This window comes from Aristolochia californica, unplaced genomic scaffold (assembly GCF_029961685.1).
Source record: "Aristolochia californica isolate CCGP_79_NKW_82.1479 unplaced genomic scaffold, dmAriCali1.0.hap1 SCAF_9, whole genome shotgun sequence".
Taxonomy (NCBI): domain Eukaryota; kingdom Viridiplantae; phylum Streptophyta; class Magnoliopsida; order Piperales; family Aristolochiaceae; genus Aristolochia; species Aristolochia californica.
In genome coordinates this window covers 3704866-3849044 of record NW_027182290.1, presented here as the reverse complement: position 1 = coordinate 3849044, position 144179 = coordinate 3704866, and the positions used below count along the sequence as shown (strand labels likewise).

The 144179-nt window shown below is 37.2% G+C and overlaps 9 protein-coding genes and 2 pseudogenes across 14 annotated transcripts; 7 read left to right on the top strand and 4 right to left on the bottom strand.

Annotated features, from left to right (window-relative positions):
• The first annotated feature begins 6584 nt into the window (after nt 1-6584).
• Nucleotides 6585-17108, top strand: LOC137942103 (wax ester synthase/diacylglycerol acyltransferase 4-like). Its single transcript, XM_068787785.1, has 4 exons — nt 6585-7408; nt 8847-9185; nt 9290-9427; nt 16849-17108. The coding sequence occupies exons 1-4, from the start codon at nt 6590-6592 to the stop codon at nt 16990-16992; spliced, it is 1440 nt and encodes a 479-aa protein (XP_068643886.1). The 5' UTR covers nt 6585-6589; the 3' UTR covers nt 16993-17108.
• An 11783-nt stretch (nt 17109-28891) lies between these two features.
• On the top strand, nt 28892-37895 carry LOC137940419 (uncharacterized). 3 transcript variants are annotated; one of them, XM_068785474.1, is made up of 5 exons: nt 28892-28997; nt 32568-32663; nt 33630-35415; nt 35724-36817; nt 36891-37895. In XM_068785474.1, exons 2-5 carry the CDS (start codon nt 32629-32631, stop codon nt 37888-37890), a joined length of 3915 nt encoding a protein of 1304 aa, XP_068641575.1. In that variant the 5' UTR covers nt 28892-28997; nt 32568-32628; the 3' UTR covers nt 37891-37895. The 3 variants fall into 3 exon arrangements, with proteins under 3 accessions (XP_068641575.1, XP_068641577.1, XP_068641576.1); XM_068785476.1 differs by having other exon boundaries at nt 28892-29112; XM_068785475.1 differs by lacking the exon at nt 28892-28997 and having other exon boundaries at nt 30599-32663.
• A 6253-nt stretch (nt 37896-44148) lies between these two features.
• LOC137940578 (uncharacterized) lies at nt 44149-48900 on the top strand. 2 transcript variants are annotated; one of them, XM_068785721.1, is made up of 11 exons: nt 44149-44754; nt 45127-45156; nt 45256-45360; nt 45463-45579; nt 46265-46798; nt 46871-47235; nt 47331-47430; nt 47775-47834; nt 47946-48026; nt 48121-48237; nt 48437-48900. In XM_068785721.1, the coding sequence occupies exons 1-11, from the start codon at nt 44533-44535 to the stop codon at nt 48734-48736; spliced, it is 2031 nt and encodes a 676-aa protein (XP_068641822.1). In that variant the 5' UTR covers nt 44149-44532; the 3' UTR covers nt 48737-48900. The 2 variants fall into 2 exon arrangements, with proteins under 2 accessions (XP_068641822.1, XP_068641823.1); XM_068785722.1 differs by having other exon boundaries at nt 44737-44754; nt 45131-45156.
• Nucleotides 48901-51091: 2191 nt separating this feature from the next.
• Nucleotides 51092-53167, top strand: LOC137940211 (serine carboxypeptidase 1-like). The gene is made up of 8 exons (XM_068785150.1): nt 51092-51467; nt 51565-51672; nt 51761-52035; nt 52122-52373; nt 52439-52554; nt 52636-52725; nt 52799-52904; nt 53021-53167. Exons 1-8 carry the CDS (start codon nt 51092-51094, stop codon nt 53165-53167), a joined length of 1470 nt encoding a protein of 489 aa, XP_068641251.1.
• A 1008-nt stretch (nt 53168-54175) lies between these two features.
• Nucleotides 54176-58219, top strand: LOC137941782 (wax ester synthase/diacylglycerol acyltransferase 4-like). The gene is made up of 4 exons (XM_068787362.1): nt 54176-54987; nt 55117-55461; nt 56667-56804; nt 57851-58219. Exons 1-4 carry the CDS (start codon nt 54193-54195, stop codon nt 58013-58015), a joined length of 1443 nt encoding a protein of 480 aa, XP_068643463.1. The 5' UTR covers nt 54176-54192; the 3' UTR covers nt 58016-58219.
• Nucleotides 58220-59660: 1441 nt separating this feature from the next.
• Nucleotides 59661-62210, bottom strand: LOC137940210 (serine carboxypeptidase-like 26). The gene is made up of 9 exons (XM_068785149.1): nt 61814-62210; nt 61607-61714; nt 61397-61492; nt 60944-61036; nt 60751-60839; nt 60296-60675; nt 60107-60199; nt 59879-59987; nt 59661-59798 (listed from the first exon to the last, which is right to left on the bottom strand). Exons 1-9 carry the CDS (start codon nt 62208-62210, stop codon nt 59661-59663), a joined length of 1503 nt encoding a protein of 500 aa, XP_068641250.1.
• A 539-nt stretch (nt 62211-62749) lies between these two features.
• LOC137940967 (uroporphyrinogen-III synthase, chloroplastic-like) lies at nt 62750-93015 on the bottom strand. Of its 3 annotated transcripts, none has more exons than XM_068786106.1 (10): nt 92682-93015; nt 72258-72348; nt 72041-72107; nt 70281-70399; nt 65223-65318; nt 64793-64848; nt 63890-63975; nt 63491-63625; nt 63306-63357; nt 62750-63154 (listed from the first exon to the last, which is right to left on the bottom strand). In XM_068786106.1, the coding sequence occupies exons 1-10, from the start codon at nt 92835-92837 to the stop codon at nt 63134-63136; spliced, it is 879 nt and encodes a 292-aa protein (XP_068642207.1). In that variant the 5' UTR covers nt 92838-93015; the 3' UTR covers nt 62750-63133. The 3 variants fall into 3 exon arrangements, with proteins under 3 accessions (XP_068642207.1, XP_068642209.1, XP_068642208.1); XM_068786108.1 differs by having other exon boundaries at nt 62750-63187; nt 92682-93014; XM_068786107.1 differs by having other exon boundaries at nt 72261-72348; nt 92682-93014.
• Nucleotides 68814-69863, bottom strand: LOC137940064 (small ribosomal subunit protein eS1-like; annotated as a pseudogene).
• LOC137940063 (uncharacterized) lies at nt 78359-79171 on the top strand. Its single transcript, XM_068784986.1, has one exon. The coding sequence runs from the start codon at nt 78359-78361 to the stop codon at nt 79169-79171; it is 813 nt and encodes a 270-aa protein (XP_068641087.1).
• A 9596-nt stretch (nt 93016-102611) lies between the features above and the next one.
• On the bottom strand, nt 102612-109338 carry LOC137940493 (polyadenylate-binding protein RBP47-like). Its single transcript, XM_068785594.1, has 6 exons — nt 108949-109338; nt 106132-106597; nt 104490-104545; nt 104255-104385; nt 103421-103517; nt 102612-103178 (listed from the first exon to the last, which is right to left on the bottom strand). Exons 1-6 carry the CDS (start codon nt 109213-109215, stop codon nt 103023-103025), a joined length of 1173 nt encoding a protein of 390 aa, XP_068641695.1. The 5' UTR covers nt 109216-109338; the 3' UTR covers nt 102612-103022.
• A 14000-nt stretch (nt 109339-123338) lies between these two features.
• LOC137942149 (calcium/calmodulin-regulated receptor-like kinase 1) lies at nt 123339-126234 on the top strand (annotated as a pseudogene).
• The last annotated feature ends 17945 nt before the right edge of the window (nt 126235-144179 follow it).

Sequence of the window (144179 nt, the reverse complement as noted above, 5' to 3'; positions counted from 1 at the left end):
CAAATTTTGTTTCTCACCATAATTGGTTTTATTCTTGTTGTCAATTCCTTGCATCTATCGCTTCTGTATTAGTCCCACAATCGTATATGGAGGCTTTGAGACATCCATGACGGAAGGTGGCAATGGAAGTGGAAATGAATGCCTCATATGAGAATCAAACTTAGATCTTGGTTCCGCTTCCTCTTGGAAAGAAACCTGTGGGTTGTAAATGAGTTTTTACTTTTAGGCACAATCCAGATGGTTTTGTGGGCTGTTTCAAGGGTCATCTAGTTGTAAAGGGGTACACTCAGTGCTATGAAGTTGATTATGAGGAAGTTTTCTCCCCTGTGGCCAAGTTAAATTCGGTAAGAATCTTATTATTACTCGCTGCAAATTCTTCTTGGCTGGTATATCAACTAGATGTGAAGAATATTTTTTTAAATGGTGATATTAAGAAATAAATCTATATGCACCAACCACCTAGTTTTGTAGTTGAGAGGGAATCGGTATGCAAATTGAGAAAATCCTTATATGGCTTAAAACATTCTCCTTGGGCTTGGTTTGATAAATTTAGCCAAACAATGTTACGATTTGGATTCAACAGATGCTTAATAGATCATTCTGTCTTGATTGGTAATGATGCAAATAATATAAAAGAAGTCAAAGAGAAGATATGCAAGGAATTCAAAATTAAAGATATTGAACTTCTAAAATATTTCTTGGGTATTGAGGTTTTCTAATCAAAGTATGAGACTATCTTATCTCAAAGAAAGTATGTTCTTGGTCTACTTCAAGACATGAGGATGATGGGATGTCGATGAATAGATACTCCTATGGATGCTCATACAAAGTTGTATACAAGCTCTGGTGAAGATGTTGATGTGGGTAAATATCAGAGACTTGTGGAAAAACTTATTTTCCTAATTGTGACCAGATCAAATATATCATATGCTGTAAGTATGGTTAGTCAATATATGCATAAACCACAACTTACCCATTGGCAAGCTCTGGAGAGGATATTCAGGTATTTAAAAGGAGCTCCAGGCAAATGACTTCTATATAAATGTATCCAATACAATCTTGCTTAATACTCAAGTATTTAAAAGGAGCTCCACTTCTACATATTGCACTTTAGTTGGAGGAAAAAGCATAATGTTGTTGCAAGATCCTGTGCCGAAGCAGAATACAAAGCAATGGTCTATGCAGTCAGTGAGCTTCTATGGATCAAATCCCTCCTTACTGAATTAGGGTCCACAAAGAAGCTTCTATGGAACTACGATGTGACAATCAAGAAACCTTCCACATTGCTTCAAATCCGGTCTTCCATGAGATAATAAAACATATTGAGGTAGACTGCCACTCCATCGGATAAAAATTTCAAGCTGGCAATATACCTCTTAGACATGTTTCATCTCCAGGATAGGTGGCATGTATACTTACAAGGTTAGTCAAATCCAAGATTCAAACCACTATATGCAGGAAGTTGTGTATTTATGATGTTTTCTCTCCCCCAGCTTGAGGGGGAGTGTTGGAAGATATAACTCAAGTATAGTAGCAATCATGTAAATTACCTATAAATTTAGTCCATTTTCCTCCCTTCTTAGGGTAAAGGGTGCTGATAAAATTCTTGAATCATTAATTGTTATAAATACACATTGAGGGGGAGGATTAAGCACATCTTTCCCTCTCTCTCTCTCTCTCTCTCTCTCTCTCTCAAATTCTCTCCAAACTATTGTCCCTCTCTCCTTTCCCTCTCGTTCTTCTTCTCTCTTTCTATTTCTTAGAAGTTTCCACTTCTCTTGTGTTGTTCGTTTACGTTATTATCATGGGATCTTAAATCCAACAAAAGGAAAATCAATTCACGCCAATGCTAACCGTTAGTACTTCTGATATCAATATTTCCCACAATATATCAAAATCACAAGTTGTTTGTTGTTTAATAAAATAGACTCAAATAGCTTTAATTTGATACCTATTTTGATATAAAAAGCTTTGTTATTGAATCTATTATGACCCCTTTATTTTCTTCATTATGTAGCTTGGTGGTTGTTGACTCTGATGCGGATATCTTCTTACATATAAATCAGATTGACATAAAATTTTCTCCTTCTGAAACTAGACTTTGATAACTCTCATTCAAGTATAATATTTATTCATGAAATATATTTATTTTGAGAGAATGAATTTGATAGTTTTCAGATTTTGTAATCTAGTCGAACTGAGTACTCTTTCTTCTTCGGATAGCATGACCATTGACTCTATCGATATAGATATCTCCCTCTAAAAACTCAAATTGAGAATTTGTTTAATAGGTAAGAAAATGGACTTATAGATCTATCTTTTTTCCATATAATTCTCTACATAAATTCTCATTCTTGATGGCATAAAATACCTTGACAGTTAAAGCTTTTACTATTGCTCGAACCTCTCTTTCAATCTCACCTTTGCTGCTTCAAATAACGATTTCTATTTTTAGAAAACTCCAATGTGAAAAATTCCTTTTCAAATTGGAAAGTAGACTCGAAGTTATTTCTATAAATATTTAATTTGTAATATTAAAAGTTCATTATGGAGGTGCGAACACTAAGAAAACAATGGGTACTAGACTAGAAAGAAAGAAAAAAGATAGAACACAAAGCTAAAGTACAAGAGATGATAAAGTAAAAAACTTCATTGACTTGATGTAATTGGAGTACAATGAGCCTCTATTTATAAAAGAGGAAATAAGTAGAATCCGATTATAATTAAACTGCCCTTATGCCAGTTACACCCAATGTTAAACACTAAAAGATAAGTCCTAGAATAATTGAACAACTGAATATAAATAGAAGACTAACATAACTAAAATACCTTCAGTTGAGACTCTTCTATGAGTCATACTTCTGTGAGACTCATGTAAAACTCCATATTAATTTAGGTTCTATGAGACTTCTTATTGTGAGAATCTTGTGAGACTCTTCCATATATGCTCTTCAAAACTAACTTCACATGATATCAAAGTAGGTGTGCATACATGGGCATCCACCCAAATTGTCTACGTGTTTAGCCACAAAAGAGGACGTACATGTGATGGAAAGTATTAAAGAATAGTCTCACATGAATTAGTAATTACAAAAATCTTGAGTTTAATAGTTGCGAAAAAGACTTTCAAACTTGGATAATCATTTTGGGATAGCCCTTGGACCCAACATTACTATAACCTCGTCTTAAGTTTTTTTGGCATAATACATATTTTAAATTTTTGGAATCAAAATACATTATTTAATAGTCATGAAAATTCCCAATTCAAATCGGTCGACTATAATGTTCATAATGGAAAATAGGGCTTCAATTTCAGTCATGGGAGGGAGAACTTTATTTAAAGAGGGAAAGATGCAAGATGTATATTATCTATTATAAAAGACTTGTCCTTACTTCAATGTTCCGAACAAAGAGGAAATGTTGCTCTAGGTCCAGTTCAACAAAACAGAAAAAAAAGTAAAATTCTAACAAAATTACAGTATTGTCTTTCCCCTACTTGCCTTTAAATCATATGTAGCATGAGAAAGGAAATTAATCTCCATTAAAATCACCTTAAGTGATGTCTGACTTACTAAGTATCTCATTTCTTTTCCATCTTTTTGACAAAGGTAACATTGATCAAAGTTGATGAAAATTAAGTAAAGATTGAATGCTTCTAATAATTAATTTTATGGTAGTTCTCAAGTAATTGACAAGAGATTAGATGTAGTAGAGTAATTGCCTTAAAGAAGTGATCCTTCTAGAGAAAGTAGGCTAGTCAACCTCTCAAAACAAGAAGAAAATTTTGGCAAATAAGATAAATGAGCTTTGGAATGAAAGGGAACTTATTTGCACAAAAATGAAGATGAATTACAAAAATTTACAATGCCTATTTATAGACAAAACGAGAGTAAGCATCATTTACTCCTTATGCTACAATGTATCCAATACAATCTTGTCATTTAATCAAAAGGATTGCTATTTACGAAATTATAAACAACGCATTATGTCACATGCCCTAAATAGTCTCAAGAAATATAATTCATAACTATTTCAACTGGTCCAATTCAAATTTCAAATTTCAATTTGTTCTGCTAGTTAGTCGCCCTCCAACTGCTACCATCCTAGTTGTATTGGTTGGATTAGTTGTATTTGCTATGTTGGTGTTGGCATTGGTTGTGTTGCATCTTCCTGCCTATAATTAGTGTAGCGATTATAGTTTTATACAAAAAATAATTAAAGTCAAATAATAAAAATAACTACCGGATTTTACAAGTGTCACAAAAATATTTACATGAGTGACCAATAAGATAGACGTGGCACATCACCCTAAAGTGATTACCTTTTAAAATCACAAACTTATAATACTTATTCGTTAAAATTTCTAAATTTGACTTGGGTCAAACTATTGATTTGCCATGCAGAACTATCAACTAGCCACATCAGTCGAGACCACCAGCATGGTACAAGAAAAAACTGCAGTAAGATGAGGAGTAGGGGTGGCATCGAGCCGAGCTGGGCCCGAATCTGCCTATGTTAGAGCCGAGCTTGATTTAAATATTTAGAGCTCGAGCTCGAGTTGAGCCTTGGCTCGAGCCTAAAATTGTTATCGAGCTCGAGCTTCAACATTCATTTAATTTTTTTCACAAAATACAAGACTCGAGTTCGCGCTCCAACATACATTTAAATTTTTTCAGAAAATACATGTCAAATAAATTGTATATAAAATTATACATATATTTTACATAAAATTGGGAATGACTTCTACTTAAAATTAGGCATAAGGATGACATCGAATCCAATTGAGTCCGAACCTTGTTCAAGCCGAGCTTGATTTAAATATTTTGAATTTGAGCATACATTTAAAAAAGAGAATGATAGGGGAGGTTCAAGATTGAATTTCAATAATAGATTAGAACGCACCAATATTAATATTTTTTACTCCAAATGTGGTCTAGCTTATTTTATAATTTTTGAATCTGGCCATAAATTTACTATGACCTCCTTAGTGCCCCTAGTTGAAAATTTATATTCTAGGAAAAACTAGAAATATTTTTTCGATGATACGTATTTCGAAAAAAACCTTTAAATAAAATCCTATTACTATTAGTGACTTATTGGAAAATTACAAGAAATATTTTAAAATTTTCTTAGGAAAGTTAAATGGACCTCTTATTGCCTCTTCTAGTGAAATAAATAAAAATTAATAATCAATCTAATATATTACTATACTTATTGATAAATTTTTAATCAAATAAAATGTCAAACACAAAATTGCTATGAAAATTGCCTCATGCTAAAAATATTACAACATCAACGGTCAAATACTTATTTAATAATTTTCTATACGGTTTTTAGCCCATCTTGGTTGGAAAATCTTATTTAGAAAATTATATGATTTTTTAATAAGAATTTTTAATCAAAAAAATGATTACAAAAAACATGAGATTCTAATAGTCCCTAAAAACTTATTTCTACTAAAATGTATTTTCAATTTCAATTTTTTTTCACTTTCACTTATGATCTCGGTCGTGCGACATCATCTTCGCGCATAGGGGGGGGGGGGGGGGGGGGGGGGGGGGGGGTTTCTCCCCTTAATTGGTTTTCCGCCGAGACGAGGAACAACGTCGCCGACGAAGAACTTTTGTTGGGGATAACGGCTGTGACAGAGGGCGGCGGCGACGGAAAGGCGAAAGGCGGTCGGCGAGGCAGCTGTCGACGGCGGCAAAGGCTGCCACAACAGCGGTCGGTGGGGCTCGGCGGTGACGAGGGGAGGAAGAATATTTCCCCCTTCGCTCTCGCACCGGCACTGCTCGGTGTTCCCGTCTTGACTCCCCTGACTTACGTGTCGATTCGTTAAATTAACTAGCCGGCTCGCGAGTTTTTGAGCCAAACCTCGATTCGGTCAAGCTCGACTTGTTAATTTAAACAAGCCGATCCTGGATCTCGAACTCAGTTCGAGATTCGGGTATACCGAATCGAACCGAGCCGGAATTGAGCAGAGCTCGAGCCGCTCGCAAGCTGGCTCGGTTTGAAGCCACCCCTAATGAGGAGGAAAGAAAGAAGAAAAAGGGGCAGAATAGGTCTCATGTGGCTTTATAGCTGATGTGGAACTACACTGAGGTCCAATGATGATGTGGCAAATTGATTGTCCAGCATGGCAGTTTGATCGGTTAGGTATTTTCCTAATTAAGTTTTTAACTTGGGGTATTTTTATTTATTATTTTTAAATTTTTTATTTTAAAAAAAAATCCATTAACCCCGGTGAGCCCCAAGTATGTGGTGTGATTGCACCGATTAGCAATATAACGAAGGCCTCTAATCTGAGCCCGTGTGAACACTCATGAACGTGGACAGCCACTGCCCAGCTGTGCGATGGAAATTGTCCATGTGAGTGAATTAATGTACATGGAAGAAATATCGAGTGGTAGTTGAGATTACATATGCTTTGGGGCATCTCCATAGTGTTGTAACAAGGTAATTTGTCGATAATTGATATCGTTATTAAATTTAAATTCCAGTAGACCTTCATCTCGCACTGACAAGGATCTCTCATAAAAGAAAAACCACGAAGGCTTTCTCAGCAAAACATAGGCAAAGCTACACTTCCATGGCTTCCCACCAAAAAAAACCCTCCATGACTTCCTTTCATTCTCGTCAAGAAGTGGCAGCTTTTGAAGAAGATGAAGAAGAGTACATCGAGCCTTTAAGCCCCAACTCCGGGTACATCTACACCAAGGAGCTCTCCCTCGGAGTTATTGTTGTTTTTGAATCAGAGATCCCTGTAAACGACTCCCAAACGTTTGTTGTGCTGAGAGAGCTACTCCTGCCCATCAACCCTCGATTCTCGTCGATTCTCGTTAGGGATGAAAAGGGTGTAAGAAATTGGAAGAAGGTGAAGGTGAGCCTCGAGGATCATGTAAAGGTGCCACTCTTCCCCGAAGGCTTATCAGCAGAAACTTACGGAGGTCACCTGCAAAAGTATCTTGCCCAGATGGCCATGGAGCCAGTCCCAGAGAACAAGCCGCTGTGGGAAATCCACATATTCAAGTATCCAACACTGGAAGCAGCAGGAACTATACTATTCAAGCTGCACCATGCTATGGGAGATGGTTTCTCTCTGATGGGTGCTCTCTTCTCTTGCCTGAAGAGAGCAGACGACCCTTCTCTTCCCCTAACTTTCCCTTCCGCAGCCAAGCTGAAGTTTAAAAGTGAGAAAAACGTTTGCAAGAGAGTGTCTAAAGCTGTTGCAGCGATTTGGAACACGGTATATGATGTCACGCGCAGTGTTTTGAAGAGTACTGTACTGGAAGACGATACGAGTGCGATCAGATCGGGGCATCCCCATGTCGAGTCACAGCCAGTTGTCCTCTCCACTGTTGTTCTTTCTCTGAAAGGAATCCGGGAGGTCAAATCCAAGGTTTCAGGAGTAAGTGCCCTTCTTCTCTGCTTATCTGTCTTCGTTTTTGTTTTTCCTTAATCCAGCAAACATGTAATCCCTTACACCCCTGCCCCTCCCAGAATTTTTAACAGATGTGGCCACGTAATTAACACTTCACAAACACTTATGCCTTGTTATTAGTTTAACTTAGCAAAAAAATTGAAGTCACTGTAATATACTTTTTACGGCTGGGGCTGGCTTCTGTGGGAGCTCCTCTCGTTCAGCATTGGAGAACAGCCCCCTTTCTTTATGATCATGGCAGAGAGCCTCCCGTCCTCAAATATCCCTGTCATGGAAGAGAGGGAAACCCTCTCTCTATTACCCGTCTTGTGAAAAACAAAAGAAGCTAAGCAAAGAGTACTCCCGGTCCCCTATAATTTAAGGGTTGCCCCTTCATGTCCTCTTCATCTCTCAATGGAGAGGGACGGCTCCCCTTCCTTGAAAAGGAAGTGGACCATAAAAGAAAGCAATTATATATTTAATTAGTTAAATAATATAATAAATTTATATAAATAATTACTATACATGAGCTTCATAACAAAACAAAATGTATTTCTCGATAGATGACTCAATTATTAATATTTGGCATTTATCTGGTTGTGTTTTTCCTTAAATAATTACTAAATAAATTAATTTTATAATTTATATTATTTTTTATAAAAATAATTAATTTAAAACATATAAATATATTTAAATTGAAATTAATGATAATTTTTCTTGTGTTTTAAATTAATATTTTATTTTATAGCTTCATATGATTCATTAATGAATTAAAAATTATTTGAAAGTTACTAAAATAAATATCAATTTAAAAAATAAATCAATATTTATAAACCAAAAATATTTATACAATATTATTATTTATTAAAAATAAAAATCATTCTAAAAAATAATCTAAGTAGAATACTGATTGTTTATAGTTTAAGCGTTGAATATGTAATTATAATTTTTATAATATTTAAAAATTAAATAACCTAAAATACTATTGATGTATATAATATTCATAAAATATTTACATTTATCAAATAGTTTTTGAATTATTTTTTTACATTTTCTTTCACATTAGTCACTATACTAATTAATGACGTATTCAAAATCATTTTTATATTATTATTAGCATAAACTGCCTAGATAGTATTTTAAAATTATACAATGTTTTCTTAAAATAGTTTTTATTCAATTATTAATCGTATAGGTCACAATTAGTTTCAAATGAAATGAGTGATACCTCTAAGCTATATTGTACCTACACAACCTCTAAGATTCCTAGAGTTACTAAGATTGGATTACAAATTATTTGAATATTTTAAGTATATATAAAGATGAATTTGGATATTTAAATATTAAAAATATTAAAGTACATAGATTGGAACAGACTGGTAGTGATGATTCATTTCTAACTTTTTTTTATTCTCTTTTTCAACAGACAGTAAATGATGTAGTGATGGGGATACTTTTCTATGGAATTCACTTATACAACAAAAGAATGGGTCAAACTTCACAACACATGACATCGTTGGTACTCTTAAATACTAGGATGGTGAGTGGGTATCAAAATGTCCAAGAGATGTTGGAGGCTGATACATGGGGAAACAAGTTCACCTTTCTTCAAGTTTCAATCCCTTCATGTGAGAATATCGACAAGGTCAATCCCTTAATTTTCATATCCAAAGCAAATGCTACTATAAAGAGAAAAAGAAATTCACTGGAAGTTTTTTTTGTTGGCACCCTTCTCAAGATGTTGCAAAAGATGAGAGGCCATGAGGTAAGACTCCTTTTCAACCAAACCAAAAATGGTTAGATCATATTCACCAACAAGATCATAGTGTTCTACATGCTAACACAATGTTATTTTCTTTTATGAAACAGGCGGTTTCTCGTTACATATACAAAACATTGAAGAACACTACTCTTGCAACATCAAATATGATTGGTCCAGCAGAAAAAATTCAAATTGCAAACCACCCTGTAAAGAACTTTTACTTCTTTGTTACCGGTGCACCTCAGGTATGTTTATTTGGATTCCTTTGTTAAGATAATGCAAAACAAATATGGGTTAGAAAGATCTTGTGCTCAAGAGTTGAGAAAAACCTAACATCTGCTAGCTATATTGGGATGGATTTAGACCCAACTTTAACATGGTATACATTGAAGTGTGTATTTTATGTCGGCCTCCATGTGTACTAGACATGAAGGAGACTCATACATAAGGAGTATTAAAATACTCTCATATGTCAAGATTGAGTCTGGTTTTATCTCAAAATGACTAACCACGTAGGAGACTTATTATTCAACCCTATAAACTAATAAATGATTTTTCTTAACATTTATATTTGTGAGACTATTCCCCTCACATCGAGGCTTAAATATACGAGTAACGAACTAGAGATCTCGATTCCACAAACTGGGTACAAACTCAATGGTGTATGGTCCGGTGAGGAAAAAACCTAAAAGGGAGAGGGGGGGAGGGGGGGTGTGGAGGTGATTGGGTTTTGTTCACTTGTGTTCTTAATTTTAATTCTTTTGCTTAATTCCTATCTTTTTAATTAATTCAAAGTGCAAATTCAGTTTTACATATTATGTTCATAGACAATTACTAATTGTACTCGTGAAAGTAATTACATATGAACTACATACAAGATTTTTAGGTGGTTCAAAATCCTTCTATGGATTGGTAGTCCACCCCCCAAGATGTTTTAGCACCTTGCGGATCCTCTAGGCTTGTGTTGCCCTATGAAATCTACTGCAAGTTACCTTTAAGGTTAATTACAATGTTGCCCATACAACATATTATTCCACTCAAATGAAATATCTCAAAGTATATGCATGTCAATAATTAGATTTGAAACCTTATACCCAAATTTTTATACTTATATAAACCCTTTAAAATGCCCCAATAATCAACATACAAGCATGTATTTAAATGATTTGAAAATAGAAGAGTATGCAAAACTGATTTCAAATGGTTGTCAATCATACAACTACTCACAATGACTTGGCTACATCAAATATGATCTTTAAAATTACTTGGCGCATGTTCAGGAAACTGAGATCTAAACATTCAATGTTAAATGAACAAGCACAAACATACTTAGCTTAATGGGGAAAACTACCAAATTTAGCTTCCTTTCAAGCTTTTAAGCCAAAAACTTCTCAAATCATGTTTGATAGCTTAGGAAGCTTGATTTTCATTTTGGGGATAGAGAGAGTTTGTTTTGGGTGAATACCATTATCCTCAACATTCAGAAAACTAACTGTTATGAATGGATAAGGTTATTTTAACATAAACAAGTAAAAATTAGGTCCAAAATATAAAAATAGGTTAAATTTTTTTGGTTGGTGGATCCCTTACAAACTTTGAAGACTTACAACATCTGGATTTGGGTTTGACATTCAAAAAGTTTGAATTTCTATAGCATGGATCAAATCTTGTGTTTAGATTGAACTCCTCTTGTTTATGCACCATACAAGGGTCGACTCCTTTTTTTTGTTCCAAATTTTTTTATTATGTGGATTTGAATCCTTTTTTTTTTTTTTACTTAGATGGGGATGAGTCCTCCCATGGGTTCAAACTTTCTTGCTCTGATGAGTTCGAATCTTGCCATCAATTCGACTCCTCTTGCTCAAATGGGTTGAAATCTTGTTATGGGTTTGACTCCTCTTACTTAGATGGGTGCCAATCCTACCACAGGTTCGACTCCTCCTAGCGAATTCCACTCCTGCCTAGTGGGTTCTTTTCCACCTAGTTGGTTCTTCTCTTTTTCTTTTGAAACTTTCTCTTTCTTTGTCACAACTCCTTTACTCTCTCTGTCATTTGAAGGGTTCAAATCCTTCAATAGGATTCAACTATTTTGGCTCTTTTTCACTATATACTTGACTCCTTTTGTCTTCTTACTTTATGGTTTCATATTTTTTCACTGGGGTGCTTGACTTTTATGCGTGGGCTTGATTCCTTGCACTTTTTGCATTCCAATTCTTCAATTTTCTAAACGAAGTGACTTCTTCCTATGTAGCTGTCTTCTTTTGCCCATTTTACTCTTCTTGCCTTTTCTAGGCTGGTTTTTTTTTACGAAAGTGGTTTTTCTTTTCTCTTGATTGGTCAAATGATACTACTTGGTTGGTTTAATGGTGTGCTTTTGGGCACAAGTTGTTTGCTTCCCTTGTTTGGACTGTTAGGATAGACTATGGCTTGTTGAAAGAATATGCTACCAAAATTTTTGCTTTGATATCACTTTGGGATGTCTTCCAACACAATGTTACAACTTAATTTCATGCACTAGAAGGTACACAAAAGTAACCAAAAGTTACACGGGATTTTTAGGTGGTTCATAATTCTTATGAAGGAATGCCCCTAGATATTTTAGTACTTTGAGGCTCCACTAAGTTTTGATTACCCTATGATATGTATAGCCTCTAAGGGAATGCAAAATTATGCCCACAAAAAAAGATTTATACTACTCAATTAACCATAAAAACAAACTTACGAGAGCACTCTCACTTAAATTTACAATAGCTATCTAGTCTCTCAGCCTAGACCTACAAAGGGATTTTCATCAACTAACTAGGCTATCCTGCCATGACCCATACTTAGAATTTGTAGTATCAACTCACTAAGTACACAAGGCCTAGGCCCACAATAGGATTTACAACATTACCTACCCGTATAAGGACTTATGACACAACTATAGCAGCAACACATAAGGCTTATCGACCTCTTCCCACAACTTCAATAGTTTCTCTCAAATGTATTGACTTGGGAAAGGTCTTGCCTTCCCAAGGTGTGACTGAATGAGTAAGGGTTACTCGCGTACACTCTAGCCTAAATGAATGTTTCTCAATAGGCATATTTCATAATTCAAGTAGAAACAAGATAGACACACCAATCCTAAGTACTTATGCAATATAATGGCAACTACATAGGTCAACGAATAACCAAATTTTAAAATAAAAGCTCAAGGTAATCTAATTGAATTTTTAAATTGAAGAAATTATTAAGCAAGTAAGTTTAAATTTATTTTACGACGCAAGCACACTAGCTAGGGATTCAAATCTTTTAGTTTAAATTAGCTAAATCTAGATCAATTCAAAGATCTTAAAGTTTGATTGAAATAATTCTTGGATTTTGAAAATAGTGCCCCAAATATTCAATGCTATGTAAAAGCCCCTTTTAAATGGCTTGTATGATTTCACATCAACGTAGCAGTCACTTCAAATTTTCTTGCTTGAAAATTCATTATGATTTCAAAATAACGGTACACAAAATCTAGTAAGAATCATGCTAAGCATATATGATTTCAAAGTAAAGGGATAAGAAGTACTTGGCCTTTTACTTGGTGGTTTTTCAAATTTCAAATCCAATCTCCAATTTTGATTTCAAAGTATGAGTGTGCTTAGGAGTGATCATTTTTGTTATAGAAGCCAAGAGTAAAAAATATTGAGGTAAATTGATTTAAATAAATAAGTTATCAATGTTCAATTTTTGAACTATTGAGCTTGGAAAGGGATATTTTTTCCTTTTTAAAATTTCAAAAAATCTTGGTTAAAGTTCACAAGAAAATAGCCAAAAATTTCCTTATGAGTTGTTTATCACATATATAGGTTACTTACATATATTGGAGACCTATCTTGGTTCATTTCAAGTCTTCAATCATGTTGCACAACATTTCTAGAATTTGTCTTCTAGTCAACTATGTCTCGATCGATTGAGCTTCATTTGAATTGGTCATCGACTCAATTGGTCAAATGACTTTACATAGAGACTATTCTATCTGCATTGGTCAAATCGACTTGGCGTCAATCGATTGACATTCTTCAATGCTCTCTTTTTCTTAATGTCTTCGTATGCATTGCTCGTCTAGTCATTCTAGCATATGACTTCCAATAGAAGTTGTTTTTTCTCCAATCATTTAGGCAATCTTGGGATTTTTTTTGCAACATCAGATCAATCTGACTTAGAAATATAGACTTCTTCCTTGTTCCTTTTCTCTAACCTCTTTTCATGGGTTGTCCAGTCGACTTTCCCCCTATTGGACCACTTTCTTCGTATGCCCCTTTTTTTCTTTTTTTTTTCGTGCCTCCTGTTGAACTCCTCTTTCTTCTATCCCTCTGGACAATTGATGTCTGATCAGACATCCTTCTTCACTTGACCATATTTTGTTCTTTATTTCTTTTTTTTTTCTCTCTTTACGAGGGTTTTGCTTGCTTGTTGGAAGATATGATGTAATTAGAGTATCATTGATATCATTAGTTTATGTTTCTTGTCTCTTCTTCAATTTTACTAGGGTGAAGTGTATAATTGTAATATCTTACTTTATCATCTATAAATATAGCTTAAGGGGAAAGGTTTGGACTACGTCCATAACTCTAATTCTCTAGCCTCTTTCTCATTCTCCAAATTAGTCGCTCTTATTTTTCTCCTCCTAAACCTTCTCTCCACAACTCTTCTTCTTATTCTCACCCCTTAATCCTCTTCTGCTTTGATTATACATTATGGGATCCTAAGTTTTAACATAGTAACAGAGCGGGCAAAAATCTGAGATAGAAAAGAAGAAGAAGATGGAAAAAAAAGGGAGGAAGGAGAAGAAGAAAAAGAAAAAGAAAAAGAAAAAAGAGGAGTTTCCCATTTTTTTCTTAAGTCTTTCTTTCTCAATTCATGTTTATCATTAGATTCTTAACTCTCTTACCATATGTTTCATATAAAAAATAATATACATTTGGAAATATATTTAAGTTTAGTTTCTAACTCAAAAAGAATCGTTAATATCAGAATTTTTATAAAGAGAAATTGACATATTAAGCAGCAAAGGTCAAGAAGTAGAAAAGTTTCGTGCAACAACAAAAAGCTTCAAATTTTGAGTCATTTTATGCCAATAAGAATAAGACTTTATATGGAGAATTACATATCATAAGAAATATTTGTAAGAATATTTTTTTTAACTATTCAACCAATTCTCAATCTGAGTTTTTTAGATGGAGATATCGATCTCAAAAGAGTCAATGGTCATGTTGGCCAAAGAAGAAAGAGTACTCAATACGTCCTGATTAAAAAGTCTGAAATATATCAGATTATTTATCTCAAAAGAAGTATATTTATAAAGAGAAGTTATACTTGAATGAAATTTATTGAAGTCTAGTCTTATAAGGAGAAAATTTCATGTCAATCTGATTTATATTTAAGGAGATATTCACATTGGAAGAATCAAAAGTCATGTTGGTATCCTATTGCATGTGAAGATCCGAATTTAAGTTAAATTTTTTACTTCACTTTTTGAGTTGTTGTTATTGATCAACAATATCAAGAAAGTATCTCATGATCTACCCTTGGAAAGTTTATGTTGTTAACTAACATTATCTGGATAGATTCATTAGAATATCATCTTATTTTCAGAAATCTTCTTTGATTTAATTGTCATAGAGAAGAAGTGCTCCTATTTTGAATTATGGCAACTTCCCAAAAAAGTAGTTACTTGATTTAATGTTGCAAATTAAAAAAAGAATTTGTGTAAGGAGATTATGATATAGGATCAAATTCAAAATGTGTGTTTCTTCTTTGGTTATAAGAAATCCTTGCAGCATATTAACAACATGTTGGAGCAAGACTTGATGTACTTATCCTTCTATGATGTGAGCAACCTTGCTCAGCCTATCACTCAGTCAAATCCTTTCAAGCTATAAGTGGACACTTATGTCTTTGGCTGCTATTAGTTAGTTTAATATGGGTAGATCTCGGTTTGGTGTTTGAATAAATCACTGATGCTGTAAGCGTGGAGGCAACATCCATTACTATTTTATCACTTTTCTCTGTTTTTGAGAAGACCTTGCAGCTGCTCTCGGAACCAGTGGCACTCAGTTTAGTTATTCTTTTTTAGAAGATTAACTACACTCGGTTCAACTTATTGGCAAATTATTACTCGGTCCCAGCTTATTATTTGGTGCACATCTTCCTTATTCAAGGATGAACTTGCTACTGATTATTTTATGTGTGCTTATTACTCTTAAGGACTTATATTATTGACCGATTATCCACTGCTATATAATTGCATTGTTGATATGTGTTATTTGGGCATTGGCTCATTATCGTTGTCACTATTGTGTCTCTTTAATTGAGATATTATTATTGAAGAAGAAATCCTAGGTTGTTTGCCTTGGGTTCATTATTTGCTGACTGTTGTCGGCATTGGTTCATTGGTTCATGATAACCCTGACTTCTTCTTCTTCTTATCTTCCTCATTACCTATTACCCTTTTATTATTTGGCAGCCTTTATTTGACTCTCAATTACCCCTTTTGGCCAACCCTTTTGGAACATTGCTTTGGTTGGTCCCTTTTATATATATGGGTGTTTTTAAGTCCTTTGAGACTTTTTATTGTTACCTTTGGTTTTTTATGACGGTCTTGTAATTGACAGGCATTACCCACTTTAGATATTATTATCACTATATTTGTTCGAAATCATCTAAGATTGGTTTTGACTTATGTTTTATCACCTATTTCTACCCTTTGAGAGTTCGTGTACGGTGTCGTACTTATCCTTGGGACACTGTGATGGAGGAGATTATTAATACATGTATGTTATTTGTATCAAGTTGGGATCATTGCTTTTACCTTCCGCAATGGGGGGAGTGTTAGAATTTATGATGTAATTAGAGTGTCAGTGATGTAATTAGTTTATGTTTCGTGTCTCTTCTTCATTCTTACTAGGGTGAAGGGTATAATTATAATATTATATTTTTATCATCTATAAATATAGCTTAAAGGGGAGGGTTTGAACTAAGTCCATAACCCTAATTCTCCAACCTCTTTCTCCTTCTCCAAATTCGTCACTCTTCTTCTTTTCCTCCTAAAACTTCTCTCCACAACTCTTTTTCTTCTTCACATACCTTAATCCTCTTCTGCTTTGATTATACATCAAGAAATCTTAAGTTTTAACAGTCCTATTTGGTCAAACGAACTGCTAAGCTATTTGAATGATGTGTTATCTAACATGAATTGTTTGCTTCCCTTTTGTATGGGTCATCCGCTCGATCATGTGTTGATCAAATGATTAAGCTGCCAAAAATTTCCTTCGGGTTTTTTCTGAGCCGCAAGTCATTTTTAATGCACATCATTACTAACTTAAATATTTGTTGTTATAAAAAAATATCTCAATGGGGATATTTTGTCCAATAATATCTAATACTATGAAGATTATGTGTTTGTTACATGGGCAGAGATCTCTTTAACTTCAACTTACTATTATAAGATGGACTTAGACCTAACTTTAATACATTGGAGCAATGAATAAGTGTTTTAGCCATTTCTTTAGAGATTGGTAAAACCACATCCTTTTTACAAGCTTTTGATCATCTACTTAGTAGAATTTAGTTGCATTTATAAGCTTTTGAAGGTAACTAATAGTTTACTTTTTTGTTTCTATGATTGTACAAGCAGAGTTTGGGTACAATGGTGTTGAGTTACATGGAAAAATTGACTATTGCCATGGTACTACAAGAAGGTTTTGTAGCTCCACAATTGCTTGTCTCTTGCATAAATGATGCTTTTGAAAAAATTCATCAAGTGGCTAATGGAAAGTGAGGTATAATATAATTTGGGAACTCAAAATTAGTTATACTTTTTCTCAACTCAAGTTCAAGGTTTAATCATGGTGATGTAATCCTTAAATACCCTTATTGGATAACAATAAGGAGCAAAACCTGTCATTATATGGGACAATTGGTTAAGAACAATAAATATCAAGGGAAAATCATATCTTGATGTTTTCCCACGGATCTTACATCTTTTTTAATTCTTTGATGTGTATATTATATAGCATAAATAAATAATGTGGTTTCTATATTGTATTTTATATAGCCAAATTTTCCAATTGCTCACACACAAAAACATTGCTATAGTCTTCAACCTTCTCATTTGTGTTAAGTAGATGACAAAAGGAGGACTAAGATCTGGTGAAGCGGAAATATTGTTCACTCCCACATGAATCAGTGATTTGTTGTGCAATTTTTCCATTTAGTAGATCTAATCCCACTATAGGGATTAAAAGAAATCATACCATGAACATGTAAATTTTCTTTTCATCTTATAATGACAAAATATATAAAATTCAAGGTTTGAGAAGTAAAAAGTAATTTAAAAAAAAAGGAAGAAAATAATTGAGAAGACTAAAGGAAATTAGATTAGTGCGAGAAACTGCATAAGGTATTGACAAAAGCTTGACTTGCCTATATATCCACATGCTTTTCTCAAAAGCCAAAAACCCCTAATTGATAATGTAATACAGAGTTTGGGTTGTCAGTCTAGGCAAGATTGATTTTAAAGCTAATGAGTTATTGGGAAAAAAAAGGACATATTATTAATTCAGAAAAAAATAAATGGACAAAGGGCAATCTATAATACAAGTAAACATACTTGCAATCGAAAGAGTGCATGGACCTATCATCTGTCTCTTAGTTAGAAGTGGCATGGCTAAAATCATCCTGACCCATAGGGTCTACTTACATAATATATATAAAGTTAACAAGATAAAAGAAAAAAACTTATTATTTTTGTTATTAACGATCAATTTAAATTATATACATGGAATGTTACTAACAATCAATTTAGGTTTTATATAATTTTATAATATTATCTTTCATCCCCACCTCATGAACTTGACCTAAAATGCATCATTGTGAAAATCCACCACGGAGTAGGGATGGGGTTTGATTTCCAAACATGTGACAAAGATTTGTGGGGATGGATGTCAAGTCAAACTCATAGGGTGGGGATGTGTTTTCACAAACCTAATCCAAACTTAACCCATAACCCACCCCTAGTTTATTTTTAAGATAACAAACTCGGATATTTAACATTGTCCTATGAGTATATAATTTTTTCAAAAAAATAAGGGCACTTGAGTTAATTTTTCGAAAAAGGAGTGAACTTTCTATAAAGGACTCAAACCCTCCAACGTGAAGGAAGAGAAAAAAGAGTCGAAATCCAATTATAATAGGTTTTGAAAAGAAAAGAGGAGTTGAAACCTCAGTAGAAGTCAAAATCTCAATAGAAGCAGGCCCGATTAGATAAACAAAAAGAAAAAGGGAGTCAAACCCTAGTTATAGTAATTTTCAAAATAAAAAAAATTGACCCCCGTACTGAAGAACGTATAGTAGAAATAAACTACATGGGAGGAGTCAGCCCCATTTAAGTGAATAACAGGATAAAGGTTTCAACTTCACCTAATACTGTTTTGAAATGAAAAAAAATTGACTCTTATATGATGTATACGACGTAGAAGCAAAAGGATTTGAACCCTAGGGAAGATTCAACTACAAAATCTAACCATTGGAACAAATAGGAGGAGACCATAGGCACAAGAGTCAACCCCATTTTGCAAAAATTTAAATGTTTTGAATTTCATACCCAAATCCAAAAGTTGTAGCCTCCAAATCTTTTAAGTGACCAACGAACAAATTCACCAGCTAAAATAGGATTTATTAATTTGTTTTTTCATAATTATAAAATTGAACCATTGGAATAGATAGGAATTGACCCTAGACATAGGAGTCTATCCCATGTTGCATACATTCGAATATTTTGAATGTTAGACCCAAATTCAAAAGTTTTAGGTCTCCAAATCTTGTAAGTGACCAACCAACATATTCAATAGCAAAATTAGGATTATTGATTATTTTTTCATAATTTTTGGACCTAGTTTTCATCCAAAAGTACCAAAAATTATCTTATTCGTTCATACTAGTTTTCTCAATATCTGAATCGTGCTATATAATCCAAAATTACCCCAATTTTTGAGATATTGATATACAAGAATTTAAAAAATCTCAAGTTCCTCTAGTGTTATTTTCAAGTCTTAGCCCTCCCAAAAACTCAAAAAGAAGTGACTGAAAATATTTTCTATAAATGTTGGGTATTTTTTTCCCTATATTCTAAAATTTGATTTAAATAGTTAATTTCTTGATTATTGAGTGGTTGACATTTGATTTACATATCATATTAAGCTCAAAATCTTCATACTCATTGATTGGTAGTAGGTCTTCTCTCATAACCAGCATAGTAGGGTTTTTGAATGTGTTCATTTTAACTTTTAATCCATTAGAATTGCTGAATTGATGGTAGACTCACCTTTGGATTAGGTGTAATCTTATTTTTGAGTTTGACTGTAAAACTTGTCTATCAAGAGGCTGAATTGTCATTTACCTAGATAAGCATATAAACGTTGCAATTGTAAATCAATCAAGACTTATATAAGTTGATTGATAACTACTGAAAATCTCTTAATTGGGTCTAGGGGCATGTTCCTAGTAGCTGCTAATTGTAAGTTCAAAGTGTCTAGCAAGTATTGTAGTTGAACCCTTTGTGTGTTTTTGTTATAGATGTTGTTTAACTAATTTTATTGGGTATTTTAATATTAAGGCAAGGGCTCCCTTGGACTGGAGTAGCAATCTAAAATATTGGTTGTGAATCACCATAAAAAATGAGGTGTAGTGGTTGATTGACTATCTCAATTGCTTAAAGTTTACTAACTATTGCATTAGTTATAAAATCAATATCTTTTTCTTTTTGTTCTTCCTCCATTTCTTCTCCATGTTCTTCTCCTTTTTCCTTCTCAGATATTTGCCCACTCTAATACCATGTTGATTTCTAGGGCTAACACATAAACACAAAAGATCTCAAGGGAAGGAAAGAAGAGAGGATCTCAAACTCTTGGGAGAGTGGGGAGAAGAAACTAAGGGAGAGAAAGAAGAGGGAAAGAGAGAGAAGTGTACAGACGAATTTGAGACAAGAGGAAGAGGCATGAATGTTCTACCCCATGCCTTGAGGCTGTATTTATAGTTGTGTGAAGGTATTTACAATGACTATAATGCCCTTAGGGCTACATGTTTCAAAATAAAAAAGATATAGGAAGACTTATATGAGTTTGCATAATTATAATTTTATGTTATTTCTATAAAAGTTTTCCTTATTTACTAGCCATGCCAAACCTACAAACATAGGTCTTTTAACATGTATTAATCTTCCTATTGGTTCCACACGTGGATTCTACTCTTTGCAATGGGTTCTACTCTACTTTTTTTGAACTTTCTATTTCTCTATATGCTATCCTTTTACTCTCTCTGTCATGACAAAGTGTCAAATCGTCCCATAGGGGTCTACTCCTTTTGCTCATTTTTCACCATATACCTTACTCATTTTGTCTTTTCACTTCAAAGCTTCATTTTTACTAATGTGTTTGACTTCTATGCATGAACTTGTCTCCTTCAACCTTTGACACTTCATTTGATTTCTTTTGTTACTTGGTTTTATTCTTCTCGCATTTCTTGGCTAGCTTGTTTCTTTCTCCTGTAAAAAATGATGGTTCTTCCTCTTTTTTGGATAAACAGGGTTGCTAGGCTGTTTGGATGGTGTGTTTTTTTTACATGAGCTACTTGTTCTCGTCTCGTGTGGGACTATTAAGACAAACCATGACAAGTCGAATACATATGCTATTAGAAATCTTCTTTTGGGGTTTATTGAATTGCATAATATACTTAATACACATCATTAATATCTAAGTGTTTGTTATTATAAAAATTATCATAATAGGGATCTTGAGAGCAACATTTTTAATAGCTCCCTGGGAGTGGAATATCAATCTAAAAAATTAATTGTGAACTACTACAAAATTGAGGTGTAGTGGTTGATTGATTTACTTTTCCTAGATATTGTACTTTGTTTCCTTATAAAGAATACTCTATTTTATGTTGGTGTGACTTTATTTAAAGTGCATAAGGAATTTTAGAATATGACTTTGCAACCTTTACAATTATGCTTTGAAAATGTTCTCACCTAAATTATTCGTTAAATATGATATAAAAAAGTCAATAAAACACAATTATTACAAAAGATTTGTTCATCTTATGACACATTACCAAAAAAAACCCTTACCATTATAAAGTTATCTATAAATAATTACTAAAGATAAAATATTTCATTTTTCTTAATGTATATGCAAGAAGTAGTTAGGGAGGGGTATTGGCACTACCATGATATTTATATAAAAAAACACATTTGTCATTTTATTAAATAATGGGTCTTTATGTGCATTAAATTAGAAATAATTTTATCAGCCATATCTAAGGGTGGGCATTGGGTTGGGTTTGACAAGGAATCAAACTCGACCCCTCCTAAAATACCCAGTCGGGGATGGGGTTACATGTCTACCCTACAAGGCAGGGATGGACTTACATGTCTACCCTATAGGGCGGCGATGGGTATGGAAATAAAAAGCTGTCAGGTTTCAGGTACGGGACAAGTTTCCCTGAACTCGACCCGCAAGGATGTATATCTATAATGCCCCTCTCTCATATTAAAATGACATTTGGTTTAATAAAACAAAAAAAATGTTTAACTTTAACTAGGATATTTAAGATAAAAATTATTTCAAAACACTTTTTCATGTGGACATTTATACCCTCTTATTTAAAATAAAGACTCAAACATTTTTCCTCCATACAAAGAATATTTTTTTTAATTAAGGGCATTTAAGGAAGAAAAAATGGGGTTATTTATAAAATTATATAATTTTTACATTTTAATATTTTTTATGGGCCCTTATTTATGGGCTTTGTCAGGGATAGGTTGGGGATGGGTCAGGGACGGACATACGAGGCGGGGGCAGGGAGGGGTGGAACATTAGGGGAACAAAATGGGGACAAGGTTGGTTTTCTAACCCATTCAGAATTTTTTCGGGGACAATGATTGGGTTGGGGGGATCAGGTTCGGGTTTTGGGAAACCCGACCTATGCCCACCCTTAGGCCCATATCTTATGTAGGGTGGCAAGCTTTGTCCCAACCTTGTAACCCTACCCGTATTATAAATGGGCTTGCTATGGGTTTTGTTAAGAGATAAATTAAATTAAATTTGAAATAAAATTATATTTAAACTATATAAAACACTCTAATCTTTTATTTTTACTACCTAAAATAATTTATTTATAGATAACGTTTTTATAAAATTTCTATCTTTTTTAAATAATCACATACATTTCCCATATATTTATATATTTTTTTATTTTAAATATTATGCGGGTTGACCCAAACCTGGAAGGGTAGGGATTTTGTTTATTAAACATATTATGTTTGGGTCAACCTGCTTAACACAAGACTAAGTTGACCCCATCTAGAGAACTCGACCCATTGCCTCGTTACTTAAAAAAAGAAATTAGAGTTTGCGAGGAAAAAGAAAAGGATGAGGATTCCATAGAGAAGAAAATTTTCGTTGGGGACCCACCGGAAAATATATAGGAAAAATTTTCATCTCTACAATTGTGGAATGATTAGAGGCTACAAATGATGCTAAGGATCACATCAAATGATGGTTATGATCAAACTCACTAGACAGCTACCGAATCTAAAGCAACAACTAAAAGGTTGTTAGAAGCATAGATTAAATAAAATCTGATCATTATTATTATTCTACAAAAATCAATAATCATTGTTATTCAATACAATCTCTTGAATCTACAATAATCATTATTATTATTCTATGATTTTGTTGTAGGGACAAATAATAAAGGTCAAGATCGTAATATCTTATCAGAGGCCATGACGAAGAAAGAGGTACAACAACATCCCCATCATGGATGGTTATGATAAGGGGATGCCCACCTAATCAAATGCAATATTTAGGATATTGACATACATACATATATATACCCTTGAATCTTTTAATTGAATATTTTTTAATTTATTATATTAAAATTTTTATATAATTATATTTGTAAATGTTAAATTTTAGGATTTCCATTAGCGACACTTTGGGAAACTTTGTGTGAGAGTATGGTCAGATGAGGAGGAGAAGAGGATGAGTTGTGAAGTGAGAAAGTTGAAGAGAGAACCAAAGTGTGAGTGAGAGGAGCTCAAAGTTGGAGAAGAGGATCAGAAGCTTTAGGGTTTAATCCTATTCCTAATCTTCCCATTTAATCCTTTATAATAATGACTCAAAGATAAAAAGTTCATATAAGGTGACTTTTCTTCTTCTATTGTTGTTCTCCATTTTGGATGTTGAAGGGCTTCTTGATAGGACTTAAGAAGTGTAGAAGAAAGAGAGGCAAGAAATGTGCAACAAGTAGAACACAATCGCTGAATGTATGAAAAATTAGACATAGGATGAGATGTAAACAGTTAAGTGCAAGACCGTGGCTCCTTCCTAATAGCAATAGGTTGGGGTCATACGGGGGTCCAAACATAATGGGTGATGAAAGAGGAGAACTTACATCAAGAGGATCTATAGATTCAATTGGAGGGTGGTCAAGCAATGAGTCAGGTAGAGAGACATGACTATTCATGTTGGGCTTGAGTGAATCTTTCAATGACACTATAGGTTTGGAAAAACCTGTAGAAGGAGAAAACCCATATGGGGCAATATCCAGAGGATAAAAGGATTGCCCCTCAATAAAAGTAACATTTTCTGACACAAATAATCTTTTCTAGTGTGGATTATAACATACATATCCTTTTTGGGATACCACCATAGTATCCCAAAAATATAATTTAATTGCTCGAGGAGAAAATTTGTTTGTGTGAGGTGATGTGTCATGAACAAAACAAGTACATCCAAAAACCTTCAAGGGAAGAGGAAAAATATGTCATGAGGAGGCAACATCGAGTATGATGAATTATTATGGAGAATTGCATAAGGCAACCGATAAATCAGATAAACATCAATAAGGACTGTATGTGGCCAGTAAAAGTGAAGCACAATCAAACCCTGTAGTAGAACCCTTGCAACTTCAAGTAAGTGTCTATTTTTTCTTTCTGCCACTCTATTATGCTATAGAGTGTAAACACATGATATTTAATGAATGATATCATTCTCACTACAAAATTGTTGAAACTCACCAAACTTATATGTCAAGAGGTGGACTAGGGGTGGACAGAACCTAACCCAGGTGAACCGGAACCACCTAGCTCTGACACCCACCGTTGTTGTTCCCTACAACTTCCACGGGGATTCGAACGTGGAACATGGTGCCCAACTCTATGTCAAGAGGTTGGCCAATGCAAAAGACTAGTCGTTTAAGTATGAAAAACCAACCTACTCAAGAGAGGTGGACCAGAACCACCTCTGATATTATATTCTTTGACATTGTCAGATCAAAGAAATTTTTGATGTTGAACCAAATTGAGTAGAAATCATAGCATGAAAATATGTAAAAATAGGCAAAACTTCAGAACGATCTTTCATTAAGAATAACAAAGTTACTCTAGTATAATCATTAATAAATATAGTAAAGTATTTTGATTAAGAAATATTTGAAATATTTAGTAGTCCCCACACATGAATATGAACTAAGAGAAAGGGGTAATACCCTTAATTTCATATTGAGGAGATAAGTACTCCTATGGTGTTTAATCAAGTGACAAACTTCATTCTGTAAATTGGAAATAGACTTAAACAAAGGAAACAATGAATGGATAGATTGGAGGGAAGGATGCCCCAATCTATTATGCCATTGAAGAGTCTTGTCTTGTGAGATTGTTGCGACTATAATTGTTGGTGTGTCCAAGTAGTAAAGGCTTCCTTTCTCTTAGCCTCCACCAATCATATATTTGTCTACATATACTAGAAGGTACAAAAAGTAGGGTACAAAGTTAGAGAGCAATTAGAGTTTTTGATTAACTAACTAATGAACAGTAATCTCAAGGAAAATTAAGGAACAAAAAGAACATCATCAAGGTGAAGTGATGGTATAGCTATTGTGGAGCCCATCCCTTGGACCTTAGTTTAAGATCTATCTACTATAGACGCAATATATCTTTTTAGCAAGTGGTTAATAAGGTTAAAAGGTTAACATTACACGTGAAATGCTTAGAGGCTCCAGAGTCAATGATCCAGGGAGATGAAGAATGGGAGCCAGCAAAGAACATACCTACAACAGTAGCATAAACAATAGTAGTAGAAGAGGATGCAATATTTGGGGTAGAATGTAACAAATCTTTATCTTTTGGTGTTACTTAAAATCCTCATATATGCCATCTTGTTTGACTCTAAAGGATTCAATAGTTCTTTTAGAGTTAACTATAGTGGTGGTTAAAACTTGATTAGGAGTTAATCATTCTGGTACTCCATATATTTTCCAACATGTATCAACTAAATGGTTAGATTTACCACAATATGTACATATTTGATTTAAAATGTCTATTATTTGAGAACCTTAACTAGATCTACCACCTTTTCCTCTACCACCCTTATTATTTCTTCCTCAGCCTTTGTTATTTTTATTTCCTCCCCAACTTTGGGAGTACATAACTGAAGAAATATTTGTAGTAGTAGTAGATGATGTATCTAGTATATGAAGCATCGTAGCACATATGTCATCAAATGAGAGTAGTGTAGTCAAACTTAAAATTTGAGTTTTAGCCCACTTCAAGTTAGGGTTTTATATTTGAAAGACATATGGAAGTTGCTAGTGCTTCCCTTTGTTTCTCTTGAGTGACAATATCACTAGAATATGGTTAGGCTACCTTTTGTTCTTGCAGAAGACCTCTGCATCTAGCAAAATAATCATGTAAGTTGTCCCCTTTTTGGTGTTGTACATTGATTGGAAAACATAATAAAACTTTTGCAAACTATCAATACTGGAGTAAAGTTTAGTACAATTGTTTCAAACAAGTTTAGTTGTTTCTAGATGAACTACATTATTTGCTACACTTTTCCTCTATACTATTAATCAACCAACTGATAACAAATATATCTTCCTTGAGCCATTTCTTATAAATAATGCCTTCCTCATCAACTAGAGGAGGCTTGACCAGGTAATTTGATAGATCCCACGTAATAAGAAATCTTCTAATAGACTGAGACCAACTCAAATAATTTGATAAACCTTTCATTGCAATTTTAGTAATCTTAAGTACCTCACTTGTGTCAACCAAGTGTAAAAACTATCTTTAGGCATTATACGCTTAACTAATTACAAATACAAGGCAATATGGATATGAAAAATCATGTAATCTTAGACTTCCAATCATTACATCAACATGAAAAGTCCCCATTGCTTTAACAATGTGGGACTAAAGGAAAATGAAGAATGAAGGAAAACAAGGAGAGAGAGAGAGAGAGAGAGAGAGGTACGTGCATGAACCTGCAAGTGCATGTGCCTTTCAATTTTTCTAAAATTCTGATAGAACCTTACCTATGTTAGTACTACGTTCTTTTATCGTTAATTGTTGTTGCAAATCTTCGAGCTAGAAAACAATGGAGCACAGTGAGTTGTAAGGAACTAAGGTAAAAGAATTCTTCTTGAGTCAAACATGTATCAAGAAAAGTTATGGTACTTCAAGAAGCAACAGAAAAAAAACCAACACATATCTTGCACGCCTGCTCTTATGCAAGCATGGGCAGCTAGAAAAAAAATGAAATTTTGCTATAACCCATATGAAGAAAACATGGAGAACCGAGTGATCAATCGACCAATAATGTTCTCTAGACTCAAGTTATGATGAATAATCACAAGGTTGAAATTTATACTTATTTGAACTTGAAATATATTAATCATCCACCGATATCCTGTCTCATGTAGCTTCTAGCAAATCAAGTAGAAAAAAATAGAATCCTTAGACTCCTACTCTGATTACAATATAGGATTCCATTAGTGACACCTTGAGAAGCTTTGTGGGAGAGTGTGGTAAGGTGAAGAGGAGAAGAGGACGAGTTGTGAAGTGAGAAGGTTAAAGAAAGAATGATGAGTGCGAGAGACAGGAGCTCAAGGTTGGAGAAGAGGGTTGGAGGGTTTAGGGTTTTAATCCTATTCCTAATCCTCCCTCTTAATCCTTTAGATTAATGACTTGAAGATAAAAAAAAGTTACACAATACCGTTTGACATAAGGGCTACAAATAAAAACTGAAAACATAAAATAAATTATAAGTACGTCATTCTCCTTCTTGTCTTCTAACAATAAACAACAATTGAAGAAAGATAGAGACAAGCTTAAAAATCAATTCCACTATAAGATGCAGAGGGATTACAAAGATGACATGGTTGAAAAATCAACCTTATTGCAGGGATGGGATTGCAAGGTGTACCTCATTAGAGGATTGAGCAAGGGTGGCTTGTTGGGCAAGGTTGGGTTTCTTTAAACTTGTCCCATTGCCATCCCTAGCTAGAAAAAATCCTCAATCCTCCCTTTTTACTCTTGGACAAAGTAGGGGTAGGCATCCTCCTTTCCTCTCCCATTTACAACTATTTTAGTGTCATATTTCTCATTTGATCTATATATATTTTTTTCATTTTCTCTTATCCCTTGTAAATTTCCTTATTTCTTGTTTTTCTCAATGACTTCTCTATATGTTTTAGTCATTTGAGGCTTGCCTTTGTTGAATTTGTGTCACCAAAAGTCTCAACATAGCCAACACTAAGTGTGAGAAACCGATGGGTGAATACCCCACCTCAGCCACCGGTTCCTTGTCCCCTTCTTCCCTGCACCATATCAGATGTGCAGTTACACTAACAAAATCATGGAAAAAAAACAAAAATAAACAGCAAACTTGAAAGGACTTGAACGGAATTTATTTTAAACTGGATCGAGGACAAAAAACAAAAAACAAAAAAAAACAAACTGGATCCGAAGGGATTCGTGCGCGGTCAAGGAGACGGCGACGACGAAACCACAACCCAACCGGACCCACCTCCTCGCATTCATCGACTACCCACCCTCCTTAGATTTCAGCGTCGTCGACGACGACAATAGCCCAAAACATTCCGTATAACAAGCAGGGTCCCACGTCCCACGTGGCAGCAACAGCGAAAACCGAATCCAGGCCGTCCATCCAAAGACGACGCTTCCACTTCCCCGGACGGAATCATCGATGGCCCCAGCGGTGGAAGTGGAGACTGGTCAACCCAGGAGAATCTGGAGATGGCGATAGCGCCGTCCCGTCTCTCTTCACCTAAATTTTCCGTTCCGTGCCGTATCCGTTTTCGCCCGCTCCCACGTGTGGCCGTCCTGCATGGTTTATCGTGACCGTTAACTTGATGACCCCACCAAACTGTAATATTTATTTGTTTCCCAAAATGCCCCAGACAATTTCCAGTATAAAAAAAAGTGAAAAAGTACCGGTATCAGTTATTTCCATGAAGATGAGGTCATATAGGTCATTTTAACATAAGTTATTAAATGCCGTAACCAACCCATGTTGGTTACTTCTAATAAGACATTATGCAATAAAGTCGTCTCACTCCCCGATTGCTACAGTGACCTAATTTCGTCATCTCATTTATTATATAAATCTCCATTTGTCTAAGTTTAGGACAGAAAATTAAAAGAAAAGTGGAAGTTACTGATTTATCCAATTTTGTTCGTTGGTTCCGAGTGCGGTTTGGTGTAATTCGAGATAAAGATTCAGGGATAAGTTGGTCACAGGGGGAGCATAGAAAAGCTCTGCTCGTATCTCCATGGTCAGTGGCGTTGAGGTTGCTCCAGGTGTTACCTTTTTTGCGGCTATTTTGGGCCTGAATCGCTGAAACCCTAATCGTCTAACCGGATTGTTAGTTGGTTCTGATGATGAAAGAGTGGATTCACGAGCTTCTAGTCTTCTGTTGGTATATCTGTTTTTCTTTCCTTGGGTTACTCGCTTTTATCTGGTTTTGTACGTTCCTGAGCTCATTTTGGTTTCCGGGTTTCCTGTGGATGCTAGCTGTTCCTTTGATTTCCTCTGTAATCTTTGTCCCTGTATTGCGTCGTTACTGGTCCTTTTTGTTGAACTGTTTATTTGTTTTGGTTTGTGTTCTCTTTTTCTGTAGTTTGCTTCCGTTTCTTCTGAACTCTGTTTTCTTATGGCTGTTGTAGCGAAACATGATGCTTTTACTGTGTTATATCAGAAAACGGAGGACTCAACTGAGTGTCTTGAGTTTTTGTTTTTTATTTTTATTTTTCTTTCTTTATGTTTTATTCCTACGTGGCTTTCTGTTTTTCCATTCCATGATTATCATGGACCGATTACAATGTTGGACGACTGTTTAGTTTCCCAATGTTAGAACAGATGATGAATGGTTTCTGAATAGTATGCTCTATTTTCGGCGCTCACATCTGGTACTAGTTTAGCTCAAAAGGCATTATCTATCGCTGGCAATTGAAAAGAAAGATTTTTTTTTTTTTTTTTTTTTGTAACATGTCTTCGTGTCTGCAGTTCTCTGTTCTGTTCACACAAAGTGAATGGTAGATTTTTTCCGTTTTTCATTACGATATGTTGAATAAAGTTAAAGCTCAAGCATTTGGCCACTTTGATGACATCTCAAGTTGCTAAACTATTCTTTTATGGGTGTTGGTGATTTTAGTTTCTAACAACATCTTTATTGTTGGGGTTATGGAACATTTATTGAGATGAACTTTAGCATGTATGAAGTGAGAAAATGTCTTCTATTGGTATGATCGTGTTATTTATTATCTATTGCCTTGTGTTCATCTTTAGTCTATGTATATGTGGATTTTTCTTTTTGTTCTAGCCAAGTGGATGTCTGGCCAGCATGAAGATTTTTTTTTTTTTTTTGGGTTCTTGAGTAAATGGTTTTGTTACATATGTAAATACATGGTATATGTTGGACTTTCCATGGATTCACAGGATTTACATGGTCCTCATATGTGATTTGATCTCATGTCAATTTGATTAGAGCTAGGTGCATGTGGTCACAGTATTCATCCTTATTCATCTACCTTTTGGGCCTGTTAGGTGCATTGTGCTTGACAACCAAAAATTCCAATCAAAGGGCACATGTTTCTTTATGATAACTAATTCTGTGTTTATATAACATAGCAATGTGGGGAATTTATTTTTGAAGTCCATCTGTGCATATACTTCTTCACATTACATATAGATGTGCACCTGGTTTTTATTTCATTTTGTGATTGATATTGGTTGTTCATGAAGTTTTGATTTCAACATAAAAAATATCATATGGAGTACTTTCATCTATGACATTATGCAAGCTGATAATTTGGTTCAAGTTTGTTTTCAGATAGAATATTATATGGAGTACTTTTATCTATGACATTATACAAATTGATGATTTTGTTCAAATTAGTTAGATATTGCATTGGTGTTTATGTTTTTTTTTTTTTTTTTTTGGAACTTATGGTGTAATTCATTAATTGAATAAAGAAGATATAAGAGTACCATAAAGGGAACAAGTTTCAACTGGGAATAGAAAGATGGGACTCTCCTACAAGTAGGGTAGGCAACGAGAGTCCCTGCTTAGCTAGGTCATTTGAGACATTGTCAGCAGCACGAGGTGCGTGCTGTCATAATACATGTATAGTTTCACTAATCTCCTGGATTTTATTGAACTTTTTTTGTATTTTTATGTCCATTGTTTGAATCTTTCTGTTGAGATCTTATTATTGAAACTTCACTGGTATGTGCTATTTTTATGCTTCAACCGTGAGATTTTCGTGGTGGTTTTGTGATGTTGAGAATCTTAGTAGGTTTACATTTTTACACTGTTTTTCTCTCGTGGAATGCGAAGAATGAAGAGAATGTTCTTCCTGTACAGTTTTTTTAATTATTTTTTCATATATGTGTAACTTGCGTCATTATCTTATACTTTTCTCTTTTTTTTTTTTTTAACTTTTGCCATTTATATCTGTTCAGAAAGCTATATTGTGTGGTTGTGTTTTACTTGCTCCTTTTCCTTTCTTTTTCATCTCATGATGATTAATTCCTTCTGCCATGTTATCAATCTTCCCGGATTTTCCTTGAGTTTATTGATTGATAAGATGATTTCTATTGATGCTTCTTCACCTGATATTTTATGAATCGCCCCTGAATTTTCTTAAATGTTTATTGATTGATAATATGATTTCTGTTGCTGCTTCATTACCTGACATTTTATCTTGCTTTTCTCTATTGTGATTATGCAGCATTTTGTTAAAAACTCTTAATATTTTTCTAGCATTATGCTCAGTCATATAAACAACAAGGCTTAAACTAACCTGTTATGGCTCCAGAATTGTTAAGCTCATAATTTTTTTTTCCAAAAACAACGAGAAAGATTATAGCATATTAAGAAAAAGGTACAAGAAAAGGCTGGATATATAGGCTCCTGAAGGAGAAAATTTTTTAAGTCTGTGAATCAATTTAAAATTTTTCCTTATCTATTTATGGTGTCAGTATTTTTATATTCCTTTTTGTTTTGCAATTTTACTGTTATGCACTTTACAATTTTCTTTTTGGAAATTTATCCCTCTTTTATTAAGAAGTCATTAATTTTCATTTCTTTTCTTCTTTCACTTAGCATCATTTTTTTTAACGATTTTATTTCCTCTTCCTCCATTGGGAAAAGAAATTTTAAAAGAAAACATTTTTCTAAATGAAAGAGGAAAATGTTTTTCACTTTGATACTTCCTATGAATCCATATTTGCGCGGCACTGCAAGTGCATAACATCGATATATCAAACTTCTTATAATAAAAGCGAGCCTAACGGGCTTTGTTTTACAAAAGTATATATTGGGGGATAAATTATACATTGTGCTAAAATTAACAGAGTATATTTTTAACGGAAACAGAAAGTTTAGCATTTTTTAACTTAAATATGGATGAAATTAGCCTTCTTGCTTAATGAATTACCATTACCAAAAAAAAAAAAAAAAGAAAAAAACTTCCATTTTAAGCATGTTAAAGCCAATCAGATAACCTTCTTGCGTAATGAACTTACCATTACCAAAAAAAAAAAAAAAAAAAAAAAAAACTTCCATTTTAAGCATGTTAGAGCCAATCAGATAAACATTTGTGATGACTGGCCAGTTCTGCTGATACCTATGTCTATGTGTTTTTTTTATAGAAATTATCCAAGTTCTAGTCATATTTTCTTAGTTTTAATGAAAACAGAAGATTTAGCATTTTAAAATTAAGATGGATGAAATTAGCCTTCTTGCTTAATGAACATACCATTACTAAAAAAAAAAACGGAAAAGAAAAAAAAATCCATTTTAAGCATGATGCATAAAAAAATTGCATATGAGGTTTCCTAAGGGGTACTTATTGGTTACTTTGAGCTATTTTTAAAGCCAATCACATAAACATTTATGGTGACTGGCCAGCTCTACTAAGACCTGTGTCTATCTTTTTTTTTTTTAAATAGAAATTTTCTAAGGTCTTATTCACATTTTCTTCAGATGTTGTTGAAAGAGGTCAAGGCCTTTAGGATGAGGGCACCTTCTAAAATACTGAAGACTCATGGAGAAGATCTTATTACTATGTCTGCTAAACCAGTAAGTTGGCTTCTATTTTGATTTAGCTTCTATCAAACATATTTGTTGCTTAGATATAAAGGAAATCTAATTTAAGATTGACAAAGTGAATTGGTTGCTGGTAACTAATTTTTTTCCTGAGCATCAAGTCTTTTACTTGGCTGAGGTCAAATGTGAAACATGTAGACAATAAAGAAAAGCAAACCATTGTATAGAGTAAGATCATTCGGACAGACTAACACTCCGAAGATAATATTAAAGGGAAATTAACCCTAGTTATTTTGATCATCATAATTTATGTAAATTCCCCCTAAACTTTCAAAAATAAAAGAACATGATTATATTTTATTAATAGGAATGCAAATACAGGAAGCAGGAGACCTCTGCCACAGTACATGAGATGAAATAAAAATACTGGCACCTATTGATATGAGCAAAACGCATGTCTTTGTCAAAAGTTTTAGATTCCAGATGATTTTCAGGTTGGATGTTTTGGCTTTTAGATGCAGATGACCTTATTTTTAGGACTGCTTTAGAAAGCCACTGTAGCCATTGAACATTTAAGGATGGTTCACTTTTTGACCTTTTTCCTTTTTCTCATGATGAATCGTAAGGTTCTCTGAAATAACTTTTGGATCTTAACCAATCTGTGCTGTATAAGAGAGGTATCTATTCTAAAGCATCTTTTTTTATTGCAAAAGAGGACAAAAAGAGAGTACAATGTTGGCTCAGGTCGGCTCAGTATTCTCATCCAATCAATTATATACGTCATATCAGAAGATGAGATAGGCTTTTTGCCAGCCCTACCACATGTTGGACTGTCTGCTACATCACACATCAACCTTGGATGTGAGCACTGTTTTTCATGAGCATATTCACATTCCAAATGCTTGCTCTATTAAAGTTCCATTATTGACTGTATTGCAAATTAAATTTAATTGATTGGTGCTATATCTAGTCTGCTCATTATATCTTTACTCTTTCCAGGAAATGCTTGTGGGCATTGAAACAGTTTCACATAATCCTGGTTCTATGCATGCTACTATCTTTGGTCTTTGGTGGGTCATGTGCCATGAAGAATGGGATGCAGGACCCTTGGGGTCATGACGTCTGCAGATCCTCTCTAGTTGATAGTGCAGCTTCCACTACTTTACTGATTCAAGGCATTAGCCCAAGAGCACCGAGACACTCTAGCCTGAATTATATCTATTCCAGTTCTAAATCCTTTTTCTTTCCATCAACTTTACCTGATTTTGTTAATGAAGAAGATTCTGTATCTCCCAAGTGGTCAATTCTCCATAATATCAGAGAAAACAACTTCGGTTGGTCTTCGAATCAAACAACTTTTGTTCTGTTGGATGGGAGGTCTATTTCATGCTCTTTGAGCATTGAAAGGGAACATCATGATCAATTGGATAGAACAACAAATGTTAATTTGGATAGACTTACTGCTTGCAGAGGAACGAGTCCTGACAATTCTGAGATGGTTGACTTGGACCCAAGTCAACCATCCCCGCATGTCTCAATAAACCCACCTTTATTAGATTGGGGCCCAAGTCATTTATATGTCCCTTCTTTAGCATTATTGACTGTGTCTAACAGATGCAATGACAGTATTTTACATGTTTATGAACCATCAAGTACAGACCCACAGTTCTATACGTACAATTTCAATGAAATTTCTTTGGGACCAGGTGAGTCTGCCTCTATTCCTTTTGTCTTCTCACCAAAGTGGGTGGGTTTGTCTTCAGCTCATCTGGTATTGCAGACAAGTTCTGGGGGTTTTGTGGTTCGTGCGAAAGGCTTAGCTATTGAGTCTCCATGTGAGAAAGAATCTCTGGTGGGTCTCAGTGTGTCTTCTGACAGAAGGATGAAGAAAATTTTATCTTTGTACAACCATTTTGATGATGTGATAAATGTGGCGGAATTTCAAGCTTGGATTGGCATTTCAGATGAAAGTATTTCCCACCTTGTTCATGCTGTTTGCAGAATAGTTGCCTCTCATGCTCCAGATGAAGGTGGTTCTTCTCCTACACTGGAGGAATGGTTAACTGTGAAGAGTGATCAACAAGGATTACCTTTGATTGGGATGAGACCATTTAAGAAGTGGGAAGTGGCCCCTAATGAAAACCAACCCATTATGGAAGTAGATATTTTTCCCCAGATGGAAGGTAAAATTGTTGGTGCTTTCTGCATACATTTACAGAGCCCAATTTCACAAGAATGGAGTGATACAGTGTTAGTACCTCTTGAAGCAGAGTTGCATGATAAGGTGGCTTATAATTCTCTTACAGGTTCAGTTTCTGTGCTTCTTGACTCTTTCGTGGCATGTAACAGTGAGAAACCGACAGTTTTTACCCTTTCCTTAAGAAATGATGCTTCATATCTTTTAAGGTTGGTTGCAGTTAGTGAAGTTACAGACGGCATGAAAGTTTTTGAAATCAAGTACATGGAAGGGTTATTACTCTTTCCTGGGACTAGCACTCACATTGCTATTATCTCTTACAATTCTGCTGGAGGCTCACAGGACCTGCCCCTGGAAATTCCTAAAATAAGTTCAAGCTGTAAGCTGCTGATTCTAACAAATGATTCCTATGATCCCCAGAATGAGATTTCTTGCCAGAGGTTATTGGCAGAATCTTGTTTGAGAGATCACTCTGGTTTGTCTGCGAGTCCATCTACTGGTCGTCTCAACGAAGAGGATAAAGTGACCTCTGGCATTTCAATAAGTGGATCTGTACACAACACAAGCCAGACATCAGCACCAATAAAGGTGTGTACTTAATTTAAAATTAAGGTCAATATTTTAATGGTTTAATAGGTTCCCCTCAGTCGTTATTTTTGAAGATCCTACCTCTTACTAATTATTTTCAGTACTTTCCTACAGCAACTGGCTTTTTGATGTTAATAAATTTTCTTTTTTCTTTTATTCTTTCGAGCAAGTTGGCATCAGTAGATAGGATAGGTTTTAAATTTTCTTACCTTCTATATAGAAACTCTTCTTTTGTCTTTATGTTTTTGCTCATATTAAATTTTCATGCCAATTTTTTTTTTTTTAATTTAATTTTTTTTTTATTGAAGGTACCTGAGGCTGTTGAAGAAGATGGGTTGATGCTAAGGAACTGGCAATCTCAAGGCACTATCAGTGGCAAATCTGTGCTTGATGACCAAGAAGTACTTTTCCCAACTGTTGAGATTGGGACCACCTTTTCTAAATGGATAACAGTGAAGAACCCAAGCCAATACCCAGTTATAATGCAGCTTGTTTTAAACTCTGCTGCTGTTGTAGATGAATGCAAAGATTCTGGCGAATTATTAGACCATTTCCTGGTCAGTGATTTGATATCCAATTATTCCATGAATTTCACCGAAGGATTCTCTCTATCTGAATCTGGAACTTTGGAGGCCTATGTCCATCCACATGGAAAAGTTGCACTTGGTCCAATCATCTTTCGTCCATTGAATCGTTGTGAGTGGAGAAGCAGTGTACTCATAAGAAACAATCTTTCTGGTGTAGAATGGCTGCACCTACGTGGGACTGGTGGAGTTCTGTCCTTGGTCCTTCTGGAGGGTTCTCAACCTGTGAAGAATCTAGAATTTAATCTCAATGTGCCAGCCCCATTAAATTCATCCCCACCACAGCTGTTTTTTCACACAGAAACGACAGATGCGGCATGTTCCCGGCCTTTATCAAAAGAACTACTTGCTAGAAATACTGGGGACTTGCCATTCGAGATCAGAAGGATTGAAGTTTCAGGGATAGACTGTGCCTCTGATGGGTTTATGGTACACACATGCAAAGCCTTCGCTCTTGCTCCAGGTGAGTCAAGGAGGCTTCAAATATCATATCAGACAGATTTCTCCACTTCAGTGGTCCACAGAGAGCTTGAACTGAGAATGTCTAGTGGAATTATTGTGGTTCCAATGAAAGCCCATTTTCCTCTTAAAGTTCTTAACCTCTGCAGGAAATTTTTTCTTTTGATGCTTCTGAAGAAAGTATTTGTAATAGTCATGGTTGCTGCTTCTGTGACCCTTTCACTGTTTTGTTGTGTTCTTCCCCAATTTCTGAATTCAGAAAGCCAGTATGTCTTCTTCAAGAGTGATAAGAATTACATGGCTTCTGTTCAGACAATTGGAAAGCAAGCACATCTGCATAGAAACCAAAGAAATTCCAGGTTGCCTATCTCTCTTTAAATTTTAACTGTTTCTTTTCTTATGAGCCATTGAATAACATTGTCAAATGTCCAGGTCAGTTAAGGAAATGCATGACCCAGGCATGGGCTTTGTTCCAAAATATGCTGATCGTCTAAATAGCACTCAAGAACTTGAAGCTACTCATCAGAATGTCAAACAGAAGCAAGAGATGGAATCAAAAATATTCTCTTGCTCCGAGAATTCTAAGACAGCTGTTTTATCTCCACCCCATTCAAAAGTGCCGCTCAAAGCAATGGGGGAGAGTTATGTTTTATCAGAAGCGCATCATGCTGGTAATCTTACAGTCAGAACTGGGGGAGAGAGAGGAAGAAGACGGAAAAGAAGGGCTGCTGGAGGTTCTGGACTCACTGGAAAATTTGATGTCTCTAGCAGTCAAAGTGGGAATTCAACGCCTTCCTCCCCTTTGTCCCCTATAATGTCTTTCACACCTAAAAGAACTCCTCTATCTCCTGATTTTGATCGATCTGCCGGGCATTCCAGGGAGCACCCTTCTTCCAGAGTAGATGAAGATGGGGACAAGGATCTTCTGGTAGAAGCTGACTCTAATGCAAAATTAGAATCAAAGGTTTCTGTGGTCTGCTGTGATAATAATTGGTTGCTTCCAGCTGTGAACTTATCGGTACTGCATAGACCTGTGGGCAGGCCTGTTTTGTTGCCTTCTGCTACATTTCCCGGTGCTGGTCGCAGTGAGCCCGGTGCACAGTTTTTGGCTTCAACTTCTCCTATTGCTCCTCATGCAAGGGCTCCAGGTTCTAAAATCTGTCAAGATAAAATGATTGCAAAGGAAGAAAAAGTTGGGGCTCAGGAAGAATTTACCTATGATATATGGGGCAACCACTTCTCGGAGTTTCATCTGCTGGGTAAGTCAACAGCAGCCTCTACATATGTGTCTGATGCAGTTGAAGGTGAATCTAAAAGCTTCTTTGCTAGGGGCCCACAGAGCCTTACAAATAAAGCATCCAAAAGGTCTGTATCACCTGTTCCTAATCTGCCAATTTATGATGCAAATTGTCTTAATCAAATGAGCAATTAGGTGCAGACTATTTCTAGCTACCTCCAGTTAATCAAGTGGTCTCTTCGATTTAAAAACAAAATACGACACCTTAAGAAACCAAAAAAATACTAATAACAAAATACTTAATAACCTGTAATACGTAATATGCTCAATTTATTTCAAATGGGAACAGAAATCCTAATATTAGATAGGAAAGAAGGAAATATTTAAAAAAGTTAGGAAATGAAATCCTTACTTGTTTTTAACAAGTTCAAATTTTATTAGAGATAAAGATTTGGCTTCACAAGCGAAACGAGCCCAAACAATATTAGATGTGGCAACTCGCTGATCGATTTGAGCAAATTCCTGATCGAATCTCCAACTGGCCTGAGAGTAGCATTTAGGCCCAGCAATGACCATTCTGGAATCACTTTCCACAATCACTGGTTGAGAGAAGTGCATGAAATAAATTTTGAGGCCATTTAACAGCCTGTGTGAACTTTAGCCATGTTGGAGTCTCGAAGTACTGAGAGAGCGCAGTATGAGAGACTAGTAATTCCCTCATGGTCCTTGGTCAACATTGCCGAAGCCAGATGGCCCAGGATTGGCCAATGAGCTTCCATCAAAATTTAGTTTTAGGAAGCCCACAGGGGCGGGCACCAGCAAGCAATGGCTTAGGAAAATGGAAGTCTTATTGACCTTCCTTTTGCTTTTACTGTTGTGTACTTCTAGAAAATTTCTGAACCCAAAGTTTTTTCTTCACATCCGTTGAACGTTTGGTCCAATTATTCATGTTTGTTGCTCTCCACACGCTTGTATTTTCATTATATTCAGAATCTCAAACTATATATTTCCATTATTTCTTGGAGAGCCTGCATCAGGATTGCTACTACGATAAAATCTTTTTCCAGATGCTAATTGTTAATAAAAGTCTGAAGCGGGTTAGTTTCTGATTGAACCACCCATGATTGAGAGTTTGTGACTTGGATGCTTTTTGTTGTGCATATTACTTATTGACTCTGTTCACTGGGGCTCATACTATTCCAAATTATATTCTTTCGTAACTCTACATGTGAGGCAGGTTTAATGGCCAAAGAAAGCAAAACACCATGGAGAGTTGCATAAAATATGAAATCTAAGGTGCTCTGCTTTCTCTGAAGTCACCTTTGTATATTAAAGTACATAATTTGAGTGCATCAGTATGTATGGTTTTCATGTGAAAGAAATTAGTTCCTTCACTCTACGACTTGTGGTCGATTACATTTTCTACTAGTAATTTATCATCAGACATGTCTAGCTGCATTAAAATGGTAGCATGGGTCTCTAAGATAGACAGTCCATAGAAGAACATGGTAGTACTAGGAGACTGGATATTGATGATATTTTTACCTGTAGTTATGGCAATTATGTTTTGTCATTTTACTTAATCGATCAAGAATTTTATCCTCTACATCTTTCCAGAGGGGTTATTTTTCACATATTCTGTCTGTTGTAGGATTATTTTTCATATATTTTAGGGTTTGCTAAAAGTTGAATAGGGTGTCTAGACCATCTTCTGATCTGCATCTAGGTTGTTTTTATTGTTATACCCTGTCGTTTGCCTATGCCCACCCCTAAATTTATAGACAAGAACATGTGCAATTGATTACTCTGGATAATTTGGACTTGAATTGGTTAGTTCAATTTTATATACTTTCACATCTTCATTAGGACCCTATATTGTTGTTGATCGGAAATTCCCTGCCTAGTTTAATGTTTTGAATCCGCCGCAGCAACGACGGCTATAACCATTAGACTGCAAAATGGGACAAGTACAAGACAGCAAATACAAAATTGACTTAAACAGCACGCAGGTAGAGAGAGGTAGGTCTTGTTGGGTTCTTGGATCAATGTGGGAGAAATTCCATAGGGCAGTGTGCTTCCAAAATGTGTTTTTGTGGCTGTGATTCTTATTGGGAAAAAAATATATTTCAAACAGAAGATTAGAAACTAAACAGATTAACAGAGAAGGTTTTTGTAAAACAAAAATGGTTTTACTTGTGAAGCTTGCCTTCTCCTACCAAATTCGGGATCAATTTCGCAGGTTCAAGTGCTAGAAATGCTCCACAATGATTCTAGGTGTGATTTTAAGATTAATTGTTTGAAACCTTCAGAAAGAACACATCTCGACGCACGAGGCTTCTCAACGGTGAGTTCACTGCCCGTCCTTCAGTAATAGAACGTTGTACTGATCCAAATTAGAATTGATTTTTGAATATATCAGGGTATTCAAATTCGACTACTTGAAAGAACCCAACTCAATTCACAATTGGTGTATAAAAAGACTGAGTTGTGCTAGAAAATTCAGTCTACTTGAAAGAACATTTTTCTCGTACGGTTGATCATGGCGTAATGTAAGGGCTGAGAAATCGTGCTTCACATTTCACAGCTGATCCATTTAGTTGAACTGTATAGGTTTCAGAGTCGGCACAGCCCGTCCCATCTGACTGTCTAGCCTGTAAATAGTGCTTAAAGTGTTTCGCTTTACTGGGTCTGCTGTAAAGAAATCTGCAAACTGTGCTCTGTCAAGCCACAGCCTGCACTCGCTTTTGAGTGTCCTTCAGAAGATCTCATAATCTTCTAAGAGTTCTCGACTTCCTTCACAGGAAGCAAAGACTCTCTCATTCAATCAGAATGTGGGCCAAATGTGCTCATGGTTGATCGATGACCGTTGCCCTACCGCCATCACCCATCATACGGTGGCAGTACGTTTAACATTTTGCCTGGATGCTTTTCTTCATTGGGAATTACAGAGCCTTCTTTCACCCTTCTCTCAAGATGACAAAAGCGGATGATCTCCACGACTCTGCTCCTAAATGCAGTTTCAAGACAACCCCACACAAGACTGTCAGGTAGCCAGTGCACGCAACAAAAAGAACCCATTACGAGCACGCAGAGTGGACCCCCCTTGATGGGTCCTACTGTTCAGTCACCATCAAATTCAGGTATCGGCAGCTCAGACCGTAGGTCTCTGCAACTCTGTCTCTCTCTTTGATCTTTCTCACAGCTGATTTCAGCCCATGCAAGGCCACACCAGACCAGAAACAAACTGTCTCTCTCTCTCTCCTCTACCGCTTCCTTTCTAATATTTTGGATGTTTTGTGGAATTTGGAGTGGTACTCGTAACCTAGCATGAAGGTGTTTGTACTGGGTCTCAGAGAAAAAAATTGTTTGAGTTTTGGCTCTCCTCACCTTTATGCATGTGGCCAGTAAAGGGGTGTATCCCCTTTTTACAGCCAAGCAGATAAAAAGTGTTACAGCGACTTGAAATGGAACCACAAATCGTAATAATTCTGTGGTCCACCCTACACGTGACTGAGAGCTGAGTGATAACTCTCATGGCCTCAATTGGAGTCTTTTTAAGTGTTAGTAAGTTTGCTAACTAAGGAGAAGTTGGTGGAGTTTGCCAATGTATTTTATAGTAGATCCCACTTCAGTTAAAAGTTCAGAGAGTTTCTGCTTGTGGGGTGTTCATCATAAATTTCCTTTTTTAATCCTTTTGAAGCCTGATGCAAATCAGAGTGTGTATCTTTTTTCTCTCTCTCTCTCACTTCTATCACTTCTGATTTAGGCCTCATTAGTGATGAAGAAATCAAAGTTAAATTAATGGAGTCATGGATCGTAAAGCTCTGATTTCTCTTTTGTCATTTGTGATATCTAATTCATCTAAAAGGCAGGGGAAAAGCTTGGTGAAAGATGTGCAATCATTTCATGGTGGTGAAGCACATGATCTTTTCTCTGTAAAAGAAGGGGAAAAGCTGGAAAGAAGCTGCAGCCTAGAAAACTAGTTAATTTGGGTGGATCCACACATTATATTATGTGTCCCAATGAAGAAATTCAGTAATGATAGACTGGTGAGGGAGGTAGATCCCAATTGAGAAAAGCCAGAAGCCCACTTTCTCCCACTACAGTGAGTCTGTCCCCCCATTACATGATTCTCTTAGTGGGTGTCCTTTCTCCACATTTTCTTGTTTCTTCTAATATGACATGATGAAGAGTAACTAAAAAAAAAAAAAAGTTGCTTCAAATCAATCTTTCTTGTCTTTTGAGCCAAATCAAAACCAGTGAGAAATTGGATTGTTAAATAAGAATGATATATGACAGAAAGTTAAATTTGAGTAGAAACTGTTCTGACTCAAATCCATAAAATCCAAGCATTCACCACTGGCCATTTCTTCTTTTCTTCCAGAATTATCAAGCCATGGCCGTGGACCACATTCTGCTCACATGAGGCGTATTTAAACCTCACAGCAGAAAGATTAGGTGAGAAGAGGATGGATCAAAATCAATACTTCCAATTCCAAACTAAAAAACTAAACAAAACAGCCAGCCAGCCAGCCAGCCACATTGACATGGTGAGGCCTTCCCTTTTTTCTTTTTTCTAGTGGTCCACTCCTTACCCACTTGCACTTGTCTTCTTCGTCTTTACCATTAAAATCACATAATATGTAGAAGGGGCATTATAGAAGTTAATCTAAGCATTAAACTCGATTTAAGAGGCAATAATTAAGTTAATTTAAGCTCATGGTTGTTCAAACTAGTGGGTCCGTCCCAACTCATACTGAGGGCCCACAACAGTTAGATTAGTATAATTAATGATCAATCAATAAACCCAAAATCTAAAAATTAGGATGAGAGAATTTTGGACCCCACCAAATATAGCGTGTCTATCAAGTTGGCCCGGGAAATTTAATGCCGACATATGGAATTAGATTCTGTTTTTTTTTTTTAAAAAAAATTAGAGCAGATTTGGTTAATTAATGATTATTAAATGAGGAAGAAGAGAGGAGAGGAGAGGAGGTTGACCCTTTGGCTCCGACTGTACTGCCAGTGGCTGGCATTCTACTTTCGCTTCAGTTTCCGAGAATCAACGACACTCACTTCAGTTTCCACATTAAAAAACAAGAACTCATCGCTCTAATCAGAAAAATAGATCAAAAGAAATGAAAAGATTTACAGATTGAATCACGTGCCATTGCCGGCACGCTGGACGCCGAAAGCTCTTACGCAGTGCAGAGATAGGAAGCTTGGATCTGTGATTTGATTCATGGCGTCGAGTTCTTGAGAGGGGAAAGGAGCTCATGGCGGTGGGTTTGGACTGGAGTTTGAGCTCATTTAATTCGGGTTTGGGACCGATGGGCGGAGAATCGAAGATGGTGATGGGTTGTCGCCTGTGACGCAACCGTGCTCGAGCGGAGAAATAATGGGTGAGTTTGATGTATAAAAGCATTTTAATGTAAGCCCAAAAACTATATATTATACAAGTTCCCAACTATTATATCAGGTGCCTACCAATTAATTGCGTGCGCCTTTATTTAATGAATGATTCATAAGACTTTATTATAAAATTCATTAAATCATTTAAAGGATCAAACAAAGTTAATTCCAAATAATGATTAAATAACCTAATAAGTGGGCCCAACCCAATCATAATTTACAAGCTTGGCGATCAGAGAATTTAATTATTATAGCCGGGAGCACAACATTTAATTAATGCATCTGATGTCACGTCACGTGGACAAGCGGCTGGCGTGTCCCTGCCGTAACGGACGCGTTCGAGTTTCACTTTCAGGGGCAATACGGGAATGATAAATTTCTTCTTGAGCTTTTTTCATCCAGCACGTGCAGGGAATGTTTCTTTATTCGACGAAATTACTCAATTACCCTTATTTTAATTTAATTTATCAGAAAAAACAAACAAACAAGACGTCAGCTGACAAGTTGCGAGTTTGGATTGGGAAAATTAGAAATAAATTAGGCGGCGATGGAAATGACCATCGTGGCGATTTTTTCTACGAAAATGCCACAGAGATACGGGGAAATGTCTTTCAGATGGAATCTCTTTTCTTAGCAGAAAAATTATTGAGAGGAGGGAAATGAGGAAAGAATATGTTTCTTCTTCTATTGAGGTGGAAAAGAAAAGAATAACGCATATTTGTGCTCGCGCGAGTAGTGGCGTTTTCTACTAAAGACTGTGGGCCACCGCGAGATTAGACAATTAATTTGGAAATTGGATGGTCAGCTCACCTGGAACTAAACTATAAATGTGAACGGTGAGCAGGAGAGTATACTGGCAGATCGTACACTCGGGCGAATGATCTGAAATTGCTAGAATACGCCGGGAATGCGCATGGATTTTTGAAAATCTACCGTTGCTTTCATGACAGAGAGAGCCACCACTCTCTTTCACTCACTCAGCTTTGCCTTTTCAGTCTGCGCTTCTCACCTTCAAAAATCTCTCTCCCTCTCTCTCCTCTTCTCTCGTTATCTTCTTTGTTCTTTCTTTCTTTTTTATCTCCGTCTCTTCCTCGTGTAGTCTCTGCTTCGGCTTCGGCTTCTGCTTCTTCTTCTCTTCCTTCGATGAATTGCAGACCCGGGTTTCGTCGTCGTATTCTACTGCAAATTTCGTTGTTTTTTTCCCTCCTATCGAGGAACGCTGATTCTGGTCTTTTCGCCGTGCATTCAAGTTTCCCGCGTGGATTAAAAAGGAATGAACCTTTCTGCTACTCAAGGTCTTACACAGACGCACACACACACAGAAACTCTCTCTCTCTCTCGCTCTCTCTTTCTCTTTCTCTTTCCTTCTCTTTGTTGTCATCTTTCTTCTAATCATACGCTCCTCTGAAAAAATTGATTTTGAAGATGCTTGGTGATTTTTTCATTTCCTTGGTTTTTTTTGGCAGTTTTTTTTTGTTTGTTGTGGAATTATGGGTATTGATGGTTTTGCAGCTTTCTTTTCTCTTCTTACAGGGAGTAGAGATGAATACTAGAGTGAGAACGACGTTGCAGACTATGAAGACGCCAGGGAAACATGAGAAAGTAGCCTACCACCCTGTTGGATATTCGCCAATGAAACATGAGAAAGTAGCCTACCACCCTGTTGGATATACGTCTGATGTTACTGAGAATGTTTGATCCGTTGTTCCATCTGAAACACCAAAGTTTGAATCGTTTCCGATCTTAAAAGCCACTGTTTGAATCGTTTTCAATCTTAAATACAAAAGCATGAAATGGGTTCACTGATTTTCTCGAAGAACTCAATATTTGAAGAAAATGTCTCTATTTGGATTTCCTTGTTTGTAAATGTTCAGTGTTTCAACAAAAAAATGTTTTAATCATTCGTTTTCATTAGAAGAGCAAAATATAACTTTTGGGCTGGTGAATTTTATCTCAAAATGTTCCGTCTTTTGGTTTTTTCTAGAGACGGATAGTATTTGATCTATTTTCCTATTGCAGGCAGCCAAATCTCCTTCCGGACGTGATAAAGTAGGTGTTTTTTTTTTTTTTTTAATAAATTTCTGAAAATTTCCCCCCTTTTCAGCTGATTGAGAGAATTTTTCTGATATGCCATTGATATTGTTGAAGGAGAAGGAGAAAATGGAGATGCAGGGGAAGAGATTAATGGACAATGAGCAGCCTACCACTCGTCGCTGCTCAAGGCGAGAGAGAAAAATGACATTGCAGCAAGATGTACAGATCTTTCTACTGACAATTTCCGCCTCTAAGATTTCATTGTTTTATCACCTTTGATATTCTGTCTTGATTGTTCTTCTTCGGGGTGTAACTTCACAGGTTGATAAGCTAAAAAAGAAGTTAAGGCAAGAAGAGAATGTTCACAGAGCATTGGAGAGGGCTTTTACAAGACCTTTGGGAGCTTTGCCCCGGCTTCCTCCTTATCTTCCTTCTTACGTAAGCTGATACTCTTTCCTTTTTTCCTTCCGTCGCCTTCTTTTTTGTACCTCACAATATTTCTGAAACGGTGAGGCAACTACTAGCAAACTTTCCGTTGCATTAGTAGTAATAATTCAAACTAGTTTTGTTATCTGCCATTCTTGTTCGGGAGCTGAGATTTTTTACCTATTCCATTGCATTGATAGCAAATTTGGGAGTCAATTAATCAACATTGCAACAAGTCTCTGTTTTTAGGTTTTATATAACGGGCTCCGAGGAACCCCAAATCAGATTGACGCTTTATTTTGTTTTTGTTAATGTATAGAGTATGATGTTTTGGGATGTAAAGATTCAGAAAATATTCATTGTTTTCGTTAATCTGGATGTTCTTTCGTGGTGGTATGTCACCTCTGAATGGTTATCTTCGAGAAGGTTAATTCTTTAAACAGATGTTTTCTTAACAGAAGGGTTTCTGTTCTTTTGGCATTATTTTAATTATGTGGGTGGGTTCTACCCTAGAGTTTTATCTTCTATGAAATCCTCAAATTCATGCTTTGCAGCGTGCAGCAATAGAACACCCTTTGGCACTTTTTATCTTTTTCGAATCTGGTCTTATTCAAACTTTCTCTGATTTTTACGTAGGGCCTTATAATGGAAGCCAGATTCTTAATCGGAGTTAATGTGCATTATTCCTTTGCTGCAGACATTAGAACTTCTTGCAGAGGTTGCTGTTCTTGAAGAGGAAGTAGTTAGGCTTGAAGAACAAATTGTGAATTTCCGGCAGGGACTCTATCAAGAAGCTGTATACATCTCTTGTTCCAAGAAAAATATTGAAAATGCAATAGATGTATTTGATCAGTATCCTTCCAGAGTACTGAAAATAGACCGATCCAAATCCTCTTCTAATATGGTGGGCTTGGAGTCATCCATGGACGGGCCTAGTCCTTCCACTGCTGATGATCCTTCCAGTTCCACTCAATCATCATCAGATCTTCCTGCTCGAGCTGGACGTCTCTGTAATCGATCTATTAATGGAATAAAAACTCCAAAGAAGCTCAATTCTCATTTAGCAGTTGCCGAAGACAGTAGGGGAAAAGAGAACCAATTAAGTGCTAATTCTAAGAAGAACAACAAGCAAACTTCTCAACAGAAACCTGCAAGAAGCCGAGCAGTCTTGAAGAAAACAGCTGTAGATCCCAATGCATCTGAAAAGTGTCTGGAACCTCTCAAGTTACAGGTAACAGTTTTTTTAAGCTTAAATATGACATTGGAATTAGAATCTAATAGAACATATGGATTTATATGCCAGCTAGATTGCCGATTAGTGGACCATGAGAAAGTGGAGGCAAGCACTAATACCCCTAAGGAGTTGGTATCAGATGTGGAAACCCCAAATAAAGTTTCTGAAGACATATTGAAGTGCCTTTTAAGTATTTTCTTGAGGATGAGCACACCAAGAGCAACAACAATGGATTCTGAGATGCTACCTTCTAATTCAGGTTCTTCCCCTTCTGGTGAAGGTTCTGAAGGCATGGAATTCCAGGATCCATATGAAATCTGTTTCGAATTCGGAAAGAAGGATATTGGTCCTTACAAGAACCTTCATGCTGTCAAAGCAAGCTCAATCATTTCAAACCGGATTATTGGTTCGGCTTTTCTTATTCAAAGATTAAAGTGAGTATTTTGTTTTAATGTTGTTCAGATCATCTTTTATGTCTCGCATGTTACCAATTCTAAGCACCCAGAGTGTTTCATATGCATGGGATCAGGATCCTATTGGCAAAGCTTGCTTCAGCAGATTTACAGGGGCTTACCCACCAACAAAAGCTTGCATTCTGGATCAACATCTATAATTCCTGCATGATGAACGTAAGTGATTTTATTAGTAACTGAAATTAGTTATGAAATTCTTTTTCTTTAATTTATTTATTCCTTATCTGGTTTGCAAAACTTTGATTGCAGTTTGAAAATCATTGGCTTTCCTTTTTTTCTCCCCCTAAGTTCTAAAATATGAGTGGCTTTTCCTTCTATAGAAACCTGTATCCCTAACCATGTTGTGGTTTCATTTTATTACCCATCTCACATGCTTTGTACACCTTCCTTGAATCTAATTTTCCTTCTTCAAATCCCTGCCTATGTAAATCACCCATTCTGGGAAACTCTCCATCTTATATGAAAAGTTTTATTTTTATAATGTGATTGTCTTGGTTCAGGCCTACCTCGAGCATGGGATACCTGGAAGCCCGGAGATGGTTGTTGCACTGATGCGAAAGGTATGGTCTTCCTTCGAGCAGGTTGTTGGGAGACTTGATAATGATAATCACTTCAGTGTGGAATTAGTGAGGGACCCAAAATAGTGATCAAAGCATCTAATGTTGGTGCAGGCAATGATAAATGTGGGCGGCCATTTGCTTAATGCAATGACCATTGAGCACTTCATCTTGAGGCTGCCATACTCAAAATATGTAAGTAGTTTTCTTTGAATGGTGGTAGTTGTAGCTCTTTTATCCAATAGTGTGTGAAAGCTTGTTATTAATAATGAAGATATAAACCTGGCAGACCAACCCCAAAGGTGTCAAAGATGATGAAGTGATAATGAGGACCTTGTTCAGTTTGGACTGGCCAGAACCTTTGGTTACATTTGCCCTCTCATGTGGAAGTTGGTCCTCACCTGCTGTAAGTTGAACAAACTATCCTCTGCAATGGGTTCAATGGTAGTATTTCTTAATGGCCTTGACTTTGGTTTCTCTTTATATGACCCTTCAAGTAGATAACATGACTCTGATAATGATAGCTTCAAACTTCAAGGACAGGTTCTGTCCTGGTTAAGTAATGGAGCAAGATCAGCTGAAATCTTAGTTTTTAAACTCTGTAGGTTCGAGTGTACACAGCATCTCATGTGGAGCATGAATTACATCATGCAAAAAGAGACTACCTACAGGCAGCTGTTAGCATCAGCACCACAAAAGTAGCAATACCAAAGCTGTTAGATTGGTACCTTTTGGATTTTGCAAAGGATATGGAGTCATTACTGGATTGGATATGCCTCCAACTACCGGGTGGATTGGAAAAGGAAGCAATAAGGTGTCTAGAAAGTGGGAGAAAGGTGAGAAATTCACAGTACATACAAGTAATTCCATACGAGTTTAGTTTCCGATACCTTTTATCTCCTTAGAAGCTTTTCTACATCATCAGATGAAGTGATTTTGGTTGAAAGGGGCTTGGGTTGAGGGATCTGTATACAGCTACAAAAAATGTGTAGTAAAAAATATAGATTTTATTAATTTGTATGTAAATTGTGAGTGAAATATTTATTTCATGAAGGGGTATTTGGCAAAATTCCTATCAAAATTTTGACTCCTGAGACAGGCTTTTATTAGCATTTTTTTTGTTATATTTTTTATTTATAAAAATTAAATTACATTGATTTAATTTATTCATTTTTTTTTTATAAAATTTTCTTTCAAGCATTATTTTTCTATTTAATTGACTTCTTTTTATTTTTTTAAATTTCTAATTTTCTTCCTCAATAGTTATATATTATTTGCTCTTGTTATATTTTCTGATTTGTTCATTTTTCATATATTTAAAGTGTTGTTGCTGTTATAAATAAATTTAATTCTTTCATTCCCTAATTTTATTATTTTATAGTTTAAACTTATAGTTTATTTTGTTTATTATTATATGTGATCTATCACAAAAGCTCGAGACGAGCTAGTAAACAATCAAATTGCCAAATCAATACCCGAAGCCAAAAGTCATTGAAGAAACATTGTTACCAAGAAGAACTTATATAAAGAGAAAACATAAAAATTTGAAGATCTAGAGTTTAAGGATCATAGAAATTTATCCATGTAAGAAGATAGCCATTAAAATTCTAAACTTATGTATGAGTATGTTTTGGAGTATAGTATTTGCAAACTCTCTCTAAAACCATGTTTTTAAAGTTCATTCAAATGTTTTAGAATCTCCATTTATTCAAATTTGGCCTTTATCATGCTTTGTGCTTAAATATATAAACTAAAAAACAAAATAATCGATCATACAAAAATCCTCACACCTTCAACATAAAGTATGATCGATCAATCTTTGTAGGCATGATCAATCGTATAGTATGTTGATAGGCAGGTCTAGAAAACATAATTGATCAACCCTCTTGGGCATAATCGATCATACGTACTATTGCAGATATAAGTTATAAAGCATGATCAGTCATGCCGATAGACTGATCAACCTAAGTATACGTACTATTTGCAGATATAAGTTATAAAACATGATCAGTCATGCCGATAGGCTGATCAACCTAAGTATACGTACTATTTGCAGATATAAGTTATAAAACATGATCAGTCATGCCGATAGACTGATCAACCTAAGTATACGTACTATTTGCAGATATAAGTTATAAAACATGATCAGTCATGTCTCGATAGACTTGATCAACCTAAGTAGGAATGATCAATCAACCAAAATGCTGATATAAAACATGATCAATCAACCCATAGTAGTATGATCAATCATTTTACTACATAAGTTTAGAAAAAAACTTTGTTGGATGCTATGATCAATCATTAGGCCATAGGAATTCAAAATATAGTCATGGGAAGTTGATTGATTGATATATAAAAAGGTAATCATCAATCAACCCTTTTGTGAAACTTTTTGTACAATGGTCTAAAATGTTAGTTTCGTCAAGAAACTTATAAAAGTGGACCCAAATTTGGTAAACCTAATCTCTAAAAAAATAATTTCAAGTGCAAATTTAAGATTTAACCCCTTTTCAAGATATAAATCTCATTTCTACCAAATCTCTCAAATCCCCTTTGCATTTCTTGGGGTTCTTCCATAGCTGCACATACCTCATTCTATGTGCTTAAAGATTGGAAGATTGGATCTCACTAGTAGAAGGTTGTCTCTCCCAAGCAAGGGTTCTTGGACGGTCATTACCACTAGGGAAACACTGAAGACAAAAAATCTTTACTTATTTGTGATTGTGTGTGTATGAGAAGTAAATGAGAAATTTTATCGAAAATTTATTCTCTGTTTAATTTATATACACCCTTAGCTGATCACTAGCCAATATCGTAATAAGATTCAAATACGAACGAGAACGAAACTTAATCATAGGAAGGGGCGTTCAAGTCGATGCTTTTCTTAAGCTTAGTTTAATGTTGTTTCTTGGGTACCGTGGGAGATGTCTGGTTTCATTATCTGTTCCATTTGCCATTAGCTGTGCTTCCCAAGCTCAAGACAACCAGAAAGCCCAACAAATTTAACAAGAAAAGAAATAACTGGAGCTATCATTCAAGACACAAAGAAACAAACAACTCCATGTATCCAAAAATCAAGTTTATATATTCGAGCTCCCAAGAATTAAGTGACAAAAGAACGTTAATTACAACATAACGTCTGTGTATTTTATCATTTTCATCGTGGAAGAAACAGTCAAGTACTCACCGAACAGATCGCTTTTCTCTGATAAATTCATGCATATCAAGCAGCAATTTGGGGAGCCACAGCTTTGAGAAACATGAAGTCCACCTCAGTTGTGATCTTTTTACTTGTTCATTCGGTCATCTTCGCCGGTGCTTATAGGCTCTCTGCTCCGTTAGATCGACCATTGAAGGAAAGGATATCGGATGCTTTATCAAAAGATCACCAGAGCTTGAGCAGCTGGAGTTCTTCTAGTTCAGAGTTTTATTCACCTGTGTATTTGGGTCTCCAAGATGGATTGATGGAAGCCGATATGATCCAAGGGTTGCCGGGACAGCCGAACGGAGTGAACTTTGATCAATATGCCGGGTATGTTACTGTGGATCCTGGTCATGGAAGGGCGCTCTTCTACTACTTTGTTGAATCACCTGAAGATGCTTCAACTAAGCCTCTAGTGTTGTGGCTAAATGGAGGTAACTAATGGTGCAGCTTCCTTTTTTCAAATTCTCTGCACTTTTTTCTGTTTCAGTGGCTCCCAATTAGTCTCCTTATAATCAAAGTTCTTGACAGGACCCGGTTGCTCGTCGCTTGGTGCCGGCGCCATGATGGAACTCGGACCATTTAGAGTCAACAGTGATGGGAAATCTCTTTATCGTAACAATTATGCGTGGAACAATGGTAATCATCCCGACATTAGCTTTCGATTGTGTAATGGTTAAAATCATTAGCATTCACTAAATTAATTCTCTGTGGGTATCCTCCACAGTGGCGAATATCATCTTTCTCGAATCTCCGGCCGGAGTCGGGTTTTCATACTCGAATACAACTTCAGATTATGGTCAAAGTGGTGATAAGAGAACAGCCATGGATACCTACACTTTTCTGGTTAATTGGCTGGAGAGGTTTCCTCAATACAAAAGCAGGGATTTTTTCATTACAGGAGAGAGCTATGCCGGACATTATGTGCCTCAAATATCTGACTTGATCCTTCACAACAATAAGATCACCAATCAAACAGTCATCAATCTCCGTGGAATCGCCGTAAGCTCCTTCACTGATAATCTCCTACTTGATGAATGATAATTACTGCATCTATCACTGGCCATTAACGACTGCAAATTTGTTAGATGGGAAATGCATATATCGACGAAGATGATGCTTATCAAGGAACTTACGATTTCTACTGGAGCCATGCACTCTACTCAGATGAGACCTATGAAGGAATTCAAAAGTATTGCAATTTTTCCGACGTTTCTTCGCAATGTGATACTTATCTGAATCAAGCATCTTCAGAAGTTGGGCAAATTTATGGATACAACATATATGCTCCCTTCTGCGATTCCCCAGCTAGTTCCGTGAGTAATGTTCACTCAAGCATGGTTCAGGAATCACGAAATCTATTCTGTATACTCTTTGGTAATTCTTTTTTCCTGTTAAAGAGCAGGATGCAGCGTTTGATCCCTGCTCGGAAGACTACATCCACACTTACCTGAATCTTCCTGAGGTTCAAAAAGCTTTGCATGCAAATGTTACAGGCCTTCCACGTCCATGGGATAACTGGTGAGTTTACAGTATCGCCTTCTATGCTAATTCCCTTCTGCCAAGGTACTTAAATTAAGTTCCCTGTGATGAAATTTCCAGCGCTGGTTTACCCTGGAATGATCAACCCACAACAGTAATACCAGTAATCCAAAAGCTGATGGCAAGTGAGATAAGAGTCTGGATATACAGGCAAGTAATTAGTTTAAAAAGATGGAAATCATTTATATTTCTGTCTTAAAACTCATAAAAACCGTTGGTGCAGTGGGGATGTTGATGGTGTAATACCAGTGACTGCGACTAAATTGTCTATAAAAAAGATAAACCCCTTGGTGAAGATAGCTTGGTATCCTTGGTACAGCGAAAAGGAAGTAGGAGCTTCTTTCTTCTCTCTCATAGATCTATTATACAAAGAAGATGATAACTTGAGCCCTTCTTACTGATTTTTTTTTTTTATTTTTTTATTTTTTCTGGTCGTTTCATGAAGGTTGGTGGATATGCAGTTGAGTACGATAACCTAACATTTGTGACAGTAAGGGGTGCCGGCCATTTTGTTCCGAGTTATCAGCCAGAAAGGGCACTGACCCTATTCTCAAATTTCATCAAGGGCGAGCTTCCACCGTCCAAACCATGATTACTCCGTTTATGATCTGAACTTTCTTAGTCGTTTCTTCCTACTGCTCTCTGTCTGTGATCTTCTCACTTTGTATCAATTACAGTAACCTAAGGAGAGAAGGATAATTTTTTTGAATTAGTTCAACATCATCCTCATGAAATTATGTTACCACCAACTCAAACACGGTTCGTCAAGGCCATGAAAAATTGGTCCGTCCACCTCATGGGATTTTCCATAAGATTTGACTAGTTGGAGATCTAGAACCGGCATGGGGAGGCAGTAGCCAATTTCTCTTGCAAATCTGCAACCAACAAGGCTTGTCCACGTATGGAAAAATGGTTTTTTCCATATTTGCTAATACATGTATACTATCTGATTTTTTTTAAAAGAATAACATAAATAACTAATTTTTAAATTTAATTACATAAATACCCAACTTTGACCAATCAACACAATCAAAGGCCACAAGTTTTGACAGCTTATGTGATGCTACTTCATCACGCTTACCCAACACGTCTTTGAGGGGGAAGGGGGAGGAGTGTTGAATGATAATGAGGATGTACAGGAGAGGTTCGCCGTGCTTTCATTTATCGTGGGGTGTTTTGACAAAAAAAAAAATGGATCATGACTGTGAGGCATGGGCTGGGACCCTTCTGTCCCCCAAATTATGTGGAATTCCATTACAAAGCGTACTGGCACAGATTTCCACAGTGAGAGAAATGAAGAAGGCTTCATCTTCCTCAACATCCCGAGAGATGGGCGGTAGTCGTGAACGTTTGGAAATGTTACACGTAGCAAGTCAATTCAATGAGATGCACAGATGAAAGTGACAACGAAGACACCCATCAATCCTTTCCAACTCATCGTCGTCTTCGTACAAGCACTATTACCGTCGTTAGCGCTGGCAAATCAATGTATCTCTGAAGTAGCTCTGATAAATTGAAAGCCAGTTGTTTGTTTTCCTCATAGAAATACATAAAAAGGACCCCATGACTGAATCTAAGGACTCTCGAGTTCAAGGTTCCGACGTAAGCAACATTTCCATGGCTTCCGACCAGCGACATCCTGGGGTGGCGTTAATTGAAGAAGACGAGGAAGAGCATTTTCCTGCGAGCCCCATGTCCGAGTATCTCAACACTAACGTGCTCTCCCTTGTAATTCTTGCTGTATTCGAAACAGAGGTTCCGTTCAATGATTCCCAAACGTTTCCAACACTGACAAAGCTGTTCCTGCCCATAAACCCTCGCTTCTCCTCGATTCTTGTTCGAGACGAAAAAGGTGCACCACAGTGGAAGAAGGTGAAGGTGAACTTGGAGGATCATGTCAAGGTGCCTCATTTTCCGCAAGGCCTACCGCCAGAAACGTACAGCGATTACCTGCATAAGTATCTGACCAAGATAGCAATGGAGCCCTTCCCAGAGGGTAGACCTCTGTGGGAGTTCCACATATTCAAGTATCCGACCAAGGAAGCAGCAGGAACCTTGGCGTTCAAGCTACACCATGCACTGGGAGACGGTTTTTCGCTGATGGGTGCTCTCTTCTCTTGCTTGAAGAGAGCAGACGATCCTTCTCTTCCCCTCACGTTCCCTTCCGCTGCCAGGTTCAAGAACCAAACGGAGAAAAATATTTTCAAAAGAATCTCCGGAGCTTTTGCAGGGATCTGGAACACCACCTCTGATGTTGCATGGAATGTGCTGCGGAGTACAATAGTCCAAGACGACCGGAGTGCGATCAGATCGGGGAATCCATTCCTAGGCTCTCGCTTTCAACCCATTACCTTGTCCTCAGTCGTCTTGTCTCTGGACAGGATTCGTGAGGTCAAATCCAAGCTTGCAGGGGTAAGTGGCCAAACCTATTCCTTCACTCTGTTTGTTATATAAGTCATTTTAGTGCAAAATATGATCAACAACTGTCTTAGCCGTCTGATCAACGGTTAACTCAACTTGTGTTAATTGAATCTTGAGCAGACTATAAACGATGTAGTGGCCGGAACAATGTCCTATGGGATTCAAATATACACCCAAAAAATGGGTCACATTTCGAAGGGAAAACGCATGACACAGCTGGTGCTGTTAAATACTAGAATGGTGAGCGGATACCAAAGTGTCCAGGAGATGGTAGAGGGACGTTCATGGGGAAACAACTTCACATTTTTGCATATTTCAGTGCCTGTGTGTGAGAATGTTGAAGAAGTTGATCCTCTAATTTTCATACGGAAGGCAAAGGAAACTGTGGAGAGAAAGAGAAATTCAATGGAAGTCTTTCTCGTGGGTAGTCTACTCAACATGCTGCGAAAGATAAGAGGCCCTCAGGTAAGAAACCATGCTTCATCTGCATCAAAAAATTTGGTTCATTTTTATGTTAATTATTAAAATGTACCACAAATTTTATATTGTTTTTATTAGTAACATGGAACAATTAGTTTTTTACTAGCCAAATCGATCTGCAACTTGTTACGGTTGATTCAGATTTGAGACTCAACTCTTCTTCAATGGGCGAGTTCCCCACCACTAGGACCATGTCTCGGCATTAGACTCATGAATCCTAGCCCGACTTGCTCAATCTGACTTAGGAAATTGAGACCATGAGTTTGTTCCCAATTTTGGATAGAAAAACCATGATTCGACTACACTAAGTCGAGCTTCAATTGAATATGCTAAATATACACATGTTGCCTTCTAGTTCTTAATTTGTAGGAAATGGTAAAAATTTATGTTAACTAGAAACTAATTTTTGGGACCTTTAGTAGGCCCTCTTAGTGTATTTCCAGGAAACACTGAAAAAACATTTATAGTAGAAATATGTTTCCAAGTACCATTAGTACCTTATGTTTCCTAGAAACATTTTTTCTAGCTGGAAATTCTTATCAAGAAAATCATAAAATTTTCCAGGTAAGATGTTGCGGCCAATATGGACCAAAAAACCATATATTTGACAATTGATGTTGTAATACTTTCAGTACAAGACAATTTTCATGACAATTTTTTATTTAACATTTTATTTTACTAAAAATTAATCAGATAAGTATTGTAATGTATGAGATTGATTATTAATTTATGTTTATTTCCCTAAAAACAGGGACTAACATGTCCATTTATTTTTTCTTGGAAATTTCTACAATTTCCCATGTAATTTCCTAGTAAGGCGCTAATAGAATTTTATCTGAAGGTTTCTTAGAAATGTGTATCCTAGAAAAATATAGCTTTTCCTGGGATATAAATTTCTATCCATGGGCACTAACAAGGCCTAGAATTCAAGCATAAAAGAAAAATAATCTCCCACAAAAAAAAAACATTAGGAAATGATGGACCTGCAAAGGGAACTCCCAAACCATATCATGCAACAAAATCTCCTGCTAGAGGCAACCATCCCCCACTCAAGTAGCAAGAAAGGAGAAGACTTTGTTCTTAATTTTTAAATACATGGAATCCATGACTTTGTTCTTATCTTTAGGTTTGATTATGTTTAGATAAATCATAACTTGAATATGAACATTGTCATTTTTTCTGTGATGTAGGCGGTTTCTCGTTACATATATTCAACATTGAAGAATACCACAATGACAATGACAAATATGATCGGTCCTATTGAACAAATAGAAATAGCAGACCATCCTGTGAAGAATTTTTACTTTCTCGTGATGGGTTCACCTCAAGTAAGTCAATTTTTATTAATAGAAATGGATATATTGATCATAAACCAATTGCCTTATTGGAAGATTGATAGATACCCTAGAAACAAATATTAGTTTAAAGTTGATCCAATTATTGACCTAGAAAAGCAATATAGAGTCCAATTGAACCCAAATAAACTATGTTTGACCATCAGTTGACCAAATATTAACCTCATAATATATCAAATTTTAAAAATTAAAAATATTGAAAAACTGAGTAGGAGAGAGCGAGCTTCCCTTATTTTTTAACTAATTATATATAAAATATAACAAAATTTAACTAATTCTTAATTATTATTATAAAATTATGTATCCTAAAAATAATAATATATTTAACTAATTATGCATAAAATATATCAAATTTTAGATATTTTGATATTTTTAATTTTTTTTTATATATTTGAAATTTATTTGTAACCTAAGTAACGAATAATGAATAACAAATTGTGTCTATGTTTTTTTTATTTATGAATTATAAACAAATAACGACTTTATTTCTAAATAATTGACAAAAAACAATGTCAATTTAATTGTTTCATATATTAGTGTGTTTTACTTACACATTTATGATGAATAAGGCTCTTAAATTTCTACATAATATAAAATAATAATAACAACATAGGAAACAATAATCAATAAATTTTAGAAATAATATTTGATAAATCCTAAAGTAATAAATATGCACATTATTTATGTAATAATAATGCTAATATAATAATAATTAAATTTTAATTATTAAAAATAAACTATTAATGCTGCTATTAATAATAGCATATTCTAAAACTTGTATAAGATTTTTATTAGGCGAGTCAAGTAGTTTTTTAAAATACAGCTTAAAAAATAATTTATAGGATTATCCAATGTGACTTTGAATTTACAAAAGCTTATGTTAGATGTCTCAAAAGTAGTTTTAAACCAAGAATCAATATGGGAGCACTCTCTTAGTCTCCTTTCATTTTACATTTATAACCTTGGTCAAACAACTTCTAAGATTGTACTAATTGCAATTGTTTTTTGTTGAATTACAGAGCTTGACTGCAACAATTGTGAGCTACATGGGAAAGTTAACCATATCAATGGTATTAGAAGAAGGATTTATAGTTCCACATCTGCTTGTCTCTTGTGTCAACGAGGCATTTGAGAAAATTTATGATGCAGCCACGAGAAGGGTCAATTGTATCAGCAATAAATAAGTTGTCGATTAGAATTGTTGTGCTAAATAAAGGAGTCTCTAGAGCTAAAGACCTCTCAAAGGCATAAAAAACAATGTGCCTTTCTTTTTCGGAAACTAAATTAGTGTGATTTTTAAAGAGAGATCATCAATATGTATCTAATATTTTTCATGGAACTTCTTATCTTTGTATCTTCAACTATATCGTAAACCAAAGGGATACTTAGTCATAATACTTGGATATATGTCCCTTTGAGTGTGGAGCAGGTCATATTTACATAGAGGGTGAAAAATTACCTTGGGGGCCTGATTTTCTCCCCTATTCCTCTTTATTCGAATGGTTCGGATATGATCTCAACTTTATCTCTTTATAGTTGTTACATTAACGTTAATAACTATTATGAACAATGTTATGGATCAGTTAGACCAACCTCCTATAAAAATCAGGTCCAAAGCTCATCCAAAAATGACAAGTCAAATTAGGAAGTTTTTTTTCCCAAAAAATAAACCTCATTGTCTTTTTGTAACTCCTGTACATAGACAACACCTGCTCTTATACCATGTGAAACTATTAGCTAATTGATCTTCTGTCCTCACATATGGAGTTACAATTTTTTCATTCATAACTTGATCTTTGATAAAGTGGTCACCCTCTTCATTGTGCTTGGTTCGTTCATAAAAGACTAGAATATTAGCTAAATAAAAAACATATTTCTTTCGAGATAAGAACAGACTTGATTTATTTTTTACATCTTCAATACCCAAAAAATACTGAAATGGACCCAAATCATTTGTTTGAAAAAAAATTCTATAGGTATTCCTTAACTTGAACAATACCACTAGTATCGTCCCTAGATATAATTATATCATCCACATACACAATTAATATTACACACCTAGTTATTCTTCTTAATATAAACACCGATTGATCTGAGCTACTTCTCATAAATCGAAATGTCATAATTAACTAACTAAACTTATCAAACCATTCTTGAGGACTTTGTTTGAGTCAGCAAATTGCTATATACTCACCAAAGAAGTATATATGATGTTATCTACACACCCTACTTGACTCCCCTAAGAAACAAACTCAGGAGATAACATCATATATACTTCTTTGGTGAGTTCACTATATAAAGAGGCAATTTTAACATCGAGTTTATGCAATTACCACCATTTAAAAGTTGTTGCGGGTTGGAAAATATGAACATATTTAAGTTTAGTAGTAGGGTAAAATGTCTCACCATAGCCAGTTCCGTATGTCTAAGTGTAGCCTTTACTACTGGTTGGGGTAAACACCGATCAAAATCCAACGACAGTTACATTTGGTGGAGGAACACGTAAAGACCAGGTTCTACAAGCAACCAAAATACCCATTTCTTCTTCCATAGCCAATTTATTTATATCATAAATAATTTTTATATAGATTAATTATTTAGAATTTATAATATTAAGTGAATGATAAATTGGTCATAGGCAAAAGTGGGGATTGGCTAATTTTTAAAAACCTGACCCTAATAGACCATGCCCACACCCCTAGATCTACTTCGTCACTTTGCAATAAGAACCAACAGGCCCTACTGAAAATGAGATGTCTTCAAAGCTCTCCCTCGTATTTATTCGCTTGGGCCAGTACTTCATCGCTTATGGATTTCAAAGAGCCGCCATTAAACTGGATCCCTCATTGCAAGAAAGTATTTGAGAAGAACGCGGGCCCGACGAGGTTGGTAGAATGGAACTTCGTGCCCTGCTCCACGGATTGTAGCCAACGTCAATCCTTCGTACACCACTCTGTATCCTCCCACCTGAAACAGAAACAATTTATTAGCGCCAATTCCCAATTTAATAAAACGTAAAACTTCCATGAATTTAGTATGGCCATCACCTCGCCAGTTGCATCAGACCAAGGCTTCCATGGATTCAGCACAGACAGGTTCATTGCTCGAACAGAGTATCGAGTTGCAGTCACTGGAACGACGGCGTCAACATCGCCGCTGCTTGCAGATTGCAAATAGAGAATTAACTCTGAACGATTTTAATATACTATAGTGGTGTATAAGCCATGTTTCGCAGAAAAACCCCAACATTTCCTGCATTGTGCGAGAATAAATACCTGTAAAGGAGAATACGGACACCAGCAGAGATCAGCCTTCTGTATATCGGAAACATGGTCGACGGCCGATCTGCCCAGCTTCTGATTATATGACTGTAATTACATGGGTTTTTCTTCTTTAATTTCTAAACCTTTTCTTGTAAACCTATTAACATTAGTTACTGTAGAGCGAAGTAGTAAAACAAAGACCTGCAGAATGCCCAAGGATAGGGAAGACCCGTCTGATTGGCATGTAGAGCATGCTGGACTTGTGGAAGATTCAGATACTCGTGGACGTATTCTGTAACGCAGGGATCCTTCCAAGTTGGTTTCCTGTTCTTTGATCGACTAGACGATGAAGTCGAACAGATGGGAGCGTAGATATTGTAGTAATCGATCTGTCCGACTTCTCTTTGGAGTTGTTCGCTGAAGCTCAAGCATCTTTTGATAGATTCCCTTTCGTCTGATCCCTTAAGAGCGCAGTGTTCTATCAGTCCTTGATGCGTCTGGTCTGAAATCAGTGCATGACTCCACAGATAGTCGTATATTCCGATCCGATCCGTTTCCAAATTCATTATCCCATTTCCGATCTGCGTATTACAGAAAAGACAATATCTTGGAAAAATAAAAAAACTTGAAAGGATTTTGAGAGAAGTAAGTGTTACCATGAGCGCCTTGAGATTAATGATCGGAACTGATTTTTGTTTTTTGTTTGCCTGGACGATGATGTCTACTACCTCAGGTATGTAGAAACCTGAAAGAGAATAAACAGATCAATAACATAACGTAGTGCGAACCTCTCCTGTATATCCTCAGGAAGGTTATTGATTCAGGTTTTCCATGAAGCAACCAAGCTACCAGCATAGCTTTCCCCCGCTATGAAGAAAGGTCTTCTCTTGTAGTGCGGAAATCTATTGAACCAGTTGACAAGGAAGGTATACGAGTCATGGGCTGTAATAAAAAATATTGAACCAAGTTAAAGAAGATGAAGGAGAGCAATTTAAAGGTAATTATATATCATCACATGTCTGCAGTCATCAAATGGCCAGATTAGACAAGTAATTTAATTAAGTGTTGTAATTAACCAATTCATTAGATTATTCCCAGATTATTCGATTTGATAGGCCGATGATTCATCTGGACCCAACGAAAGTGTGGTCCTTGTTTAAGGATAACTCGCATGCATCAAGAAAGTCAAACAATTAAACCTTGATTAGACTATAATTATCGAAAAAAAGGAGTCTTATCAAGCTGAAGTAGAACAGGAAAGTGATATAATAATGACTTAAAATGGAGGGGAAAGGAGAAAACCAGTCCTGTTGTCCCCAGATAGGTAATAGTCCTCGGATCTGTTAGAGTAGGAGAAACCAACACCAGCAGGAGATTCCAGAAACAAAACATTTGCTTCTGAAATGAAACACAGAAGAAGATCATAATCATAAAATGTCTACTCGAACATAAAATATAAAAGATGAAAATGGTCAAATAGAACGAAGAAAAAAACTACAACCAGGTAACCACCTCTGTTCCATGAATGACGCCTCCAATACAGAGATTTCCCATCTGAATTGACACCAAAGGGTCCAATCTCTGTCATTGCACCAAAACCCAAAGAAGAACAACCAGGCCCTGTAAAAACAGCCATTAAAAGACTTTAACAGTACTCTATTAGGCTTTTCTGTATTCTCAGAACTTCACAAAAAGTACTATTAATTCTTCATCTCTGACCTCCATTGAGCCAAAGCAGCAGAGGTTTCTCTGATGGCTTCATCGCCGCCTCGGCAAAGTAGTAGAAGAGATGTCTTCCTGTTGATTCATCAACAGTCACACAGCCTGCGTACTGCTTGAATTTTATACCAGAAGGCTGACCGGGAAGTCCGTCTGGTATCAAATCCAGACTCATATCTCCCTCAATGGGTCTCCCAGAAGTTATCTGGAAGGGTAAATCCGTCCTCCATTTTTCCGTAAAACAGTCAGCATTCTCTGATTTCACCCTCCCCGTCCTCAGCAGTGCTTGTAGTCCCTGAGCTTGATCGGCTCTCCAGCTGCGGCTGGACGGAACAATCGCCAGAACAAGAGAAAGAAAGAGAAGACATTTTGTAAGAAAAGCCGAAAGTTCATCCATGGATGACCTCATTAAGGTGAAGGAAGCTGAAAGAGGGAGAAGGATATTGCATATCGCACAGGTTGCTTCTACTGGTGCGGCTGGTGCATGCGTCTCACGTAGATACACTCAACTCAGTCATAATTTACGATTCTTGCCATCTCAAGTGACAAACGTCGCAGTGGGTGGCTCTGGTCTGAACGATGGCTTCTCTACCAACCTACAACGCAAAAAAGACAATTGTTACGAGTCCAAAGAGAGAAATTTAGAGTTTTCGAAGCTGGGATTCTGTTTGGAACCTAAAAAAATTCTATCTATGTATATCTTTCATATCCCATGTATTTCCAGGTGTGTACGTAAGCTCTAATGTATGCCCAGCGTCTACTGCAAGAATTTGCTGAAAGAACTTTCTTACCAAACAATTTAGCGGGTCCCAGTGCGACAAGAAATTCTCATTTCAGCGTTCTCACTCCTACCTGATACCACCCACACCTTTTCCTCTGTTTAATCACATGCTCCAAAGAAGAGATCTATCTTAATCTAAGATACCTCCATTAAACTCTTCCATAAAACCGATAACAGCTCATTCGACTGGAACTGAGACAATAATCTCACTGTTATTCCAAACTTCACATGCAAAAAATCTTACAGTGGTTGCAGAAGATGCAAGTTTCAGCTTCGCCATGAATTCTTTTGTACAAAAAGTTGGATTCTATTATACAGTGGCAAAGCTAAAAGAAAAAGAAGTACATCAACGATTGTTTCCCGTGCTAGGTCTCCTTGACGACCTGGCAAATAGCATTGGCAGCCCATGGAGCTTAAAGGGGATATAGCCATCACATCCTCCATTCTCAAACCAATAGTCTTTGCATGGGTCCGTCAGCATTTAGGAGCTTCAGATTTTCATTTTTGCTCAAACACCATTTTCATATTTACAGCTGCCCTCAGTGCCAGGTTTCCAGTTCCTGCACCCGTGTTGTCTATCAGCAAACCCATGCCTGGTGCAGGAAAGAAAATGGCAGAAAAAGAAAGAAGAATTATCGAAGAGAAAAAAGGACAATTGCAGTGGCTATGAAATTATATCACAGTGCCTTATCAACCGGATCTTACTCAGACCTTTAGTTGTTCTTCATGTACTCTAAGAGCTTCGAGGATGCTCTCAACCCACCTGCAATACAAAATGATAAGCTATTATAAAATTTATATAATTTCAGTGTAATCCTTCCTCAATCGGTCTTAAGTAGGAGGCCTAAATCTTGCTAATGCGTCCTAAGGTACAAGTCAATAAGAATAAAGAATACCCTTCAAGGCCTGGTTTTTCTGGATAATATACATTTCCTAATCCCAGTCGTTTTGCAGCCGAGGCAGTTGTCTCACCAATGCAAGCAACGGAATGGTTCCACTTTTCTGGCTCTGAAATAAGCTTAACCCAAGCACTGGACAAATCAGGATCAGATGAAGTCAGTCTTGGAACCAAATATAACTGAATGTATGCAGTTACACAAGTTCACTTTTTAAGGCAAGCTTTTGAAACCATTAGGCAAATTACATCCCTGTTACCCCAACCAAATAGATCGTTGAAACAAAAGCTAACCTCAAAGATTCAGTTGCTCAGAGGAAATTGTTTTCAGACAATTATCGAAATACTAAACAATGAAAAACAACATAAAAACATAAACTTAAATGAACTAATAGCTGACCGAACTGCAGAAGGTGACGCTACCGCCACAACTGGAGCTGACAGTGCTCGAGTCAAAATTGCCTGCTCAATGTTATTGACAGGTACCTACACATTGGGGAAAATCTAAGACAAATATTTTCTTTGAAGTTTATGAAAGGTCAAGCAATTATATTTCCTCTATAAGAGTGTCAGACCATATGTACAAGCCAAGATTATATAATACTAGTCTATACAAGGAAAATTTACCTAATATGCATAAGAGCCTTTTTTCTTTTTTCTTTTTTTTGAACACTACACCCATTTTCCCAGTGAGATTGGAACTCTAGACTACACCCATTTCCCCAGTGAGACTGGAACTCTAGACTACACACAAGAAATTCTCACATGGCCAATGAACCAGATGCCCAATCCACGGCTCTCATATTTTGCAAAACAGAGTATTTTTTTTTTTTTTTTTTGAGAAAGTAAAAACAGAATACTATTAATAGAAACATATTTAGGTTCACTCCAAAACAAGGTTACAAAACAACCGAAGGAATCCTTGTTAGTAAGAAGTACCTAAAACAAAGACATTGTATATCTTCCTGAGCAGATCCTTGGCAATTAGGAAGAACAAGTACTGTACAGAAAACTCTCTCATTGAGTGGCGTACGCCCCTCAGATAATGCCATCTTACCAAAAACAACTGCAGAAAGAGCTTATCTTGACCATAATATTGTTGGCTATGATTGATAAAGATCATACTTACAATGCCTTAACTAAACAAAATTACAGCGAGTACATACATAGGTGATACAAAAATATTATCAGTATAGATACATGTGAACAATCAGTAAAATATCAAAAGCTTTTCTGTAGAATAGTTTTAATTCATGATACAAGTAATCAAAATTGGACAAGAAAGAAAGAGTTCAGAGTTTACAGTTGAGTAGGTATTCAGCCTTGTGACCTCAAATCCACGCACTGACAGGCCCTCCTCTGTTGTTTCAGACCATACATTTCAGCCCAAGGAAAAGTAAACCAGTCCAACAGAAGGTATTCATAACTAAATGCTCGCACAAGCTTATAGAAAGTGATGACCCTCTTGAATTATTAAAAAACTCAAGGCCAAGCATGACTTGTAGTATCTTGATAAACCTAAAAGCAGGGGAGTCCACAGCTTTAAACCAGCTGTATGGAGAATTTAGAGCAAAAGTAGATTCCTTCAAATTAATGGTAAGGATTTACAATAAAGTGCACTGCTCATCTATAATCTGCCTACAGCTAGGGCCTAAAATCTCTCTCCCAACATACAGAAAATAAAAATAAAAAATACAAAATGTATAATGACATCAAGCAGAAAGAAAACATACCAATCTCATTGCTAGCCTTCACAGAAGCAGGATAAAGAACAGTATAAATTCTATCTTCATGTTTCGGAAGCTCTGAAGCTAAGACCTTGCCTGTAGCTGGAAATTATGAAAATAATTTTATCAAATAAAGTTTTATTCTCTTATCTATATCAATGTAATGCATTCACCAAGATAATGTGTATCTACTTTTTAAAAATTAATGACTACCAGTATTACTTCGTTAAAATCAAAATACGGTCAGACAAATATTACTCACCACAGGAATATTAGAACTTTGTCAGAGTAAACAACAAGAATAGATAATATGGGAGTCAAATGGAAGTGAGAGTATAATAAAATTGACTCCTATAAGCAATTTTGCACACAATAAGAAATGATAGGAACCTTTAGCACTAAGGGTCAAATGGAGGGGACAGAACAGATGGGAAAAATCTTTACACCTGCCAATGGGACAACAAATGTCAAATGTTTTTTGCTGTCCCAAACCATAAGTTTCTCACACTATATCCACAGTTTGCCTAAGCAGACATCTACTTAAAGCATCATCTATTTGAAAGCAGTAGCATGCAGCACAGTGATGCTCAAAATCTTTATCCAATAAGACAATCCCTACAACAAAATATTGCTGTTAGCAGGAATAATCCACAGATTCACATCAAGATAAATCCTGCAGTTATTAGCTGAAAAAAGGCTTCCAAAACTTCAACTATTCATTTTGGAATGGACTTAGACCCAACTTGAACATGTTATTAGAGTAGGATGTCTGTTTTATTGGGCCTAAGTCATACTTTATTTAGTGTATATCCCCTTTGTGTTGTCCATGTCTCATGCCCTTTGTCTGTTTGTGAAGACCTGGACCTGAGGAGAATGTTAGTAAGATTAACCCCAGATAGGGTAATGTCAGGAAAAGTCATGTGGTCATTACTTGGGAAAAGGTTTCTTAACTTAGCTAGTCCTTCTGGGATAGACCTTGACCCAACTTTAACAATTGTGAAGAGATTTGCCCAATCTTCCATAGTAGACCAACTCTAGCATGTGATTACAATAATGAAGGCAATGAAGTTCAGACAAACCCACTAAAGTCACTCTAAAAAAATGAAAAGATTCCCTAAGAATTTAAGAGCCTATGATGGATAGAAAAGAGAAAAAATTCCACATTAGTTTATTCATACAAGCATTCTCAGGACCTACAGAAATGAGCTTTCACCAGGATTAAAACATCATCCATCCATTCCTTTTTATTCTACAGGAGAATGCATGCGTTTTCCCTGGATTAGTTTGAAAATGAGACTAGTTGCCTTTGGCTGAAGGGCTTACACCGCTTCCTGTCATCTCTCCTCCCCTGATAAGAGTCAAAGTTGTGCTCCCTTTGCATAACTTGACAGGATAGGTAGATCTGGCAGCATGCTACCCCAGGTCTTTAGGAGCAAGGACACCAGCAGATCAAAGATAAAGCTTTAGTCTTAAGCCATATATGATCAATTCTATTCATCTCACAAAAGCAACAGACAGTGATACAGCACTAGAGCCACTTTGCCCCGATAAGTCGTCTTTTTTTTTTTTTTTTTTTTTTTTTTTGAGAGAAAGAATTAGCACGCCCTAAGGCAAACTGCTACATAGAAGTGGAGAGAGGGCCTCTTATAATGAGGACTTGGAAGGAAACCCCCTCTCTAGCAGAGAAGATAGCAACGCAATTTGCTGATCTCAAAACATGAATCCAAGTAAATAAATTATCAGCAAGGTCAGGAGCCTCCAAAAAGCAGTCCTCAGAGACACCATGGAGGAGGGGGACTTCTCAAGGCACCAGCTAACCTCCACCAGTGAATCACCCTCAACAATGAGACAGTCATGGAGCTTCACTTTGAAAATCCTCAAGCCAAGAACTAAGGCCAAGAGCTCAGTAATAGTTAAATCAGTAAAGTCAAGAGGATCAGAAAAAGGCAAGGAGAGTAGCACCATCATTATTTCTGAAGAAGACACCAACACCAGATGGGCTGGGAAAGCTAAGAGAACTGTCATCTAAATTTAGCTTGACAAAACCAGGCTCAGCAGGAATCCATTGCCGCAGGGGAAAGGGCTTCGGAAGAGATAACTTGCCAACCTGCTCCCAAAATGTCCTTCAAATGACTACCATCAAACTACTCGAATTCCTTGAGGGTGCACAAACATGAGAAAATGCCTGTTTTGAATGTGATGCGAGGTGGCAACCAGGGAAGAAGATCACCCTTGGAAGTGCAACTAGTTTCTCTCAAGCGAAATCACCCAAGGCACGAAAGCAAGACAAGCCTTAAGTATGAGCTTGCCAACTTTAGGCAGGGTGAGACCAAAGCACTGCACCAGGATATCAGAAAAGGAAGCAAGGATACAGAAATTGAGACCAAAAGGTCAAAAAGACCTGACCAGATTCTCCAAGTGATAGAGCAGCTAAGCAGAAGATGATCAATGGTCTTGTCTTGAATGCCGCAAAGCCTACAAGAAGCATTAGTGATCAAGCTGCCTCTCTACAAGACATATCTAAAGTGAGAATTTTGCCTTTCAGGGTGCTGTAGACAAAGAATTTGGAATTGGGTGACAGAGAGATTCCAAGCGAAGCTGGAACAGTGCCTACTAGCAGGGAGACCACCAGTAATGAGCCTAAAGCAAGAAGAAACAGTGAATCCACCGTTCGGCTCAGGAGTCCAGACAAGAAGGTTGTCCATGGTCTATGTAAGATATAGTTTGGTGATTGTTAAGCCCTCTCCCAAAGTCAAGGTTCCAGGCCCACAAACCAGGGAAGTGCCAACACAGAAATCTGATTTTCAACCAAGGCAGAAAAGATCTGGGTACAGGTGTTTGAGGGCAGTCCTACCCATCCAAACATCATACCAGAATTTCACAGTATCCCCATGCCCAACAAAGAAACTAAAAGCAGGGGTGACTTGGGAGAAGAGCTTAAAGAAGACACGCCAAAGGGGAGAGAACCTGGAGGACACCTCGCCGAACGACCATCCAGTCTCACCAAAATAAGAGTTTTTTTTTAAATGGGATTTAGCCATCACAAAGCGTCTCTAGATAGCCTCCTTGTTGGTGTTAATTTTCCAACACCATTTGGCAAGAAGTACCTGATTCATACTCCCAATTGGCTTGATTCCAAGAACCCTATCTTTTTTATGCTTGCAAACATCAGACTAGTTGATGTGATCATGCTTAAACCTGATCTCAGAGCAGCACTAGAGAAAATTCCTCATCAATTTTAGGATTCTCGCGGCCAAACTTGCAGGACAATATGCCACTGACCCAGGGGTTGATAAGGGTGAGACATCAAGATTCAGACAGCAGTCTCCCTTTTCCAAGTGTTTAGGCGAGACTCAATTCTTTCCTGAGGATTTCCCCCCAAGATTTAGTAAATAGATAGAGTCTTTAAATTTATTTGTGAACTTTTTTTTAAGGAATAGAATAATCAAGCTAGAACAGCTCTGTTTCTAATCCTGAGTTGGCACCAAGAATCCAAATAATAAAGATTTCACTCTACTGAATTAACAAAAAGATCAATCAGAGGCCTGAATAAGTACCTAGAATTCAACCAGAAAAGGTAAAGCTTATTGTAACTAACTACCGAAACTGACGGAATATAGCAGACATGGCCTCATTTAAGATTAAACTGAAATAAAAATGTCTATGCTCAAATAACTTCCGTTTCCCTTCAACTGCAGACTCTTAAGCTGGCCTGTCCAACTTCAATGTAACATTCACCATGGGCCTCTATAAGCTTCTCAAGGTGAAGGGCTTTCAAGATCTTGACTTTCCAAATAAACACACTTTAGAGAGAATAGATACTTGAGGATGGTTTCTCAATCTTTTCCGATGACCTCAGGAATGAGCATCTGCACCAATTCCTTAAGACAAGAGGAAGTGGTTTGGTTGATCATTATTGCCCTCATCTTTTGGCCAACCTGCCTGAGCTGGCTGGATTGAGGATAATGAGTATGTTCGACCTGATAAGGTTGTTTCTAAGTGAAACCAATGCAAAACATCCGGTGGGTGTAACTCTCAGTTGTCTTCACATCAACAAAGGTTTCAATCAAGATCTGCACACTTGCGAATTAAGGATCTAAGCTTATCCATGGTGAAATTCATGCCCCAAAAGTTTGTGAGCAAGTTTCTTCCTTGAACAACCTCAGCACAAAGTTAGATCTTTCTGTAAGCATGGTCCTCATCATTCTAAAGGTCAGCTAAGCAACACTCAAACACACAACACTTAAGACTTTTATACCCAATCTTTAAGAGTCAGTCTACAAGAGTTCTACCCATAGTTCACGTGTTGAAGATGGATGGCACCTCATATCATACCTTTCTTCGCAGAAGCAACAACAGCCTTCTTCAAAACCAGAAAATTACGACGAGATGTTTCATTGAAAGAGAGACCTTCCACTATTTTTTAGATAAAGGTCCAAGGCTTCCAAGAGGAAATTATACTTCGATAATGTTTTTCAATTTTTTAGCGGCTCTCCAGACTGAGTAAGCATGGTCCTCATCATTCTAAAGGTCAGCTAAGCAACACTCAAACACACAACACTTAAGACTTTTAGACCCAATCTTTAAGAGTCAGTCTACAAGAGTTCTACCCATAGTTCACGTGTTGAAGATGGATGGCACCTTCATATCATACCTTTCTTCGCAGAAGCAACAACAACCTTCTTCAAAACCAGAAAATTACGACGAGATGTTTCATTGAAAGAGAGACCTTCCACTATTTTTTAGATAAAGGTCCAAGGCTTCCAAGAGGAAAGCATACTTCGATAATGTTTTTCAATTTTTTAGCGGCTATCCAGACTGAAACCTTCTTCATGCAAGAGAATTCTTGGAAATTAGGTGAATAAAGAAATTGAATATACAGAAAGAAAATCCTCCAAAACCACTTTACTTCTTAGTTATTTCTTGCACTTCCAGTATAATACAAACCCTGTAGAAATCATATACAAAATGACAGGAAACCACAATGCAGATAGTACAACATTAAAGTCAAGTGTACCATACCTCGAGTATAATCACAAATAACTTCAGAAGATGGCAATGTACCTTTTGATGGATAAAAAGCAATTTGGAGAGACCTCTGATGAGATTGCACTACTTTCTCAAAGACACTCGCAGTACCAGCTCCAACAACACCAAGACAAACCTCTGGAGTTCCAGCAGCCCTGGATAAAAAATGTATGTCAATTCTATTACCCTATATCTCATAATAGAATCTAAAATAAATGTTTCCAAACTAGAAGATTGGGTCAATTCACTGTTATCTGCTCTAATTTCTTGTCCTAGATTTTCTCAAATGTGCCACATGAGGGCTAAGTATGGAAGATAGGGCTGCAGTTTTGCAACGGTATAGCCTCCAGAATACAATAGTAGGCTACCAATTTCCTACTGTTATACTGTAACTAATGGTTTGACCCGAAAATCTTTTTTTTTTTTTTTTTTTTTTGAAATAGTTGACCCAAATATCTATTATCCATCTATGCGAACTTAAGGTAAATAAGGAACAGGTTTAATTTCTCCTTCAGAGTTACTCAATTTTTTAATTCCAACATTCAGTGCAATGGTCAGATCAAGAGGCAGAGAAGTCCTTTCCACTTTCTCTGGCACCTTGAGATCGGCAGATTGCACTGTTGCTGGGCTTTTGGTGTCGTTTGAGGTTTGGAGGTTTCCAAGAACAAGTTCCAAGGCCCTGTTATTGTAGAAGGTGAATCCTTGGTGGTTACTAGCAGGTGCATCAGAAAAATGGAACTCTTTTGGAGACTTTCGTCCTCTTTCTTTGAAGCTATTTACCCAGCTGAGAATATTGTTGTTCCTGGAATCATGTTCTGAGGTCAGCCAATTATATGGCAGATTCTCTTACTAAGATGTGATTGCCCACCAATCTCTCATTATTCGGGACCCCTCCGTTAGACTGTTTCCTGCTTGCCTTAGGGCTTTAATGAGTGGCACCATTTCTCAAATAAAAAGCATTCAGCATAGTGTAGTTTTTCTTCCATCTCCAAGTTGGCCTAGATGTGCAGGCTGTCCAATGCTACCAGATTTTGGAGGTCAGAAATTGTGGTTTTACAGCTAAATCCAAATTAATGGGCATAGCATCTAAAAAGAGTTGCTAGACAAATTCCAGTGGTGCCAGAGCTTTAGCAAGTTATTTGTTAGTTACTTCTCAAAGTTTTTTAAAAAGGGTGTCCAACACATGAAGTCTCATACCTGCTGGTCCCAAACAAAACTCATAAGCCCCAAAACAGCTCCAGCCACTAAAGTTGCCCAAAGAAGTCTTATAAAAAAATTAAAAAAAAAAAAAAAAAAAAACCTAAAAATTGTATCTAAAGCATGAAAGAATCATCTAAAAATTTGTGAATGGCACCCTTCATCCCAATAAGAACTCTATCCTTCCGGAGTCTCAAGCCACCTAAAGCCATAAATAAAAGTCAATTTAAGGAAATTATTGATTTAAAAGAGATCAAAGCCACCAAATGGCGGCACACTTATTTTATGATGATTTGGCTTCTTCGAAGACATTCCAAGTCACACTACCGAATGAATCCTTAATATGAGAAATTATCCGCTCAGCAAGCTTTTAATCTAAAAGATCAACCAGTGGACACTTCATTCAAGAGCTGTCAGACCACCAACTATGTTTTGTTTTGTTTTTTTAATACTGTTCACACATGTGTGCCTAAATACTTCATACACTCATAATAACAGAACTTAAACCTCAAAGAATACCAACAGAGGTTCAACCCCACCACTTTGGATTCGAAATTACTGAATTAGGCACAAGAAAGTCAAAGAAAGAATGCACTTACTTCCAAGCCTCAAGGAACACAGATCCTGCTTCAGGAGAAGTTATAACAACCCAATCAAACGAATTATCTGCAACAATGGAAGGTATGAATGACATTGATTTTAATCCAATTTAGACTTACAAAATGTCCTAGTTTGGAGTGAGATCAAAAACCTAAAGAAAATCTAAATCAACTTGTGGAAAAAAAAAAAAAAGTTCAAAATGGCAACTGAAATCACCACCACTTAATACAGTAGAAAGCCTCTCCATGTCAGGCCCTTTAGTATGCTCAACAAGAGGAACCTCCAAACAAGGAACACCATGGACAGCCTGTAAAATCAGTCATGTTAGTGGCAAACTATAACTATATTTGGGACATGCTATCAACATTATCTGAATTAAGCATTTCCAAAATAATTTGATGAAATCTCAAAGATAACACCTGAAATGCAATATTTCGTTAAAAAAAGAGCTCAAGCTAAAGGAGTGTCTTAACCTTAAAAAATATGCTCAAGAAATAGACCTCCGACTTATTTCTCTGAGTTTACCAAGATCCAACGGCATATTGGGTCTGAGAAGGTACCTCAAAGATGCTTTGAACATGGCTACTTAAAAAGAAATTTCAACTGATTTTACTTACACAGGTTTTTTTTTTTTTGAGAAAGCATATATTTGCTATTTAAAAAAAGGATTTTATGATTTCCCAACATACATCAATTACACATTGTGCACAAACATAAATCCTTATTTTTTTATCCCCAAGGAAAATGCCTAATTGGACACAATAGATGGAAAGGTCATTGTTGTATGATCAAAGTGCAAGCCCAAAGTAAGAATGTGTCCCGACAGGGATGACGTTGGCCCCTGCATCTGCGACGGCCAATGCAACCATCACGGCCATCGCCAACGCCTGCCCTCTATCTCCCGACGACGACGCTTCCGTCAGACTCCTGCACGGTGACCACTCGCCTATCAAGGAACTACGTCACCTGAAGACTTCGGACAACAGAAAGGATGGCTCTCTAAAGACAATGAGAGCAACTGTTTCGACTGGCACCCCATGCCCAGAAGAATATGGCAACTAGCTTGAGGATTGTACCATCGTTTCAAAGCGTCAAAGACCAATCAACAAGATGGCGCGCTTTCATTTTGCTTTCGGAAAGACGTCTTTCTTTCTGGTGAAGCTCCATCGAACCTCCGACAATGTTATCCGCATTGTCTCGTCCAACAGCACAAAGAAATCTTTCATCAGCATTTCGACGATGGCGATAAGTTCTTTCTGTCAACTGTTTTCTTGGGCTACCTCCAAAATGGAAACTCCTAATAAGTCACGGGAACTCTGGACTGGTTGCTATACTTTCAACGCCTCTGTGACAACCTTCCATGGCTAGCGAGAATGTAAGATCGTACAATACCGTGGCGATCTTATCATGACATGTATCTATGTTTCGAAGATGACTAGCACCGCTTTCAGTTGGAAGACTTTCCACGGTTGCCTAACCAGCCTCTCCGCTTCTCCTTCCTGGATGCTGGCCAACCCCCCAACTCCACAGCAAACTCCAGCCTTCCCACCACTCCTGCAAACTCCAAATCTCGCCCCATCTTCCCCTCCGGCCCCTCAAACAGCGCAAACGAACCCCCAACCTTCACCTCCACCCCCACTAATCCTCCACTGACTTTCCCAGAGTTCACTGCGCCTCAACCAAACTTCACGATCACCCTTCCTTCAAGTTTTCTTCTACACGGCCGCTTTGCACTCCTATGAACCATCATCGTCACCTCAAATCCCGAAACCAATAAGCACGCCATAACCACCTGGCTTACCTCTCAACTCCACCTAAATTACATGCCACGCATATCGCACCTGGAGTCGCACTGCTAGCTCGTCCACCTCAGCTCAAACGCCAACAAGTCCTCTGCCCTCCTACTCAGCCCCGACCCCAACTCCAGCATCCGAGAAATTCGTGAGTGGCTTCCTTCAGCCCCCTCCAACACCTTCAACCAGTGGATCTCAATCCGCAGCCTCCCCACTGAACTCTGGCAATGTGGGGTCTTCACCGGCGTCACTATTGTCTTCTACACTCTCATTGCACTTGACCAAGACACTAAGCACCAACATAGGTTGGACGAAGCTCGAATTCTCATTAACCCCCGCAGTATTTGCTCCAGCTAGCACTTCTTTTGAATTACCATTGTCAATGCCCGATTTTGGATCAATGTTACGTTTGTGGACATGTGAACTTCAGGCAGATTAATTACCTGCACAATTCCGGTGTCTCAATTCATTACCAGCAGAGGCCAAATTTTGACTCAGTCCCGCTGAGTTGCAACTCCAAATAGGACCACCCCCCAACGAGTGAACTCTGTCCCCAACCCTTTTCTTGCAAATCCCACCAGCCAATTTTGAATCCCCCCTACAATAGCCACCTGCTCCCCCTGCCATGCAAAACAAAAACCTCCCTTAACACCCTTACAAATGCACAGTCAACCACCCCCTATCAATTGCCCAATCAATCCCATTCTGCAAACCTATCCCACCTTCCCACCCATCTAAGCCTGGAATTATTTCCATTTTCAGCCCCTCCCCCCACACACCCACACCCACACACACACACACAAAATCCCCACCTTGACAGTGCGTTGAACACCAACCTCCTCTGATTCTAAATCATGCTTTGGAAATCCTTCTTCATCAAACACCACGTCTCGACTGATTACAATCTTCTTACTATCCGGATTATACAACTTGTAGCTTGTGGAATGTGCATCATAACCAATGAAGATAAAACTTTCGCTTTTATTATCAAGTTTGGTTCTTCTTTCATCCGGTACATGTGCATGAGCTATACTCCCAAAGACTCTTAAGTGGGAGATGCCAGGCTTTTTGTGGTGTTCTTCCCCAAACACTTCTTGTTGGAGATCAGTTAAATAAATAAACCGCACACGCCACAGCTTCAGCCCAAAACTCTTTAGGTAATATCTTGCTTTTAAGCATACTCTGAACTATATTGAGGATAGTTCAGTTCTTACTTTCTGCCACTCCATTTTGTTGGGGGGATCTAGGAACCGTCATTGGTCGACGAATTCCATTTACTTCGCAGAATTCTTGAAATTCTCTGGAAGTAAATTCTCCTCCTTGATCAGATCTCATGGCTTTAATCTCTTTACGACTTTCCATCTCTACTGTACTTTTGAATTTCTTGAAGACTTCAAACACTTTTGATTTTTGTTTTAAGAAATATACCCCTGTTTTCCTTGACAAATCATCAATAAAGAGAAGAAAATAGTTGCTTTTACCTAAAGAACTTGGCTTGATTGGTCTGCATACATCTGTGTGGATTAGCCTGAATTGCTTCCCTGATAAACACCTTTCACACACTTGATTAGGGTGATTAATTCGAGGTAGGCCTCTTACCATTTCTTTCTTGAACAATAGCTTTAAAGATTCAAAATTGAGATGCCCAAAGCGAAGATGCCATAGCTACGATGTGTCTTTATAACAAGCCTGTAAACACTTTGCAACATCGTTTTGAATATTTAAAGGAAACATTCTATTCTTTGACATTTGTACCTTTGCTATCAAATCTGCTTTGTCATCTCTTATAAAAAGGCTATAATTTTTCATGTGAATGTCACAGCCCTTTTCTAAAAGTTGACCCAAGCTCAAGATGTTATTCTTCAGATTCGGTACATAGTAGATATTTGAAATTAATTGATGACTACCATCTTTTGCACAAATAAGAATGTTACATTTTTCTTGCACCGCCATGGTGGAATCATTTTCCAGAGAGACATTGCCACTTATTGATTCATTGAGGTCTACGAACAGGCTTCTTCTTCCACACATATGGTTGCTTACCCCTGTGTCAAGATATCAGGTATTCTCTTGCTCTTCATTGCTGTTTTGCTATGCTAATAACAACGTTTCTTTTTTTCTGTCTTTGCTTCAGCATAATTAGTTTACTCAACGATCTTGTTCTTGGGAGTTCTACAGTCTGAAGCATAATGCCCAAATTTCTGGCAATTATAGCATTGAATATGAGATTTTTTGTACATGGGATTCATGTTTCCTCTTCTACGACCTCTTGTTGAGTTTTCACTTTTCTCATGAATGTTGTTGGAATTGTTATTCCAACCTCGTCCATAACCGCGACCTCTTCCTCGACCATGTTCGTTTCTTGTGTAGCCTAGTTCTTCATCCTTTTCTTTGATTTGTGTCTTGAGAAGTTGTTCAGAGAGATCTTGCTTCTTTTTGTGTTTTTCTTCATAGGCTTGCAGAGATCCTTGAAGTTGCTCTATCGTCATTGCTTCCAAGTCCTTGGTTTCTTCAATCATCACGACGATGTGCTCAAATTTGGGATCCAACGAACGGAGTATCTTTTCTATTATTCTCACATCTTCTAGTTTTTTACCATTTCTTTCAATTGATTAGAAACAGCTACTACTCTTGAGAAATAATCCGAAATAAACTCGGATGTTTTCATATGTAAGGATTCAAATTCACTTCTTAGTGTTTGGAGACGTATCTTTTTCACTTTTTCGACTCCTTTATAAGAGGTTTGCAACTTCTCCCACACCTCTCAAGCGGAGGTTGCACTCGAAATCTTTTCAAAACCATCATCATTTAATGCTTGATAGAAGAGGTAGAGAGCTTTCTTGTCTCTCTTTGTCTTTTGCTCTTGTGTAAGAGTATTTTCTCTTTCTAGCTCACTAAAGCCTTTTTCAACGATGTCCCAAACATCTTGTGCTCCAAGAAGAGCTTTCATCTTGATACTACAGTTATCATAAATATTATTGTTGAGAATTGGAACTTGGAAGGATATCACACTATTTGCCATTTTTCAAAAAGAAATATCTTTGGAAATTTTTTCAAAGGTTCTACCTTATCTAATCGAACCTCTCGACGATACGAATCCAACGCCTTCAAAATCACCCCGATCGGACGTCAAACGAGCTTCTACAAGCCACCAGAATATTACTAAGTCAACTCACCAAGTTGAACCGAACTGGCTGAGTTAGGGCCGAGTTGAGCGAGAACCGGACGAGTTTGTTCGAGATTGGGATCATATTCTTCCTCTGCCGTAAAAATAGAGACGTCATCGTCTCTGTTTCTGGATTTCCTTTCGCCGGAAAATCCTTCCACCGGAGACGACGTTTTGCTGGGATCTTGGCAACGGAAACTTCGTATAGAATTTCCGACCAGCTCTGATACCACTATTGGAAATTATAACGACACTCCTTCACTCAAAAAAATTTTACGCTCTCGGACAGGAAGAGGCTCTCTATAATTTTCTTTCTTTTCTTCTTCTTTCTCTCTTGTTTGTTCACATAGCTTACAGTGCTATCTATAGACATTAAAAATGAATCAACACCACGTTCAACTCTATTACATGGCAAAATCTTTGCCACACACGTTACTGTTTTGCTGGTTTCTTCTCCAAGCTTCTTGCAAACACATCTATCTTGCCGACTTCACTAGCCAGCACACTGTAAATTTCGAAGTTTCCTTTCATTGGGCTTTATTGATGGATCAAGGTTATGATCCAACACAGGTTATGTACCTTGATCCATCAACAAAGCCCAATGAAAGGAAGCTTTGAAATTTACAGTGTGCTGGCAAGTGACGTCGGCAAGATAGATGTGTTGTGCTGGCAAGAAGTTTGGAGAAGAAGCCAGCAAAATAGTAACATGTGTGGCAAAGATTTTGCCATGTAATAGAATTGTATGTGGTGTTGATTCACTCTTAATGTCTATAAATAGCAATGTAAGCTATGCAAACAAACAATAGAGAAAGAAGAAGAAAATAAAGAAAATTACAAAGAGATAGCCTCTACTTATCCGAGAGCGTAAAAAATTTTTGAGTGAAGGAGCGTCGTTATAATTTCCAACAATGGTATCAGAGCCCGTCGAAAATTCTATACGAAGTTTCCGTTGCCAATATCCCGACAAAACGACATCTCCGGTGGATGGATTTTCCGGCGAAAGGAAATCCAGAAACAGAGATGTTGTCAACTCTATTTTTTTGGCAAAGGAAGAAGATGATCCTAGTCCCGATTTTATTTTTTCAGGTCGACTCGTCCGGTTTCCCATAAACCTGGACTCATTAAAGCAACGGTTCCCGTGCGGACAAACTCGTCCAGTTCTCACTCAACCCGGCTCCAACTCGGCCGGTTTAGTTCAACTCAGTGAATTGACTCAACAATATTCTGGTGGCTTGTAGAAGCTCGTCCGACATCCGATTGGGGTGATTTTGGAGGAGTTGGATTCGTATCGTCGAAAGCTTCGATTTGATAAGGTAGAACCTTTGAAAAAAAATTCCAAAGATTTTTCTTTTTGAAAAATGGCAAATAGTGTGATATCCTTCCAAGTTCCAATTCTCAACAATAATATTTATGATAACTGGAGTATCAAGATGAAAGCTCTTCTTGGAGCACACGATGTTTGGGACATTGTTGAAAAAGGCTTTAGTGAGCCAGAAAGAGAAAATGCTCTTACACAAGAGCAAAAGACGAAGAGAGACAAGAAAGCTCTCTACCTCATCTATCAAGCATTAGATGATTATGGTTTTGAAAAGATTTCGAGTGCAACCTCCGCCAGAGAGGCATGGGAGAAGTTGCAAACCTCTTATAAAGGAGTCGAGAAAGTGAAAAAGGTATGTCTCCAAACACTAAGAGGTGAATTTGAATCCTTACATATGAAAGCATCTGAGTCTATTTCGGATTATTTCTCAAGAGTAGTAGCTATTTCTAATCAATTGAAAAGAAACGGTGAAAAGCTAGAACATGTGAGAATAATAGAAAAGATACTCCGTTCGTTGGATCCCAAATTCGAGCACATCGTCGTAACGATTGAAGAAACCAAGGACTTGGAAGAAATGACGATAGAGCAACTTCAAGGATCTCTACAAGCTTATGAAGAAAAGCACAAAAAGAAACAAGATCTCTCTGAACAACTTCTCAAGACACAAATCAAAGAAAAGGACGAAGAACAAGGCTACACAAGAAACAAACATAGTCGAGGAAGAGACCGAGGCCGTGGACGAGGAAGAGGAAGAGGAAGAGGTCGCTGCTATGACGAGGTTGGAATAACAATTCCAACAACATCCATGAGAAAAGTGAAAATTCAACAAGAGGTCGTGGAAGAGGAAACATGAATCCAAGGTATGAAAATCTCATATTCAATGTTATAATTGCCAGAAATTTGGGCATTACGCTTCAGACTGTAGAACTCCCAAGAATAGGATCGTTGAGCAAACTAATTATGCTAAAGCAAAGACAGAAAAAAAAGAAACGATGTTATTAGCATACAAAAACAACAATGAAGAGCAAGAGAATACCTGGTATCTTGATACAGGGGCAAGCAACCATATGTGTGGAAGAAGAAGCTTGTTTGTAGACCTCAATGAATCAATAAGTGGCAATGTCTCTCTGGGAAACGATTCCACCATGGCGGTACAAGGAAAAGGTAACATTCTTATTCGTGCAAAAGATGGTAGTCATCAATTAATTTCAAATGTCTATCTCCTGCCACCGCATCTCTTTTAGAGCTACCTTTCTTGGTCGGGGAAATTGAGCGTGCCGTTTTAGGCATGGAAAGTGATAAGGCGCCGAGCCCTGACGGTTTTAATGGAGATTTTCTAAAAAGATTTTGGCCCCGGCACAAGGAGGACATCTTAGCAATGATTCACGGCTTCTTAAAAAATGGGGTCACCTTCTACAGTATCGGCGCATCATTCATTGCCTTGGTTCCGAAGAAAGCTAGTGTTGAGAAGCCGGAAGATTTCCAACCAACCAGTCTCGTCACAAGTGCTTACAAAATCATTGCTAGAATTTTGGCTCACCGTCTAAAAGTTCTTCTTTCAACCGTCATACACAGAGAGCAAGGAGTTTTCCTCTAAAGGAAGATAAATTTTGGACTCCACTATGGCTACACATGAGCTTATCGATCATTTTCGGCGTAATGAAGAACCCAGAATTGCTTTGAAACTTGATATAGAAAAAGCCTTCGATAGAGTCAATTGGATCTTGCTCGATGAGATCATGGAAAAAATGGGTTTTGGCGAAAAATGGAGATTTTGAATTAGAAGTTGTGTGGGCTCGGCCTCCTTTTCTCTCCTCCTAAATGGCTTAGTCTGCGGTATTTCAAAGGGACTAGAGGAATTAGACAAGGTGATCCGCTCTCCCCACTTCTTTTCAATATGGTTGGTGAATTTCTCTCTACTATGTTTTACTCGACAGTCAATCTTAGATGGCTTCCTTCCTCCAACTAGTTCTCAAAAAGCCTTTAATGTCCCCATCCTTCAGTATGCAGACGATACTATCATATTTGGAATCAGTAACATTGAGGGTATCAGAAAGATCAAAGCGGTTTTGGGTCTCTTCGAGTTAGCATCAGGTCAGAAAGTCAACTGGGAAAAGACATCTCTCATGGGTTTTAATGTTAGATCTGAGCTCCTTACAGAGATGGCAAGCATATTCGGCTGTACAACAAGCCACTTATCGACAACCTATCCTGGCTTGCCATTATTCAACGGCCGCATCTGCAAAAGTCTTTGGAATCCGATGGTTGAGAAGATTGAATCCCGGCTAGCAACCTGTAAAGGGAGTTGACTTAGTAAGGCGGGGAGGTTCATCCTTCTCAAGTCTTGTATTACTGGTATTCCAAATTATTCACCATCTTTTATGCCCTGTCCTTCTTCCATATGTAAGACTATGGATAAGCTCAAAAGAAGATTTCTATGGAGAGGATGGAGTGATGCTTTTAAAAATCATCTAGTAAAATGGGATGATGTCTGCTTGCCAAAAAATATGGTTGGCCTGGGGATTCGGAAATCCAAAGATATGAACCAAGCTCTGCTCCTTAAATGGTTATGGAAAATCAATACTCACTCCTCAAATCTTTGGAAGGAAATGGTTATCGCCAAGCTTGGGAGTATCACTCATTGGTGGATGTCAGGGGGTAACCGGAAAGGTTTGTTTTCAATTTGGAGAGCACTAGACCTACTTCTTCCAAAATTTTCTGCTACCAGCAGATTCTATGTTGGAAACGGTAGGTCCCTCAAATTTTGGGATGATCTATGGATGGAGCAAGAGCCGCTACAGAACGCCTTCAGAATCCTGTTTCTCCTCTCCACCCACAGAGATATATCAATAGCCGATGCTTTTGAGGGGGGTGGTATGAACCTTCATCCCAGAAGAGGTCTTTCGAATACAAAGGCACTAGAGGCCAGTCGACTGATGGACTCTGTAATCCCGGTAAAAATCCGTCCTTTGGTGGCCGAACAAAAGAGGCATTTTCTCAGTATCATCTGCATTCGGATTCATCAATGGCTAGAATGCGCCCCAACGGGATCATTAGATCTATTTTGTTTGGCATCTATGTACTCCTCCTAAGATTAAATTTTTCATGTGGAGTGCTTGTCACTAGGGGTGGCTTCGAACCGAGTCGGCTCGAGAGCGGCTCAAGCTCTGGCTCGGTTCGATTCGGTATACCTGGATCTCGAGCCGAGTTCAAGATCCGGGATCGGCTCGTTTAAATAAACGAGCCGAGCTCGACCGAATCAAGGTTCGACTCGAAAGCTTGCGAACCAGCTCGTTAATTTAAGGAGCGGCGCGGGATTCGGAGGATTTGGGGGAATCGGGACCGAGGAGTGGGATCAAGAGCCAGAGCGCCGAGCAGAGTGGGAGCGAGAGCGAGGGGGGGGAAAATTCTTCCTCCCCACGTCACCATCGAGCCCCTCCCGTTTGTTGTTGTGGCCGCCACTGCCGTCGTCGATAGCTGCCTCGCCGGCCGCCTTCTGCCTTTCCGTCGCCGCCGCAGCAGCTTTTCCCTCCGCGTCATTCCTCGTCCTCAGCGGAATTAGCGCAGTGCTACTGGCCGCCGTATCTCCGCAGGCGGGCCTTCACGCCGATGCGGAATCAAACCAAGAAGGGAGGGCCGTGCAGTGTTTGCTCTTTTAATTTCTTCAACAGTACGTCGTTTATAGTCTGGAATCTTGAACCAGTGCCGGCAACTGTGGCCTTTGCGCGCGGATGTCTTTGGGAATCAAATGGAAAATCATACTTTCGCATTTGCAATATGAACATATCCCAATCTAACACGTGTTCAAAGTTCAATCCCTCCTTAAGCAATTACAAAAAGCCAAGAAAGATAAAGTTTCGCAAGTGCGAAATCATAAACAAGTGAAAAAAAATAATAAAAAGTTTTAGTACCTATTAGTGTTTTTTTTAATAAATGTTGAAAAAAATATTTAGTAGAAATACGTTTCTAGGGACTATTAGTGCCTCATGTTTTTTTTAAATATTTTTCCAATTGGAAATTCTTATTAAAAAATCATATAATTTTCTAAGTAAGATTTTCCTACGAAAACCGTATAGAAAATATTTGAATAAGTATTTGACAGTTGATGTTGTAATACTTTTAGCATGAGACAATTTTCATAGCAATTTTGTGTTTGACATTTTATTTGATTAAAAATTATCTAGAAGTATAGTAATATATTAGATTAATTATTAATTTTTATTTATTTCCCTAGAAGAGGCAATAAGAGGTCCATTTAATTTTCCTAAGAAAATTTTAAAATATTTCTTGTAATTTTCAAGTCACTAATAGTAATAGGATTTTATTTAAAGATTTTTTTTGGAAATATGTATCCTAGGAAAAATATTTCTAGTTTTTCGTAGAATATAAATTTTCAACCAGGGGCACTAAGGAGACCATAGTAAATTTATGGCCAGATTCAAAAATTACAAAATAAGTTAGACAACATTTGGGGTAAAAAAGATTAATATTAGTGCGTTTTAATCTATTATCGAGATTCAATCCTGAACCTCCCCTATCATTCTTTTTATAAAATGTATACATAATTTTATACATAATTTATTTGACATATATTTTATGTAGAGTATTAAATGTAGGTTAAGCTCGAACTCGGCTAGAGGTCGAGCTTGAACTCGGTTAAAATTATTAGGCTCGATCTCGATTACAATTTTAGGCTCGAGGCTAGGGTCGGCTCGAGCTCGAGATTGAAATATTTAAATCAAGCTCGGCTCGAACATAGGAAGGTTCGGGCTCAGCTCAATTCGATGCCACCCTTATGCCCAATTTTATGTAAAATGTATGCCCAATTTTATGTAAAATATATGCATAATTTTATATACAATTTATTTAACATGTATTTTTTGAAAAGTTTGAAATGTAAGTTGGAGCTCAAACTCGAGACATGTATTTTTTGAAAAGTTTTAAATGAATGTTGAAGTTCGAGCTCGACTCGAACTCGGTTAAAATTATTGGGCTCGAGCTCGAAAATAATTTTAGGCTCGAGGTTCGGCTCCACTCGAGCTCGAGTTCGAAATATTTAAATCAAGCTCGGCTCGAACATAAGCAAGTTCGCACTCGGCTCAGCTCAGCTCGGCTCGATGCCACCCCTACTTGTCACGGCAAGATTCTCTCAACAAACGTGCTTAAAAGAAAAGGTCACCCCTCAATCGACCCCTTATGCCCTTTATGCAATATTGACGTCGAGTCCACTAGTCACATTCTACTTCAATGCATCTTCTCATGAAAGGTGTGGAACATCCATTCTTAGCATGTTGGGATTTCAATTCTGCATGGCGGCTGATCTGCGCTCATTCAATAAGTTGCTCCTTGGTATGTCCCTCCCTAGCCTCGGAAAGGTGATGCTCTCTGCTTGTGCTAGTTTCATCACGTGGGATCTATGGAATGAGTGCAATCGTAGGAGGTTTGATGATAAAAGTGAAGCAGCTGACCGGATGGCGGACCGAGTGGTAGGACATATTTCTTCTTGGCTCCTGACGAAGAAGTCATTCTCCTCTTTTGTGGGTACCCCTATCCGTGAAAACTGGATAAATTTGGCTAGGATGCATTCGGGGACAAAGGTCTCGATTATGCAGAAATGGATCCCTCCTGAACCTGGTTACCTTAAGTTGAACTTTGATGGCTCTTCTCTTGGTAAACCGGGCTCTCTAGATTCGGTGGGGTTATCACGGATCATTCAGGCAACCAGTTTTTCTCATATGTCGGCTCTATAGGAATCGTTGACTCTACGTCTACGGAGCTTCATGGCCTTCTCAACGGGCTCCACGTTTTCAAAGATAAGTGCACCGGTCCCCTTCTATTGAAGGGGACTCGAAGGTGGTCATTGGATGGTGTGAGTGTGCATCCCCTCCCCCATGGCGCCATTGGAACACTTTTCGGGAAATTATTGAAATTACTTCAGTTTTATCTTGTATTTTGGTTTCACATTCTGAGATCTGCAAATTCGGCAGCCGATGCGCTTGCTAAGCAAAGACCTACCCTACAATCACTGGTTGTCAGGGATATGCTCCCTTTTTTGTAATTTCTCTTGTTAATACAAATACATCTTTTTCAAAAAACATAAAAAAAATCAAGCTTTGGAAATCGCCACGGCCCTCCACAACACCAACAAAATCTATCCCCTCCCCTTATTGCCCCCTACCAGCGGCGAAACAGGGGTCAACCAAGGCGACCCCTACAGGGTGAGCCAAGCACTTGAACTCTTTTCCCTCGAGACAGACACTGGACTTTATATTATCCTCGAGGCTGGGGAGCGTGCACAAACCTATATCGAGGCACTCCAGTCAAAGAAACAAAAGTTCGACAAGGAAACATGGGCCCAGATGATGGAGTTGGCCAAAATTATGAGCGTCGTCTATTCTGGCACTTTACCTGGAGAACAACCAACCCCGGAAGTTCAAAAGAAGCATGGAAATGATTATTGTCTCCTGGAATGTGCGTGGAATTGACTCTGCCTGATGTCGGACAAGCTTCCAAAACTTTCTATCTTCTTCCAAAGTATAGTTTGTCCTCCTTCAGGAGACCAAGGCCTCTTCTCTGTCCCTTGCCAATGTTCGAGACATCTGGCCATCTCGTGACTTTGCCTGGATAAAGCTTGACGCAATTGGCACTTATTTGGGTTGAGATTTTTTATAGCATCTTGGGGACCTTCTCCATTGATATCAAGATTCGTGATAGAAATACTAGAAGCACTTGTTGCCTCGTTGGTGTTTATGGTCCGACTAGGTACTATTGAATTTATGGAAAAGATAAATATTTCATTGACTTCTTGTAATCAGAGTACATGAACCTCTAATTATAATAGAGGAAAGTAGTAGAGTCCAACTACAATTAAACTACCTCTGTCCCAATTACACCCAAACTCTAACACTTAAAGATAAGTCCTAACAAACATAATTAAATACCCCAATATAAATAGAAGACTAACATAACTAAAACACCTTAAAATTGAAACTCTTCCGTGAGACCTCCTTCCATAATAATTGTGGCTCTATAAGACTTCTTCTTGTGTAAGACTTCTTATTGTGTATGACTCATAATGCCACCTCACGTAATCATAGTGGGTCCCACCAGCTCACGTGATCATAGTGAGTCCCACCAGCTCGTGTGATCATAGTGGGTCCCACCAGCTCGTGTGATCATGGTGGGTCCATATCTTATGGGTTTGGGCCTATCTTCCAACACATTTGGACATGTGGGCCTTTCTTGATCTTATGGGCTTGGGCCCATCTTCCAACACACTTGGATATGTGGGCCTTCCTTGGTCATGTGGGTTTGGGCCCATCTTCCAACACTCCCCCTCAAGTTGGGGGTGAGAGAACATCATGAGCTCCCAGCTTGCTACAAATGATGTATAGGATCTTCTCAATGGCAGTCCTCCATATCTTCCAACACTCCCCCTCACGCTGGTGCTCTCTTCCATGAGGCCCAGCTGGCATAAGATAAGTGAGAGTAAAATCACTCCAAGCCATATGACATCGCTCCATACTCCAGTTATAACTCATACTATATGTAGGACACACTCCTATCATTCTCAAGTAGTGGCACTCCTATCTTTCGCAGATAGTGGGTCTACGTAGTGCTCAGAAGTGTGGTAAAAAATCCTCCATCACAATGTCCCTCCATAGGACGACGACTCTCAAGTGGTAGGAGTAATAAATGCCAATTAAGGGGGGTAACATATATGTAGTAATAAGTTCCTCCATCATGGTGTCCCAACCCGGGCACCGACTCTCACAGATAGAAATGGGTGATAAATGTCTATCATTCACAAGACGGCGATAAAATACGTGATAAGTGGGTAATGCCTGTCATTAACAAAATGGCAATAAAAGACCAACGGGTACATATATATAAAAAAGTCTCAATGGACTTAAAACACCCATATACGTGATGGATTTAAACTCCCAACCGAAGCAACACTCAAAAGGTTGGCCCAAATGTGAGAGTCAAATAAAGGATGGTAGGAGAAAAGTTGCCAAATAACCAAAGGGTAATAGGTAAAGAGGAAGATAGGATGTTGAGGCCACCACTTCTTCAATAATAATGCCTCATCCAAAGAGACACAATAGCTACAACTGAAATGGGCCTGGGCCCATATAACACTAACCAAAATAATAAAAATATTGTCAAAATGACCCATGAAATAATCCGAGACAATATGTTGACCAAAGAATATGTTGCGAACACCTCAAAATAATAATCCAACCAGAGAAATAGGATCGAGTCGAGCCAAGTCAGGTATCACCAATAATTACCACAATTATTATTGCGAGTCAGGATTCTTGGTCTTCAATTTTCTTTGCTCTTTTTTGTACTTTTTCTTCTACTTCTCCCCTCAAGCTGAGAGGTAATGGCAATGATCCCATCTTGAACCAAATAACATAGATGTAGCAAATTTACAGTAGTATAGCAGTAGATAACCGGTAAATGATGAAAGTCCTTAAGATAAGGACACATGAAATAATTCGGCTTAAATTCGGATTTTTCAATGCAACAGGATACCAATATGACCTTTGATTCTTCCAATGCGAATATATCCTAAAATATAGATCAACCTTTCATCCAAGTATAACTTCTCTTCATAAAATATACTTCTATTGAGATATATAATCTGGTAGATTTCAGTCTCAATAATCTGGCCGAACTAAGTACTCTTTCTCCTTTTGCCAACATAACCATTGACTCTTCCAAGATCAATATCTCTTTATTAAACACTCAGACCGAGAATTGGTTGAATAGGTAAGAAAATAGACTTACAGATCTTTTTTTTATATATAATTCTTCATATAAAGTCTCGTTCTTGATAGCATAAAATAGCTTGAAAGTTGAAACTTTCTGCTCCTCCTCGAACCTCTTTTGCAATCTGACATTTGCTGCTTCAAATATCGATTTCTCTTTGCAGATAACTCCAATTGCAAAAAAAACTTTCCTTGGAAAATATACTCGAATATCTTTCCGTCAATATATAATATGCAATATGAAAAACTCAGTATAGAGGTAAAAATGCAAAGCAAACAATAGGTATAGGGACTGAAAAGAGAAAAAAAAAAAAGATAAATACGAACCTAAACTACTAGAGATAATAGATCAAAAAAGGATCACATTACCTTTGTGGGTTGACCGAGTCAACTCACAGAACCTGCTCTAATACCATGTTAAATTTATGGAAAAGAGAAATACTTCATTGACTTTTTGTAATCAAAGTACATGAACCTCTATTTATAATAGAGGAAAGTAGTAGAGTCCAACTACAATTAAACTACCCTTGTCCCAATTACACCCAAACTCTAATACTTAAAGATAAGTCCTAGCATAATTAAATAACCCAATATAAATAGAAGATTAACATGACTAAAACACCTTTAAACTGAAACTCTTTTGTGAGACCTCCTTCCATAATAATTGTGGCTCTGTAAGACTTCTTCTTGTGTAAGACTTCTTATTGTGCATGACTCATAATGCCACCTCACGTGATCAAAGTGGGTCCCACCAGCTCATGTGGTCATGGTGGGTCCATATGGGCTTGGGCCCATCTTCCAACACACTTGAATATGTGGGTCTTCCTTGGTCGCGTGGGCCTGGGCTCATCTTCCAACACTCTCCCTTAAGTTGGGGGTGAGAGAACATCATGAACTCCCAGCTTGCTGCAAATGATGTATAGGATCTTCTCGTATAAAATGGCAGTCCTCCATATCTTCCAACACCATGATCGTCAGCTATTCTAGGATGATCTCGTTACTATATGCAAACATTGGCAATTTCCCCTCCTTCTTGTGGGAGACTTTAATGCCACATGGTATTGCCATGAAAAGGCTCCCCTAGGTAGCCAAATTACAACCTCAATGTGGCATTTTGCATACTTCATCAGTGCTTGTGATTTGGATCAAATAGCTCTCTATGGGAAGTCTTTCACTTGGTCTAATGATCGCCAACCGCCAATTCTATCTAAATTGGACCACTTTTTAGCCAATGAGGATTGGTTGCGGCTCTATGACAATGTGACTGGAAGAGCTCTTGGACGCACCTTCTCTGATCATTGACCCATCTTGCTTGACACTCATTTCGGTCGTTGGGGCCCCTCACCATTGCGGTTTGTCAATTCTTGGCTCAACGACAGCAGCTTTATCTCGGTTATTTCGAATGGCTGGACTGGTCTCGATGTCCATGGGGCACGAGGTTGGTACCTCCCTCAAAAACTTAAGTTACTCAAACAATAGCTCAAATCCTAGTTCTTGGGGCGCCGGTCTCAACAGTTGAATGAAAAGAGCTCTCTCCTTAACCAGCTTGCATTCTCGCCAACCGGTTCAAAGCTATCCTGCCCCTTGTAATCCATCATGGGCAATGCGCTTTCAGTAAAGGCCGAAATATTCTTGATTCTACAATGTCGAGCCATGAGCTTCTGCACTACTTCAAGATGATGAAACTTCTTTGGTTTGTCCTTAAAATTGAACTTTGAAAAGGCTTTCGATATGGTCAACTAGAAGCTTCTTGATTGCCTCCTCACCAAAATGGGTTTTGGCCAAAGATGGCGCTTCTGGATCAACAGTTGCATATCCTCCACCTCTTATTCACTTCTTATCAACGATACTGTTTGTCGTCTCTTCAAGGGGTCTCATGGCATTCGGCAGGGTGACCTCCTATCTCTAGTGTTTTTCAACATCATTGTTGAATATCTCTCTTCTTTGGTGTACTTGGCCAAAGAGAAGGGATGGTTGCTGCTAACTGCTGATCATGCAGATTTTGACATCCCTATTCTTTAGTTCGCAAACAACAAGATATGTTTTGGTGTTGGTACTATGGACCAAGTCAGAAAACTTCGAGCCCTTCTCGGATTATTCGAGATCTCTTCGGGAGAACTGATTAACTAGAGGAAAACTAACCTCTTCATATATCACATTGACTCTGAGACCTTGAGGCTTATGGCTGATTTTATGGAATGTTCGTTGGGCACCACTCCACCAACCTACCTCAGCCTCCCTCTCTTGGACAGCAGACCAAGTGCCAACCTTTGGTCACCTCTAATTGAGAAGTTTGATCATTGGCTGGCTATCTAGCGTGGCAAGCTCCTCTCCACCACAAGCAAACTCACCCTCTTGAAATCTTGTCTTGCTGGCCTCCCAAACTACTATCTCTCCTTTTATACGTTGCCCAGCCTCCGTATACAAAAGAATTGATAACATCAGAAAGCGTTCTAGTAAGGATTTGAGGACTCTTTCCGTTATCATCTTGAGAATTGGAATACCCCGATTGTTGGGTGGGCTTGGCGTCTGCCCCACTAAAGAAATGAATCAAGCTCTACTGCCCATGTGGATATGGAACATCAATGCCCAGCGTGCTTCTTGCTAAAAACTTATGGTGTCCTTTCAGCTGCAATGTCCAAGTCTTTGGTGGACTCAAGGGGGGAGACGTCGGCGCCTATCCCCCATATGGAAAACTCTCCTCCTCCCGCTTCCATTATTCAAAAGCGCCACTTCTTTCTTTGTTGGTAATGGTGAGAGACTCCTTTTTCTGGCGGGATGCTTGGTGTGGTTAACACCCCCTTATGGACACAAGACGCCCTTATTGCAGATGTATGGCACAATCGATCCAAGGACTTCCACTTCAGACGGAGTCTTCGTGATGATGAGGCCAATGACCTCTGTACTCTTCTATCTACTCTTGCTCCTATTGTGATTCTCAGTGGCCTCTGCGTATTATCATATCAAGGTTGGATGACTAACACACACACACACCCCAGCATGACGCCGTTCCAGCAAACAAAATTAAGTTCTTCATATGGACAACCATTAGAGAGAAGATCCTTACTGTTGATAATCTTCACAGGTGTGGTTTTTCCAGCCCCAATGCTGTCTGACCTCTCTGTGACACCTGCAATGAATCAGTCCAGCATGCCCTCCTCCACTGCAGCTACTGTTGGAAAGTCTGGATGGGGATGTTTCAAAAACTTAATCTTCAGCTCGGCCTTCCTCAAGATTTAATTGGGACCATTCGTCTAGTTATGAGCAAACCACTCCCCAAGCTAGGGAAAATCCTCTTATCTGCCTGTCTTGCCCCTGTTCCCTGGTGCATTTGGCTGGAGCGTAACAACAGGCATTTTAATCAAAAGTTCAACAGCGCTGACAGCACTATCGCATCAGCAGTGAGCTTTATTTCCAGTTGGCTTCACTCTCATCATGAATTCTCTGGACTCAAGGGGATGGATGCCACTTCAAATTAATTGGAGTATCTTCGCTCACATGTCTAGTCCATCCAAGCCTATTGCTATGGTTGAATGGTCCACCCTCCTTTGGGCAGCATTAAGCTGAACTTTAACGGTAGTGCTTTGGGATGCCCGGGACCTACTGGCTTTGGGGGCGTTTTCCGTAACTCCTCGAGTGAGGTAATTTTGTCTTATGCAGGACCCTTGGGGCTTGCTGACTCTACCACAGCCGAAATCTCTGCTCTCCTTCATGGCCTAATTGTTTTCAAGGAACGGCTGTCTAGGCACCTCCTCATTGAAGGCGACTCCAACGCTGTTATTGGTTGGGGTTTGGGTTCGGCTCCCCCCCCCCCCCCCCCCCCTGGTATATCTTGTTTTCCATCTCTGATTTTGTATCTATTATCTCTTGCTCTTGGAGCCATGTAAACAAATCAGTAAACTCTTTTGCCAATAAACTAACTAAAACTTGGACCTCCCTCCAATCCCCCACTGTTTGGGATGGTCCCCCTCCCCTTATGTAATTGCAGTAATTTTCAGCACCATTTCAAAAAAAAAAAGTGAAAGCTCAGAAGAAGCTTTTAGCATCACAAATAGCAGTATGCTTTCAATAAAACTAGACATCAACATAATTGGCAATTATCAAATTTCCACGTAATGGATATTATCAGCTTCATCAAATTAAACACTATGCTAGAAGTCCACAAAAGTCACATGCTCAAGCCCCACCACTATGTCAGACAACTCATTTGTTTTGAAGAGGTAAATATCATCATAATATACCATTATTATATTTTTGGCATAATAAAAAAGACATAAAAGTTGAAATAAAAAAAAAGTATAAATTCTTTTATATAAGATCCTAGCATTAAACCCCATAGCAATCATATAGGCAAGCCCCCATCATCTGGTATTTATGAGAAGAGCTTGATGCATCAAGCAGAGGAAACCTGGGACACGCTATCACTTTGAGTGGGGTTAAGCATGGTTGTACCAGCATCACAGTGGGTTCTTTCTCTCCAAGTTCCACTATACATCCTTGAAAAACTTCTTTTTCAAGCTTTTTTAACAAACCAAAGACAAAAAAAAAAAAAAAATTGGGCTCAGCCTACTTATCATAACTAGGTCTGCTTACTGTTCAATTGAATCACTTTCCAAGATAAACAAATCATGAACTTGAGTGAAATACCATTTCTGTGAAATTCTCACAGAACACTCGGCTTCACAGCCTATGCCAAAATCATGAAACTTTTAACAGCACCACTTAGCTGTCATCTTCACAACTAAATCCCAAAGATTCGTTCAACTAATAAACTGCTACTAAGCCCAATGTCATATATTATAATCTACTAGATGTTCATATCTCCCCCATCCCACTCAGAGGGGAAGAAATAAAAGGCGAATTGATCACCCACATCAGCTTTGACGCAGTGCAACTCGTTAGTATCTCAGGAATATTTTACTCTGATCTACATTACCAAGTGCAGAACCGCAAATGCAGAAACTGGGTTCTTCCAAAACATATGTTTTGTCTACCAGTTGTCGGTTGTCTCAAAGAAAAAAAAAAACGATCAGAATGTTGTTGATTCAATAAATAAACATTTATCAGGTATAGAGTAATAAAGAATCAAAGAAAATTAAACGATCAAAATACCAATTTACGAAGACACTCCCTTCCAACTATAAAATAGATAGAATAACAACAGTACCGACATTTTCGTTAAATATTGGACATAAAAAACATGTACATGAAACATAAAAAGCACCAAACAAACAAGTCGAAGCATGTTAAGAGAAGAAGGGTGAAGTCCGAGAACAGAATCTAACATCTGAAAAATGGAAATAACACCTGGACACAAACAATAATAAGAAAAGGAAACGGTTCCTCGGCCCAAGTCATAGAAAAAAACCTCCTACATTGAAAAAAACAGACTAACAGAAACAGAATATTGACAGAACCCACTAGAGATAACAACCTGAAAGCACAACCCAGATATTTTCATTAGAAACGGAGGACAATAGAAGACAAGAGATATAATGGGAAACAGAGAGATACAGATGCAGTTTTGGAACATCAATATGCAATTTTCAGAAAGTCAGACAGCAGTATAGAACAGGAGTAGCTCACCAGGGCACTGATAAGTTTCCCATTTTTCCCTTGCTCCCGGGTCACCACAACTTTCGTCCTCGGAGAAGCAGAGAGAGAAACGCGAACCGGGCGCATGTAGGAGCTAAGTGTCAATCTCCCGAAGGAAGCAGAGGAAGAAGAAAGAGAAAAGGCCATGGCGAAACGTGTAGGTATCTAGGCGTCCTTTCTCTTCTCTTCCCTTTAGTAATCGCTAATCCAGAGACACCTGGTGCACAGTCAATTTACAGATTGATTACTCGAATAAAAAACTGATTCCGCAATCTTAATATCTTCCATTCAGAAAACAGAAAAAAGGGTAGCCTATCACGACGCGTCCCGCCCGTGCCATGACTTCTGCTGCCAATGAAAAGCTTCTTTCTCTGCTATAAAGTAAGACTCTGTCCTGACCATTATAATGTGGAAGAAGTGCCGGCAAATGCATGAGGTGTTATCATTTGTGCATACGATAACCAACAGCTCCATTGCCTCCCTCCGGCAGTCACACAGTTATTTAATTGGTTAAAGAAATCTAATACACTCTTGCCACTCTTAGTAATTTTGTATATTATATACTCTAATATTATTATATGTATAGTTATAATCATTGAAGCTTATACGCGTCAATTGTTGTATGGTTTGAGCTAGTTACTTGGCATAGAAGTGCCTTTGGGATAGTTTCTAAGTTTTAAGTATACATCATGCATGACGTATTTCAAGTTAAAAAAATTACTCGAAAATATAAATGGTCAGGTTTTATATGACAACAACACCGTGTTTATACAAATTTAATGAGTATATTGACTGTATTATTATATGTTGTACAAAGTTAATTATGATATCGTTTAGTTATTCAAAATATAAAACATTTCAAACTGCGAGAAGTTGTGCACTTAAAACAACAAATGTTTACATTAATTGTAGACATGTCAATGGCACTATAATATGGGTAGCTTCAATGAAAATCGAATATGACATTAGAGAACTTTTATTTCAGTCACTTTGAAATAAGAAGAGTATGTCAAATCATACATAAGAATATGCAATTTTGTGAATAATTACTTATTTAAATTTTAGAGAACGTTCAATAATCTAAGAAAGTCGTTCCATACGAAAGATAAGAAAGAAAAAGGAAAACTTCACTCGGTTAAAGTGAGATTCTAGCGATCTCTCTATAACATATTTCAAGATGAGAAAATAACACAAACTATTCCTTTGTTTTCATTTTTGGTCTCTACATAAGGAAATAAAGACAATAAAAAGTAGGGAAATGTTATCCTTTCAAATAATACTTTTAAATATTAGATACAATAATAGCATAAATTTATTTTTATTATGAAAAAATGAATTAAATATGCATGATCTAGGTGGAATTTTGTGCCTATAAAACTAGTAGCTAGAAATATACATCTTCCAAAGTACTAGCACTAGCTAAACCATTCATAATATATCAAAAAATTTCATGTCTCTCTAAGTTCTCAAGAACCATTGATAGGATTCAACTGGTTAAGAAATTCAAGAACTTTGTTTCAATAGTGATAAAACCAAAAAAGTATATTTTTTTTTATTTTCTCGTTATCCACATAAGCATATTTTTGACAAATGTTAAGAGATGAGTTCAAAGACAACTTCTACCCATTTGACAATCAAAAGATATTAGTCCGAAAGGACTTATGATATGTATATTTTGTAAATATTACAATCAAATTTAAACCAATAAGTTTAATTTTTAATCATAGATTAAATATTTATATAATATATATTCGATCAAACTCAATTCAAATATTAGTGTATGTGGATTGTTTTAAGTTCTACACGAGTAAACCTAGAGGGGGTTGAATAGATCTACTAATTCCATTGACTAATTTTTTGAATTCTAATGCAATAATTGTACACTACAAAGTGCACAATGGATTTATATCGGTTAACCCACACTTAGGTTGTTATATTCACTCCATTGTGTTTGGGCATTAGAGCTTACAATAGCTCACTAGGCAAACTATCTTAGATACACAAAGGGATTTATAACTACGAATCAGATCACGCAATCTAATTACTCGAGCTTACAATACATGGATTACCTGCTTTATAGGTGTTGCACAAACTTGCCTCTAATTAGGCTAATATTACAATTTCAAAATTCAAGAAATGAATCCAAGTGATGCAATAGCAGCTCAATTTCAGTATGATTTAAAAAGAATAGCCTGGGAATGATGATGCTAAAATAAGATTTCAAATGGAAGTCAAATAGTTAAGCAAATACCCTCAAAAGTAAATGTTGAGAGATTGATTTGAAATCTCAAAGATTCATAAATTAACTAACCACACCAACATGCATAAGGAATATTAGGTTGAGTAACTATGGCATATATGAGCTTCCAATGAAGCAATGATAATGAGTCTTAATCTCTTAGTACAGGATGCTACTTGCCTTGTAAATCTGAATTCACATATATGGGCTTGCCACCAAGTAAACCAGTTTTATTTAACATAACAATACATAGTTTATTTGGGACCCATAAGGTATGGTTTGAAAGTACCACAATTATGTATTAGTTGTTACACCAAAGGTTGATACCATATTGGTCTCCATTATTTTGATGATAAGAAACGGGTAGCTCAAGCTATTAGTGATTTTATCAGAGTTATTGACATGCCTTGCAACACATACTTGAGTGGTCTATGGCACTAGTTTGGGCCAAGCAATTGAAGATTCTTGATGCCAAGTTAAGGCTAGAAGCTAAATATGGAAGGTTTAATGTTGCGAAGAAAAGTCAAGTGGAAGATCTTTCAAGATTGTTTAAAAAAAAATCATTTTTTTATGTAAAGCTCAAATTTTCCACTTAAACCCTAGCTTGCCTTATTTGTCCTTATTTATTCAACATTCCTATGGAGCATGTAGATTAGTAGTCACTTAAAATGAATTAAAATGGAAAAATACCCAACTCAAGCATTTTAATGTTTTTTGAATTTATCAAATAGACCGTTAGGAAAGGAGCCGGTTGAACTTTTTCCAGTAAGCCTCTATTTTAGATCAAGTTGACTAGGTGGTTATTAGGTCAACCCGATCAATCAACCCAATGTGAGATTGAGATATTATGAGGGTTAGCTTTATTAGCAATGATCTGGTCAACACCAAGTTGACTCAATGTGATATCGAGGGTAAACTCTTTTAGAAAATTTCTGGATACATTGTGCCAATTATATAATTAATAAAGCCAATCGGATGTTAAAAGCCACAAATACAACTAGTTGTTTTCAAAATCTATGAATACCTTAAAGAGTCATTTGAAGGCTTGATGTTCATTCTTCCTTCCTAGAGCTAAAAAATTGTAAATCTTAAAAGTGAACTTTGTACTAACATTCAAAATACACATTCCCAAGTGCTCCAAAGGTTGATCTCAATAGGGTTTGTCCATATTCAAGGACTCTAGCTAGTAGATCTTTTATATGGTAAAATTGGTAAGATTATCCGCTAGCTTGTTTTGGTTCTTATTGTTTTTTTTCTTTTCTCTTCATTGTATTTGACAAGTGGGTTGTTATATTGACATGCAGTACCTCATTGAAAGGTTCTTCGTGAGCTATTAGATTCAAGGGTTGCATATTAAGAGAACTTAGGGTTTGTAGGTAGAACGTAGAAGAAGAAGAGAAGAGAGGAAAACTGAGGAAAGGAGAGAGAGATCAAGTAGGAGAGAAAACAAGAGAGGCTAGAGGGAATTATTGTTGAGGGCACATTGTCATGCCCTCGCCCTGCTTAAGACAACCTAAATTATTGGGCCACTTTTTTTTACCTGTTGAAAATTTTAAACAATTACTCACAATATATGGTTGTAAGGCTTTTAACAACAAAATGATGCTAACTCAAAGGCTTATTTCATCATATAGTTTAATATAACTGATTTTATTAGTTATTGCTCTGGCTTTAATTGAAGAGTCAACCTTTTGCACAATTAACATTATTTTCTAAATCAAATTCAAACTAAATTAATTTCATAAGAATAAACTTTTAATTTTTTCATTTGACCCAAAAACAAATAAAATAAAATTAGGTTTGTTAGAGTCTAGGGTTCCATCAAAGAACTTCAAGGTTTCTCTTAGCTAGATAGTGGAGCTAGTGGAAAGAAGTGTCATACTGACGGAAGAGACTATCAACTATTGTATTCCAATTTCATTTTTTGTAGATAATTTCAAAGTGGTAACCCATCAATTTGAACAACCATTCTTGTTGCAATGGAGTAGTGATTCATTGTTGGAATAGATATTTGAGAGAACAATAATCAGTTCGAACCATGAAACTTCTCCCAATTAAATTAGGACACCAATGTTGGATTTCTTGGACCAGGGTGTAGGTCTCTTTCTCACAAGTCGACCAAGAGAGCATCCTACCCTTGAGAGGTTGGTTGTAGTAAGCAATTGGTTGTCCATCTTGCATCAATACTACCCCAATACATGTTTCTGAAACATTAAATAACAAACAATTTCAAAAAAATTGGTAGAGCTAGTAACAAAGCAATACACATTTTTTGCATGAGGCTATCAAAAGCCTTGGTAGCATCACATCCCATATAAAGGCATCTTTTTTAGTAAGCTAGTCAAAAGTTTTGGGTAAGGGCTAGTCTAGCATGGTTTGGATCTTATCTTGTTTGGCTGAGACACCTTCTTGGGTGACAACATATCCTAGATAGTGGACTTTCGGTGAAGCGAAAGTGCACTTAGATATTTTGACATGGAGGTGGTAGTTTTGTAATGTGCCCAAGACTTTACATAGATGATGTAGATGGTCCTCACAATTCTTGCTATAAACCAATATGTCATAAAAAAGTACAAGTACTACTTTCTCAAAAAATGGTTGGAACGCATCATTTGTCAAGATTTGGAAGGAAACCAATGCATTGGTTAAGCCAAAGGGCATTACCAAAAACTCATAGTGTCCATCGTGTGACCAAAAAGCGGTTTTCTCGATGACACTATCAGCTACTTGGATGTGATGATAACCTGAGTGCAAATTCAGTTTTGAAAAAAAAAATGGACCACTCAATTCATCAAGTAACTCATCGATGACAGGAATTGTGTACTTCATTTTTTTATGGTGATGTCATTAAGGACGCGGTAGTCCAAAAAAAAAAAGGTTTAAGATCGATATTTCTTTTTCACCAATAGTACGGGGGATGAGTAAGGATTGTTACTTGGTCTAATGATGCTTTCCTAGAGCATTTCCTCAACCAACTTTCGATTTCTCCTTTTTGAACATGTGGGTAGTGGTAGGGACATGTGCTTGTAGGGAAGGCATCCGATCCAATTGGGATCCAGTGGTTGTGGAGCCGCTTTGCTTGTAGGACTTTTAATTCAGAAAAAAAACATCTTGAAAGGTAGTGAGCAAATATTGTAATTGATGATGAAGTTTATGTTCACCTTACGATATTGTTGGCCCAACCATTTGCAACAAGATGTTGATCTTTGGGAGATGCCACTTTTTGGAGATATTCTAGTTGCACCAAGTCTTGCTCACCATTTGTTATGCTTTTCCACTTAATTTGATCATCTTTAGGAGAGAATTTCATTGTCATATTTTTTAAATCCCAAATAACTTTCTCCAAGGTGTACAACCATTGCATTCTAGCCCCAAATCCACTTCTTTTATTAGAAGGGCAAAGAAGTCCCATGAATGTGAGACCTTGGACCTCAATTGACACATTCATTATCTTAGATGAACATTGGATCTTGGTCCCTTCTCCCATAATAATTGAAGATACTAAAATTTGATATAGTGGAGCCCTAAGGTGTTTTTAAATTTTTCCATAAACAAACTTCCACTATCAACCAAGATGTGTACCTTATGGCCTTTGATTCACCCATCAAGTTGCAGAGTTCGAGATTGTAGAACTCCAAAGAGGGCATAGAAGGATACTTAGGAGTTTGAGATTTTTTCTTCCATAATCTCAAACTAATGACTTAGGTCATCTTATGCATCCTCAAGTAAGTACAACTGAAATCTTTTGCAGTTGGGACCTAGAGTGAATTTTTCATCACAGGTTGAAATGTAGCGCTTGGTTCTATTTTTGTCCATTTCTTCAAGGGTGAGCCTCTTGAATGGCCTTCGAGTTTATCCAACACCAAAAGAATTGTTGTTTTGTACATATGGATTTTTTGTTTGAATGGATTGGAGAGGGGGCCTCCTGTGTCCAACCGCAGCAGGGACATTTTTTCTTCTTGTACTCAAACTTAGTAAATTGCTTCAATAAGGATTCTAGGATGGAATAGCCTTACCTCAGTTTTTGTTTCTAATTTAAGGCCTCCAATGAAGCTACCAACTTGAATATGTTCCAACTAATGGACTTGGTTGGCTATACGTTCAAACTTCATTTGGTATGCTTTGACAAAGCCAAATTGTCTGAGCTTTGCAAGAAGAGAATCAAAATCTTGATATTGAGTTGGCCCAAACTATATGCAGAGAGCTTGCACAAACCCTTGCCAAGTAAGGAGAGGGCTGGTACAGTTGTGCCATTGGAACCATTTTCTCGCATCTCCTTCTAGATGAAAGGAAGCTACAAGCACCTTTTGGTTTTCGTCAGTTTGTTGAAAAACAAAAAAATGTTCAACTATATAAACCCTTGGGAAAATCTATTTGAACTATGTGGACATGTACAAATCCCCCTCTTGTATTTGAGGTGTCATGTGGGGGAGAATCGTGATCAAAGGAAGGCCAGTTGGGAAAAAGGGTGAAATGTCGATAGGCCATGGGTTGGGTAGTATGAGAAGGTCAAGAGGATAGAAAGTGGTGTATGGTGGCCAAGGCTAAGAGGGTAGGGGTGTGGTCATGTAATGGAGAGGAATAAAAAAATTATGATGTGAGGGGGATATTGGGAAGAGAAGGTATAGGTAGGATTGGTAGTGGAGGAGAAGATAACACACCATCATTAGATCTGCTTAAAGCTTCATGGTTCATGGCTTGTTGAGGAGGGGAAGAGAGTCTTGTAGTCCTCTCTTCCAAATAATCTAGAAACATGGTGGTCAATTATTGTACTTGTCCTTCAAAACTTGAGATTTTTTCACTCAAGTTTTCTTGGTTGGATTCTTGGGCAACAACCACCTCTTGTTAAAATTTTAGCTCCATACTTTTTGTATTGCCCACATTGATGATAGAAGCCTCAAGGAAATTTTTAGTAGGACTGACCTTTATGACTTCTAACGGTGATATCTCACAAAATATAGCTTAGAATACCAATTTTTTCTCCAAAAAGTAGACTTGAAAGATCTTAATTTGGTATATACTTTGATATGTAAAGCCTCACCGTGAATCATTTTTGGTTCTTTGATTTGCTTTATTTCAGCAACAAGACCCGAATGTAATCCTATAGGGATATCTCTATATACATCAAATAAACTTGAAACTCGTTTCTTCATAAACTAGACTTTAATAGCTTTCATTCAAGTGTAATATTGCCAAATAAAATATACTTCTTGTGAACATGATGATATGATAAATTTTCAAGTCTTCAGTTTGGTCGATCTGATCTCCTATTTGGCTAATGGTTGAGACAAAGAAGGTCCAAGCGAAGGACTTTTTTATACCAATTTGATAAGAAACCATTTGTGAAAGGTCTTTATCTTTTCGTAAAATTTCAAGGAAGAGTTTAAAGAGATGAGTTGAGAGGGTTAGAATAAGAGAGAAGGCAAGAAGAGAGGAGTAAAGTAGAAGAAGAGAGGGAAATAGAGAAAGAGATAGAAGGAAAAGAGAGAATGGAGGAGAAAAGGGGAGGAGTGCTAGGGCATGAATTTGAAAGGGAGAGGAGAGCAAGAGAGATTTGGAAAAAGGCTTGACTGTTATCTTTATTCAGCCAACACCCCATTTATAGCATTATTTGAGAAACTCCTTAATCAATTAGGATTACATAACTCAAAGAGATATTTTGAGGGGGTTAGTCTACAAAGAACTTGAATTGAAGTGAAGAATTGAATTGAACTTAAATAAATTAATTCAACTTCAACTCATCTTTGGGTGTTAGTGTGGACGAGTTCAAGTGCACTAGAAAACAGATTCCAGTGTTAGTGCCCCCAAATGAAAAGTATGATATAAAGAAGAGAATAATTAACCTTTTATAATATACTTAAATAGAATATATACCTAAACAAATAATTAACCAAAATAAACATGGTTATTACACTTATAAGTGATTTAAAGTGTTGTATTAGAATATATTAATATCCTAATTAATGAAAAACTATATTATATTACTTAATGATTATAGTTTATTATAAATTAAAACAATAATTACACGTGACTAGAATAAATTATTTAAAATAAATAAAAAAATTAAAAATAACATAAGTGAATATAATAAATAAATAAATAAATTATTTTTTAATGACATAAGATATAGTTTAACATTAAAACTCACTATTTTAATACAAAATAAATAAATATATTATTTTATCAATAACATAATATATATTTTACATATATTAATTAATAATATATTAAAAAAATAAAAAACTAATGATTTAATTAATTGGATAATAAAACCAATTATGACGATGATTTAATTTTTCCTAACTTAGGAAAAATTAAACATTGTCTTCCTTAGCGCGCGTCGTCTTCCTCAGTGGGCAACGGCAACGGAGGCGACACTCTGATGGTATGCCGAGAGAGAGAAAAGAGGGAGGCTAAGAGGCTCCACCTCCCGTGCTCTGCGACGGAGGTCGAGAGGGAGAGGAGAGGGAGGTTGAGAGGGAGGAAGGCCGACAGGGGTGGGGGAAGAGGGAGGAGAAAAAAAAACTTTGTTGAAGGATCACAGGGGGAGAAGGGACGGAGCAACGCGCCCCCCCCCCCGCCCCCCCCCCTTGGAAATTGAAAGGATAGCATCAACCTAGGAAAGATTTTATGAATTGAAAGATTACATTAATTAAAGATAAAACTAATCTAATTTAGGATCTTATCTTATTAAGAAAGGGGGTTTCTCCCTTTTTGCCCTCATGCTCCATGCCCCTTCAATATTTTTTCTTTTTCCCTTTATGCTCCATGCTCCTAGGACATTTTCATTTTTGCCCTTCATGCCCCATGCCCTATGCCTCTTGGGTTATGTGAAAAGGTTAGTTGAAGTAAGGAAAGTGAAAAGATGAGAAGGAGAAGAGTTTGTAGAGGGCACATGTGAACAGAGGAGAATGAGAGTGCTCACTTGCATACTCGAACACTCCCCGTAATTCTTTATTTATAATGAGAGGGAAAATGCAAAGGGTCAAATATAACCTTACATATTAAATTGTGAAAAATGTAAAAATTACTTTTATGACATGCATAACTACATAGGATAAAATCCTTTCTTCTTTAACATAAGCTCAGTGTTCCATTTGTCAATCGGTCAATCTATGTAAGGGGCCTTTGACTCCTACATGCACATTTCAAGTAGCTAGTTCCAGCTAGGTTCTTTCTGGTTAGCTTTTTATATAGTTTTTTTTTTTTTTTTTTGGTTGGTTCGTTTGGGCTGCTTACGGGTATTCTAATGTTTGTGCCACTGGGATTCCTAATATATATATATTTTTCTTATAGGCTTCAGGTCCTTGTGTCAACCCTGAATCCAACCTGTTTATTAATCGGATCAAATAAAAGTCAAGTTAGGATCAAATTTTGCCACCCCTAAATCACATGAGAGATAGAAGAACTAGAGAGAATCTGAATGGAGAGATGATAGAAGAGTGGTTCTTGGACAACCCCTCTGCCTCCTTAAATAGCTTTAAACTAAATAAAATCATAAGTAGAAAGGTACCCTAAACCCTAAAATAGTGAAAGTAGGCCCAGCTATACAATTGTAGATTAAAATGCTGCACCCTTAGCTTCAAATGCAGCCCAACGGTACCATTTGAAATTAGGTGAAACATGACTGGGGTTTGACAATTTCCACAAATGAAGGATTTGTCCAAGGAGATGGGTCAATATCATCTAAAGACATTATATTCAACAGCAGAAAGTATGAAGAGAAGCTAATCACTGTCAAGCACCCCAACACTTGCTTGAGATACCCTTATCTTGGAAAAGACCACCCTTTCAATCTGGATTGCCCAGACCACTGAATAGAATTCACGAATAAATGTTAGTGTGATCAATGTAAGAGAAACACACAAACATGGTAGAGAACCTTTTAATGTTCTTCAACCTCTCAAAATTTGACACAATGAAGGTTCCAAAGAATTTCAAGAAATTGCAGGCCTCAATTCATTGTGGTTTGCCAAGAGGATGCCGTACAACACTGCCTACTACTACAACTACTGCTAATGCAGCCTACTTGCATCCGATCTGCCAATGTCTCTCTATAAGCTGCAATTTCCCGGAACAACAGTTTAAAAAGCTCAGCTTACTTGTTGCTGGCCATACACTGGATAAGCTCCATAGGCTGCAGCAGCATACATGCCAGGATCTTGATGTGGCACACCATATCCGTATCCATCATAGATCTGGTTCCCGTAGTATGCTCCATTCCAGTTATTTGAGTGGTCCACTCTAGGCTGTACAAGAAAGTGAAAATCATATTAACCAAAATATATATAAGCTAAAAACAAGAAGTTGCCATGACAACAGGAAATATATTTGTGTGCGCAATTAGGACAATAAACGTTTTTACCCAAGTACCGGAATCCTTGCAGTAGCTAGTGGAAATGTTATATCCCTTTCAAGAGGATACCAGAGATCACATGGAACTGAAAAGTGGAAAAATGTCCACATTACTCTAGAAAGAATCGTCCCATACCTGCTTGTTGGCTGGGTTCCGACCCCATGAGAGACGAACTGTCAGATTCCCAATAACCGTCCCATTCAATTTTTGCAATGCCTCTTCTGCATTGTTGCTGTCAAATATGGCAAATAAGTCATCTTCAAACAACTCCATTAGACAGAAAAAAACAATCATACAGTACACGGATTACTAAAATGCTATTCATTTGACTATTCCTTTGCTGCTTCTGCAGCTTCTACTGTTGCATTTGTTGAATTCACATCCAACTGAATGAGCCAATTGACATGAGTACTTATCAACAGTAGAACACTTCCGAAATAGCAATATCCTTTACCTCTAGAACTGCCTAAATCATCTCCAATTCAATAACAAAGACTGCAAAAAAGATATATCTGTTTTTGTTTTACCCAACATGTTCAGTATAGTACCCTTCCCAGCACATTGGACCTGGGTCAACAGTCCGTCAGTATCTTATTGCCCTGGCACTTCCAGATTTAATGACCCGTAGCTAATTGGGCAGCTAACTTCACTCTCTTTATTTAGCACAATTAATTTATTCCACAAAAGTAGTTTGTGCTCAGCTAATGGAAGCGTGGAAGGCGTTGCTCTATTATCCCTTTTTGGCCAAGGTCCGACTTGCCCTTATTGCCCATAGATTGGAAAAAAGGAAGACTATACTATTCCATATTAACTGCCCACAAAATTGTCATCTCTGGATGAATTTACAATAGGATATTTAAGCTTTCACCTCGCACAGACAACAGAAAAGGCTTTCCCATTTATCTTTTCCTTTTTATCTTATATTTATAACTCAAATTTCTGTGGTGGAAGACAGTACAAGAAAATTACCGGTGAGCAAACTGCACAAATCCACACCCTTTCCCAGCAGGTATTTTCACTGAAACAATCTCACCATACTGAGAAAATGTCTCCCTGAGGTACTCATCACTGGCACTAGCATCAAGTCCACCGACAAATATCTATCATAGGAAACATGTCATGAAGTAACAGGTGCAATACTCAGTTTATTTTTCAGAACAAAAGACAACTTTGGACTGATCAACTCATGCAAGATTAGACTCACTGTAGTGTTAGTTGAATCATTATCTGATTGAGCAGAACCATTAGACGCAAAACCACCTGAATGAAACAAAATAAAAGAAGATCAAATATTTTGTATTTTCAGAAAACAAAAAAGCAAGAAACAAAGATTTTCAGAAAACACAAATAGGATAAACTTTAATGAGACTAGCTTCATAGTCTTATCTAGGCATCACACATTTTCTAGAGCAACATCAATTGGGAAGTGAAAGAATAACAACCAAACTGGTGTAAATTGCTGCATGAGTAACAATTTGGCACTATATATAATTGAATCAAGATTTAGTTACAAATCTAAGTGATTTCTTTTTCTTTTGAATGTTGATTACACATAAAATTACACCTAATACCCTAAGAGGCTAAAACCCAAGACCTCGCACTAGAAACCCCCTATGTGACTGTTGCTGCATGAGAAACAATTTGGCACTATATGTAATTGAATCAAGGTTGAGTTACAAATCTAAATGATTTCTTTTTCTTTTGAATGTTGATTACACATTAAATTACACCTAATACCCTAAGAGGCTAAAGCCCAAGACCTCGCACTAGAAACCCCCTATGTGACTGTTAAGCCAAAGGCCCATTCACAAACCTAAGTGATTTTAGTAAATACTTGACAGCTAAAATAAAATTAGACAGTAAAGCAAGACTTACACAAAAATACACCTTTTCTTTTCCAATGATAAATTTGTCTTAATAATCTTTGTGGTACAAAACTCAATTCCTATGAAGCAGACTTAGCTTACGATCTCATTAGGAATGGTAATAAATTATGCCTCCATAAGAATTTAATTTTGTGTTAAAAATAATCATTATGCTTACTATCCTCTCAGCTTAGTATAGAACAACTTCAATCAATAAAATTATTCCTAAGTATGAATATGTTTCATAAAGCACATAACATCCTCAAAACTATGAATAAAGCACATAACATCATCAAAACAGTGTTTTAGTTATGCAGACAAAATGGATTCTGAGATTCATGTTAATGATTATGATCAAAGGTATTGAAACGGCAGTTAACCTACTTCCCACATCACCCTTTACCTATGCCTAGGAAAAAAAAAGCTCTGTTTGACACCAAAATTCCAGCTTTAGTTTTGATACATGAAGCAAAAAAAAAAAAAAAAACAAAGTACTCTTACATAAGCTTGTCAGTTACTTAGCCAAAGAGACAAACATTAAGAAGGTCAATACATGCTACTCTAGTCTAACTTAATATTAATAAATCAGTTAGCTGTCTAGTGATCAATCCATATCTTTTTCTTACTGGAATGATAAAAATAAAAAAAATTCCAATCTCAATTACAAAGCCTGAGCTTCTTTTTTTTTCTTTTTTTTTTTTTTTGAGAAATTTGAGAAAGAGACTATTAAAGAAAAATACAAATCAGGGGAAAATCAACATTAAGTAGAAGAAACAGAGTAAAATCATCATGTAATTTTATTTTATTTTGAGAAAGTAAATCATCAGGTAAATATGAAACGATAACAATTGTTTTGTTCACATAAAACATGTAAATAAAAAAGTACAAATAAAAATAAAAAGCAAAAGACAAACTTTCCCACTGAACATATAATCTAAGGAGTTTATCATGTTGAGAGGAAGTTGTAGCATTCCACACTACCTTGTTGAAATCCTGAAGACTTTCTAGGGGTAGCCACACCAATGCGCATGGCTCTGCTGGAACAATAAACGCCATTCATCTCGGACATAGCTCGTTGCCTCTCATTATCATCCCCAAATCTTACAAAACCATAACCTTTTGAACGACCAGTATTTGCATCTATCACAACTTTTGCACCCTTTACAGATGGATATCTACTAGCAAAAGTTTCTTGCAACAAAGTATCAGTTACATCAGAAGCCAAATCACCTACAAAAATAGAGTGGTCTGAACCAGAATCTGAACGCCTCTCTCCCATGCCAAATGATGCCCAGTTCAACCGAAAAGGCTGATCTGTGTTAGGCATTGGTGCCCCATTGTAGTTTTGTAATACTTTTTCTGCTGCAGCTCGTGAATGAAATTCCACAAAGCCATAGCCCTCTGACAGACCAGTCTGTTTATTACGAATGACTTTTATGGAGATGACCTGCTATTGTGTTACCACATTAGTAACGGGCATACAAAATTAAGCAGTCATGAAGAGACAAAATTAAGAAGCTTTGCCAAGACACATTCGATAGAATAAAAAATTGTTGTTGATCCAAGAATTTTTTTTTTAAATAGAATAAATTATCATAGAAGATGGCAACAGATAAAGACTCGGTACTTCAGTATCTATCATATAATATTCTCCACCAATGATTCATATTACAATTACGGCATCCCATCATTTTCAAAAAACAGTGCTATATTACTTTATTAAAACTGAGAAAAAGAAGGGATGACTTCTATTACAAGGGGTTCAGAGAGTTGTTGGTGCTCCTGTTTGGGGGGACAAAATTAATGTGTCACAGACCGCTCTCATATGTTTGAGCATAAGCACAAACTTTAGTCAATATCATTTGAAACGAGGTGCTTGCAATGGAATACACAATTTTGAAAGTACTCCCCGAGAAGAAATGCCTAAATAAAAAACACAGCTGGCACTAGTTCAGAGATAAAAGCATTTCATGGAAGTATCAGTCAGGAGTCAAATTCTATATGAATGCCTAATCTTTCAGCCCTAATATGTGGACATCAATATCTGCATTGAAAATAAGTTATAACATAAAACAATAAGGGTAACTAATTTCAGAATTCCATACTACAACCAAAAGTGCTTTTTACAAGAAATGCATTTCAAATTGAAAATTGATAATCAAAATCCATATTGAAGTTAAATAAATGAGAAAAAGCTAATTTGTTTTACTGTTGGTGGGAAGGCATACTTTGGGTTTGGGAAACTCTTTGTGTGAAAATTGTAGCAGACAAAACCTAGAGTAAAAAGGTATTTTTGATGTTGTTAAAAACTTTATATTTGCTCTGAACAGAGCCAAGATATCACTAGGCAGTTCATGAAACTGGCTGAAGGAAAAATAGACAAGAACATTGAATTTCAGAAAATATTAGGAAGGTTCGATATTGGAATAGTTGTATCTTTGCTTTAGTGGTTCCTAGCTTACCTAGAGGTCAGGCTAAGATATGACTGTCAGAGGCAACAGTAAGACAGGCTTTATAGAATTGACTACCATCCAAAATTTTAGTTTACAAATGGTGTCCTGTGAAAACTTCTACGTCAGAGATTGAACAAGATATTTAACCACCAAAAAGAGTCAGCCTGTCCCTTATGAAATTTGACATGGCGATGTCCTGTTTTAAGTTAAAGGATGATCCTCCCTTTTTGGCCCTACTTCAAAAATATACTAATAATGAAAGATGAAAAGAGCAATAAGAGGACAAATGTCACTCAAAAAAAAGAAAAAAACACAGAAAAGGATGACATAAAAATAGCTACTTTTTTCTCTTAATCATCTTCACATTTGGAAAAAGGACAACACATTTAAGGATAAAATTGTCTTCTAACAAACATAGAGAGTTAAAAACAGTCATAAAGCATAGGTTCTTTTATTAGCAGTGCGCTGCTGCTAGTAGTGGCTCAATAAAGTTCACCTTATCCAATTAAAAAATTGGCATGGACATAAATTGCCAAGTGAAAATAAAAAATCAAAGAAGAAATCTTCTTTTGAATCTACCAGCCATTCAAAGGCTGTACTAGGCTCCAATAGTCATTTTCTACAAATAAAAGATACTCTAACCTTATCCTACGTTAGAAATTGAAGCATAAATAGAAAACAATTAGTAAGCTTATATACATATTATCTTAATCCACAGAGATACAATAAAAGGAACCTATAAACAAGATGGACTCCAAAAGTTCTTCCTTTATATATGCTGAAGGCTTCCACGAAAAGTACTACGTGCATCTTCCGTCCAGTGATGGCAACAGCAAAAGTAACTTTTAACCACAACAATTTAAATTAACTTATCAAATTGACGCCCACATATTAGAGACCTTTGAAGTCAAAGTTCAATATCCGTAAATTAATAAACATAACGTCAACTGCAGATGAAAATTCAAAAATATTAACTTGTTACGCGATTTTAGCCATTCCTCACTGTCGTTGTTTGCAAATCAAACAAAATGCTTGATTATATTATTCCTTCTTCTACTACGTGTCATTTAGTTCTCTAAATACATTTGAAAAAGCAGTTCTCAAAAGAAACTCGTTTTCTAACACCGATAAGGCAACAGTTTCAGATAAAAATAAAAGAAAAAACAGAGCTTCCGTATAAGTAATACACCCATCAGAAAGCCTATCCTCCGAAAGAGAAAGAGACAACGAGAACAAAACCCCATCTACAAAGAACGATGAAACAACTCTGTCTTCACTAGTAACAAGAAGGTTAGACGAAAATCACAACAGATCTCACCAAAGAAAAACAGAAAGAAATCTTAACCTCGCCGGTGTGAGCGAAACAACTGTGGAGGTAACTCTCTTCCATCCAATATTGTAGATCTCCAACCCAGATCGTCTTATTCTCGTCGTTCGACTTGCTCATCATCTGTTGCTGCTGCTGCTGATGGTATGGGATAAAGTGCTGCGGGTAGTGCTGCGGCGGCATCATCATCATAGTCGCGGCAGGGTACTGCATCGCCACCCAGGGTTGCGGCGGCGGCTGTGGCGGTTGCTGCTGCGAATCCATTCCTGCCGTCGACTGCATCATCTTCCCTAATACGCCAACTGATCTAACGGGAACAACAAAGCATGTAAGAGAGGGAGAGAGGAGAGAGGAGAGAGAGAGAGAGAGAGGCAGGAGAGAAGAGAAGGCCTGGTCTGTGGGAGCAGAACCAGGGGCGGAAAGAGAGCTCAACTATTCAATATTGGATCAGTTTAATAGCAAGAGAAAGTCCATCTCCACCCGTCGGATCAGTCCCTGAACCGGTCACAGGATCCGATCGGCACCGTTGGTTCCGAGTAATTTGGTATCGGTAATTCATGTAAAATTAGCTAATTAGTTTATAAAGGTCCGCAGATTTTTCCGCGTATCGAAAAGAATGTTAAGTCCACGGCGGGTGGTCTTTGGACTACCAAAAGAGGCTTGGCCGTCCCATCTTGACGGTACATGGTCACCATGTGTCTCATGATTGGGAACTCGTCACCGTGTGGGCCCCACCACTTTAGGGTTTCCTTGACGTGCAGCTTCGTCGTAAGAAAGGGGAAATTTAGATTTCATGCACGTGAACCTTAAACTTTACGGGCTTTTTCACGTTTCATAGTTCATTGCCTACCAGGACTCCACCTCTCGAGTGTCTGATTTGAGTAAGAACCAAGGCTCAGCTACCCGAATAGGGATCCGACTTGGTCAACCGAGTCCAGCATAAGAAAGGGACTCGCCAGAACCAGAAAATATTAGGGACAAATCAACCCCTACTCGTCCTAGGGATTGAACCCCAATAATCCATATGAATTGTGTAAGTCCAATGTTGCTAACCCCCCAGACAATCTATCAAACTATAGTTAATTTTTACCACACCTATTGTAAATAGCAGACAAATCAGTCACAATAAGATAATTAGGTACAAAATGAGGGCCCTCATTAGAAATTAGAAGTAACCACAATAGGATCCAACCTCAACATGGATTGTCCATTCTAGAGTTCTAGTAAGGGATTCTAAAGAGCTTGTTAGAAAACTAGTAGAAGGGTATTTTGGTGATTTTACTTTTAACTGTAATTTCTGGAGATGATATTATGTAGTTCAACATGTTTAAATTTACTTGTAGTACAAATTTCATGTAATTTGGGTAAATCTATTAGGAGATATAAGCATTTCTGTAAAATGTAATTAAATAGGACCCAGTTTATCTCAAGCTCTCTTCTCTCTTTCCTCCTTGAAAAAGCATAGGATAAATTGATTCAGCTTTTCTGTTGAACTGCCATCAACCTACTCAACTGTCTTGAAGCTAACTCATCGTCATCAAACGACATAATTGTTTTAATTCTCATAAAAAACCATGAAAATTTAAAAAATTACCTGCTCAAGTTTCTGCTCTTGGAAGCTGGAGCTTGAGAATCTTCGTGCCCAACAACAAATGGACTAGAATCTTATCACCATTTCATTTTCTATCAGTTTGCTGGTTTTCAGTCATAGAACCAGAGCCACTTACAGTCACATGCTGGCAAAGGCTCCATGATAGCTCTAATGGTCCTCGTCTCCGCTCGGTGCACTCAGGTCCCTTTGCAAATGCCATCATAAACAGGCAAGGTATTTAGATCTGGCAGGCAGATGGATTCATCAAACTGTACTCGATGCAGCCATTTTAATGAGTATTTCAGAGACGATTGAGGTCTTTTTCATTTCTAAACTGGAAGGTGCCTGCTGTGGTGGAGCTTTTAGATTTATTACAAGTTATAGACTTTGATTTTTTGCCAATCACAGTAGTACGTTATTTACTTGTTCCACCAAGGGCCCAATATGATCATTTAATCACCTAACCCCTTCATCTTTTTTCCCATTAAACAGCGATGTCTTGTGGTCTTTAGCTTTTTTTTTTTGGTAGTTCCAGTTTTCGGAAGTACGGAAGAATTGCTCATTGATTCGGAGGTTGCTTGATGTCCGTTGGCGCGTTTTTATTAAACAAATGGCGAGTCACGGAATGTAAAACAAACGACTTTTACTCTTCTTCTGTTCTGCCGGAAGCCATGCCCGTTCTTCTTCTTTGTTATTCTCTCTATTTCATCTCTTGTGTACGATTTCTCCAGCTTCTTTAGTAACTCATCCTTTTTTAGAGATCAACTGTTCGGTCGTTAGTACTGTAAGGCCCTGCTCTTTCCTATTTTAGAGATCAACCGTTCGGTCGTTAGTACTGTAAGGCCCTGCTCTTTCCTATTTCGTTCTTTCTGGTTTCCATTTGCTGTTCGTGAATGAACACGTTCGTGTACTCGCTTTCGACATGTTACTTTCGGTTATCCCGTCTTCGTGGGGATCCGTGTGTCCCTGCTGCTTCGCTGACTTTGCCTTACTCGTAGCTTTTTGAAGTTCTCGGTTGTTCTAAATGATTGTAGTTTAGAATTCACAACATTTTTTTCCCCGTGGATATTTTCCATGTTCTTATTCCCTTTCATAAGTTTTTTTTCGTCCAAATTCCTGTATATTTTGTGGGAAGAATGGTGATTGGCAATTGAGAAGAGTGATTTTCCTTTTACTTGTTATCGTGTATATATATATAATAGCTTAAGTGGGGAAGGGCATTATTGTAATTTTTTAGGGTTATTTCTTACGAGACTATATGAGAGAAAGAGGGAAATCAGGAAAGGCATTATTGTAATTTTTTAGGGTTATTTCTTACGAGACTATATGAGAGAAAGAGGGAAATCGGGAAAGGCAAGCTATCAAAAATCTCGGTGTAATATGAATTATGGGGAAATATTTTGACATGGTATCAGAGCTTGGTTCGTAGGTTTGTTTTTTTTTCCCAAAGCTTGTTCAGCACTATCTGAGTTGAATGGCGATCATCGGTGAGTACTCCTTCGATATTTTCGGTGCTATCAGAGGTGGGTTATCTTTCTCCTCTTTCTCATTTTGTCGGTTCTCGATTCTTGGTTTGTCTTTCTGTAGTGGATTTCGGAGGTTTCTATGTATGTTCTAGGTCGTTGGGTTTTCATTGAATTTGTGTGGTTCTAAATAGTCGCTGGATTTCATTTCTTTGGGGTTCTGTTGGAGGAAAACGAGGAGTTTGTGTGTTTTTGGCGAGGTTTGGTGAGTTCATCAAGGCCGCCTATTCAAAGAGTGAGTTCGGCGAGTTTTTTTTCTTCTTCTAAGCTCCAGTGGGTCTCCGTCAGTTTTACTTTTAGATAATTAGTGGTCAGATACAATGTGAAAATGTCAGTTTATTATTACTGAGCCAGTTCTAGTGATTAGCTTGTGCCTGTGAACAGAAGTGTTGAAGACTGTAGTTAAACATTTTTTTTTCACCGGAAATCATCTTTTGAGATTCGTTCCCTGGTGGCATTTGGAAATGCGGGTGTCCAAGACAAAGCATTGAAGGTCTTCTGGAAGAAGTGGTTTCAGAGTTTCATTTTCTCTTGGCTGTCAGGGGAGACCTATTGCGAAAGTTGGATTTTGTTGGAATTTGTCGTTGCTGTTTGGATTATATCATCTTGGATTTTATCATGTCGTCTGAAAGGTTAAACTCATTCCCTATATGTTTCACGGGTAAAAATTACACTGTTTGGGAATTTCAGTATCGTTTATTTGTTATGGGAAAAAAGTTATGGGGTCATATAGATGGGAGTGATCATACACCTTGCAAGGCCGAGGCTTTGTCCAAGTGGAAAGTCAAGGATGCTAGGGTCATGACCTGGATCCTTGGCTCTGTTGAGCTTCACTTTGTTCTCAATCTGAGGCCTTATAAAAATGTCACTAACATGTGAACTTACTTCAACAAGGTTTACCATCAAGACAACACGGCTCAACATATTCAATTGGAGTATGAGATGGTTAATTTCACACAGGACAATTTCTCCGTTGAGGGATATTTTTCTGGTTTTCAAAATCTTTAGACTGACTATTCAGACGTTGTTTATGCTAATGTTCCTATTGCCGCTCTCTCTACTATTCAAGCAATGCATGAAAAAAGCAAGAGAGATCAATTTTTGATGAAGCTCCATTCCGATTTTGAAATTGCACATTCTAATTTGATGATTTGTCATCATGTACCATCTTTAGATGCTTGTTTCAATGAACTTCTTCATGAAGAGCAGCATCTCGTAACTCAGGCTAGCATGGAACATCGGGTTAATGTTAGTACCCTTGTTACTGTGGCTTATGTAGCATAAGGGAGGAATAAGGGTCTAGACATGCGTGTTGTCCAGTACTTTAGTTGTAAAGATTTTGGTCATATTGCTCGAGATTGCCCTAAGAAGTTCTGTAACTATTGCAAGAAACAGGGTCATATCATCTATGCTTGTCCCATTCGACCTGAAAGAAAATAGGGTATGACTTATCATGCCTCCATCAGTGCCTCTAGTTTTGTTGCATTGACTACTGCCTCACCGGTTGTTCCTATTCCTGCCCCCTACAGCCTTAACAAACTCGAACATTATCACTCTTGAAATGGTACACCAGATGATCATTTCTACCTTTTCTTCTTTTGGGCTTTCAGGTAATCATAAATTTTCTTCTAAGCCATGGTATTTTGACTCTGGAGCATCTAACCATATGACCAATACTGTTGTTTCTCTTTCAATATCAGAAATTATGTTGGAAATCTGAAAATTAACACCGCTGATGGCAATTCTTTGCCTATCAGTGTTGTTGGTGATCTTTCCTCTTCCTTAACTGATGTTTTTGTGTTTCCTGACCTCTCCACAAATCTTATTTTTGTTGGTCAATTGGTTGATAATAATTGTAATATCCACTTCTCTCGTTCTGGTTGTGTCGTGCAATATCACGCATCAGAGAAGATGATCGCAACAGGGCCTAAAGTGGGACGATTTTTTCTTCTTCATGTTTTTCCTTCTACTTTTATTCCTAGTTTTCTTTTACTTTCCTTTGCCTGTAATGTTGTTGGTTCTGGAACTAAGATATGGCATAGATGTCTAGGCCACACAAACTCTAATGTACTTCGTAAATTATTTAATTTCGGTTTATTAGGACATAAAACATGTTCTTTTCTTGATCCTTCTTTTGAGTGTCCATCATGAAAACTTGGCAAAAGTAAAGTTCTACCTTTTCCTCATCGTGCATCTCATGCCTTACAATGTTTCGATATTATTCCTATTGATGTTTGGGGGATTATACCTGTTGTTTTTCATGTGCATTACAAGTACTTTGTTACTTTAATTGATGACTTTAGTTGTTTTACTTAGGTTTACTTTCTACGGCCTAAAGCCAAAGTTTTTTTAATATTTAAGCTCTTTCTTGCGCTTCTTGAGAGTCAATTCTTTGTCAATATTAAGGTCTTGCACTCTGATTCTGACAATGAATACATGTCTAATGAGTTTTAGGGCTTTCTTCAAAGCAAATGGATCGTCTCTTAGCATTCTTGTCCTTCGATACCGCAACAAAACGGTGTTGTTGAGAGGAAAAATCGTCATCTTCTTAATGTGGTAAGAACTCTTTTACTTGAATCATCTCTTCCTCCTCGTTTTTGGTGTGAAACACTTTCTACTTTGGTTCATTTGATCAATCGCTTACCCTCTCCTACGTTACATCAGGTTTTTCATTTTTTTAAAGTTGTTTGGTCATTCTCCTTCTTATTCTGATCTTTGGACTTTTGATTGTGTTTATTTTGTGTGTCTCCCTGCTCATGAACGACTTAAACTTACAATTCGATCTATTAAGTGTGTTTTTCTTGGTTATGTTATACCTCAAAAGGGTTATGTTTGTTATAATCCACATGCTCGTTGTATACGTGTTTCTAGGAATGTGGTTTTCTTTGAAAATCAATATTTCTTTCTATCTCATGTTGAGCTACCATCTACATATTTATCTCTTCTGCCGAGCTTTTATGATTCCTCACCAATTGTGGAAATGTTCAAATCTTATTTTGTGTATGGAAGACGTGGTCGACATAAGTCTAGTTCCACTTCCTTTGTGCCCCCTCACGATCTTGACCTGGCGCCAGCTTCCACCACTCTTCGCTAGTTTACTCGCCCTTCTTGGCCCCCTAATTGGTATGGTTTCTCTTCCACTGTCTCTCATGTGGTTACTTTATCCTCTATTTCCATTCCCTCTTGCTACAAACAGGCTATGGAACATGAGTGTTAGTAAAATGCAACGCAAGCAGAACTTCGAGCACTTGAGGAGAATCACACTTGGGATATTATTCCTTGCCCCCCTACAATCAAGCCTCTTAGGAGTACTTTTTGGATCGGTACAAAGCTCGCCTAGTAGCTCTGGGAAACAAACAAGAATATAAGATTGATTATGAGGATACATTTGCTCTTGTTGCCAAAATGACCACGGTTCGAACCATCTTAGCTGTTGTTGATTCCTAGTCGTGGCAACTGTATTAGATGGATGTGAAGAACGCCTTTCTTCACGGTAATCTTCAAGAAGAGATCTACATGAAACTTCCCTCTGGTATGACTACTTCTTCTCCTTAGGATGTTTGTAAGCTACGACGTTCTCTGCATGGACTTAAGCAAGCTCCTCGAGCTTGGTTTGAGAAGTTTCGTAGTATGCTTCTTACCTTCAAGTTTACACAAAGTCAGTATAATTCTTCTCTCTTCTTCCACAAGTCTGCATCGGGTATAGTCCTTCTTTTGGTTTATGTGGATGATATTATCATTACTGGCACTGATTGTGGTTTGATTACTAAGGTTCAACAGCTGTTACATGCCACTTTCCATATAAAAGATCTTGGCCAGCTCACCTACTTCTTAGGACTGGAAGTACATCATCGGGCCAATGATATTTTCTTAAACTAGCATAAGTATATTCAAGATATTATTTCCTTGGCTGGTTTAGATGATACTTATTCTATTGATACTCCTATGGAGGTAAATGTCAAATACAGGAAAGATAAAGGAGATCTTCTAGATACTGTCTATCGGCGCCTGGTTAGGAGCCTCATCTACTTGATCACTACTCGCCCCGATATCTCCTATGCCGTTCATCAGGTCAGTGAGTTTATGTCCTCTCCTCGACATCTCCATATTGCTGTAGTTCAACGCATCATCTGCTATCTTCGAGGTTCTCCTACTCTTGGGTTATTCTTTCCTACAAGTTTATTCCTTCAACTTGTTGCTTATAGTGCTTATAGTGATGTTGATTGGGTTGGGTGTCTGGATACATATCGATCTACTACGGGTTGGTGTATGTTTTTAGGTGATGCTTTAATTTCTTGAACATGTAAGAAATGAAATCGTGTTTCTAAATCCTCTTATGAGGTTGAGTATTGTGCTATATCTACTGCTTGTTCTGAGATTGTATGGTTACATGGGCTTCTTGCGGAGCTTGAGTTTCCTCGGACTTCTTCTACCCCTCTTCATGCTGATAACAATAGTGTTATCCAGATTGCCACCAATCCCGTTTTTCATGAACGCACAAGCACATCGAGGTTGATTGTCATTCTATCTGAGATACTTTGGAGAGTCGGGTGATATTTCTTCCTTACATTTCTTTGGATCTCCAAGTGACCGATATCTTCACCAAAGTAATGACTCAACAATGACATCAATTTTCGGTTGGCAAATTGTTGTTGGTTTACTTACCAGCATCCATTTGAGGGGGGATGTTATTGTGTGTGTATATATATATATATATAATAGTTTAAGTGGGGAGGGGCATTATTGTAATTTTTTAGGGTTATTTCTTACAAGACTATATGAGAGAAAGGGGGAAATCGGGAAAGGTGATCTCTCAGAAATCGACGACTTTAAGGAACACTGGCGTAACGCCGGCGAATCTTTATCTCTGTGGGCGATTGGAGGTTGAAGACGACCTCTAGCACGCATAATCTAGTTAATTAAAAATATAAGGTATTTTTGTAAATACGAATAGGTTGAGTTGGTTCGTCGTTCCAACTCGGCAACCGCATCTAAGGCCAGGGCGACTCGGTGAAAAAAAAAAAAAAGTACGGGACAACTCTCCCGAGGGAGGACCGAGCAAACTTGGTACTAAAATTTGATTTTGCGCCAGCGGGATTCGAACCCACGCGCTGGCAAAATCTTATGCGCCAGTGACCATTAGGCCACTGGCCGTTGCCTGTTATGTATATTGAAATGTTTATATTTATTTCCTATTACAGTTTTTATGCATTTTTGGCATATATTTAAATGCATGAAATTAAAGTTATGCATAATATTATAGTTTTTAATTATGCATATATTATGAGAATATTTTGTTGATAACATGTTAGTGTACGTTACAATTATGCAATTCATGCTATTCTCATACATTTATGAGATTTAATGTCTAGTGATCCATAGAATTTTTAATTAGAGAGTAGCCACTTCATCTTTAATTTAATAAAAATTATATATTATGATTAGGATCACATAAAGAATATTAGATATTAATTGTAACTAATTTTACTTGATATAATAAATTTTATCCCACAAGAATTTTTATTATATTTGAGTTTATTAGTTAGGATAAAATATCAAGTTATTCATAATTTACCCACAGGAATTATGAATTCATAAATAATTTGATAGTTTTATCATAAAGAAAACAAATAGATATTATTGTAATTAATTATACTTAATATAATAAATTTTATCCCACATGAATTTTTATTAAATTTTAGTATATTAATTAGGATAAAATATCAAATTATTCATAATTTACCCACAAGAATTATGAATTCATAAATAATTTGATAGTTTTATCATAAACTTTACTCATCAAGAATATTGAATCTGCTTGAATAAAATATTTAACCCACATGCATTTTTTTATGTCAATAGATTCAATTTTTAAGCAAGATTTACATTAGTAAAACATGATATTTTATTCAGGCCTTAGTTTTAACATAAGCATGTAATTTATAATTTTATGCAGTTCTACAACCTGCACATTTCTCTGATATTCGTTGTGATATCCCCAATCGTAAGGGAGATAACTATAAGGTCTGGAAAGAGAGAATACTTCTTCATTTAGGGTGGATGGACATAGACTATGCTATTAGGAAAGACGAACCACCAGTAATTACTGATACTAGCACCGCAGCTGAAATTACACTTTATGAACGATGGGAGTGATCTAATCGCCTCAGTGTAATGTTCATTAAGACTAATATTGTTGCTGGTATTCGTGGTTCTGTTGAGCAGTACGAAAATATCAAAGACTTGTTGAAAGCCATTAATTAACAATTTGTCACTTTAGATAAGGCATTAGCAAGCAAATTCTCATCCCTAAAGCACACCAGTATGAGAGGTGTGCACAAGCACATTATGCAAATGAGGGATATTGCGGCTCAATTAAAAAATCTCGAGGTTGAAATGTCGAAATTCTTCCTGGTGCACTACATCCTAAATACCCTTCCGCACCAATATGGACCCTTCAAAATCTCATACAACACACATAAAGATAAATGGTCAATTAATAAACTTTTGACCATGTGTGTTCAAGAGGAAGGGAGACTGGTGATGGAACAAGGAGAAAGTGTTATGCTAGCAACGCATGGAAAGGGCAAGTATCAAGCCAAATAGAAAGGGAAGGGTAAAATACCCCCCCTCCCCTCAAGTTGGTATTAAGAAAGATTCCAAGTGTTTCTTCTAAAAAAAAAAGGGACACATGAAGAAGGAATGAGGCAAGTTTCAGAAATGGCTTGTTGACAAAGGTAAACCAACCCAATTTGTTTGTTATAAACCAAATATGGTTAATGTAAATATTAACACTTGGTGGATTGATATTGGATCCACAATCCACATATGTAATTCCTAGCAGGGTTTGCAAAACCTAAGAAATCAGTGGGAAGTGATCATCACATTTTCCCAGGAGACAAGATGAGCTCACATGTGGAAGCTATAGGAACTTGTTATTTAAATTTAAGTAGTGACTTTGTTTTAAAATTAGAAAAGACCTTTTATGTTCCAAGTTTCTCCAGAAACTTGATTTCAGTTTCAAGGCTTGTACCTTATGAATATTCCTTTTATTTTCCAGACTCATCTTTCAGTTTATATTATAAGTTTGATTGTGTTGGGAATGGTACATTGTCTAATGGTCTTTATAACATTAATTTACAAAACAATGTCACTTACAATTCAATGCATGTTCACCTTGGTAATAAAAGAGGTGTTATTAATGAGGATTCCTCTACAATATGGCACCGAAGGTTAGGGTCATATCTCTATAAATAGAATTAAAAGATTAATTAATGAAGGGGTATTTAATACTTTGGATTTTACTGATTTTGAGACTTGTGTAAATTGTATTAAAGGAAAGCAGACTAACAAGTCAAAGAAAGGTACCAATAAGAGTTCAACCATATTAGAGATCATACATACTAATATATGTAGTCCAGATATGGACTCACATGGTTAGAAATATTTCATCTCTTTTAGAGATGATTACTCACGATACATGTATCTCTACATGCTTTATAACAAGAATGAAGCATTAGATGCCTTTAAGATCTTTAAGGTTGAAGTAGAGACACAATGCGGTAAGCAAATTAAGATCGTGAGATCAGATAGAGGTGGAGAATACTATGGTAGATACACAGAGAATGGACAAGCACCTGGGCCATTTGCAAAGTTTCCTCAAGAACATGGGCTTGTTGCCCAATATACCATGCCTGGTTCTCCAGACCAAAATGATGTAGTAGAAAGAAGAAACCGAACATTATTAGGCATGGTGCGGAGTATGCTTAGCAACTCCAATCTTCCTAGATCCTTGTGGGCTGAAGCACTTAAGACTGCTGTGTATATATTAAATCGAGTTCCAACCAAAGTTGTTCCAAAAACGCCATTTGAATTATGGAATGGTTGGAAGCCAAGTTTGCGACATATGTGCGTTTGGTGATGCCTGTTTGAAGTGAGAATTTATGATCCACAAGAGAAGAAGCTGGACCCAATGACCATTAGTAGGTAATTCATTGGATATGCTGAGAGGTCCAAAGGTTACAGATTTTATTGTCCATCTCACAACACTAGGATTGTGGAATCAAGAAATGCAAAGTTTTTTTAAAATGACTTGATTAGTGGGAGCAATCCAACTCGGAACATAGTTTCTGAGATGGATCTTTCAGAATTTCAACCTTCCACCTTAAATGATAGATTGGTTATTGTTCACAGCACCCCTCAAGTACAAACTGGTGTTGAACAACCAATCATTGAAGTTTCACAAAATGTTGATGACATTCCAGTAGATCAGGTACTTCAAGAGTTGCCAAGCATTTTTGAACAACTAGTTGAACCACATACTTCTCAGGAAAATGATGGTACAACATTAAGAAGATCTACCAGATTAAAGAGATCAACAATTCTTGATGATTACGTTGTGTATCTACAAGAATCTGACTATAACATTGGAGCCTAAAATTATCCCAAGTTCTTTTCACAAGCCATGAGTTGCAAAGAATCAAAATTATGGTACAATGCCATGAAGGAAGAGGTGAATTCTATGAAGAGTAACGGAGTCTGGGATCTTGTTGAGTTCCTAGTGGATTTAAAGTCATTGGCTATAAATGGATCTTTAAGACAAAGAAAGACTCATTAGGCAACATTGAGAGATACAAGACAAGACTCGTTGCTAAGGGATTCACACAGAAAGAAGGAATCGATTACACGAAAACTTTTTCTCCTATATCTAAAAAAGGTTTCTTACGCATTATTTTGGCATTAGTAGCCCATTTTCACTTAGGGTTGCAACAAATGGATGTGAAAATGACATTTCTCAATGGAGATCTAGAGGAAGAAGTTTACATGAAACAACCTGAAGGATTCTCCTCTAGTGATGGTGAACAATTGGTTTGCAAGCTAAAAAAATCCATATATGGATTAAAACAAGCATCCCGCCAATGGTATTTGAAATTCCATAATGTAATTTCTTCATTCGGTGTTTTAGAAAATATTATGGATCAATGTATGTACCAGAAGGTCAGTAGGAGTAAAATGTGTTTTCTTGTTTTATATGTGGATGATATTTTGTTAGCAACCAATGATAAGGGTTTTCTGCATGAGGTGAAATAATTTCTCTCTAAAAATTTCAATATGAAGGATATGGGTGAGGCATCTTATGTCATTGGCATTAAGATTTATAGAGACAGATTTTGAGGTATCTTAGGTCTGTCTTAGGAAAACTGTATTAATAAAGTTTTAGAGAGATTTCGGATAAAGGATTGTTCACCTAGTGTAGCTCCCATTGTGAAGGGTGATGGGTTCAATTTGAACCAATGCCCGAAGAACGACTTTGAAAAGGAACAAATGAAGGACATTCCATATGCTTCTGTTGTCGAAAGCCTAACGTATGTTCAAGTTTTCACAAGACCTGACATTGTATTTGTTGTAGGAATGTTGGGACAATATTAGAGTAATCCAGGGTTAGACCACTGGAGAGCTGCAAAGAAAGTAATGAGGTACCTTCAAGAAAATAAAGACTACATGTTGATGTATAGATAGACGGACAATTTAGAAGTAATTGGCTACTCAAATTCTGACTTTGTTGGGTGTATTGATTCACGAAAATCAACATCAGGATACATTTTCTTGATGGCCAGTGGAACTATATCATGGAGGAGTGCCAAATAGACTTTGACTGCCACGTCCACTATGGAAGCCGAATTAGTTTTCTGTTTTGAGGCTACTTCAAATGGTGTATGGCTTAAGAGTTTCATTTCTAGGCTTAGAATTATGGATTCTATCTCTAGGCCATTGAGAATATATTGTGACAATTTAGCTGTTGTTTTATGGCCAAGAACAATAATAGTAGAAGTCGAAGTAAACACATCGACATAAAGTATTTGGCCAAAAGAGAACGTATTAAAGAAAAGAAAGTGGTCATGAGTACTAAGCACTGAATTAATGATAGCAGATCCTTTGACTAAGGGCATGCCACCATTTAAATTCAAGGATCATGTTGCGAATATAGGACTTGGTTCCATTATGTAATTTTTCCATTGTATGAACAATGTTAGTTTAGTGAAATTCTTAATTATTGCGATGTTTATCTCATATTTATGTGCACCTTAATTTTGAGAAAATTCATTTGTGTTGGACCAACAGTAAACATAGGGTTTATTCATAAAGTATAAGAAATAAATGCATAGTAATACATGGAAGATAATACTCGTCATTAGAGGACCTATCGTCATGATTCATGTATTTATTACTTAAATTCAGATTATCGATGGGTTTAAGATTATATTAGAAGTTTGGACCAAATGGGAAAATGTTAACTGTTTTATCATGAGAAATGGTTTCTCATAAAGGTGGTCTCAAACTGTTACCAGTTGCAACTCCCTCGGTAACACAATGCCATTAATACCTTGATGGAAGGTTGGCAAAGTTAAGGTTTTTGATACAGTTTTGGTCCCTTATCTTGTCACTCAAGCCCTTTCAGTTTAGTCATCATCGAGAGTGTTTAGAGATTGGAAGCGCCAAACAGAAAGAATAGAGACTTACGGAATTTGAAGCGTATGGAAGGAGGTATGACTTTTTGCTTCCGTTTATATTTATCTTATGAATTTCATGTCGTTAGAAATTCATATATATTTAAGTCTTACATAATATTAATCAATTTGTGTAATATGAATTCTGGGGAAATATTTTGACATTACTAACCTAGGAGTTGGTTGAGTAAATGGATTTTGTGGTGAATTTACGGATACGTATTGTTGTAGTTTTCTTGTTAAAGCTATGATCTTTGACGGTCTTGGGTCAATCTATCTACATTCTGATAAATAATACATTCTTGCTGGTCTTGGTTCCCAGTGCATGTTGTTTCAACTTTCAATGCCTGTCCTCAGAGGTAAATGATAAAAAGATGCATCTAATTATCTAGATTTATACTCTTTCCTTCCATTCATTCTGGGTGGAAACGGAGACTTGGCATTTCATTTTTTACTTCATTTTATCTGTCTGCAACAGTTCTATAATTTATTCTTAGAACTGGTTATTGGTCATTACGTTAATGCTCCCTTAATTTGATAATCACTTGATTGAAGTGTATGGATGTTACTTTTAAAATTCTTCATCATTTTTTCATTTGCATGTTGATATTACTTGCTTGCTTATATTCCTCTGGTCTATTACTGTCTCTGAGTATGCTTTAGATTAATCAATTGCTGCCAGCGAGAATAATAACAAAGTTCTGTATGGTAGTTTTCTTAAAAATTTCCTTTTGCAGGCGTATAGATGGAGATATTTGAATAGTATTAAAGCAATTCAGTGTTGAGATGAAAGGGGTGTCTTGGGGTTTGATTATTGGAACGACCATGGGAGTGATATGATAATTGGAGTGCTTTTAGCTATTTCTGCACTATTTTGCACTTGGCTTGGCAAGAAGCAAGCACAGATAAGAAGTAACAGTTCGAGGAGGACTTCTACCATCCCCATCCGTACCAATGGTGCCGATTCCTCAACTATAATGTCAGATTCAACTGCTGGTCAGGAATCACCTAAACTATCAGATGTGAATGTTGGTGCTTTGTGGCTGGAAAGGGGTAAAAGGAAAAGCATAGTCTCAATTTCTGGAATCCTCAAATATTCATACAAGTTTGTTCATTTTCTTTGTCTAAAAGTGTCTTATGATCCAATTTTTACAATCTAGCTTCTGACTCTTGTGACTGTTTTGTACTGTCAACGAAGTAGTATCGATTGTTTGTAACCTTAGCCTTTTATTATCTATATGAACTCAAGTAGTTGTAATGAGGGTATCAGCATCTTGAACATGCTCAGATCCATCAGGCATCAGCATGATGGCTGATCTATTACAGACAAAAACTTAGTAGTACATGTTCATCAGAAAGTCTCTACTGACTCAGTACGGTTTTTGCTGGAAATTATGAAATAGAAATAGTAGAAAAATACTTTAGGAGTATGCAAAAATTCAGAAAGAAGTTGTGTAACTGTGCATCAAGCCCTAAATGAACGTGAGTTTCTTTTCATTGTTTAACCACACTGATGGTGATGCATTTGCAGAGATCTTCTGAAGGCAACTTATAACTTTACGACATTGATTGGTCAGGGGGCATTTGGACCTGTTTACAAAGCTCAGATGTCAACTGGTGGAACTGTTGCTGTCAAAGTCCTTGCTACTAATTCCAAGTAGGGGGAAAGGGAATTCCAGGCAGAGGTAACCAACCTAGTTTTTTAAGCACATGATGTTGCCTGATATGCTTCATTTTGAAGCATCAGTATTCTCTGTAAGCAATTGATTTTGATACAAGGGTTTTGAACTTCTTGCACCTGAAATCAATGCTTGTATGACTAATTTACCCATTCTGCCTAGATTGATATGATCTGTCCAGACAACAGATTGTGTAATCTGATAATTATCAGGATATGATTATTTTGATTATTATTTTTTCACATATTTAGCCTCTCTGTGATTCTTTAGTTCATTTTGTTGGGGAGATGAAGATTGAGTTTCTTGTTGACTGTATTTAGTTGACTTTAACTAGGTTCAGTCTTTTCCATTAGTAAAGCTTCATAGCATGAGGTAAAACTTGTTGGAACTTTATTTGCAGGTAATGCTACTTGGGAGGTTACACCACAGAAATCTTGTTAATCTGGTGGGATATTGTGCTGAGAAAGGCCAGCATATACTTGTATATGTATATATGAGCGATGGCAGTCTTGCTTTTCACTTGTACAGTAAGTAACCACTAATCGCTAGTTAAGAAAGCAAAACATGTTCTGGGCATGAAGTATATCTTTCCAAAGTTTAATATACTGTTTTGATGATGTGAAGGTGAAATACATGTCCCATTATGCTGGGGTTTAAGGTTTTATATTGCTCTAGATGTCGCAAGTGGTTTAGAATACCTTCATGATGGGGTAAACTTCTGCTTATTTTTTTCTGGAAAGGAATTACAACTACCTAATGTTAACTGAAATTTCTGTATATTACAGGCCATTCCACCTGTGATTCATCAGGACATCAAGTCTTCCAATGTATTATTTGACCAATCCATGAGAGCTAGGGTAATCTCTTGTCCTCTTTGTAACTTCTAGGCTGCAAAAATCTTTGTTAATTCAATTAAAATTTGCCAGGTAGCTGATTTTGGGCTTTCAAGGGAAGTAATGGTCAATTCACATGCATCAAATATCAGGGGAACTTTTGGTTATCTGGATCCTGAGTATGTATCATCTAGGAGCTTCACTAAGAAAAGTGATGTCTACAGCTTCGGTATTTTACTTTTTGAGTTAATTACCGACAGGAATCCACAACAGGGCCTACTTGAATATATTGAACTTGTAAGACCTCTGCCTCATCATTCTGTTCCCATGCAAATTCTTGGATACTTCTTTTTTGAATGTTGAATCCCATAGCCTACTGAAACTTAACCTAAGACATGACACTAGAACTAAACCCTACTTTCACTATGTATGTCTATTGAATTCCAAAGGCCCAAACAACAACTTATCGGAAATTTTGATTTTACAAAATGATACTTGATGGAAAATCTATACCTGTTAAAATAGTTGTCTTGAATATGGTGGTTTTGAGTTCATCCAATTTATATGGTCCTTTGTTTCCCTATCTCGTGCTAAACTTGGTGTGCATTCATAGAAGAAGATTTTGTCTGCTCATTGCTTAATATCCATAACTGACATAGTCTTTGCATGAACATAGCTCAGGCAGATCCTCGGATTAACAGTTCTATGAATTATACTATTTCTGTCAATCTCTTGTGATAACAACTATGAATTCTGGTTCCTCTCTAAAATGTAGAAGAACACTAACTTTTTGAGGAGTTCCCAATAAGATGTAGCTATTTTCAATTGTTTTTTTCAACATTTTGATGTGAACAAGGGGCACTAAATACTGAGGGCAATGTTGGTTTGGAGGAAATTGCTGATTCCCATCTTGGTGGGAAGTATAACTTGCAAGAGCTCAACGAGATAGCTGCTGTTGCATATAAATGTGTCAACCCTATCTCAAGGAGCCGGCCCTCCATGAGGGGCATAGTTCAAGCTCTCTCTCAAATTACCAAGTCACATCATAGTCAAAAGAATCACATGCCATCCTTGTCGATTACAATTGAGGAAGTGTCAGTTGACATAGATAATTTGGAGGCTGGGGTTCCGGTCACTGAATATCTTGGAGAAGAATCTACAGACAATTAAAAGACTCAAACTGAAGTTGAACAAAGTCCCTCTCTCTTTCTCTCTCTTTCTTTCTTCCAATTCAGTACATTGTCTATTATTTGTATGTGTAGGTATTTGACAGGTGTCCATATCGATTAATATCATTGTAACTTGTCTACATTTTGGTGTAATTATAAATGGCAAGAAAAGGAAAAGGGAAAAAGAAAGAAATCATTTTAATGTGTTAGTGTATTTTCCTTGGGACTGAAATCTATCTTCCTTGGCATGGCCTTTCCACTTTGTTTCCCTTTGGCATTTAATATCTTCTAATCTGCCTCCATGTTATCAAATGGGTTACCTAGGGGGTACAATTGTGAAGAAAGTACATCCTTAAGAGTAACTGGAATGAGTCGATCTATTCATTGGTAACACTTGATTGAGATAGTTCCACAAAGGTATAGATTCATAGGACACATTGACGGAACTTTATCCACTTTGGCCAAAACTATCTCCCCATCCATTGTTGGTGAAAATAGTAAGGAGCCTACAACAATTGTTCCCAAACCAAAATCCAAAATCCAAAATCTATCTTCTTTGGCATGGGGTAGAGTATTAAGTCTCTCCCCTTCTCTCAAACTCGTCCCTAGCATTTTCTCTTCTCCCAAGATCTCACTCTCTCCATCTCTCTAGTCGTCCCTCTCCTTTACCTCGTTCCTTCTTCATCTCCCTTCTCACTACCTTGATCAAAGACTTTGTCATGGGATCTTAAATCCAACATTTAGTTCCATAGGCACTCCTTATGCTTCTCCTAAGTATTACCGAAGTCTACTAGGTGCCCTCGATTACCCTAAAGATCATCATTAGGATGCTTTAAAGTGTATATTGTAGTAAATTCATGGTACACTTACTCTTGGGTTGAAAATTTGGAAAAACAAGTCCTCTTTTGTTACTCTCTAGAACATCATTGCTTATTCAGATTGAGACTGGGATGGGGACCTTGAAACCCGAAAGTTTGTGTTGGGTTATTGTGTCATTCTCAGGCCCTATCTCATCTCATGGAAAAGCATAAAACAACGGACAATGGCCAGATCCAATATAAAAGCATAATATAGAGTACTCACCAGTACAACAGTGGAGGTTATATGAATCCATATACTATTATTTCTTTTAAAAGGCTCTAAAGGAGTTTCTATGGTATGAGTGCACCTGATATTGGTATGAATCTTATCTTTCATGAAAAGACTAAACATATTGAAATAGATTATCACTTCATTCTTCAACAAATTGATAGTACGACCATTTAGCTTTTGTTCATTTCTTATTATTATCAGTTTGCTAGCTTTCTTTAGCAAGGTTTTTAGACATGAACGACAACGATTCTTGGTAGACAAATTCATTCAAGTTACACCCAAAATGAGTTTTGAGGGGGAATGTCAATGGATACAATAGTATGGAGCAAGATGTGGAGCACGATCTATACACTTATGATGTTAATGATGCAGACCCCAAGTAGAAAATTGGTGAATGTGATTCGCCTATTACACGACTACTTATGTAACCACGACCCAGTTAAGAGCATTGATTTAATTTGTAGTATAATGCTTCCTATATAATAAAAACCCACTAACAGAAGAGAACTGTTTAGGTTTTAGGGGTTACAAATTGTGGAGTAGGCAGTCCTTAACCACGTAAATCTTATTTTTATTTTCATTAAAAATGAATTCCATTTAACTGACTTTCTTGCTTTGGGGGGGGGGGGGGTTAGTCTACAATGAACTTGAATTGAAGTGAAGAATTGAATTGAAGTAAAATGAATTGATTCAACTTCAACTCATGTTTGGGTGTTAGTATAGACGAGTTCAAGTGGCGGAAAAACAGATTCCAGTGTTAGTGCCCCCAAACGAAAAATATGATATAAAAAGAGAATAAGTAACATTTTATAATATACTTAAATAGAACATATACCTAAACATATAACAAAAATAAACGTGGTTACTACACTTATAAGTGATTTAACGTGTAGTATTAGAATATATTAATATTGTAATTAATGAAAAACTATATTATATTACTTAATGATTATAATTTATTATAAATTAAAAGAATAATTACGTGTGACTAGAATAAATTATACAAAATTAATAAAAAAATAAAAAAATAACACAAGAGAATATAATAAATAAACCTAATGGTTTAATTAATTATAACAATTAGATAATTAAACCAATTAATGATTATAGTTTATTATAAATTAATATACTAATTACGTGTGACTAGAATAAATTATTTAAAATAAATAAAAAATTTAAAAATAACATAAGTGAATATAATAAATAAATAAATTATTTTGTAATAACATAAGATATAGTTTAACATTAAAACTCACTATTTTAATAAAAAATAAAAAATATATAATAAATAAATAAATATATTAATTTATCAATAACTTAATATACATTTTAAATATTATTAATTAATAATATGTTAAAAAAATAAAAACTAATGGTTTAATTAATTGGATAATTAAACTATGACGATGGTTTAATTTTTCCTAACTTAGGAAAAATTAAACATCATCTTCGTCTTCCTCTGCGGCGGGCTTGGCAATGGCGACGCTCCGACGATACGCTAAGAGGGAGAAAATAGGGAGGCTGAGAGAGAAGAGATGCCGTGGGGCTCTGGCCTCCCGTGCTCTGCGATGGAGGTCGAGAGCGGGAGGAGGGGGGGGGGGGGGGGGGGGGGGGGGGGAAGCGGAAAGAGAGGGAGGCCAAGGTGCTCTGCGACAGAGGCTCGACCTCTCGTGCTCTGCGACGGAGGTGGGGGCAGAGGGAGGACGGCCGAGGGGCTCTGCGACAGAGGCTCGGCCTCCCGTGCTCTGCGACAGAGGTGGGGGCAGAGGGAGGAAAAAATACTTTGTTGAACGATCACGGAGGGAGCAGAGATCGTCTGGAGAGGCCGACGAGAGGGAGAGCAGAATAGCGGGGGGGGGGGGGGGGGGGGGGGGGGGGGGGGGGGGGAAGCAACGCGCGTCGCGCGTGGAAAGCTGATGATTCGCAAAATAGGTAGGAAACAACTTTCCCCCATTTTTGCCTGAGCGAATGAAATGGTGTAATCTCACTTCAATTCAAGTCTTTCTACACTAACGCTATTTTTTAATGAACTAAGTAATGCGGGGGGAATTCATTCCACTTCATTGTGGACTAACCCCCCCTTTTATGCTCTCTCAATTTATTTTTCCTGTTGTTTCTTATTGGAGCAATAAGAAACTCATTTTCCTATCGTCTTTTAATTTTTTGTTGAATTTTTTTTCCATAATCTAAAATTGGCACAAATTCAAGAATTTTTTTCCCATAACTCTTTCCATCGCAAATACCACACCAACCACTCAATGCAAACTTTGTTCATAGCTGGTTCGTTTCTTATAAGTATTTTCTTCTCCACTTAGCATAGTTCAATTATAAGTTTTTGGGTAACATTTATTTCGACAAATATTTTAACCAAAGATTATAGCAGAAACTGAGAGAGCTTCTAACTTTGGCAAGAGATGATTCTAGCTTTTCAGAGCTTCTACTAACTACAGATTTCCTGTTTTCTGTAATCTCACCCACGAGCCTTTGTCGCCACACCAGACCCATTATAGAAATAAAATTATACCATAAAGTAGATCCTTCTTTGATTTACCAACTATTAGTTTGCGGCAATGTGTACCTGCTCTTTTGTCTGAAATCGATCGATGCCACTCTCAGTTCCACTACGACACGGAAGGATCTCTGTACAGTAGAACCATGGATCCTCTTTCTCCTTAATTCAGTCATGTCAATTGGATTTTTGCTTTCAACTGATGTGTAGATGATTTCATGTCGAGCATCTACTTGTCCATTTGTAGTTTTGATCTTCATTCCTTTTCTATCTGGCTTTGTAGTCTATGAGTAGTCTACCCCCTACTTGCCCTGCCTTTCTTCTATACATTGGTGATAATTGACAAGCAATATGTTAAGAACCTGACTTGAGTGCAACTAGTTCAAGTAGGGATGGCAACTAGTAAAAGGCAGGTCATCTTCTATACAACAATGGATATTTTTTTAGATTGTCATCTTCTATACAACAATGGATTTTTTTCTTACACATAGATAGGCAGGTCATATATTACAAAGTTATTCATCTCTTTATTCAAGTAATCAATTCCAACAACCCTTTACTACTATCTATACTTTTAATAAATATTCATGTAATCCCTTACATGGGTAAAGGTTTTTTGTTCGATATATTTTTTTAAGTGGACGAGCAAAGGAAATCGAGGAGGGGTATGCAACGTGCTCTCAGGAGTTAGTCGACACCATAACCAACCTCAAATAGTACCACATAATTACTTAGGGTTTGTTTGGAACCCCTCGAAAAGAAAAAAGAAAAGAAAATATGAATTTGACCATTATTATTCCAAAAAATAGTTATTGAAAATGAGATTATAATCAAATTCTCATTTTCAGTAATTATTTTTGGGAATAATAATTATCAAATTCTTATTTTTTTTTCTTTTCCATGGGATTCCAAATAGACCCTTAATGCAGTATTAATCCAGCAGAATAAGTTAAAAATTATTACTAGTAGAACTACCTTGTAAGAAAATTAAATCATACTAGACTTTCCAAGCTAAATAAATTACAATTCAGATACAGAAGATGAACATCCATTTATTGGAAGACGAATGGGAAGACATGACAAACTCCTCACTCCTCCAGGCCATACACAGCACTAGTTATGAACTGAATGCCCCACACCAGGACTGTGACCTGGTGTAGTTGGTCGAAAGCCATCAATATCGATTGCTGCATCAGTACCATAATGGTCTCCTCCAGTGTTAGCATTCCTCATCCTTCTCTCCCCATTGTTGCTCCCATGTCCCCAATGATTCCTCTGCTCTCTCTTCTCCAACTTCAGATGCCTCCCCTCGCACAGTTCAACAATGTGGGAGGAAGCTACAATGAGGAGAAGGCAAGCACAGAGGAACTTGATTTGAGCCATCACAAGCTGGCAATGGAGCAAACTTCAGTTCTAATAAGCAAAACCAGAAAGAAGAGAATCAAGAGATACTACTACCCTCTCACCCCCTTGGGTATTTAAAGAGTTAGTAGAGCTGCTAGCAAGTAAGGCAGTTTGTCACCATGGTACTGATGCAACGTGAGCTTTGAGAATTACCTCTGTTTAATAGATCTACAGCTTTGTTTTCTAAAGACGGTCTGTCATCTGCATGCTGCATGCAATTTCCTTTTCAACCTTTTGTCTTTCTCTTTCTTTTCAGCCCCTTTGAAGCATGAAGACTTGTTTATTTATTTCTCTCACTTGTAGTTATGTGGAGGTCCCCCCGCCCTAGCCCCTGCAGCAAGAGGGAAAAAACCCAAAAGATTCCACTTCAGTGTCGACATTATTGCTTTTATTTTGATGGGTTTCTTATAGTAAAGGCTAGTGAACTGCACGTGCATACACCTTGTACTTTACAAAGGCTGTTGTGCTGTTACAGTCCTCGGTAGCCATTGGCAAACCACGCTGAAACCTGTTAAAAATGGGATTATGCAGCTGTATCTGAAATACTAACTTCAGTGGAACCCACAAATTTTCCCAGTTCACTTCTCCATCATCATTCATGGAGCTTCTACTTCATTTCAGAAGCCAATGGAAGTTCCTCATGCGATTAACTTCCCAAATTTCTCTGATAGAAATTCAGTCACGAGCTTCAGTTGCTTCCAACCTTTTTGGAGTGACAGCTTGGGAGCTTCGGCACCCAAAAATTTTATATCATATCAAAGTTCAAACAAAAGAGAGTCGGCTGAATAAAGTAACCTTTCACACTTTTTACTGTTCATCGACAAGATGGGGATTCCCTTGTCGCTCCAACCACGCATATAAACCAGAGAAATGCTTCCAAGAAGTGACCCTTCAGAGTTTTAATAGAAGGGATGGTTAAATTCTGTTACCTTTAAATGGGTGTTTGGCTGTCGGAGCACATGACGAGGGTTCTCCTCCACTAGTGCTCTGCAGCAAGCGGTGCATTAACTGGTTTTTTTTTTTTGGTGGGGGGCGGTTTGAACCAGAGCATGTAATCCGGGAAATAATTTACGTGAGCCATTTAAGTTTTTTAGGATTACCAAGGATTGTGCACAGAATGTATGAGATTTCTAGATTCCTGACTGGTTACAGGAATGTACAGAAAAATCACATTCAAAGGTGAGAAATGCGTTATAAAGCATCCCAACTTGACCCAGGCGTCAAGTTTCTCCTCATTTTGGTTCCTCACCTTCTCCGGCTAGGGTCTTACAGCCTTTCTTTATAAGTGCAAAATCACCTGTAGCTGAAAAAGAAAGGCAAAGTTTACGGCCATTGTTCATGTTGCCTTTTGACTCATGCCAAATGTTATACATAAAACTATTATGGAAGTCTCTCTCTCTCTCTCTCTCTCTCTCTCTCTCTCTCTCTCTCTCTCTCTCTCTCTCTCTCTCTCTCTCTCTCTCTCTCTCTATATATATATATATATATATATACACACACACACATATGGCTGATCCAATACAAAAAACCATTTGGTGCGAAACATGATCGGATGACTGAGATAATTGTTGATCATGATAGGATGGCCGAGATAGTGTTTCACATGTTTCGCACCAAATGGTTTTTCGTACTTGATTAACCCCAGATTGATAGATAGATAGATAGATATAGATATATAAAACCTTCTCCCCATTTTTTCACTTGGACTTCCGAACCTCATAACATTTGGTTGTCTTGCTGTGTTTATTCATGTTTTTTTTATCACGAAAACTCATACTTGGATTTCTTTTAACATTTTAAATAATATTTGGTATAAATCACGACTGTAGGGCCAAATGGGGCGGTTGCTGCTCCAATGCCCCAGGATAGCCAGACCCTCATAGAAAATCACAAAACAATGTAAAAAAAAATGAAGTAATATATAGTTGCTTTCTCTCCTGATCACATAAAACCCTTATTTTAGAGAAGGGAAGACTCTCATAATTTTTTTTATTGTAGGTGACTGCACTTTGGGAATCTTTACACTAATGGAGGGTAGGTACCTCTTCTAAACTAGAGTAACCCTAATAATAAAACAATATCCTAAATTTATCATTAATTGAACTCCATGAGGTGTGTCCACACAGTAATGGTGCCAAAATAGAGGAAAGTAAGCAAACCCATGAAGCATCAAATCCTGCATCAACACAGGATCAAATCAACAAAGTCCTCCACATTGGCACATTTCAAAGCCATGAATGTCCTTTATCAACTATTTTACTCAACAAGTTGCAGTATGGAAAGGAGGCATTGTTTAAGCAGTGGCAAGAAGCCAGTAGCTTGAGGCAATCATGAGCTTAAATCTCTCTCCAGGACCATTCGCTTAACCTTTTCCAACCCTTGAGAGCGAAGACCCACAAGAACTGATCTCAAGAAGCTTTCCCCAATTATTAAAAGGAAAGCTAACCTAATTGAATTTGTTATCAGCCAGGTTGTATCATTGTAGTGGATCCTAGCATGCGTCTCCTTTAGTATTAACGGTTCTCAACTGTCTCAAGATATTCTCATCTTTTATATTCAATAAGTCCGGTAGAGTATCTTCATTTTGTGAAATCATACAGCCATAATCTGAAGTTTATATAATATTTCCAACCCAAGTTGTTGTTTTTTGATTCAAAGTAGTAAATGAACATCTGGAAGTCCCAAATTGAATGATTAGGTTTGACTGAAGAAAAGAATTTTTTTTTTTTAATTTTTTTTTGTTGTTGTTGCCTCTCACTAAAAAATATATTAATATCTCTGATTATTCTGGGTCATGTTTTAGTGCAACTACTTTATGCCATATAATTATGAGAACAATCTATACTGCAAATGGAATGATTCTCAGAGTGAGGAGGCACTATGGAAGCCAAAACTTTGGAGTAGTGGGTTTTTTTTTTTATATATTTTATGATAATCAAACTTGTTCATAAGAGCTAGTTGGTGGTTGTATCCTTGTAATAATTGTGATTTTCATGTATTAGTAGTGTAATTCACCTGACCAGGGAACTGGATATATACCGTATGTAATGGATTATACATATTGCATATCGGGTGAGACATATTGGATCTTAAAGGAACCTAATATAGAGTATCAAAGTTAGGTCCAAGTCTATCTCAAAATGATAAACCAAAATTAAAACAGCTTTTTTAAACAAATAGAATAGGTTCTTTCTAATTCTAGATCCATTTAGGTAAAAGGCCACAACGTGGTGGGGTTATGAGAGTACTCCCACATAGATTTAAGATTTAAAAATCCCGTCTTTGTTATTTAGGGAGACCTCACAATTTTGACTGATCAATATTTTGGGATGAACAGAAACCCGATACAATGGAATGCATGATAGAGATAAATATAAACAGTGATTGAAGCAGAGACAAACTCAAATTGTAAGTAATTGAAATAGACTCAAATTGTAAATTGTAAGAGTTGTAAAAACTACAGATTGTGTTGTAATTCTATAAATACTACATACTTGATCAATGAAAGTAGGGCAAAATTAATTGATAATGCATTTTGTTATATTGATCAATTGGCCTTTTACGAGCTTTATAATAATTTGAACACCCAAACAATGTTCTAATCAATGTGTTGATTTTGGTCGTAAAAAAAAAAAAAAAAAAAAGTCAAGCCATGCAAAAACCAATGTGAACACAGGGTCTGCATTAAACAAAAGTATCATCAATTCAATTGTTTTAAGTGCTGTGGTTAGTGGCGTTGAAGTTCACCTAAACTTTTTTACTTTCAACATCTGAATGATGGAAATGACAAGTGTCCAAAGTAACGAGAAAGAGAAGCTCTTACAGGTTCACAGATCCCATTTCCTCTCATGTCCTTCTCTAGATTATTCCCTTTGACATTCATTCAGAATCTTCACCTACATCATTCTTTCCCACGGATGTTTCTTATTGTTTTATTGTATAAATAACTGTAGTCACTGTTGTTATCACTGCTCTCTCTCTCTCTCTCTCTCTCTCTATGAAAATATCTGCGAATTACTATTTCCTTTCATACAACGCACAACTTTGTGGAAGACATCTTCTGTGTTCTTTTTATCTCTCTTAGGACTACTAGAACCGCTCCATCTGTGCCAGGAAATATGGGTTTCAGAAGGCCAATATCTTATACGAATATACTTTTGTCGCCGACACACCCATCTCAGAAGTTTATCGAGGAGAGTTTAAGAGAGAGGAGATTATAAACTTAACATTTTATTAGTTTTCAATCTGGAAGCATACAATAATATGGCAAACTTGAAGCTGTAAATCTACTACACAATAAGCTTTGGTCATATATGACAGTAAGCTTTGCAATGTATTTGCCGGACTACATATACGACTGTACATACATTGGTAGCTTAGTTGTGAACTTGGTGACCCACACCAGGACTATGCCCTGGCATTGTTGCTTCAGCATCATTGATCAGTTTGTTCATGCCGGAGTATGTGTTGAGGTTCTTAGCTTGATGGCCAATACCATGGCTGGGCCCTGGTGTCGTGGACTGAGCTTCTTCGATGAGTCGAACGACAACTTTTGCATCTTTGCTGAGGCATTTCGAGCAATTCTTCACTGGCATGAAAGGCCTTGCTGCGGAGAGACGGGTCACATGAGAGAGAGTTAGTAGAACAAGGAGTGCACAAGCCAAGAAGGACCTGGTGTTTGCCATGAGATCAAACGCAGAGAGCTATAGAGGAGGAGCTTGGGCAGAGAGCAGCAGCAGCAAAGAGCCACAGACTTCTCTTGGAAGAGCAAGAGAGAAGAAATGCAAATGAGACACATCCACCCTTTCAGATCCTCCGGTATTTAAACACGTTTGGCGGGCCCCCACCACTATGGCAAATGTAAAATCTTTTAAAAAAAGGTAAATTTGAATGGTGGAAGTGAAAGCCATCTGAGCTTTTCTCCAAAAGGAACCAGACCAAAGCTTGTGGGAGAAACTCAATATTTTAGAATTCCTTCTGTGATTTTTTTAATCCTTTTAATTTGACTTCTGTCACAAATATAGTTTGTCAGAATTAAACACTCCTGAGAACCATAGGAAGCGAACAATCCAAGAGAAATCATGGTTCACTAACAGAGTTGTTATTGCCTTCAACCTCTCATATTTTCTATTTAGGTACTGCAGCCACAAGAAGTGGTCTACCTGACTATCTCCAGCCATCCATTTAAACACTTATTAAAGATTCTTAAGCTCTGCACAGCCTGGGACCGACCAATTGGTCTTTCTTTTTGACTCTGTAACCGTCTAATATAGGAATTTCAGTTGGCTTTTTGCTCCCCCCCGTAGGATTCATGGTATTAGACAGAATCAAACGGCTGAAATGATGAGCTTGGAAGTGCCTGACAGACGAGCCTCACTTTCTCAGCACACAGAGACAGAAGAGAGAGAGAGAGAGAGAGAAAGCTCCAAGAAATTCAGCAGACCCAGTTGGCTTCTGGGGATGGGGAGCTACTTTAACATAATAAAGACAAATAAAAACAGTCAGTAAAATGCTATGGCGGAGTTAAGGATTGAGTTGAGAAGAAGAGAATTTGGGATCTGACTGTCTTACAAATAATATTCTCTTACTTCCGGTGGAAAGGTTATCTTGAACTATCCTTTGACCGTCCAGATTAAAATTTTCATGTTAATTTTCTATTGAATGTGCGAATAGGAAATTCATGCATTACACAGCCAAATTTCTTTTTTCAGTTTCCCGTGGTTCCACAGTGGTTCCAGAGTGACATGCTTCGCAGACATCGCCTTATCACGAGTCCGAGGAGAGGGTATCTCAGTGCTTCTCTAGCTATTCTCCTACACTTCTCAGTCCTTACTCTTGAGCCTTGCTGTTCATAGTGAGCTTGCTGCCCACAGTAACCATCCAAAACTATGCTTCCTTTAAAGTTGTTTCCAACGTCTGTAATGGCGAAGATCAAGTTGTTCTGTGCTTGTCTTATCATTCTTCTGTTGATTCCATCTCAAACGGTTCCCTTATCAGAGGCAAGACATTTGAAGTCACACAAGAGGGAATGCAAGAAGCGTTTAAAGACAGACGAGAAAGGAGCCAAAGCACCATGGAGAACTTTATGGTACTAGTAAGGCGATAAACATCGATGATTTCCATCCGACTTCGCCGGGTCATAGTTCTATTGTAGGCTATTCTCTCCACGATTAACACAAGATTATAGTCACATAATGTTTATGTTTGTCTCCTCTCCTACTATTGTGCTTCAAGGAAGATGTGAATAAAAATTTAACCAGTTCAATTCATATATATACTTCATAAAGGTGCTCTTGTGTGCTCTGGACTCATTTCCTTGAATACAAATAAAGCAGGGTATGTATGTCACATTTGCTAACCAGGTCCTCATTTTGAATTGGGTGTGTCATATCTCAAGCAGATATATAACAGAAATTTGTCAAGTAAGAAATTCTAGAGTTCCTTCTGACAGATACAAGCGGTTCGACTGTTCAAGCTTGTCGAGAAGAACATAGCAATCCTAGAGAAGCTGCTGATATATTCGCTGAACAAATATGAATTTATAGACACCTTCATTTGACAAAGCACTTTCATGCAACGTCCAGTGCTCATTCATCTGGGAACATCAAAACCTGAGTATAATTTGCATTCATCATTCATGGATGGAACATACGATGCTCTGATCATTTGCAAGGGAACGATCCATATTTTGCCAACGCAAACTTAAACTTCAGTTGCATATATTGGGAATAGTTGCTTACACTCATGGCACACAACTGAAACTAGCAGTAAATGAGTACATCTCAGGGCATTAATTATGAAGAGAATGGCCTATGCTAGGACTGTGTCCTGGTGTTGTAGGTCGAAAACTTTCAAAATCTATTGTCATGGTAGCAGCATGATAATCTCTTTTAGAAGGCAGTAGAGTCTTTTTCATATCACCGATGCTGCTGAGCCCTTGGCCTTGGCACTTGCTGCACTTGGCTGTGGTCTGCATGGTCTTCAAGTGCCTCCCATCAGAAGGCAGAATCTCATGGCAAAAGATCAGTATAAGAATGAATAGAGCAGAAACGTTCAAAAATCTAGCCATATCAGAGGAAGTAAAGGATGAAAGAGTTCGAAATCCGAAGAGACTGGGGAGGATGGTTGATGCCAAGAGGAGAGGAGAGAAAAATTGGTAGCTGCAAGAAGCTACTTCTTCTACTTCACTGTTTATGAAGATGTTTGATATAGGACTACCTGACAGTCACCCCACTGTTGTGGGGATCCCTTTAAACTAAAAAACTGAAACAGTGACAAAGATGTTTAACTTGAGTGGTGACATGTTTTAATTACTTCTGCGAAAGAATGTGTTCACATTGTGACATTTTTAATTGGTTCATTTTCAATGTACAGATGGTAGATACTCTTTTATTGATGAATATGTATGCCCTTTCCGTCTTCCTTCATTGGAAGTACACTGCCCTTGGAGCTTATCATTGCAAGACACTTAAAAGGACGGTGGAAAGGGTAAAAACAAGGACCCCCTCTCCCACATCCACATGGTGAGAAGAGCCCTGGAGCATCCCACTTTGTTGAAGTGTTATCTTATTAAGAGAAAAGAATGGTGCATAGTGCTTCTTGTGACAAATGGGTCCCCCTGCAATAGTCCTCGGCAAGGTGCCGACAAGTTGACCGGTGGGGAACTTCCAATTCTTTAAGTACTGGGTGGGTGTCTTTGGAATAACTAAAATAACTACTCAAAAAGTATCTTTCAAATAGTGAAGCTGGTGTGCACTCGCTTAAAGGGTGATCAGTCAGGATATACAGTTCTGTTAGCCCAAAGACTACCCCAAAAGAAAGAGATTGGCTGAGATCCCATGCTCACCAACCAAAGTCAGGTGACTGAGTCACCTGAGTTGCATCCTACAGAAAAAAAAAAAAAAAACTCTAAATCTTATCTAGGCCATGCAATCAAGTAGGTCAGTGTGATGTGGCCTTTGAATTAGCGGAAGGGCTGGTTTAACTTCCCACACTGAAGGGTTGGGATTGCCTCTCTTCTCTTTTTGTTTTTGTTTTTTGTTTAGTTAAATGCCATTAAAGAGTGCAAGTTGGCCTCGGGACGATAAGCCATTAACATAAACAGTATTCATTCACATGGAGAACAAGATAGGGATTCCCTGTCCTTGCCACTACACCTAAAATACTGTTTATTTGGTGGTTCCTGTACCATCTCCATTTTGCCACACAATTTTCAATTATTATCATGCACGAAACCCTAAATCTTTTGTACGTATCGTAGCCTTTTGAGTGTGACATTTATGATACTAACTCCAAAAGTACATGATTCCTTGAAGGCATGTGAGAGATTCGCAGCAAAATGCTCCTAGGGTTGGGGAAGGGCCAAAAGGATCTTTTTTTTATGCCACTTTCAGATACTCTTTGCGTGAAGAGGTCTATTTTTCCTGTTAGGTTCATGTTGGAAAGCAGGGATGGTGGACATTTCAACAGACTGGCTGGTGGCGGGCATGTAGATTGTGGAAGATGAACAACACAGAGATCCATGGAGATTCTTCATAGATGCATATGTCAGTAACATGGACTGAAATTCAAGATCACGACATGCCATGGGGAGTGCCTTGCACTTGCTAATTCCTTTTAATATTTTATTGGGTTGAGAAATACAAGGAAATCGCACGTAGCGAAGCTCGCCCACATGAAAGTTAATACTTGTTCTACAGTCCTTTCCATGGGCATTGTAATTAGCTAGGCATGGATTTCAGTTAACTGAAGGAAAGCTCATTTTTAGTCACCCTTTGTATAGTATCTAATGGCTCCATATACATAGCCACATTGTCGACTAGTCCAGTACTTCAACTTATTGTAAACAATCCTTCAAAAGCAAAATTCGCACGAGACCAATAAAACTGCATTGGCTAGTCAAGATATTAGTAAAAAAAGCACTATCATGTAATGAATAAAAAAAGAAATAAAGAGGAAGTGGCTCTAACTAAAGTACAAAAGATATAAACAAGACTAAAGCCATTATAAACTGTAAGTTTAAGTTTTGGTAGTTAAGCTATGCCCTAATGCATCTTACGATATTACCCTAGTAAATATGTATGTTTAGTTTAAGTAATGTCAATAAGAACACTTAGTTCTACCAGCTTGAAACACTTTAAATAGGAGGGATGCTGGAGAATGTGAGTATCCCATTTGCCTCTCTCAACTCTTCACAACTCTTTAGTCCCAAGCCTACAATCACTTCTGCATTCCTCATAATGAGCCAGACCAAGTTCATTTTTGCTATTGTATTCCTCATGCTGATTTTTTCACATGAGATAATGTTAGGTGAAGGCAGGCGTCTGAAGCCTCAGAAGACCATGGAGTATTACTGCAAGAAATGCCTAATGGAAGGTGAAGTTAGTGGAAAAGAGGCCAGACAGGTTCAGGAAGACGTGGATCAGAAGCAATTCGGTGCAAGTAAGGCGATAGATGTGGACGAGTTTCGATCAACCACACCAGGTCACAGCCCTGGTGTTGGCCATTCTCTTCGCAATTAAGGATCTGATATGTGAGATTAATGGTCCTTGTGTGAATCCTGTTGTTGTTAATTGATGCAGTGTCGTTAATTTACCTGTTGGTTGCCATGTTATTTAGAAATTATGTTTTAAGAATAATTATCAAAGTCATCATCTATGCACGCATGCATGCACTTGTTTCACTTACAGCGTACCCAGCAAACTATCTTTTCTGGAAGCACTGTGCAAGAGTAAACTGTGTGTTGATTCCATAACTTTACAAACAGTTCAAACGAAAGAATGGCTGAAAACACCTTGCACCTCTCTCTATCAGGATTACAATATCTTTAGAAGAATATTATTCGTTGAATTTGCAAGCTTACTGCTTCAGTAAATTTTCCCTTAACGATCCATTTAACAGGAAAGCCACCTCTCCAACTAAAAAGCTTTCCACGGTCAAGCTAATTACCAGGGAATCGAAGTTAGTCGTCAGGATCAAAGGCGCACTAGAGCACGTGCAATCAGATCTTCAACCCTAGAATACCACTCAATGAGATACCTAGGGTATCATTCGCCATTGAACCTGAGATCCCCTCTTCTCTTTTCACCAAACACCTTCCATGCATTACAGCCTAGCAGTGTGCAGAACTGACTAGAATACAGAACTGTTTTAAAATAAAAAATAAAATAAAAAACCCAGTTCCTTAAGCTTGGGAACCAACCAGATTTGTGATTCTTGTGGAATCATTTCTCCTTTTTCTTGTATAAAGAAAGATGAGGCGTGAGGTTTTGGAGCAACTTTTGAACTCATGATTGCTGCATTAAGTTTCTGTTTAAACAAAACCAGCTTTTTATGAGACAAACAGGAGTGGTGGACCTATGAGATCAGATGAGCTGGAAATAGAACATAAAAAAAAAAAAGCTCTCCAACATCTGGTCTTAAACCTTTCTGATAGCATGGGGGTGGAAGATGTATTTTAATAGTAGGCAGCTGTGTGGTAAAAAATATATCAAATATGAAACTACAAATGCGAGCTACTGAACTGAGGCTGGTCTTTTCTTGACATTTTACATGCATTCTTATGCTCCCAGGGTGGGTTGAGACGAATTACAAACACTGGGTGGGGGTGATCGCACGATGCAGTTGTTGGAAAACTACAGCAGTGAGGACAGACGAAGACAACAGCCCACTTGGAGTGGGGAATGGGGGATATAGTGTTTACTCTTTCGGTCGTTCACTTCCAGCGGTCAGAATATGTTTCAAATATCGGAAAGAGTAGGTTTGAATAAAATAACGAAAGAGGGAAGGGGCTGCAAGAGGAGTAGACAATGTTGACCATGTGTGAAAGGATTTGAATATTTTCTAAGGCAGAGAGGCCTGAAGAACGAGAACGGCTGTGACGGCGTGAATATCTCACAAGTCACCACCCAGATTCATACAACTTTGTATATTAATATGATGGTCTGAGGAATCTTTCCAGCGGTGGGCGATACTGTTCTTCCCTCTCGAACCTTTTGACTATTACAGTGAAAGTGTGTACCAACCGTGAGAAAGTAGAGCTCCCGTGGGTTTTCAAAAAGTTCCTGCGTGTTCAGACATCTACATCAGTAAGTCCTACAGAAAACTAGAAGACGTAGCATCTAGAGTTCCGATCCATTGATTCTGCTTCGCTAGTGTCGTGCAGGATTCTCAGGGCATTGGACACTGAGAGGCAGAGATCAAATTTGACTTGGCGACGGAGGAGTACAGGCAATCACGACGAGACATTTGACAAGAACAGATTACTGTTGAGTGTCGACTGGATATGAAAAGATTTGACGGGTTTCTCTCAAGACACGTTTTACAGGAGCTTTGGTTGCACGTCCATGGAGAAAGAAATATGGTAGCAGTCATCTTTGTCATATTATTGGCAGCACAAATTATGGTTGTTGAACTCATCGAATAAACTGGGGAATCTGTTCCGATAGAATCCCTTCCGATGGCTCCAAGTTAGATCTCCAAGCAAATAAAAAAACCCTGGTTTAGAGGGGAGGAACCTACCCCGATCCAACCCACTTTGAGTGGGCAAGGAGGAGTTGTTGTACTCATGGAATCATAGAAACATTAGGGTTTGATCGGATCTTCAGGGGTTAAGATCCTTTGGTAAGATAGCTTTTTTAATTTTTTTCATTTTGCATATGATGTAGTAAATGTTCTTTGTTAGCTTATATATAATTACGTAACGTACCTTCTTCTCCTTAATAAAATTTCCTGCTTACCAATAAAATATTTAACTGATTATTATGTTTCGATAATTTTATTCCCAAAACTAATAAAATAGTTAAAAGAGTATTGTGTTCACGTACTAACTACACACCCATTGATCCATTGGACTCAAATCTCATATGTGGGCCTGGTTCTTTCACTGCCTTCATAAGTATAAACTTGTTGAGGCCCAATGATGGATAAAGAAACCTCAGTTTTTTTTTTTTTCTTCTTTGGTCATTCTAAAAACCCTAAGCCTTGGGAGGTCTGTACTAAAAATCCCCCTATCCACTGAGCCACAGTTCAAATATCAAGTTTTACCCTAGTTATAAGGCTAGGAAACTAATCATAAAACATTAAAAGATATAAAAAATGTAAAATTAAGATTAATGATCAGAAAATAATGAAAAACTTCTATAATTTGTTAAGCACATGAAAAAAAACTTATTTAAACATTAGTAGCCAAGAAATTAGATGTGGGTACGGGACGGATTTACCAAAATCAAACTCGAACCCAAAAAAACCCGATTCATCAAACCTAAACCCAACCCGATCACCATCTTTGTAACCTCGTCCCCGTAAACCCAAATTAAACTCAACTTGTCTCCACCTCATCTCTATCAAACCCGACCCATCTCAACCTTGTTTTGAATATTTGTCTCATATGTGGGTTGGGTTCAATCCGGGTTCAAGTCGGGTTTAGGAAAACCCATCCCTAACCCGAAACCCGACGGGTTTTTTCCCCGCTTTGTTCTTGACCTGCGGGGTGAAATTACAAACCCGAATCTGTATTTTTCGGGTCAGGTTCCCTATAAAACCGAACCCATTGCCCACCCTTATAAGAAATCAAGGGGATCCATTGTTGTAGATATATACAATGAAAATGGTTATAAGAAAATTTTAATGATAATGCTTATAGACTCAACAAAAACTAAACGACACATTTTGAGCAAGGTTTTTTTTCATTTTTATTTTTATTTTCTTATTATTAGATATTTTGTGCCTACCTGTCTTCCTGAAATTTCCTTCTTCTTTTTCAAAATTCTTTATTTTTAAAGAGCTCAATGAATGCTTAATCAAGTTATTTCATACGTTAATTTTTTGTTAGATTTCCATATCGAGTATAAGCTCTTATTACATTTTATTGACACTTTAAATAACCTCTTATTTTTAGGACACTCAATAAAATGTATTTTCAATGAAGTAGCAAATAAGTC

Bases quoted from the DNA above. Each gene is read 5' to 3' on its own strand.
- LOC137942103 (XM_068787785.1), top strand. From the start codon at position 6,590: ATGGCTTCCCACCAAAAAAAACCCTCCATGACTTCCTTTCATTCTCGT. The intron at 7,409-8,846 runs GTAAGTGCCCTT...CTTTTTCAACAG, and splicing joins TCAAATCCAAGGTTTCAGGA to ACAGTAAATGATGTAGTGAT. The intron at 9,186-9,289 runs GTAAGACTCCTT...TTTATGAAACAG, and splicing joins AAAAGATGAGAGGCCATGAG to GCGGTTTCTCGTTACATATA.
- LOC137940419 (XM_068785474.1), top strand. From the start codon at position 32,629: ATGGAGAAGATCTTATTACTATGTCTGCTAAACCA. The intron at 32,664-33,629 runs GTAAGTTGGCTT...TACTCTTTCCAG, and splicing joins TTACTATGTCTGCTAAACCA to GAAATGCTTGTGGGCATTGA. The intron at 36,818-36,890 runs GTTGCCTATCTC...TCAAATGTCCAG, and splicing joins AGAAACCAAAGAAATTCCAG to GTCAGTTAAGGAAATGCATG.
- LOC137940578 (XM_068785721.1), top strand. From the start codon at position 44,533: ATGCTTGGTGATTTTTTCATTTCCTTGGTTTTTTTTGGCAGTTTTTTT. The intron at 47,236-47,330 runs GTGAGTATTTTG...GCATGGGATCAG, and splicing joins TTTCTTATTCAAAGATTAAA to GATCCTATTGGCAAAGCTTG. The intron at 48,238-48,436 runs GTAAGTTGAACA...TAAACTCTGTAG, and splicing joins GAAGTTGGTCCTCACCTGCT to GTTCGAGTGTACACAGCATC.
- LOC137940211 (XM_068785150.1), top strand. From the start codon at position 51,092: ATGAAGTCCACCTCAGTTGTGATCTTTTTACTTGTTCATTCGGTCATC. The intron at 51,673-51,760 runs GTAATCATCCCG...TATCCTCCACAG, and splicing joins CAATTATGCGTGGAACAATG to TGGCGAATATCATCTTTCTC. The intron at 52,555-52,635 runs GTGAGTTTACAG...TGAAATTTCCAG, and splicing joins CCACGTCCATGGGATAACTG to CGCTGGTTTACCCTGGAATG.
- LOC137941782 (XM_068787362.1), top strand. From the start codon at position 54,193: ATGGCTTCCGACCAGCGACATCCTGGGGTGGCGTTAATTGAAGAAGAC. The intron at 54,988-55,116 runs GTAAGTGGCCAA...AATCTTGAGCAG, and splicing joins TCAAATCCAAGCTTGCAGGG to ACTATAAACGATGTAGTGGC. The intron at 55,462-56,666 runs GTAAGAAACCAT...TCTGTGATGTAG, and splicing joins GAAAGATAAGAGGCCCTCAG to GCGGTTTCTCGTTACATATA.
- LOC137940210 (XM_068785149.1), bottom strand. From the start codon at position 62,210: ATGGATGAACTTTCGGCTTTTCTTACAAAATGTCTTCTCTTTCTTTCT. The intron at 61,715-61,813 runs GTCAGAGATGAA...CTGTTTTTACAG, and splicing joins GCTGCTTTGGCTCAATGGAG to GGCCTGGTTGTTCTTCTTTG. The intron at 61,493-61,606 runs GTGGTTACCTGG...GTTTCATTTCAG, and splicing joins GCGTCATTCATGGAACAGAG to AAGCAAATGTTTTGTTTCTG.
- LOC137940063 (XM_068784986.1), top strand. From the start codon at position 78,359: ATGGCAAATAGTGTGATATCCTTCCAAGTTCCAATTCTCAACAATAAT.
- LOC137940967 (XM_068786106.1), bottom strand. From the start codon at position 92,837: ATGGCCTTTTCTCTTTCTTCTTCCTCTGCTTCCTTCGGGAGATTGACA. The intron at 70,400-72,040 runs GTAAGTGCATTC...TTTTTTATCCAG, and splicing joins GTGTTCCTTGAGGCTTGGAA to GGCTGCTGGAACTCCAGAGG. The intron at 63,626-63,889 runs GTCAGCTATTAG...TGATTTGTCCAG, and splicing joins GCGTCACCTTCTGCAGTTCG to TGCTTGGGTTAAGCTTATTT.
- LOC137940493 (XM_068785594.1), bottom strand. From the start codon at position 109,215: ATGATGCAGTCGACGGCAGGAATGGATTCGCAGCAGCAACCGCCACAG. The intron at 106,598-108,948 runs GTTAAGATTTCT...ACACAATAGCAG, and splicing joins GTTTCGCTCACACCGGCGAG to GTCATCTCCATAAAAGTCAT. The intron at 103,179-103,420 runs GTATGGGACGAT...TTTCTTGTACAG, and splicing joins GGAACCCAGCCAACAAGCAG to CCTAGAGTGGACCACTCAAA.